A 143,553-nucleotide genomic window follows, 5' to 3' on the forward strand; every position below is an offset into this window, starting at 1 on the left:
TCAAATCATTCATGTTAAAGAGTAAATTACATGGAAAGTTTCCAAGGCCTCTATGCAATACTTTTGTGTTACGTTTGTGTCATTGTCTGCACTCATGATAAGCGACCCATAGAGAACACTTACCCAAGCCAAATATTTTAAAAATATTATAGTGATAGGCCTATATAATAATATTTCGGACCATCATGTCAAACATACCTTTAAAACAGTCATTCACAATGTTGTCATGCATCAGGAGTGCTCCTTTAACACATTTATAAACATTAAAGGGACTGAAATTGTAAGTTTGTAAACCTTTTCTTTTTACTGCAAGTCAAACGAAATAAAAGTTTAGCTTGTCTTGATTTCATATGATCCTTTTAATGTGGGTAACATTTCTTCTATCTCATAATAGCCAGCAATCTAGGGGCATAAGGTCTAACAGTGGTTTGCGACCTTGGCTACTAATTTACAATAACCTATATAATAGTTAGCCTGAGGTTATTTAGCTTCTTAGTGTTTTTAGTTTGCATTTAATGACTTGTAAGGATTAATATTAGAGTATACCCTTGGTATACCCACTTGTTTTGCTGCTGCACAAGTCTCTAATATACTTTTGTGTTAGCTTCCCCTTTGATTTTGTGATTCTTTGTTGAAATTGGTGCATTGTTATTTGAATTCCCCTATGGTATTTAATTAGTCTCAAAACCCAAGCACATAAAAACTAGGTATGTGCACATGACCTGAACACAGGAAACCATGCTCGTGAGGAGGCATTAACAGCAAGATTCACTTCATAGAGCTGTGAGGAATATTGTGCATTACATTTGGAATTAAGGTCTAAGTCTGTACAAAACAAGAATGTGCAAAATGTTTATATATGTACATGTACTTTGTAATGTGTTCTAGAGATCAGCTTTTGTCCCAAGGAGCTAGGACCATCCTGAGCCAAGATATTGAGGTTTCCGTAAAGAGCTGTATAACCAAAATTTGTTGTGTGCCATGACACAAAGATGACTGTCATGGTTAAACCAAGTTTAAAATAAAAAATATATATATATATATTTCATACAATGAAAAACTGGTGGTTTTGCAATGCCAATATATAGGGGCAATCACCCCTCTATAATATAGTTAAGAAAATATAGTTAAGAAAAAATGGTCACGCAACCTGTATTGGACCACTTGCGATGGAATGACCCAGCTGTGAAACCTCTAAATTAGTCCCAGTGTAACAATTAAAAGTGTCACATGGTCTCAGTATAACTACACTTGTTCATGGTAGAACCCAGAGTTTGTACACCTAAACACGCACCATCATGAAATCCAAAGAGCTATCAAAATAAGTCAGGGACAAAGTTGCGGTAAAGTATAAATCAGGGTTTGGTTATAAAACAATATCAAATTTTGACCATTTCACAAAGCACAGTGAAATCCATTATTGAAAAAAATCAGCAAAAATTCAGTGAGCAGCTAAAGAGGAGATTAGTTAGAAAAAGCAACCAAGAGGCCATTATAAGGTAATTGTGAAATAGCTGGAGAGATCCACAGCTCAGATGCAAGAAGCTGTTCACAAGGTAAACATAGATTGGACACTTGGTTGGAGACTTGGTCGATATAGAAAAGGACTCTTTGGTCTTATGAGGCACAAATGTTTAGCAGAACAGCAACACTGTTCATTCATCCTGAGAACACCATTCCTACAGTGAAGCACTGTGGTGGTAGCATCACATTGTGACTATGCTTTTCATCACCATGGAATGGGAGACTGATCAGGGTAGAGGATGGATGACACCACATACAATGTAACCCTAGAAGAAAACCAGTTTAACCTTCCAACAGGACAACGACCCTAGGTATACGGCCAAAATTCAGGCGGTGCAATACTGATAAAAACATGTCCTTGAAGACTGCAATCACATGTTCCATTTCAAATCCAGGTTATCGGTTATGTACATCCTGATACTCAGAGTTTTGCCCATTCTTCTTGGCAAACATCTAACGATCTGAAGATTACATAATATAAATCAACCCTTATGTCTAATGCAACATAGCTCTTGAAAGGCCCTAATAGTGCTAAACCTATGGAGGTGATTGGGGACCTAGGAACATTTCTGATTCATTTTGGTAACACACACTGTAGCACATTCTTTTCAATAGAGAGGAACTGTGTTCTTGCTTTTTTTTATTATTGAATGTTGGTTAAGAAAAGAAGAAAAAGAGAGAAATCTGGTAATGTTTCCAAATGTTTGTGTTTTTCAGGTGATTGTGTTGTGAATAATAAAGTATTCTTGTGGTGAGAGAACTTTTGCTAGTGATCCAGGAGAGTGAGTTGGTTTGAGGAATGTTAGTTTTAGTTCATTTTGGATGTGACATTAACATAGCATTGAGAAAAGTGTGTAAGTAATTGTAAATAAATAAATAAATAAATAAATAAATAAATAAATAAATAAAATAACCCAAAATGTTCAAGTATGTTATGTGCAACAATTATCCTGCTTTCTTTGGATTTATTATGGTATTATTTCGACAACAGCTATACTCTTAGAAGCAAGAGGTCCAAGTCCCTGAGGTCCAAGTCAAGTCTCAAGTCTTTGAGGTGGAGTCCAATCTATTAGTAGTTCTATTTCAGCAATAGTTCTTTCGCCTAGTTTATTGTAATTAACAGTGTATGAGGCAAAATCAATTTTGAAATATTACAACTGATTACTTCTATGTGTATATAATAATAAAGGCTTGGTGTGTTTAGAGATGAAATGTTGTGATATTTGCTTCTGCAGCACATACTGATAGGGAATGAATGAGCAATGAATAGAAAAGTGTGGTGTTTGATGCTATCATGTGGGGTAGTAAAGAGAGAACGTAATCGGGAACGCCAAACCAAAATGACTTGTGTTCTTTACATGTCTCTGTCCTCGAGTCAGTTGTTCACGAGTCCAGTCAAGTCAAGTCGCAAGTCTTGTGATTTAAGTGCGACTCCAATCCAAGTCACAGACTTGAGTTTCCATCTCTGCTTAGAATAATGATGATTTGACATTGTATAGATTATTGAATATAAAACAGCAGGTTGACCCTGGTTTTTCATTAAAAGAAAGTTTTTTAATATATCACTTTTGTCAATTATAATATATAGGATAGCCTGATATTGCAATTTATTCAGCCTTTTTTTTATTGTATTGGCATATTTATAAAATGTAAATTATAATATTTATGAATTATAGGATAAATCTCTCAATCTTAAACTTTAGTCCATATCTCTGAGGATGGATGGAATATTATCAGCATGATTATGCCTTAAGTCGCTTGATTAATTTGTGTAGTTGTGTAATGAATCTAAAATATATGAAAGTTCCACTTTTTAAATTAAATTACAGGGGAAAAAAATAAACTTTTCCACGATATTCTAATTTGAGACGCAGCTGTGTATGGGCTTTTATCTCAGCGGTACAGTAAAGAATAGAGAGGGTCGAGTGAGCGCTCGTCACTCGCGGAGCAGAAAAATGCGCGCGAGGATACTGTTCTGTCCGCTCGAATCACGTGCACGCGCCTGTTTTTTTTTTTATTGCGGTACAACGCGATTTATTTATATATCTATAGTAACTTTTAATACTGGCTTTCAAGAAATCATTACATGGCAGTCGATGAAATGAAACGATTCAGAGAAGCACTCCCCATGGTATAGTCCTCCTCTTGGAAGGCTCACAGCTGGAATCCTCTTATGGGCGTTTTAGTAAAGCGTTTTCTCTGCATTCCCCTTACAGCTGTTTTGTAATGCTATTTATTCATTTTACTCTACATTTAAATTAAAGTATTTTTCACTACATTTTGCTTTATGGGCTTATCATTTTCCCCAACTGATTAATAAGTAATCTGTAGTTAAATATTCACACTGAAATACTGTGTTAGCAAAGTTACAAATAAATCTAAAATATCTGGATTGAAATTACTTATGCTTTTCGTTTTTTTTTGTGTGGGGGGGATGGGGGGGTTGAATGGGTAATAGTAAACCACTTTTTTTTAGGACTATACCACTGGGGTGTGTGTGTGTGTGTGTGTGTGTGTGCGCGCGCGCGTGTGTGAGGTGCATCATAGGGCGAGTGCACGTTTTATTCAGATGTAAGATCAAATTGTCTAAATGAAGCATGTGCTGGCTGCTTTGCATTATTTAGCAAGCACAGCATTGTTATCAAGGACACTTCAAAATATTATCACTACTGCAGTGCTCCATTTGAGAGGAGGCTGATTAGATAGTCAGTGTTTGCATTATAAATAAGATGACATAAGGACAGCTGTCTTCTAATGTTCCTTATTTTAGACCAATTTGAAGACTGCATCATGGAAGTTCTTCCTCAAGAAGCCACTCATAGTTCTGAAACTGATAGTTCTGTATGATTATCTGTTATTATGTGTTATCTGTCCTATACACTTAGGCAAGAATTGTGCTGGTGATATGTAAAATTAAAGTTAAAATATATTAAACACAAAACACTATTATTATAGACAGTTTTCTTCACTACTGCTTCAGGTATCAGCTGTGTCAAGACCATGGATTGGATTCAATATTAAAATTGGCACTAATGGGTAGTTCTGTTACATTACTAGACAAATTGGTAAATCTTACTGCTCCTCTGAAACAATATGTGTCGTATATGCATGGCTTGTACTACGTGTTCTTACGCATGTGCATTATCTTCATTTAGACAGATAATTGACAGAGAATGTGTTTATGTCATCAGAAAATATTGTCCTACAGTATATGTAGTTATACTTCCTTTGCATATACTGACACTCTATCTGTTCTGAGTTTATTACTAATATCAGACATTAGTGATGACATAAATGAGTGATAAAGTATAACATTTCAATTCTATTTGAACCTTTGCTCTTTGTCACTACATAACTGAACATCAGGAAAAGAAGACACCCTGTAATTTTGTATCTTCAGTGAATGGAGGCGAGACCAATCAGACAGTGTTTACAGGAAAATACATGGAAGTACTCGTGTCTTATTGGCTGACAGCTGTCAATTCTGCCAAACACTAGCTCACACAATCAGTCAGTCAGTGTGAGGAAAAGTGGATATACGTATATATTTTTTTTAAACCAGTAAATGGGATGAAACTGAAACACTAACATCCTCTCATGTTGAGGAGGAAAACAAGGTGTGTAAATGAAGAAGCATATAATGTCTATATTAGTTTGTGAATATGTATAAGTTACGTGAATATGATATAAAGTTGACATTTTATCGGTCTGGTAGTCCTGCAAACAGTGATAACACCCAAGGCAAGTTTTATGATAAATCCAACTTTTTGTCCAATTTTCACAATTTTTAAGCAATTAGCCCTCACATGCAAGAAAACAATGCATGCAAACGGTCTATTTAGAAGTACATTTTAAAAAGTTTTTTTTGATGGAAAAGAATCTTGGCTCAGCCCCGGATGATTAACAGTTCAGCTAACGCCTCTGGGCGCAAGCCTCATTATGTCTTAGACCTTCTAACAGGAAAAACAAAATACAGTACATTCTGGACCTGAGGGCAAAACTCCACACCTTAAGCCACATAACTCTAAATTAATATTTAATATTAGCTCTAAATTATTCGTGACATGGCAAGGATCCTTTGAAGTCACACGGCAAGTTGGGGAAATCTAGGTCCGGGACTATTGCCCCATATCAAACCTTCCCTTTTTTGGCAAAGATTTTTAGAAAGTGTTGTGGCTTTGTAACTGCACAATCATCTTACTGTTAATAATCTTTTTGAGCCCCTTCAGTCTGGTTTTCGTAAGTTTCATAGTAAAGAGACAGCTTCGGTCAAGGTCAACAGTGATCTGTTAATAGCCACAGATTCTGGTTCTCTTTCCATCCTTATCCTTCTTGATCTTAGCTGTCTTTGGTGTTTCTGAGGCTGTTATAACTTGGTTTAAAAACAAACTGCCGGCGATCAGAGAGATAAGTTATAAATCTTATCTCTCTGATCGCCGCCAGTTTGTTTTTATGGGTGGTTTCAGGTCTGAGATTGGCTCTGTTCCTACTGATGTCCCTCAGGGATCAATTTTAGGCCCCTTACTTTTTAGTATTTATATATTTCCTCTTGGATTGCTCTTAAGATCACTATGCAGACAATACTCAGATCTATATTCACTCTAACCCTGGTCAAAATGTGGATGTTCCTTTTCTCTCAAATTGTATTTCTGAGATAAAAACATGGATGACCCAAAACTTTTTGGTCTTAGTATTAAGACTGAGGTTTTGCTTATTGGCGCTCCTCATCTGCTTCGTATTGCTGGTTCACTAATGTTAAACGTAGAGCGCTCTGTTTTGGAGTTCCAAACTAAATGATAAAATTTAGGAGTTATGTTTGATTCGAGTTTGTCATTTGACCCACACGTGCAACCTACTGTCAAGAATTCTTTTTTTCATCTCAGAAATATTGCTAGACTTCACTCTATGCTATCTTCTCCTGTGACTGAAAGGCTTATCAACACTTTTGTTTTTTCTTGTATTGATTACAGGAATGCACTTCTTGCTGGGGTTCCTAAAGCCACACTAAATAAATTGCAAAATTCTGTTGCTAGGATCCTGACTAGAGTCAGGAGAAATGAACACATCACTCCAATACTGAAGTCCTTGCAATGACTTCGTGTTGATTTTAAAATGCTTATGCTCACATATGAGGCACTGCATGGTCTGGACCCTCACTATCTGTCTGCGCTTTTAACTTTATATTCTCCTAAGCGTCATTTGCGTTCCTCTCATGCTGGTTTACTGGCTGTCCCACAGACACGGTTGCGATTTGTAGGGGACAGGGCTTTCTCGTCCTATGCTCCTAGACTCTGGAATGCACTCCCTGCTCATATTAGAGATGCACAGAATTTAATCATTTTTAAATCTAACCTAAAAACTCATCTTTTTTTAGGTTAGATATTTCTTGATGGGTTTAACCATTTTGTATTCAAATCTGTTTTTTTTTTTTTTTGTACATTTTGTGTTTTCTTTTGTGTATTTTTTATTTTCTTTGTATTTTCTTAGTGTGTAAAAGTGCCTTGAGAAGCTGCTTTAAAGGTGCTACATAAAAGTTTATTTAAAGAGTTTATTATTAGTAAATAAATTAGCAAATAATAACTATTGCCCCACCCTGTGCGAGGTAATATCGTGTATCAGCGATCTCACAGGCTAACGATAGGACAATCTGACTATCGCCCAACACTACCTGGCATCATGCATAAACCAGATTACCATAGAGCCACCCCATGCCCTGGCCCAGGTGTTCCACTGCAAGGAGTGAGGCCTTCACCAGTTCCCCCACAAACGGTTCAGCATATGCAGATCGAAGCAATTGCTCAATCTGCAGTAAAATAGCTAACACATTTTAATTTGTGAGGCAATATTATTAAAGAATTGAATTCTTTAGCATGGTACAGCTTCAGTAACAGGGTTTGTGGTCTCTGGTCTGACTGATGATCAGGTTTTCAGACCTTCACGGTCATGCCAAAACTGTTGTCATTGCAGGATGTACCCACATTATGGTGTAACCTTTTGCACTCACTTAATTGTATGATTTAGAAAAAGACTATGTGTGTGTACTGTCAGTCCGGTTCTTTCTCAGTACTGGGTCTTTCTGTGATACTGTGAGTGAAAAGGACAGTTATCAGTTATTACTCTGCTCTTATCAGCTGTCTGTGTTTGTGTCAGGCTGTAACCAGTGCCCTGTGTTCAGGGTGCATTCTGTTCTCTGCACAAAGCATCACATTGTGATAAGATTGTGTAATGTTCAGTATTTTAAAGGGCAAGAGAGTTAGAGTCTTCTGTTTCAGTAGCTTTTGAAAGGCAGCCATGCAGCTCCTACCGTCCTCGCTCCTTTTCTCCATCCTCTTGCAAATCATGGTAAGCAATTGTGCTAAAAATAATACCAATAAGATTGGAAAGTGTCTAGGAGGGTTTTAGATCTTCTTTAGATTTAATGATCAGACATAGTGACTGAGGTGATTGGTGTGTGTGTGTGTGTGTGTGTGTGTGTGTGTGTGTGTGTGTGTGTGTGTGTGTGTGTGTGTGTGTGTGTGTGTGTGTGTGTTGGTGTTATTTAATTAGTTAGTTACAGTGGTGGCTTGACAGTTAAGGCTCCAGGTTACTAATTGGAAGGTTAGGGGTTCAAGCTGCCACTGTTGGGCCCTTAACCCTCTCTGCTCCAGGGGTGCTGTATCATGGCTGACCCTGCCCTCTGACCCCAACCTTCTCACATGCTGGGATATGTGAAAAAAAAAGAATTTCACACTGCTGTAATGTATATGTGACTAATAAATTATCATTATTCCTTTATAATTATGATCTCTTGTCTTTCTTTCCTTCCCAAGTCTGCACAGGTGGAGGACTGGAAAACAGCCACGTCTATTTATGACTTCACTGTCACAGATATCGATGGCAATGAAGTGTCTCTGGAAAAATACAGGTAGGCGACAAAAAATAAGAAGAATACTAGATCATTTTCATGTTATTTTGCTAACTGGCTATATTTAACTACGTTCGCCTGTCTTCTTCAGATTCTAAATATTGTTTTGTTTGACTGTTTGGTTCTTATACAGGACTTTTTTCTTCTGATTAATTAATTAAATGCACAGAGTTTGTCTTGCATTTGAGCAAGTAGACATACAGAAACTGAATGATGTTTACAGGCAAAAGGGCATAGTTGATTTGCTAATGTTAAGCAAATGGAGAAACAAACAGAAGCAACTGCAGGTATGGATAAAACAACAAGTCCAAAGGCAGAAATCAATAAACAAAGACAGGCAGAGGTCAGGCAATCAGGCAAACAGTCCAAACTAGGCAAGACAAAGGGACAAGATTGTAAACGTGAACAAAGTCAAAACTAGGGCTGCAACTAACAATTATTTTCATATTCGATTAGTTGGCCGATTATTTTTTTCGATTAATTGATTAATCGGGGGGGGGGGGGGGGGGGTAGGACTGAAAGAACCCAATACACACACAGACACACACAGACACACACACACACCAGAATATATATTATTCATTTAGGACTGTAGTTTAATTCCGTGCTTTTTTGCATCCATAAAAAGTAATACATGAATACAAAAATCAACCTGGCAAAATCTGAGCTTCTCGTCATCCCAGACTGTCCCTCAATCAACCACACTCAAGCCAACCAGGAAGGCCAGGAACCTTGGGGTGATTCTCGATGACAGCTTGACCTTTACAGACCACATCTCAACAACTGAATGTCCTGTAGGTTCATCCTGTACAATATCAAGAAAATCAGACCCTACCTCACCAAACAGGCTACACAGATACTAGTCCAGGCTCTTGTTTTATATATATATATATATATATATATATATATATATATATATATATATATATATATATATATACACATATACATATATATATAATGTAAACTAATAACATAATATAAATATAAGTATTTATTCATTACTTTTTATGGATGCACAAAAAGCACTGAATTCTACTAGCAATCCTAAGCACCTAGCAATCCCTGGTTGATTGGTAGAACGTGCCATGGATTCCCCAGGGATTGGTACAAATACCATTGGTACAAATACCACGTTCAATTACAATTTGTTGTTGGTGTGACATTGAATTTGACTCTCTGAATTATCTTTTATTTATTTTATCCATCAGTGCGACACTTGAACTTGTCTACCACTCATAGGTTTTTGCAAATTATCATTTCATTTGTAAATAAATTTTGATCGTCAGCTCAGCTAACGTGATATTTGTGAATGCATGCGAATAAGCAAATTGGTTAATTTTAAAACATCTTATCTGAATATATTTTGATACATTTAACAAAAATTTATAATATTATTTAAACATTTTTAAAACTTTCCGCTGACCTCCTGCAGTTGCACCACTGACCACTAGGGGTCACGGAAACACTGCACTAGGTAGTAGAGTATATAGTGCATAATGTAAGTGTATAGTACCTCATTTGGGACACAACTTTAGTATTTACTCTCCGAAGTGTGTTTTCGGAACAAAAGTAACGTAGTGGGTAAATGTACCGTGCACAGACCAACTAATCGATAATGAGATTCGTTGACAACGATTTTCATAATTGATTATTATCGATTAGCTGATGCAGCTCTAGTCAAAACCAGATCAAACCCGGTATCAAGGCTTGGTAATGACAGAGACAAAATGTAACTGAGCGTATACTTCACACTGCAGCTGTATGTGAACAGTCTCTATAAAGGAGTGGTGTGAGTGGGAGTGTAATTGGTAGTAGGTGTGTCTAATCGGAACGCTGGAGATGGTGAAAGTGTCTGTGTGTGTGTTTGGAAGTTGTAGTCATTTTCGGCCATGTTTGTAGTATGTGGTGCATTCTGGGGAAATGGAGGGAGTGGTTTGACATGACATAAGAGCTAAAACAAAAATGATCTTCTAACAGTTTTAGATTATTAATAAAACATAACTTTTCACATGAAAACTTTACATTAACTTAATTTTAGCAGTAAAAAACATTTACCTTTTACTTTTCAATACTCTAATGCTACTACATTTAAAAGTAGCATAAAAATTTTTTTTTAACAGTTTTTTACTTTAATTTGTGTAAGTCTTGGCTGGATATATCCATTTTAAAATGAGTATGATTAGGACACATTATGTATACTTTCAGTGCTTACTTTTAAGTATAATTTCCTCAGTCTACCCCTGTCCAGACATTTAAGAGATTGTCTTTAGGATTTCTGTGTAAAATATAGAACTGTATTATCAGTAAGAGAAATATTTTCTGCAAATTGAAACTTACCTCCTTGTTGTCTTTATTTATTTTTTCTGTAGAGGCAAGGTGGTTATCATCACCAACGTTGCCACCCAATGAGCCAAAGCCCCAGTGAACTACTCTCAGTTTGCACAGATGCACGCCAAGTACGCTGAGAGAGGTTTATCCATCCTGGCTTTCCCATGCAATCAGTTTGGCAACCAGGTATGATGCCTTTATACATGCTTCAAATTTTCATTTTCATTCTTAATTTTGTAGTCCTCAGGCTTCATGAGTAAATAGTAAGAAAACAATAAACATCTTAAAATGAGGAATATACAGTACTGTATATGTATGAAGGGAGCAACTGCTGTATATTTCAGTAATAAGTTAATAAGGTAGAGCTAGTACAAATACAGCGTAATATACAATGGTTCCAGAGAAATGAAAATGTTGTTACATGTGTGCAACCTCATAGTTATACACCAGAAAAACAGGACATCGTGTCTGAGCGAGATTTACTCAGTGACTGAACACATTAAAAATAATATAATATTTTTTAAGAATGATCATTTTCTAAGAATGATCTATTTAAGATTTTCTTGAGTTGTGTCTATAATTTTGGCACACATTTTCTAAGAGAAAATTTTGTCATATATGTATGAATATGGAAACCTCCAGAACATACCAAAATACAGCTTTCTTTGTGCTGGTCTCTCTCCTCCCACTTATGAAGTAGATATAGTCTAAGAGGGATTAGTTGGGATGTTTTTTTTTCCACATTGCTTCAATGCTGCAGCTTTGTGGGTTGTATATCATCACCACACTTCCTGACTTTACCATCAACTACAGATAGGTTTAAAGATATAACACTTGATCAATATGAGAACACACTGGATTTTTTTCCCTATCTATTAATCAGGAACCTGGCACCCATGAAGAGATCAAAGAATATGCCAAATCCTACAATGCGCAATTTGACTTATTCAGCAAGATTAAAGTAAACGGACCAGAAGCTCATGACCTGTGGAAGTGGTTGAAAGCGCAACCCAATGGCAAAGGATTCCTAGGAAAGTAAGTCAGCACTATTCAGGCCTATTCAACAGGCTACAAGTTACATGAGAACCTTTAGTACATGAGTGCACCAAAGCAAGCACTTAGACAACTGGAGGGAAGTTAAAACTCTTGTTACGGTAACAGTGTAAACTGATTTTAATCTACACATCTTTAGAGCAGTATAAATTCACATTACACAGTGGACAAAATACTGAGTCAAGCTTTGTTTTTCACTTCACAGTGACACAGTATAATGGCTATAATATAAACCTGGCGGCTAAAATGTGTCTTTTGTGTTTTCCCAGTGGAATCAAATGGAATTTCACCAAGGTATGTGCCTATTTAATTTAATTAATTTGGGGGTCAGTTCAACTGCTATGCCATGTATCATGACCTTACTTTTTTCCCTTTTTAAAAAAAAAGAATTGTGACTAAAGGTAAAAATTTAACCTGTAAGACGCCAGTGTAACATATCTACAAGATTATAACATGTCTTCTCTTACACTGTAGTTAAGGTTTATATAGGTTTACTTCCTTAATATATTTTACAAACACACTTTCTTGTGTGTGTGTGTGTGTGTGTGTGTGGGAGGGGGGGTTCCCCCTCAAAATGTTTTGGTTTGTTAGTCTATTTATTTGTTTGATTGATTGTCGGTTTCTAGATGATCTACCATTCATGGCATTGTACTGTGAAGTGTTTAGAAGAATATGATAGAGGGATTTCTCAAAATTTTGAGAATCATTGGATTTATACTCACTGTCCCCTTTATTAGGAACACTTGTACACCTGCACACTCATGACATCTAATCAGACAATCATGTGGAAGCAGCGCAATGCAAAAAATCATGCAGATACAGGTCAAGAGCTTCAGCTAACGTTCACAACAAACATTCGAATGGGGAAAAGTGTGATCTCTGTGACTTTGATTGCAGCATGGATATTGATATCAGATGGGCTAGTTTGAATATTTCAGAAACTGCTGATCTCCTGGACACAACAGCCTCTAGAGTTTACACAGAATGTATGCTATTGGACATTAACTAAACTCTTGACCTGGATCTCTATGATTTTATGCATTGTGCTGCTGCCACATGATTGTTAGATAACTGCATATGAATGTGCAGGTGTACAGGTGGTCCTATTAAAATGTCCTGTGAGTGTATGTTAAAGTTTAAACTGTTGTCACTGAAGTTCATTTATAGTTTCCGCCTTAAATGCTCTTTTTGCTCAGAATAAATTGACACTGATATCTGATGTGTGATTTGTGCAGTTCCTCATTGACCGAAAAGGCCAGGTTGTGAAGAGATACTCACCACTGAGCGATCCAATTGTAAGTAGAAAATATATTCTCACTTTCTGCACTACATTTGCAAAAACTTTGAGACAAACGCTATTTGCATTCAGGTAAAATCAGAAATCTATTTCACTCTCAGTTCAGGTGATGCAAAAACCCACACATGAAAGCTAGTGACCTTGGCTACTAATTTACAAAATATAATAGTTGGCCTAAAGTTAGCTAGCTTGTTAGCATTTGGTTTTACTTACATAATACCTTTACTAATGTTAGTTTGTTAGTGAACCTGGCTAGCCAATAATATTAAATAGCTACTGCTGGAGAGGTAGCATTAGCTATGATATCTGGATGCTTTGCAGTATTTAGCAAAGCCAGTATAGTTATCAAAGACACTTCAAAATATTATCACTATCGCAGTGCTCCATTTGAGAGGAGGCTTATTAGATACACAGTGTTTGCATTATCAAGAAGGTGACATGAGGACAGCTGTCTTCTAATGTTCCTTATTTTAGACCAATCTGAAGACAGCATCACAGAAGTTCCTTCTCGAGAAGCCACTTTTTCAGTGCAGTATGTTAATAGTGTTATCTTTCATAAACACTTAGGCAAGAATTGTTATGGTCTATTCTAAAATTAAAGTTTTATAAATTTACATCTGTCTCTGTTTTTCAGGCAATAGAAGTAGATGTACTGAAATATCTGTAAACCCTGCATTTAATTTCACCTTGAGCTAGATGTCCTCTTGGACAGCCATTTCCATTTCCATTCCCAATCCTCTCCTGCAGCCTGCTGGGAGCTAGTGGCGTCATCCCATGGATTCATGACAGTTTGTTTTGAAAACCGCCCTGTGGAAAGGACAAACTTGATGCATTTGGCGTGCAACTCCTCATGGGAAGATCACCAGTGCACAGATGGTTAACTGGAAAGGGACCCCATTCCTTCTTTACCATAATACTGTCTCAAGAGACCATTACAGTTGCAGTCAGAAATTACTCAATGTACTCATTTTGAAACTCTTATAAGTTCTGAATAAAGTCTTAATACCACTTTATATGAGAATTTTGAATGATTGTTTTCTCTGGTTCTGTAAGAATCATAGATGGCATTGAAGCACAGAATTCAAACCATATATTTGGTGACATCTTATTTATAATTAAATAAAATGTATTTTGCTTTGCTTTTTTTTAAAAAAAAAAACAACAAAAAAAAACAACAACAACAGAATATTGACTTCCTCTTAACCCCAAATGTATGAGTTTAATTCTAATAAGTGCTATAGTAATTCATCTTCCACACTGCAGGTAAACAGATTTTGAGGCTGCAGATGGGTTAATGAATTAATTTAAACTTTTTTAATAGAAAATAGGAAATATCAAATCATTCATGTTAAAGAGTAAAGTATTATTACATGGAAAGTTTCCAAGGCCTCTATGCAATAGGGATGCATTTGTGTGTGTTATGTGTGTGTCATTGTCTGCGCTCATGATGAGCGACCCATAGAGAACACTGTTAACCAAGCCAAATATTTTACAGATATAGTAATATATAATAATATTTAGGACTTGTTAGGAAATTAGTGCTACTGATTACTATTACTGCAAGCAAAAATAATTAAAGGTGCAGCTTTTAAGTGTTGTAGAACATGTAGTAATCACATCATGTCAAGCATACCTTTAAAACAGTGATTCACAATATTGCCATGCATCAGAAGGCTATCAGATTTACAATCTGCTCCTTTAACACATTTAAATTCATAAAAAGGTCTGCCATTTTGAGCTTGTAAACCTTTTAGGCTGTCTTGATTTCATATGAACGTTTTTATGTGGGGTGCAGCTGGTAACATTGCTGCCTCACAGCTCCAGGGTCCTCGGGTTACTTTCTGTAGTTCCGGTGTGGATTTTCTCCGAGTTGTGCAGTGGAGTTATTTTAGAGCTCCAATTCCTCTCTAACATCCATTCAATTTGTAACAAGCTCGACGAAGTCAAAATCCTTGCAAGCACAAAAAAGTACTTTTAACTGACTTCAGTCAACTGAGTTAGTGCTTCATAGAGACATGGCTGAACGACACATTTCCAGATGCTATAGTGGAATTACCAGGATTTCAACTATACAAAGTGGATCAAGCCCATGATTTTGGCAATAAGAAAAAGGCGGAGGTGTGTGTTTCTCTATTAATCAAGGCTGGTGCAAAGATATATCTGTCATATAAAAAATATGCTCCATCAGTATGGGAGTAATGTTTCTAAAATGCAATCCTTTTTCCTCACTCCATGAATTTACATCTGTTATACTAGTTGATTTATATTCAACTGGTCATTGGAGCTGAATACTGTTCCAGCATGTGTCAAGACATCGGCCATTGCCCCAGTTCCAAAAAAAAAAACCCCAAACATAACTGGCCTTAATGATTACAGACCAGTAGCCCTCACCTAAGTTTTCATGAAGACCTTTGAATGACTGGTGATTGGATTTCTCAGTACTCAGAATCTTCTGGCTCCACTGCAATTTGCCTACAGAAGCAACAGATCTCTAGATGATGAAGATAAAATTGGGCTTCACTTTGTATTGACTTTCCAAACACATATGCTAGGATTCTCTCTGTAGATTTCTGCTTGGCCTTCAATACCGTTGTCCCTGAGTTCTTACAAGAGAAACTCATCACTTTCCAAGTACCTGGCTCCATCTGTATGTACTCCCTTTCTGACAGGAAGCAATTTGTGAGAATCAATCAGAGCATTTCTAAACCCTGATCACTCAGCACTTGAGCACCACAAGGTTGTGTCCTCTCATCCCTCTTATATTCGCTCTACACAAATGACTGTGTTTCCAGTGATGCATCTGTGAAGTTGACCAGTGGTGATGAGTCAAAATACCACCAGGAGGTTAAACATCTAGTTGCCTGGTGTAGCCGGAACAGCCTTGAGCTCAGCGCTCTTAAAACCACAGAGATGCACATCACCTTCCAGAAACACACATCTTCACGCACTCATCCTTAATAACTCATCAGTGAGCACTGTTACTTCATTCAGGTTTCTGGGAACTATGATAACATGGAATCTCAAATAGGAGATGCATAGATCATCCATCAACATGAAAGCTCAGAAAAGGATTTATTTCTTGCAATAGTTGCTAAAGTTCCATCTACCCCAGGCTATACTGGTGCAATATTATACTGCCATTGTACGTCCTTACGTCTGTCATCACTATCTGGTTTGCTGCAGAGAAATGAGGAAGCTTCAACGCATATCAAGCTTGCTGAGAAAATCATCAGCTGCAGTCTGTCATCACTGGAAGACCTGTACATCGCCAGGGCAAAGAGGCGAGCAGGAACAATCATTAGTGACTCCCATCCTGCTAATTACCTATTCCAAAAACTATCATCAGGCAAGCAGTTCCGCTCCCTGATAACAAAACTGCACGTCGCATCAAAACAACTTCTTTCCTGGTAATTCCTGTTATTAAAACAGACTGTCTAGGGAGCCTCTACAATTCTGACCTGCCAGTAACAAGCAATCTTGCACTAAATGTTTTTACAAATTTAATTGTATTCCTGGTTCCTTCACTACATACTTTTATATCATTATTAGTAGTAGTAGTACTAGTAGTAGTAGTAGTAGTTTTGTTATATTATTATTTTAGATATTATTAATAAATAGTACTGTTTATTACTATATATTAAATGTGTTATTTATTAATATTGTCAGATACATATATATCATTGCTATTATTTATTATATATCACAATTGTTCCACTCCGTTTATTGCACCCTAAACTGCATCCGGCTGCTATTTCTACCTCCACTGTAATGTAAATTACAACTGAGCTTATCATTTCCGTTTAAGGTGTAATACTTGTATATTGGGTGCAATATTTGTATATTTGGATGGTCGCTGGGCTGTCTGTGATGTGTGTGTTGAATGTATCGTGTTGTGACCAAACACCAAGAAAGAATCCTAATAGCCTACATGTAGGCTAAATGTATATGGTGAATAAAACAATTCTGATTGAACACAGTAGGATACCTGCAGCAGGATATACGTATCACCTGACAGCTCTAGCTCTGACACAAAAGATGATATTCATAAATTAGCGCTTTGTTCTTTTCAGGAAAATAACATTGACTATTTTAGTTAAGGACTTTTCCTATTCACAGAAGGTTTTTCATGAGTAGTAGTTGGAAGCATCGCCACTTGTAGCTCTAATAATATTCTGTGAGGTGTTTGCTTGAGAAGGTCCCAGGAGACCGTTCAGCTGCTTCAGTTTCTGTCCCCTCTTATACTCTAATTTTACATTTTTATTTTTACAATGTCCATTATATGTTTCATAACGTCTCATGATATTAAATTCCTTAATTACTGCAACAGTCTCTTGACATACGAGGAACACGGATTTGCTACGCTCATTAAAATAAAATAGTATTCTTGTTTCCAGCTCTTTTGAAATCGCTTTGCGTTTTTGTAATTAGCCATGACTTAATATCATACTGTAAATGAATTGGCACGTGTAGTCATTCGCCAGCATTTTAGCTGTGTTAAGGAGAAATTGCAGTCATATATTCTCATAATCATATATTCTCAGAGAAGCGGGCGGCATTTGGCCCCTGGGGCTAGACCTTGAAACCCGCGCGCGCGCATTTATAATATGTGACCAATAGAGAGCACTGTTCCACAAGCATCAGCCGAGGGTTCTGTGTTTGCTTTACGCTGCTCGCTACAGGGGAGTCTGATGTAGGGAAAAGAAAAGCCTGAAGCCACTACATGGCAGTGCATGTGAGAGGAGCAGGGCGCGCGGTCACATCCACCTCAGTTCACAATGCGCTCGCGCTGCTGAGAGCTACTGGCCGGTAGACTGCAGGACAGCGGGACAGAGGCACGAGCACGCGCGCTTTCAGCTTTCAGACCCGGAATGGAGGCGGCAGCCGATGGGGCGAGCAGCCTGGCTGAGGCCGAGGATGGCAGCCCGTTATCCGACGACGAACCGGAGTCTGGGGTCGGTGACAGCCCAACGATGGATGCAGGTGATCCGGGTACATATCCAAATAGTTTATAAACACATAATCTCATTTAATAGACAATGAAATATTGGAGCACAACCGTCCCAAATCCCAAATTCAGCAGCTCGATCAGAGCGTAACGTTACACCTGACAGTGATGCGAGGCTTTGGATGGATAGTGATGCTAGCTAGCTCAGATTACTTGGGTGTTTAGCTAGCTCGGGGTGAGCTAACTAATTTATCTGCTCAGGTGGTTTGTTTATTTAAATGTTGTAATGTTTGGCTTTTCAGACAAAGTAAATATTTAATGTAATTCAATAAACAATCATCTGTATAGACCAAAATAATGACAGCTGGTTAGCCTGTAGCTAGCTACAGTAGCTAGCGCTAAATGACAGAAAGCTACCAGCTATCACTAGGCAAAGCCACACTGGAGGCTGTTTACCAGCTGTCCCAGTGCAGGACTGAGGTCTGCTTCTGTCATTAAATTGCTCAGTAATTTTGTCTTGCAGGTGTGGCTCAAAGTAGGTTTGTTGCTTATCATAGTGATAGGTAGTAATGAGTGAGTTTGAACTATAAAAGTAGGACATACTGGTTAGTTGTTCTTACTCTTGTAAGTAATGGACATTGTAATTAATGTGTCTTCAGTTGATTTGCTGTAATTTCCCAGGATGTATGTATGTATATGTATATGTATATATAATACACACACACACACACACACACACACACACACACACACATAAGTGTACTTGAGTACAGTGATTTTAGTTAAATCTGGACATATTAAATTGCCACACGTGCTGAATCCATTCTGGTTTAAATGAGCTGAATGAATATTTTTATTAGTATGATATTTGAAGCAAAAAGTGCCACCTTAACACAATATTAATAAATGGAGTTGAAATATCAGAATAATCATCCATTGTTTCCCACATAACATACTTACACGCAGTCGCAGAGAGGAAGCTGAACCTGAGGAACTGAAGAAATTTACTTAACTAGATCAAGTACTCCTCTGTGGTAGGAATGAACAAGATTTTTAAAAGGCCTACTTAATTTTCAGTACACAAGACAAAGCATTTCTGTCAATAGCTATCTACTTGAGTTATTGATAGAGCCAAGCCTGGCATGTAGCCTACAATTTAGACTCCCTTTTATGTTTGACAGAAAACGAGACTCACTCGGGATCTGCCTGGTGCTTAAATCAGAGGTTCTCAAATGGGGTGTGTGAGATTGGTTTATATATTTATATATATTTTGTTCCAATGGTGAAAATCACAACCTACTGTTATTAAAGTTTATTATATTTTGTTTTTATTTAAATCTCGAAAAAAAAAAAAGCAGGTCTATAAGTAATGTCACTTGGGCCTGCCTAAAATACAGGTGTAATAGTTATATAATTCCATAAATATTGTGCAGAGGGGGTATAGTGGTTAGCATGTTTGCCTCGCACCTCTGGGTTTGGGGTTCGATTCTCGCCTCCGCCCCGTGTGCACAGAGTTTGCATGTTCTCCCTGTGGTTTCCTCCAATTTCCAAATTGTCCGGAGTGTGTGTGCAATTGTATGCCTTCCCTGAGATAGGTTCCAGGCTCCCCATGGAAAGCGGTATAGAAAATGGATGGATGCTTTATGAGATAGAAAGTGTACCAACATCATCTTCCTCTTATCCATGTGACTCAAAAATTGAGATTAAACATCATGTGAAAGTTTGAGAAATTGCTGCTTAATTTGTTGTTTCATGCTATGATCATTAAGTGCAGAAAGAAACATTTAAATCCGAGAAAACCTGCCTGTCTTGCTTTAAGTGGCTCCTCCACTGTTGTCTGTAAGTCAAGCATCTTATAATCCCCATCTGCTGTCATTTCCAGACTCTCTTCTTTTCACCACGTGATCTGCACTGAGAGCTTTACTCATGCAGTGAGAGGATTGCAGGCCATGTCTGGCTTTGTCCTAACACTTTGGCCATTTTGGCCATCTCAAATGATCATGCAGCCAATGTTTTCATGTTAGGACATCTCAAGTATAGATCATGTTTCTCTCTCATCCTGCTGTTTAGGCTTCATAGTGTTGAGGTGTTATCTTCATGGCTAATTATGCATTATGCTATTTCCTCAACTACTCAGGCAATTCCTGATAATCTGATACCGCCAAGTAAGAGGTGCTGTTAATTATTTCTAGACGAATGTTAGAAGGAATTGCAGTTAGCCAAGTGTTTGGGGATTTTTTATTCATGCCATGTCTCTCTCTATAATTGTACCAAATTGTGTTCTTTAAAACCAAGCTATCAGACTAAAAAACATATCCATTAGTTAATTAATTAGTTAGTTAGTTGTTGGCAAGGTTGATAATGTTCTGAAAGTTTGCCTACATTCAGCTTCCAGCTTAGCCTCTTCAGCATTACAGTTAGAGTATATTTGAACTAGTGCTAGCATGTGTTGTCGAACAGATGCTCATTTCAGATTGTGTTTGTCTTTGAACAATATGGCAACTTGTAAATGGTTATCATTACACAGGCTGGATGACGGCTAATGTAATCTACAAATAGCTACGCTGATTGCCCTGAGCAGTTAGTGTAGGTTGAATTAAATGATAAAGGCACTTTGGGAAAATTGATGTGCATAAATGTTTACTTGCATATGCATGTCATTGGCACTTTATTAGGAAAATGCATGGCATGGATTCCTCAAGGTGTTGGAAACATTCCTTTGAGAATCCGGTCCATGTCGATGTGATCACATCACATAACTGCTGCTGATTTGTCAGCTGTACATTCCTGCTGTGAAACTTCTGTTGTAGCACCTCCACATAGGTACTCGTGTGTAGAACCCATATAAAGTACTCTTTCTCCTTTAAGGGTGCTTTAAGAGTGCTAGACACTCTCTCAAAACACAAGTGTCTATTCACAGAGGAGGACAGCTTTCCATGGGTTTATTAGATTATTTCTGTGTACCACTTTTGTACTTTGCTTCTTATTACTTTGTAATACTGTACATGGTTCCTGCACTTAAAGAAATATGAGTATTTGATCAAATTAGGCAGGACTGCTTGCTTCACCGTTTTTAATAATCACTTATAAAGAATTATTTAGCATGCAATTCAGGGATTCAGGGAGTGGATTACTACAATTTAAGTACATTAAACTTTCTTGTATCGAGTCTTCGTTGAGATTTACTGTTGAAATTCCTCATTTTTAAGCACATTATAGAAAGAGTGTGATCACACCAGCTTATAGTCACTTGGGAAGTTATCCTCACTGTTAAATATAGAAGGGTGTGAGTCTGTACTTCTCCTCTTGTCAGGTTCAGTCAGTCAGGGTGTTTATTTTAGCATAAACACCTTTATATTTGTCTTAAACGACAATGCTGTTGAATCCCTATGAAAGTTTAGAGGACAGAGGACTTTGTCTTTTCTCTGTAACTTGATAAGCTGCATACTTCTGTCTAACATCAAGAAGGAGTGAAAAAGAGAGGCTGGTGAGGGACCTACTGTTTAAAAGCATGATATGTCATTTGTTATTAAATTAAATAAATAAATAAATAAAAGTAATTGTTGGTAAATTGCCGTGATGTGAAAGGAGTAAAACACTTCCAGATGTGCTGTTGAAAATATGTGGAAAATGATCAACTTCAGGGCACTGATTATTTTCTGGTAACATCACACCCAAGAGGTTTATTCCTTCATAATACACGTTTATAGTGAATGTCTACTTGTAAAGCTGATGTACGACTCTTGTCTTGACTTAAGTTGTGTTTCAGTCTGCAGCTTTTTCATTTTCTTTTACATGTCATGTATTCCTCTAAATGAGCTATGAACATCACATTGTGTCAAAACAACTCAATTAGAGTGTTTTAATTTTGTGTGCAGGCTGCTTTCAGTTAGACACAGCAGTCAGATTTACATGAACTGAGGTGTAACTATGGACCAGTATAAGTGGACTGATAACTGATTTTTAAGACTCGATCAGTGGCATGTGAGCCAAATAACCAGCTTTAAAGTACAAGTAAAGTTCCTTGAAACGCGCAGCTTAAATTCGATGTGTTGACATAATTTCCACCGAAACAGGACGTTAGGGTGTGACATATCGAGTGGCTCCTCCCCTTTTTAAAATAGCCTATAGCGTTTAGCCTACCTCACAGCCCGGCTAAGCCGCTATAACATTGGAGTTGGGACACTTCAGAAGTAAGAGTTTGATTAGACAGAAAATCTGATGAGAAGCTGAAGTGCAGAATGATGTCATCAAAATTGTTGATCTGTATCGGTGGTAGAGAGAGACTTTAAATTTTGAATGCATAAATCTTCTAAAGAGTATGTCATTGTTTTGGCGCACTAGCTTATAGATAACCTTAAGGCTAACAAATTCATACTAAAAGCCACAAAACTTCAATTTTGATTTGATGGGGAATTTAAGTACATGGATTAGTTACATGGTTGTTATAAATTAAGTTTATTATTAAGGATTAAAGCTACTCTTGTACAAAGACCAAAATCTAGCCTGGTAGGGAGTTCCTGTTCAGGTGTGACCACCCTATTCTTGGATGCATTTATGGGTCAATATTACCTTATATTTCCAAGTACTGCCTTCTTGTGAGGGCTTTTCTGTTTGCTTATACACACTGAGAAAATGTAGATTGTACTCAGGCAAGTGGTCACACTGGTTCAATCAGAATCACTTACCAGGGTCACGACTTTCCTCTCCAGATCGGCTCTCGTCCAAATGCGTAGTCAAGGAACAAGGCATTTAAACCCATTTGAGTCGCCTAATTTTGTTGCCAGCTTTGTCAAGGGTTGGTCCATTTGTCACTGTGATAGACAGTTAGTACAAGCGTTGGTTTTGTGTACATCAATAACATAAATCAGCTCCTACAGTTATTTAGGTGATGTGAAAACTAGATAAATAAAGCTAGATAAATAAAGCTATTTATTTAGATAAATAGCTCGTGGCAGACAAATCAATTTCTTTTTTGTCCCAGGAGAGGTCTAACTGTCAGTTTGCCAGCATTTTTATTTCCTTATTTTCCACTCTGATTTCACATGGATGGAGAGTTAGGGGTATAACTTTACACTTCAGTCACAGTTCAATTCAATTCACAATACTGGTTTCACGAGTCACGTTTTAATTCATTTCTCAGATTATTTTGAACAAAATTTTGATGAAGAAAAATTATGTAAACACATTTATTTCTGTATAATAAACTATGCAGAACAGTGTGCATACTGTGTAAAACAAAATAGATAAAAATGGCTATGAACACAGGTTTAATATTAGGTTAACTGTATCTTTTTTTTTTTTTTTAAAAGAGTCACAGACCTGGGGGAAATGGCCAAGCAAAACATAATGAGCTCCATAGCAGTGCCTGAGGCATCATTTCAACTGTATATAGAGCTTCAAAGTCAGCTAATATGCCCAAGTAAACATTCTTTAAAATTCTCCTTTTGTGTTACACTGAAAACAGTAAACAGGTTTGAAACAACTTGAGGGTGAGTAAATTATTTTGTGTAAGTAATTTTGTCTGGCTAGCTGACACAGTCATGTCGTTTTACACAGACATTATGACAATAATGAAAAGACAATACTGAAAAGATAATCACATGATATTAATTTTTTCTTTGGGACAGCAAAAAAAAGCATAAGCTGACAGGAACAGGAAAAGAGTTAGCAGTGTATACATAGTGGAAGTTTTGTTATTCATATTTGGTCTGCTCTACTGTTTGAAAAATATTATTCAGTATAAGGATCTGAGGGACTTTGACAAGGGCCAAATTGTGATGGCTAGACGACTGGGTCACATCAGGTCTTGTGGGGTGTTCGCAGTATGCAGTGGTCCAAGGAAGGACAATCAGTGAACTGCCAGCAGGGTCATGGGTGCGCAAGGCTCACTGATGCACGTGGTGAGCGAAGGCTAACCCATCAAGTCTGATCTCACAGAGAGCACAAATTGTAGCACAAAGTGCTGAAAAAGGTCATGCTGGCTAGGATAGAAAGGTGACAGAACACAGTGCATTGCAGCTTGCTGCGTATGAGGCTACATAGCCACAGACCGGTCAGAGTGCCCATGCTGGCCCCTGACCACCACCGAAAGCACCTACAATGGGCCAGTGAGCATCAGAATACCTTGGTTGCAGACCGAGTACCACCCCTTCATGGCAACGATATTCCCTAATAGCAGTGGCCTTTTTCAGCAGGATAATGTTCCCTGCCACACTGCAAAAATAGCTCAGAAATGGTTTGAGGAACATGACGAAGGGTTCAGGGTGTTGACCTGGACTCCAAAATCCCCAGATCTCAATCCTTGTGCTGGACAAACAAGTCTGATCCATGGAGGCCCCACTTCGCAACTTACAGGACTTAAAGGATCTGCTGCTAAGGGCTGTTTTGGCAGCACAAGGAGGACCTACACAGTATTAGGCAGGTGGGGTTAATGTTCTGGCTGATCGCTGTATACATGATGAAATCGTAAATCTGTTTTTCTCCTTTACAATGTTATTTTTTTAAAGAAAAAATAAACATTTAATTTTTAGAACATTAAAAATAAAATTTTGTAGAAATCCTTGAACAGGCATGATGCAACACTACTGTCTTGTTGTCAGCAAACCCAAATATCATATGATACATATTGTGTATTAAAGACATCCCTTCAAGAACAGTGATATGATATTTTTGTCATATCACTCACCCCTAACTACAGCTGTTATTTCTGGGATTCTAGTCTTCAGCGTTCAGATGCACCATGGAGGCTCTTTTGGCCATGCCTTTAGATAGAGAGGCCTCTTTTGCTGCATCATCCCACACATCCCTCTTTGTTTTGCCCTATGCTTGCTCTTTGTGTGTGCCTATGTGCTGAATTGCGATGCAGCAAATGCTCTATTTAGAGTGTGGAAGGAAGCAAGTGTCTGTCGAGTCCACAAGCACGTGCAGACTCAGAAAAAGGCCAGTTGACCTCAATCAGGGAACCATGGAAACGGGGTGAATGGGAGTTTGTGCAGGCTCATCTGGGTGTTCGGCTCCATGCGACTAGGCTCAGACCCCCAGGGAAGCTGTTTTTCATCCTCACAGACACTTTTTGGTCATTCCAGATCACAGATCATGGGAAATTTTATGGTCACTGATCACAAACAGCAGATTAATGAATGAAAAGTTGAAATGCTATAGAGATGAATGTGTAACAATGTTGCCGAATTTCGATGGATTTCAGGATTTAAGCGATTTGCCAAGACCCAAACTCGTATTTTCACTCTCTAATGGTGTTTGAAGAATGAATCAATGAAGAAGCCTGTTACAGGAATGAGTCGGAGTTTTGTGAGTGGATGTTTTCATGTGCCCTGGGCTGTGCATGTTTAATGCTTTAAGAAGTGCCTACAACATAATGTAACATAGAACTGATTGAGGACAAACAAGTTTAAAGTGTCACTGCACCCAGATATATCATCTTACATGATATAAATCTTCTTGGCTGCCTGATTCTGAATAAATAGTCTTTAGACAATATATTGTCTTTAGATCAAATCTGTTAAAATGGGACAGATTCCAGGTTTTCTGCATAAAACTGATTCAGACAATGCTACATTCTCTAAGCTTAGTTTGTGATGTCACAATGCTGCATGCACTCGTTGGACAATAATCAGAGACTGGGTGGTGGCCTCAAATTATATCCTCAAATGAAATGAAATCAAGTGCTACAAGGAGACAGGAAGGACAGCTGATCATCCTTGCAGTGGAAAGTTACATGCAACCATGTGTCCCCCCAGACGTAATGGAGAACTTGACATCTCACAGCAAGAACTGACCAATCTGGTGCAGTCCATGAGGATGAGATGCACTGTAGTACTTAAAAGGAACCTTGACTATGAAGACTTGTAGGCCTTAACACGCAGTAATTGCCCTCTCCTACTAAAATATGTTTTTAGAAACACATGAAATATGTTAATTACTTTAAAAATCCTTAATATTTAATACATATTTGAACCTACGGAGGCCGCCATTACATGACATGCGCAATGCACTCTGAGTCAATGAGGTAAAAAGGTTGTACTTGAGCACTCAAAAGAATTAGCTACTAGCCCTCACTGCAGAAAAAGAATGCCACACTGTGCTGCTTTTGGCTGTAATTTTCTAGTTTTTGTGTGCTGTGATTCAGGGGATATCTGTAAATACAACCATCTTGTTAGTGCGTTTTTTCTGTATATTCTCATAATGTAAAGCTCCTGTAAATTTAGTGTGAAACGCCTAGCCAAGGCATGCCCAAAGTAAAATTAAAGCTGTTCTTGAACCATTTAGAGGACATGTATGGTTTTGGTCTCTTCTGAAAGGTGGACTATTTTTTACTATATTTTTATATAATTGGATTGTTTGGACCTTTTCCAGTGTAACAAGACTGTTTTTGTTATGATGTTATTGATCAGTGGATTACTATGAGGCTTCATATGAGGTGAGTTGCCTCCGTTTCGTAAGTGTGTGTTTGGGTATCGGTGGTCTGACAGAGACATTGATCGTAGCTGCTGTTGTGATTGTATTTCAAAACGGTTTATATCAATCGAATCACAAGAAGCTTTCCAAAGAAATGTCTACCGTGGTACACACAAAAGCTGTGTAAATAGCACAGATTTTCTCATAACGTGGTGACAGCACGCTGGCCGTCTGAATTTTAACAGGATAAAGTATACGATGGAGAGATAACTGATAACTGATGCTCTCGGTTGGCATACAGATGCGTGCAGTTGCCACTATGGATTTTGCCCCACTCCCGCCTCCTCACCTCTCTGATCATCTTCATTTTGATGTAAATTTCGAGTAATGTCTTCTATATTAGCCTCCTCGCTTATGTTATGCTCGGATTCAAATTGAAATGGCTGAAGACATGTTTATATCTCTGTAGGGTTGCTGGAGAATCAAGACCATTGCAACCATTTGACGTCACTACCCAGAATGCACTGCGACGTGAACAGCAATGGTGACCTACGAGTGCAAGGATTTTTATTATTTAAAAAAAACTGACATCAAGAGTGTTTTTGTATAGCAGATTTATATAGCGGATGTCAGCGCTAATCTAATAAGTCATACAAGTCTTTATAGTCGGGATTCCCTTTAAAGCAGCTGGAGGCCACACCAGATACTCACTGTTACTTTTGATATTGACCCCCCCTTTGTTCAGGGATTCATTATTTCATTTCTGTTCGTCAAATGTCGGTGAAACTTGTTCAGTTGTGTGATGTTTTTCGGGCAGGATCAGCCAGATGCGCGACTGTGCGTGCTTCCCGGTTCTCAGTGACATTGACTTTGTTTACTTTTGACACGTGTGTTCTGTTATGGTTTATGTCCTGTCTCATGTGACAGTGACAGAATACTTTGCCTACACCATGGATGCAGCAGGAAAGTGTAGGAAACTTCACATCAGGGAAACCAAGATAACCATGGCAGTATTTAACTCCATCACATTTCCTCAATGGGTTACCATGGAGCACCCAGATCCGTATGATGGATTTTCAGTTTACACGCAATTTTTTCTGTTAAAAAAAAACCCGACAAGTGGCTGGGGTTCATGTTGTCCCGGATCACCGGCCCAGCCCGCCAGTGTTACCAATGTTTTTTTTTCTCGCCCTTGAAGTTAATAAGACAAAAAACGCAGCTTATCATGTCACCAAAACCGTAAACTCCCCTGTCGTGAAGACTTGTTTAAAAAGTTATCTCTGACTATTACAAAGTTCTGACAGTGGAGACTCCTTCCATAATCTCCATTAATCATCAACGATTATAAGTGTTTGTTAAATAAGTTTATTAATCGGTTTATTATTCGGTTTAGATTATGTGACACAGCCGCCAGGCAAGTCCCTATGCATTAGCTGTTATTACAGATACGATCAATTCGTGGTAGAATGAGAGTACTAATAAAAACATGAGTGGTATAAATGTTCATTCATTGAATTGTTATAGCATGACAGCTAGCTACTAATTTTGTGGTTGTTGTGGTATATTCTGACCGAATTGGCTACTGTTAAATAAATTACTGAGAATGTGATGGAGCGAATTGTGACTCTGATACTGAAATCCTGCTTGTGTTTAGTCATGACAAATACAAACCTGTTTACTAGACGTTAACTAGCTAGCTAATCATTCAGGATGGCAGAGGATATGCCGAATTTTGAATTTGTGTTATGTTTATTCATAGATCCTGGCATTCTTTATGATAGTAAAATGCACAGATGTTCCTAGGCCATTTTAAATATGTTTTGGCATTAAATGAAATAGTGTATCGTTCCTCAAAGATTAATTTTATGGATGGATTAAAATGACAAGGGAAGAGAAGGTTTGGCAGAGTAACTCCTCTGTTGCAGTGGGCTTTTACTGGAACTGTTAACAGAATGGAAGAGAACAGGAAACCTATATCAAGGGAGTACAGATCTCTATGAATCATCTGTAAATGGAGACAGAACTGTAATCACTTCATGGTTTCATGTCCATTTATTGATGATACATTAGTTGAGACTTTGTGGTGTGAAGTGTAACCTTTCCCAGTACCTGGTTAATTTCAGTGGCAGGTTCTGTCTGGATCAGCCTAGAGACAGAAGATACACAGGAGGCGAGAGCCAACCGCTTCTCCTAACATGGTCATGTGATCAGCGATGAGATGGTGAAAGAAGAGAGGAAGGAATAAAGCATGATTTCACCTCTCTGTAGCATCTGATGCCTCCTGGCTGACGCCTGGCCTGCATTAAGAGGGAAAGTAAATTAATTAGTGTCTTTTCTTTCTCTTGCACAGATGCTGTCAAAAAGGCTTTCATCACAGAGGTATGAATTAACTGGCCTGTCTATTTGCAGTAAATCATAAGCCCAGCAGATAACTGCCCACTTCTATTGCATTAGTGTCATTAAAAGGACACCATGTGGTCAAAAAGCAGTGCTAATATGTTCTCCCATGTGTCTCCCTGTTAGATGGCATCATCTTCAGGCCAGCCAGGCCTCGGGAAAAAGATGGGACACAGAGGAGTGGACGCTTCTGGAGAGACAACGTACAAGAAGGTGCTTCTTTTATTTTATCTGTAGTATTAAAACACAAGTGTTACTACAACAACAAATCTTGAGAACTAAAATGAAAATGTCACCTACTTTAAGTGACCAGTGATGATGTCATTGGTCTTGCCTTATCATCACCTCTGACTCTTTCTTCCACAGACCACATCATCAGCACTAAAAGGAGCCATCCAGCTCGGCATTGGCTACACGGTGGGCAATCTGAGCTCCAAGCCCGAGCGGGACGTCCTCATGCAGGACTTCTATGTAGTGGAGAGCATCTTCTTCCCTAGGTTAGTATTCATTTTCACTCCTGAGACACAGAGACACTTTATTTAAAAAAAAATTTTTTTATTCATTTATTTATTTTATTTTTATTTAAATAAATCCAAGACCCATGTCCCTATTGTGGATTCTAACTATTTTTCATTACAGAATGAGGTTATTTTGTTACTCATTTGTTCAGCATGCTACTGTATAGTAAGGGGTGAAGCAGGGTACCTCCCAAATCCTTCAGAAGCCCTAAATTCCCAACAAAAGAGAGAGGAAATGGAAAGAAAAATAAGGGCAGAAAAGATAAAGAAACCTCTAAGAATGGCAACTACACAATCTTTTTTCCATCCCATCTACTGAAATGTAAGAGAATAAACTGAATTAATGACAGGCGGACACACAGACACACAAACAGACACATGCACAGACAGACAGACGCTGACACAGACAGACAGAGACACAGACACAGAGGCACAGACACTGACAGTCATGAAAAGATGGGACAGACAGACATACAGTGACAAAGACAGACATAGGCAGACAAATGGACACAGAGAGAGACAGACAGAGACAGTCAGTCACAGAGACATGAAGAGAGAGACATGTAGAAAGACTGACAGAGACACAGACAGACAGTCACAGTTAGAGAGAGAGACAGACACAGAAACCTTAATATGAGCCATTGATTTTTTTTACTTCTGCAGAGAAAAGGAAAAGGAGAAAGTAAAAATGAAGCACGACATTAATTCACCTGCAATGCCAGTCCCCTCCACCTACTTTCAGACGGGACTGTATGTAATATTATTACTAATTAAGAAGCAGCCGAATACAGATGATTTTAGAAAATATCAAATGGGCTGGATTAACTTCATCGCTTTTGGTCAACAGGTTTAAAAACATGAGGGTTATTGCTACTGTGTAACTTAGTCATTTATTTAAGATAATCCATGCGGTATTGTCCCTATTGTTGGTTCATTGAAGTGGTTTTCGAGAGATGCTTCTGCTAAATATGATAAATGTATTTGTATCTATATTTATTTGTATTTCAGTGAAGGGAGCAACCTGACACCTGCCCACCACTTTCCAGACTTCCGCTTCAAGACGTATGCTCCTGTGGCTTTCCGTTACTTCAGGGAGCTGTTTGGAATTCGTCCCGATGACTATCTGGTAAGAGCTGAGAGGTGTGTTTAACCTGATAACGCTGTACAGCAGGAACACCTCAGCATGCCAATAAATGAATAAACCTGTAAAATGTTGTTCGAGTGTTTGGGTCTCTGTGGTTCATGTCAGTTGCTTTTTTTCCCCTCCATGTTTGTGTTTCTTATTATCATTATTTCCTGTTACACAACAGAAAGTTTCACCACATCAACGATTATACACTTTGTTAAATAACAATATGTTTTTCTTATCCACTTATTATTAGTTTTAGATTGTTATGGAGCGGCCATCGTACAACTCCCTGTGAATGTGCTGTTGCTATAGAAACGATAACGCATTAAATGAGCGCATTATATTTAAGCAACATTGCATGAGCAAAAATGCAGTTACTGAATATTGGCACAGTTGTGATGGAGATGTAGGCATGAGCACGCAGGGCAAGTGTCAAAGGTAATCACAGCCATGCCGATATTCAGTATAACCACACGACTGTAAGTGTGATATTGCTTTTATACAGCAGTTCTACAAACAAAACATTAATATTGAGTAACTAACACTTCAGACACAATAAGTCCAAATGTTTTCTGTTTGTTTGTTTGTTTTGTTCCATTAGCGAAAATAGATCCCAAAGAAGACACACTGGCTTTATAGCATGTTGGCTAGCTCGCTCACATTGATTTGTACATTCCTGTTAACGGTGCTTCTAGTGAAATTAGTGTCCCTTCTTCCTTTTCACCTTCATCTGACAAGCGTTCATATTTTAAGTCAAAAGTTATAATTATGAAAAATGTAGCATTTGCCATGTCTGCTGATGATGACACGATAACACTATTGCAGTAACCCTTAAGAATTAGGAGGTGGAATTTTATGTGGTGAACACCGATGAGTGGAGTGATACACACAGTGAAACACCCCAGTGCGGTTATAATAAATATCAGCACACTTGGAATGCTGCTCGACCAATCGAATTAGTGGACTGGAACTAACTGTTGTATGAATATTGGATGTGTATATATGAACCTGTGATTTCAATTAGAAACTGCTGTCAGAGCTGCTGTTTTAGCTGCTGTTTTATCAACGCTTTCATCAGAATCGAGAATTCAACACCGCACTGTGATGTAAACAGATGTAGCCTAGCAGTATGTAGGAATCGTACATACATCACCTACATTATACATATTTTTTTGTGCCATTTCTCATTAGAGGTTGAGAAAAGCTGAACAGACCATGCCCATCCGCAACTACAGTGTGCCCACAAGAGACAAATATAAAACAGCAGCATCAGCTTGGTACTAGGTTTTGCATTTCTGTTGGCTCTGTTAATATTTTGTGGTTTGCCTACGTGTTTTTTGTCAGTTTTGGGAATCGTGTGTATGTGGGGGTGTATGTGTGTGTGTGTGTGTGTGTTTTGGAACCAGTATGGTGTTTATTTGCATATTTGCATTTACATCCACAGACATTGCTTTTGCAGCTTTGTCCATGCAGCGACGTGTGTGCGTGTGTGCATGTGCGCGCGTGCGTCTTTGTGCTCGCGTGCATGTGTGTGTGTGTGCGCATAATGAGTGTATGTGTGTCTAATGGGTGTGTATGTGTTTGAAATGTGTCTGTTTAGTGTGGTGTGTGTATATGTAATGGGTGGGTGTGTGTTTATGTGTGTGTGTTTACGTGTGTTCACATGTGTATGTGTCCTGGCCAGAGCTATATCTCCCTGCAGATCTCTTCTGGTGTCCTACTGAAGGAAAGCAGGGTTGAGCCTGATCAGTACCTGGACGGGAGACCACCTGTTGAAAACTAAAGTTGCTGCAGGAAGTGGTATTAGTGAGGCCAGAAGGGGAGCTCACCATGTGGTCTGTGTGGGGCCTAATGCCCCATTGTAGAGACTGGGACACTATGCTGTAAAAATGTCTTTTGGATGAGACGGTAAACTGAGGTCCTGACTCTCTGTGGTCATTAAAAACCCCAGGACACTTCTCGTAAAGAGTACGGGTATAACCCCCGTGTCCTGGTGAAATTCTCCCATTGCCCCTTATCTATTATGGCCCCCTAATAATCTCCATCTCTGAATTGGATACATCACTCTCCTCTCCTCAACAGCTGGTGTGTGGTGGGCGTTCTGATGCACTATGGATGCCGTTGCATCATCTAGGTGGATGCTACACACTAGTGGTGGTTGAGAAGATCCCCCCCTCCTCCCCCCGCCCAGTAAAGCGCTTTGAGTGTCTAGAAAAGCGCAATATAAAGCTGTTATTATTATTATTATTATTATTATTATGTGTGCAAAATATGTGTGTAATATGTCTGAGAAGTGCATGTGTGTGAGAAATGTGTGTGTACGTTCTTGAGTGTGTGTATATGTTTGCGGGTGTGTGCGTGAAGTGTATGTGTGTTTGAAATGTAACCCCGTGTGTGTGTGTGTGTGTGTGTGTGTGTGTGTGTGTGTGTGCGTGTGTGTGTTTATTTGTGGAGTTTGGATGGCTTGCTCTGGGTGAATCGTTTCTCCCACTCAGTGACTCATTTGAAGACCATGTGCCAGACGGCACGCTGAGAATTTCTGATTCATTTTCTCTCATTTTTTTCCTTCCTTATCTTTTATCAAGGCATGTAAGCTGACACTGAATTTGCCCACTTCTTTCATCTCTGTTCATGAGCTTATTGTCTGTTATTATGTATACTGTTAAAACTAAAACTAGTCATTTTTTCTCACCAAACAAAATGTCATTGCCCTTAGTATATTTCCTCATGCATTTGTTACACAGTTTTGTCTATATGTATTTCAAACCAGTGGTTCTGGTTTTGTTTATCCTCTGCAGTACTCTTTGTGTAACGAGCCTCTGATCGAGTTGTCGAACCCAGGAGCCAGCGGTTCTGTGTTCTATGTTACCAAGGATGACGAGTTCATCATCAAGACCGTCATGCACAAGGAGGCTGAGTTCCTTCAGAAGCTTCTGCCTGGATATTACATGGTGAGCTTCCTGAACATCCAGCGTTTTTTTTTTCCCCTTCAAGGTACTCTTTTATATTGCACATTTCTGGAGGTGGAGGTTACTATGGTGCAGCGACATTGTTGGGGCATCTCAGTCATTTTGCTTCAAAATGTCATCGGGCAGGCTACTCAGTGAAAATGAGCTGTTTTGCTCATTTTAAAACGTAAACATCTTTGTTAACGGGCATCTTAAAAGCTCACTAACGATTTTACTAACATTTATTATTCAGTGCTCACAGTAAAGCTGGTCCTGTTGTTGTTTTGTGTTGTTTCTCATTCCAAAAGAGTGCTATTATATTCAGAATGTTTTCTTGCCTATTTTTACCACTTGTTTTTTTCCTTGAGGCAGTACGTGTAACCATTAGCTGAATAATAACCATTAACATACAAATGGCAGTTTTATTTTAGCTCTTCACGTGTTTCTGCATTTAAGCAGTTAGCAGGCATTCACATGCCAGGAGCACTGCTTATGAGGGTGGATGGGAAGCGGGATGAATTGATGGCTGTGGCTCAGCTCAGCTCTCTTGAGGACACAATCTGCTGGCTGATGATAAAGTAAAACCAATGCTGGTCCCTTTATAGACCACATGACTCTGCTTGAATTAGTCACGATTCTGGCAACAAGTACTCACCACATATTTTTTCTGCTTTTCAGCCCTTAACACACTTCAATTCAACACAGCTGAGTATTAGGACTTGAGTGATGTGAAATGTTTTATCACCGATAAAGTTTCAAAAGAAAAGTTTTGATATTGGTCAAATTTTATGATCCAGAATTAAACAAATGCCAGCAGCGTTTCGACATGATTGACAAAATGACAATGTCAATTAAACACAATACAAAACTAAATAAATTTGTGCTGCACAAGAATCATATTCAAATCATCATTTATTTCTCAATGCAATTTAAAACAAGAACAGCGTTGCTTCTGCAGCGCTTGCACTTGGGCAACTATTGTATTAAACAGGGTACCACTCTTGTCTCTTGATGTGACAGCTGAGCTTAAACATTGTACCACATGACCACACACAGACACATACACACACACACACCCGTCTGATGTGGTAAGACTACAGAGTAAAAAGGGGAGAAACAATATCAGAATGGTGTGAGGGAGAGGGAGCAAATTTGTCATCAGCAAAAGTTGAATATTATGTATTGAATAGTAAATTCCCAGTTGCTAAATGAATGAATGTGGTGTGTGAGTCCTGGCTGCACACACCGTCTCACTCTGCCAGAAACGCATTACATCGAGTGCATTTATCAACACCAGTGATTTTCACCTATGAATATCTCATGAGCAGAAGAACAGAAACATTGACATGACTAATTACTTAGCCAGCCATTAATCAGGAGCCTGTACTAATTACATTCCGAAGTCCACAAAACTGTCACAACTTTTTTGGTGTGTGTTGCAGTCATCAGATTTTAAATGAGTGTATATTTTCAAAGATAAATTAAATTCACAAAGTAAAACATCAAATAATGCGTTAATAATGTGTTTTCAATATAGTACAGGGTGAATTGAATTTGCAAATGATTCTTTTTGTTTATTTTCTTGCATTTTCCATACTGTCCCAACTTTTTCAGAATTGGGGTTGTATTTAGTAAGACCTGATGTGGTTTCTAATTTGTAGGTGGGGCGATTCGTCGATTAGCAGCATAATATCATTTGTTTTCATGGTTACATTCAAACATGCGAACATTGATATAGCTCTTGATACTGTGCAAGTGTCAATGCAATAGGTGTTTTGATAAAAGTAGTTAATTCCCATCTGCCAGCCAATTAGAGACAAGTATTTTCTGTGGCCTTGGTATACATATGTGTGTAATGCATATTTGTAATCTGACAGTTTTTTCCCCCTCTTACAGAACCTTAACCAGAACCCTCGCACATTGCTGCCAAAGTTTTTCGGTTTGTACTGCGTGCAGTCCGGAGGAAAGAACATCCGGGTGGTGGTGATGAACAACATCCTGCCCAGGGTGGTACGCATGCACCTTAAATATGACCTCAAGGGTTCCACATACAAGCGCCGGGCCTCCAGAAAAGAGCGAGAGAAGGCAAGGCCAACATTTAAAGACCTTGACTTCATGCAGGACATTCCTGAGGGCTTGATGCTGGACGCGGACACTTACAGCGCCCTGGTCAAGACGCTTCAGAGGGACTGCTTGGTGAGGGCTGGATGTGGGTTTTTTTTTGTTTATTTTATACACAGTCATTCAAAAGAATTATCCTAAACACTCAAGGTAAAGCCGAGGACCCTGGAGCTGTGAAGTTACACCTCTACCTCACGGAAACTCGAAGTGTTCAAAAACTTTTAATTGGCTGTGTATTTATAAAGCTCAAAGCTGTAAGTATGTGTTGATGGGCATTAAATGCCCTTAAAAATAAAACCACTTGCACACATAGATGTTCCATGAAGATAGTGGAAGAACTACCCAAAAGGGGAAATAAAGGAGTAGGCTGAGTGAGAATTAGGTGATAAAAATAGGGAGAAACAAATGAAAGTTGAGATGTATACAATCGTGAAAAAATAAGTACAGCTCATGGAAATTGTTGGCTTTTTCGACATATTTGGACAACAAACATTTGATCATGTTTAAAACAGTGCATATTAATGAAGTTGATATACTTGAACAAAACCACAAAGAAAATGATCTTTTTCAATCATTTATTCAACAGAAATATCAATAGATGTGATATTCTTCTGTATAAAAAGTAAGTACACCCTCAGGCTCAGAAGCTAGTATTGCCCCCTTTAGTAGAAATAACTTCTTGTAGGCGTTTTGCAAAGTTGTCCACCAGTCTCTGACATTGGCTTGCTGGAAATTGTGACCACTCTTCCATGCAATATTCTTTCAGTTGCAAGATATTTGAGGGTTTTCTTGCATGTACTGCCTGTTTCAAATCCCCCCACAACATTTCAATGAGATTCAAATTCGGGCTTTGTCTAGGCCATTCCCTAACCCTCCAGTTCTTATTTTTGAGTTATTCCTTAGTGGGTTCGCTAGTGTTCTTCGAATCATTATCTTGTTGAAAGGTCCACTTTCAGATGGCCTCACCTTATCTTCAAGCACTCTTTGATATTACACAGAATTCATAGTTGAATCAATGAACGCAAACTGTCCAGACCCTGAGGCAACCCTAAGCCATGACATTTCCATCACCATGCTTCACAGTTGGTATGAGGTACTTCTCCTGAAAAGCTGTCTTTGGTCACCACCAAACATGTCTGCTGTTACTGTGACCAAACAACTCTATCTTTGATTCGTCTGTCCAGAGCACCTTATTCCAAAAGGCCTGGTTTTTGCCTATATGCTCATTGGCAAACTGTAGTCTTGCAAAGGCTTTTTCCTAGTACGCCTCGCATGCTGGTCAAATTTGTGCAATTTCTTTCTGATTGTGGAAGCATCCACTAACACCAACAGTTGCAAGACTTACTGATGAATTGAAATTTTGGGGCTCTGGGAGACATCTTTTTGCATCAGACGGACTGCTCTTGGGCTGAATTTGCAGGGACAGATGGTCCTGGACAAATTGGCAGTCGTTTGAAATCTGCACCATTTGTAAATGATTTTCCTTACAGTGGAATGATGTATTTCAAATAATTTGGAGATCTTTTTAAATCCCTTGCCAGACTAATAGGCTTCCACAACCTTTTTTTCTGAAGGCTTTACAGAACTCTTTAGATCTTGGCAAGATGACCCCACACACCTCACTAGGAAAAGGGACACCAGACACTAGATATGAGAGGGGTTTAAATTAGACAGGTTCTTGCTAAACAGATTCTAATCACTGGCACCTGTTCTTGAACACCTGATTCTAATGGATTTGGAGGTGTGATAAATGTAGGGGTGTTTTTACTTTTTCCATGTGACTGATCTTTTTTTTTTGTTCATTTAAATTGTGAAAATTACTACAAAATATCAATGTTTGTCATTCGATAGAGTGTATCACCTTCATTAATAGGCACTGTTTTAAAGAGGATCAGATGTTTTCTTGTCCAAATATGCCAAAAAAAGCCAACAATTTCCATGGGGTGTACTTATTTTTTCACATGACTATTTTTCACATACATGTGTGTGTATGTGTGTGTGTATGTATATATATATATATATATATATATATATATATATATATATATATATATATATATATATATATGTATAGGTTTTTCATGCTTAAAGGTTTCCAGCTCTTTTGAAATTGCCTCTTCTCACTGTTAAGGCTATGCTTTTTTTCTGTAACCATGACTAAATTTCAGTCAGTTAACTTGCAGGTGTAGTCAGAGGGTTAAAAGGCCTCTTGCATTTTAGCTGGCTGTGTTAACACAGTCTGCTGCCACCATCAGGTGAAAGGAAAACTTGCAACGTGTTGGCTGGCAGGCCACCCATCATACATTCTCCGAGAGAAGCTGTGAGCGCATTAGGCCCTGAGGCTGGATTTTGGACACCCCTGCAATTGAGGAAGGGAGATCACAGTGTGTTAACAAGAATACTCAAAAGTATCAGTAATAGACAAAGATGTCAGTACACCTGAAAACATCTTGCAAGGCAACCTTATTCTGGGCTTTGAAAGAGGTTAAAGATGAACTAATATTGCTCACACATTACAAAAAGAATAGCTATGTGGAGAACAAAAATGTGGGATGTGTTATATAGACTGGAGGACTTGATGTAATCACTAACTAGTGCAGTGCTGTGGCCCTACAAAACTGAAATTTAACACCTCTTTTACTTCTTTAAACATACTGAGTGCTTGTCATTGCTACATTTCCTTTCCTTACATCCCTTGTGTCTTAGCTCCTCCCTCTGAGGTTGTGAGGTTAAAAAAATGAAGGTTTGCTAAATGAGATGGCCTTACCTCATCGAAGTGTCACTTTACAGTGACATCACTTATTTATGCTGTGTTACACAGTCGTATCGTCTGTCACAGAGCAAAAAAAAAACCAAACTAATCAGTGTGCTCGAATCCCTAGAATCAGTTTGGAATCACCGTGTGATTTGATTGCTTTTCAAGTTTCAGGCTAAAGATCATAGTCGTAAAGACATGTTTTGGCATCAGTTAGAACATTAAGTAGTATTAGGTCAAAGGGGGCAACTTGGGTCAGTTCTGCCTGCCATCTGTTCATTTATATTTGTCCAAGACATTATTGAGCCCCTTCCCTGCCATTGGAAACTCAGCTTGCTCTAAGTCTTGTCCCAGGTCAGTGTTTCTCAGTGTTCCACTGTTTGGCTTGTAGGTGCTGGAGAGTTTTAAGATCATGGATTACAGTTTGTTGCTGGGGCTGCATAACCTGGACCAGGCTGAGACAGAGCAGAACACTGACGGCTCGCAGAGCAGCAGTGACGGGAAGAGACCACCAGCCCAGAAAGCCCTCTACTCCACCGCCATGGAGTCCATCCAGGGAGCCTCGGCCTGTGGAGAGGACGTCGACACAGAGGACACGTGAGATATTTCACTTATTAGGGCACCAGACACCAGACCTTCCAGCCTTTATTCATTATGCATAGGAATGCATCATTTTAACATTGAAGTATATTGCGATGTGTAATTATTCAAAAATAAGCCAAAATAGTCTCCATTTTCCCCCTAAATAATAACTGACCCCAAAGAATCCGTGCCTCCTTCCCCATCTCACATTAGTAATCTCTTGATTAAATTTCCTCTCTTGAGACAGCCTCTGAATGGAGAATGTTTTGAATTCATAATTGTGAGATAAACTCTATCAATGTGTCATGTAATGAGTTAAGGAGATAGATCCAAATGCAGGTAAGGCAGCTTTAATGAGAATAACAATCCAAAACATAGAACAAATATCAAAAACTGTAGTCAGGCAAGGGTCAAGCGATCGTACAAACAGACTGGAACAGGATAAGCATAAAATCGGAGTCGTGGACAAAACAGAATCAAAACCAGAGACTCTGCGGCAATCATTGGCAATGTATAGACAGAGTCAAATGCAACTGAGCGTATACTTCGCGTTTGAACAAAGACACACGAGGGGTTTAAATACTAAACGAAAGTATATAGTTAACAGCAGCGAATTGTATTTATTAGGGATGTCACCAAAATCTTGTCAACGATCAAAAACAAATTTTGACCGAAAAAAGATCAAATTCACCTACAATAAAGTGTCATTCTAACAGCTTACAAAAACTTTTAATAATGATAATTATTAGTATTATCATTAGTATTATGATAATTAGAAAGTGATTAAAAACGTTGCTTGATCTCCTGCGGCATTCAGCGGAGGTGCTTACAAACAGTGCAGTCAAACTCGTCACGGTACAAACTGGAGTGCACGGGTTTCTGGGCAACCACAGGGGTTATGATGTAGACACTTGAGAGTAGGGATGGGTACTGAAACCCGGTATTAATCTGGCCCCGGTGCTAAATTATGAAAGATTGTAGTATCAGTAAGCTTCAGTTCTGCTTTTGGTACTGGAGAAATTAATTATTTTTATTTCCTATTTATTATTGATAAATAAAGGTTATCTTGCACATTTTATCTCACCAACCATTTCTAATTTGCGATAATATTAAGACGTTCGTCTGCATTTTCGTTATTCGCAATCTGGAAGTGAGATCTCTCGTGCACGGAGGCAGAAATGCAGTCAGTTTTGACCCAGTGTTAAACATGCACAAAAATGTGATAGATATTATTTCACCTGAAACGCAGTGTGAAGGGAGGAAATCTGCACACTCCATCCAGCCAGCATTAGCTCTCTGTAAAAGTCTTTGTCTATGTAAAAATTGGAAACCCTGACATAAGCTGATGGAATTAGTGATTTTTCTACAACAGTGTCACGTGTTGTCTGTAAAACATGCCACATATTTTCCCCCTCAGGATGGGAGGCATCCCGGCAGTGAACAGTAAAGGAGAGCGTCTGTTGCTGTACATTGGCATCATTGACATCCTGCAGTCTTACAGGTAACACAGTCATTATTTCAGATTTTCTGTTTACGCTCGGTCTCTTTAAGAGTTTACTGAGAGCTGTGGTAAATAATTCAGAATTTCACTCAGAGCTTGCCAGTACAACTTACAAGCTGTGCATTTATACTGTTGGGTCTTAAGCTAACTGATGGTGATTTTTGTTTCAGGCTAATAAAGAAATTAGAACACACATGGAAAGCTCTCGTTCATGACGGGGTGGGTATTAAAGTTTTTAATCTACTGCAATTCATACACTATTCAATTCATGTCAATTGAATTCTGGGTTACTGTTTTTGCTACAGTGTGACATCAGTCTGATTGTTAAGTTGTGATGTTGCTGCTCTGTATGAAGGTTTAATGATGTAGCAGCACACTCTGTCTGGACACTCTGTGGTCTCTGACCTTGGCCGTAATGCCACCCTCCTTCCTGCATGTATTTATGAAGCTACAAACCCTTTATTTCAGTCACAGATAGACTGATGCACTAGTAAATACTAGTATAGATCGAGATTGACATCTTACAGCCAGAAACCCCTTTAACTGTCAAATAAATTTCACAGACCATTCCAGAACAGATTTATAATATATCTTTTCAAATTATAGGCTTTTTTATTTAAATGTGTAAAATGGATGTATTGGCGCAATGGAGCTTTTTATTCCTGAACATTCACATTCAAAGAGCACATTAGGTCCAAGTTGACATTTATAAACCTACATAGTTACTGAGGTTTGAATTAAACCCTTTCACATGGCCAGCCAAATATGGAAATAACTAATAATACAATATTCATTGCTTGGTTTGTGCTCTGACATGCACTGTTAACTGTGGGACCTTATATAGACAGGTGTGTGCCTTTCCAAATCATGTCCAATCAACTGACTTTACCACAATTGAATTTACAATCAAGTTGTAGAAACATCTCAAGGATGACCAGCGAAAACAGGATGCACCTGAGTTCAATTGTGAGTGTCATGGCAAAGGCTGCGAATATTTATGTACATGTGCTTTTTTTGTTTTTTATTTTTAATAAATTTGCAAAGATTTCAAACAAACTTATTTCACATTGTCATTATGGGGTATTGTTTGTAGAATTTTGAGGAAAATAATGAATTTAATCCATTTTGGAATTTGGAACACAACAAAATCTGGAAAAAGTGAAGCGCTGTGAATACTTTCCGGACGCACTGTAAGAGCTTTAATAATAATGGGTTGTGATTTCCACCACTGTAGGAAAACAAATAAATAAAGGTAAATAAAATCAGACCCCCACTTTGACAACCACTGGTATAGATAATAATCAGTATTGGACCTTTAGCTGAGTTTTGCCGTTTTTGTTACAAGGATGGTAGAAAAGGTATATAGAAACAGCTCTCTCAAAGTCTCTCACACTAAACACACACACGTATACAGTCTCACATTCAGCAGTTCTTTATTTATAGCTGAAAGCTTCACAGGATCAGCTGTGAGGCTGTGCCACTTCCACAGTATGGCCTGTGATGCATTTGCCTGCGTCTGAACCTGAACGGTTGTCACTTCATTTACACCTTAATGAAGTCATTTATCCAGCAGTGGGTGATGGAACTTGTTCGAATCCGATTCAAGTAGATCTGAAATGGATCCAGTTTTGTCATACTCATTTGCTGTTGTTTTTTGTTTGCTTGTTTGTTTTTTTAAGCAGTATTTGTGTTCTGTATCACCAATTTCACACATGAACCAGTCTGTTAATTTGTTCAGGAAATATAGCCATGCAATAAGGTCAAAAAGTTCATTCTTGTTATACCAAATACCTCACTAACAATATGAAAATGACTATGGGTTCACACTTGATCTTTGAAGTGATTTAATATAAAGAAAAAACACGTGAGGACACATTCGTGATTGGCTGGCTTTCACTGTACACACTGGGTGTGTGTGACCTGTGGTGCTGTATATGACTATGTGTATGTGTTCATACCGTGGTATATAGACATGTAAACTGGGTCTTTTATCCTTATCAGGAAGTGTGTTCTTCATGCAGATGTTGTCAGGATCTTTCTAGGGATACTAATGATCAGGCTGAGGGAAATGTTCAGATTAATGAGGCAGTAAGTCATAAAATTCCAGTTTTCTAACTCTTAGTTATTCTGTTTGGTTTTTTTTAGGACACAGTGTCTGTTCACCGGCCTTCTTTCTATGCAGACAGATTCTTCAGATTTATGAGCAGCACAGTATTTCGGAAGAGCACTTGTAAGTCTGCTTCAAAAACTTGACTGATTGATTTATTACGTGCTGATTGACTATACAGTTGTATGATATACAGTCAGGTCAGAGTCATTGGATGGCACTTCACACTGCAGATGGACAATGACCCGAAGCATACTTCGAAAGCAACCCAAGAATTTTTTTTAAGCCGTGGAATGTTCTGCAATGGCCAAGTCTATCACCTGATCTGAAACCAATTGAGTATGCATTACACTTGCTGAAGGCAAACCGAAGACAAACCACCCCAAGAGCAAGCAGGAACTGAAGACACCTGCAAGAAAAGCTTGGAAGAGCATCACCAGGGAAGAAACCCAATGTCTGGTGATGTCTATGGGCTCCAGACTTAAGGCAGTCGGTGACTGCTAAGAATTTATAACCATTAAAAATGATAATTTAATTTATGATTGTTAATTTGTCCAACTATGTTTGGCCCCTTTAAAATGGAGGTCCACATTTAAAAAGTACTGAGCACCTGCAAATTCGTTGCAGTTATCTAATCAGCCAGTCATGTGGCAGCAGTCCAATATAGGTCAAGAACTACAGTTAACTTACTTAAAAATATCAGAATGGGGGAAAAGTGTGATGGTACCAACATCCATGCCATGATCAAAGTAACAGATGTCACACTTTTTCTTCTTTCTGATCTTTGATGTGTACAGTAACTCAAGCTCTTGACCTGTATCTGATTTTTTTACACTGAGCTGCTGCCACATGATTGCCTGATTAGATAACTGCATGAATGTACAGGTGTTCCTAATAAAGTGGGCAGTTAGTGTATATACTATGTATACACATTTCCTGTGATTTTGAGAGACTTTTTCTCTCTTTAAGATGGCTCAAATAAATATTTTTCCCTATTGTTGATTATTTTCCACTGTTACCTGTTCCCCCACCCCCCATGACCTATACCTGACGTTCACCAACAGAATGCATGACATTTGGTACAAAATAATTTTTTTGTTGACATAGGCTTCCATTACTACATTAGCCTAATTTCTCCAATGCAAAACTAAAGAAGCAAACATCAGACACAAATCATGTCATGGAAGTATATTTGAGCTTTTTGTTTCTTTAAATTCATAACAGCACTCCTGTTTCTGTTCTCAGCCTTGAAGTCCTCTCCCTCAAAGCGTGGTCGCGGAGGCCTTGCTGTGCTCAAATACTCAGGGCCTGGAGCTGCATGGTCAATCAGCCAGCTTCCCTCCGAGAGAGACGACAGCATTTACGACCTGCGAGGAGCCCGTAGCTTCCCCACGTTGGAGGACGAAGGTAAACAGCCCCGCATGGAAATACCTACTCATTCTAGTTGGCTTCAGAACTGTAAGGCAGGTCCTGTACACTTACAGCATGGAGCCTCAGTATTAGTGTTTAGAAAAGCTGTCTGAATGGGGGGTTGTGTTTTGTTAAGTGAGTGGTTCGAAATAAAGTGACACTGACACTTGACACTTATTTTAAAACAGAGCCTATGTTTTGGAGCCTATGTTTTTCCTGCTGTGTTTAAGATGTTTTAACAATTTAACATTATAGTTGACTTCTTAATGCTTCTGTAAGAATTTTAATTTGCCTGATTTGTTTTTAAGATTATTTAATTGAAGGATATTATTCAGACTTGAAGAGTTCCTAACAATCTTTCCTGCAACCTTGAAAAAACAAGATGAATAAACAACTGTCCTTTGACTTTGTGTGTGTTTGTCTGTCTATCTGCCTGTCTGTCTGTCTGTCTCTCTCTCTCTCTCTCTCTCTCTCTCTCTCTTTCTTTCTTTCTCTCTCTCTCTCTTTTTCAGGACGCTCAGATGTGCTTCCCTGCACACCTCCATCGTTTGAAGATGCCACCACAGCCTCCATCGCCACTACACTCTCCTCCACCACCTCTCTCTCCATTCCCGAGCGCTCCCCATCTGACACCTCTGAGCACCCACGCTACAGGTAACACACACACATGCACACACACACACACACATGCACACACACACACACACACACACACACACACATACATACACACATACACACGCACGTACACACACACACACACACACACACACACACACACACACACACACACACACACACTGTCTTTCTAGCTGTGACTACTGAGCCTGTTATAATGCTGTTTCTGTTTTCTCTCACAGGAGACACACCCAGTCTAGCCAAGACGGAACGTAAGTTGCTTTGACTCGGTTTCATTCCTGTAAGAAAAAAAGACTCTCCCTATATTTCACCCAAGAATGGAAGACCATCAATTTATTTGCACAGACAGAGGCAACATTTTCAACCATTACACTCCATTCTTTATTCTCATTAGTTATTGAATGGCAGTTTGTTGAATGTTGGCACCCTCTGCTGGTGTGATTGTAGGACTCAGGAGGAAGATCAGCAGACCATCACAGTAGAGGTGGAGTTGAAGAGACAAGACAGTGAGCCTACACTAATAGCACCGCAACCTTCTCCAGAGACAAGGTAATTATTGGTGTAACAGCCTTTGCATAACTAAATGGATGTTTTATATTTGTTTAATGGCTGGTACAAAACATATGATTCTGTGTGCAAAATGTCTCCAAAAACATACATGAAGTTGTTTAAATATTAGAAAATCAAAGAAAAAATGAAAACAGTCATTTGCACCACCCACATTTGCAGCACAGAAAAACATCCGTTGACTCATTGAAGATTTTTAACATCTTCAGTGGATAATGCACGATATTTACAGCCACAGTCTTAAAAGTTCCTCAGCAGTTCCTTGTCATATGTTTTTCCACTTCATTATCAAAGCCTTTATGCATGGAACAAAACACTTGGATTTTTTCTTGATTTTCAACATTAAATATCTTGGCCAATTCCCACCCACCAGTCAGGTGCCTCCATCATACATCAGCTGCTACCTGGGGCAGGCAATACACAGCCTGTTGTGCAAAGGCCCTTACAGTCCACCACTCTCACTATCTTTCATATACTGTAACTAAAACACAGACTTATTTAGAACTGGACTACCCTGATTTGACTGCTCAGTCTGTGTCTTCGTGGACTCATGCTGTCCTTACATGCTGGTTAACAGGGTATTATCTTTCCCTGTTTGTTTGATGATTGAACTTTGATGATTGAACTTGGAAGTGTATTTTTGCAATGTCACATCTGTCCCTCTGTTGTGGTTTGAAGCAGTTGGTTAAAAGTGTGTAGTGACATGTTTTTGGGCTGTGTCAGTGGAGGAAGGTCATTGAGACTGTTGGTGTGTGGCCATATGGGTTAAGGGGAAAGAAGCAGTTGTAGGAGAGGGGAATTAGCCATCTGCCTGATCTGCCCCTTCTAGATCTGCTCACTTATTGTTGCTTGGTCCTGTGGTGGGAAATATTAATCCTTTGGCTAATTAGATTAAGGAGGTTTGTGTGTTTTACTGATGCTTATATAGATTATAATTTTTATATATATATATATATATATATATATATATATATATATATATATATATATATATATATATACACACACACACACACACACACACACAAGATATATGTATCCATGATCCTAGGTAAAAATACTAATGCAGTAGATGAATAGTAGCAGAAGATCAGTAGTGTGGTCTGTCTAATAGCAGCAGTGATGATAAATACTGCTATAGTTTTTCTAGTGTAGTCTCTGAGGGACCTTAGGGTGTCTTCACACTTGATGTTCTTTTTTTTATTTTTTTTACTGAAAAACTGTAACCATAAAAATGCTCTTACTGGTATCAGCTAACTAACTCATATTTTGCTATCTAGATTAGTGGATTTATTATTATCAGTAATAAAGGTTCAATAATGATTGGGTTTTTTTAATGATTTTTTTTCTCATTTCTCAGTAAATATGCAATCTGAAAAAAGTTTGTTCTTCTTTCCGCTTTCTTCCTCATCTCACTGTGACAGTGAAGAACCGGAGCTACATGCTGAAGCTTCCTGTTCCACAGTTCCTGCGAATCCTAAAATAGTGGTGGACTCAGACTGCACTAGTCAAGCCTCTGGTTGCCCCAGCCACTCCTCTGTAGACGAGGATGATGATGTGCCAATTACTGATATCTACTTTGTAAGTATCCTTTGGTCATAGTATGCTCTGCTTCATGTACTTCATTCGAGACTCTATGTTGAGTATTTAGAGCCTACACCTCATGGAAATTGTTGTCTTTTTTGACACATTTGGAGAAGCAGACATTTGATCATCTATGAAACTGTGCCTATTAGTGAAGTTGATATACTTGAACAAACCCACAAAGAAAATTAGTTTCACAATCATTTTTTCAACAGAAATATCAATAGATATGATATTCTTCTGTATAAAAAGTAAGTACACCGTTGGTCTCAGAAGCTAGTATTGCTCCCTTTAGTAGAAATAACTTCTTGTCAGTGTTTTGCATAATTGTCCACCAGTCTCTGACATTGGCTTGCTGGAAATTGTGACCACTCTTCCATGCAATATTCTTTCTGTTGCAAGATGTTTGAGTGTTTGCTTGCATGTATTGCCCGTTTCAAATCCCCCCACAACATTCCAATGGTATTCAAGTCTGAGCTTTGACTAGGCCATTCCATAACCCTCCAGTTCTTTGTTTTGAGCCATTCCTTGGTGGATTTGCTAGTGTGGTTAGAATCATTCTTCTGTTGAAATTTCCACTTGTTTAAAGGCAGCTACGCAATCCCAAACCATAACATTTTTGCTTCTTCTGAAAAGTTGTTTTTGGTCAGTGCCCAATATGGCTGCTGTTTCTGTGGCCAAACAAATCTTATCTTTGATTCGTCTGTCCAGAGCACATTATTCCAAAAGGCCTGGTCTTTGCGTATATACTCACTGGCAAACTGTAGTCTTGCTTTAATGTTCTTTTTAGACAGCAAAGGCTTTTTCCTGGCGTGCCTCCTATGCAGGTCAAATTTGTGCATCTCCTTCTGACTGTAGAAGCGTGCACTTTGACACCAGCAGTTGCAGGACTTACTAGCAGATCCTGTGATGAAATTTTGGGGTTCTTGGAGACTTCTTTTTGCATCAGACAGTCTGCTCTTGGGCTGAATTTGCTGGGACGGCCGGTCCTGGACTAATTTGCAGTCGTTTGAATTCTGTGTCATTTGTAAATGATTTTCCTTACAGTGGAATGATGTATTTCATATAATTTGGAGATCTTTTTAAATCCCTTGCCAGACTCATACACATCCACAACCTTTTTTTCTGAAGGCCTTACAGAACTCTTTAGATCTTGGCATGATGACACCACACACCTCACTAGCAAAGGAAACAGCAGACACTAGATACAAGAGGTTTAAATAACACCTGCACTCCCTAAGCAGGTTCTTATCACGGACACCCAATCTTAACACCTGATTTTTAATTTTATGGATTTGAAGGTGTGATAAATGTAAGGGCGTTCTTACTTTTTCCATGTGACTCATCTGGAGTTGTTGTTGTTTTTTTGTTAATTTAAATTGTGAAAATTACAACAAAATGTCAATTTTATGTGTCATTCGATAGAGTGTATGAACTTTGTTGATAGGCACCGTTTCAAAGAGAATCAAATGTTTGCTTGTCCAAATATGCCAAAAAACCAACAATTTCCATGGGGTGTACTTATTTTTTCACATGACCGTATAACAGAACGCAGCCATGTTTATTGGATCCATGACATGATTGGAGGTGATGATGTGAATCTGTGCAGTCTGCAGAATCGCTGGTGTGAGGCGCGGGTGTTGTTAGCCTGGTGAGAAACCAGTGTGAGAGTGTGGTGTGTTTAACTGAATACTGTTTCCCCTGCAGTGTGCTGAAGCCAGACGAGGAACAGTTCTGCATCCAAAAAATATAGAGCAGAATATATTATTGCAAAGTAATTACCAGTGTAATGATTTAAATGACACTATTAAAATAATAGTAATGGAAGTCTATCTCATCCAAAATCTGTTTTTTCATACATGTACACAAATTTTAAATAACTGTGCTATTGAATAAACAGCTTTGGAAATTATTAGGGATTTAGTCTGACCCATATTTAGACTGATTTCAAGATAGCGCCCCTCTACCTGGTAAAGTCAGCACCAGAATTATTGGCACCCTTGGTAAACATGCTTCAGTTACATTTTGTTGATGAGAATTTCTATGGATGCCAATAATTGTGACACATGGTTGTGCTAATCTAAAATATATTTAAAGGTTAGATTTCTCTCAGTGCACAATTAAACTAATAAACCACAAGGACGTATATTTTCAGAAGGGGATCTGAATCAGGGACATTTGCATTACTTATTCTACATTAGCTTCATTAGCCAGTGCAAAACTAAACAAGGACACAAAACACGTCTTAGGTAATCAGTTACATTTGGACTCAGGAGAAAATCATGTAAATGCAGTTTTTTTTTTGATGAATTCATGTTTTGATGTTATATCAAACTGTGTGTTCTCCCTCTGGCTTGGAAACCTACAGGTTAGTAATGAACGCGATTCATCCAGACAGTTATTTTAATGGATCGAATGTTAGGACTGCCCACTCATTTTCATTCTCAGTGTCCAGAGTGATGTGTTATGCTGCCTGGTCTAAACTGCATGTGACGGGCGCGGTTTTGTTCCCTGCTGCATACCTTCATCAGATGTTCTACAGTGTGCTATAACCTCTGCATGAAAATGCAACATTCCGTCTCATTTTAGTGCCTGGTTTCAGACTCAGATGTTTATTTTTTACTGCGTGTGTGTCTTAACACCTCTCACTGCATTATATCCATGCTTAAGCAACAGTGATGGAGGACGTTACTGAAAACACTCATCCCTGTTGCTAAGAAGTAAAACTGTCACCATTGGCTTGTTTATAATTACATCATCAGTCTACTGCTGTGTGCATGACTCAAGCAGCTTGAGGAAATGCGTTCTAGAAAAATAACTGAATAGTGGGAAAGTATATAAGGAATATAATATCCTTATAGCATGCTATTATAGGAGAATAATCAGTGATAAGGTGGTGTGAAGTTACTATTCCCATCACAAAGGTGATTATTTTCCAATAACAGCATGCTGTGTTGTATTCCTCTTATAACACAACAATTTGCCAAAGATTACAATTTGTGTAATTTATTCAATAACGACATGCAATACTTTATCCATGTATAGTTAAGTTCCATAACTTATGTCAGGCATAAAGAGTCTTTCCTGCACCAGCCTCTCTTTCTTTTCCTCTCTTCCTCTAGTTAACAAGAATAAAAATGCAGCTTTTCATGTTACAGAGAAACCCCAAATTGTAAACTTCTCCATCCTGACGACATTCCTGTAACAAAAAACTTAGTTACAGCTTTTCCTCTGATTGTCTCAAAGTGCTGACACTGGAGACTCCTTCCAAAAATATTAAATACATGTCTCTTCACAGAAAGCCTCACTAAATCATTACACATGGTTTTTAATGAGTTTTTATATGGAATATCCAGCATACAAGTCCCTGCGTAAGTTGTTAGCTTACAGTGTCATATTAGAATGAGGGTATTACTATAAACCTTGCAGCTGGAACTATTGTCAGATCTGAAATTAATCAACTCTTTCTGAGCAATCAGATTTGAGAATTCGGCAGTACTGTGGTATAAAATAACTTAACGCCGTGCTGAACGTTGGCGTTAGGAGCAAGTCAACAGTTGAACTTGACTGTGTTTCATAATTAACATCCATCCACTTGCAGCTTATATCAGCTACCCTGTGTCATCTGTTCATTTATGTATTTGTTTCTCTCACTCAGTTCCTCTCTTTTTTCACTCTACTTCTCTCTACATGACTACATGAGCAGATATCATTTTTATCATTTGCATCTATCTCTGTCATACGTTTTGTATTCTGTTATTATTTTTTTGACCATTTATTTCCTTATTTGTCTGCTAATTTTTTATCCACACCCATTCACCCTTAACTCTTTCTCTCTCTCTCTTTCTCACTCACTCACGTACACACACACATTTCTCCTGTCTGCTGTAAGTTTGCTGATGGCAGCTGTTGTGTCAGCCAGACCATCACACACAACAGGAGACTAACTCCAGGCCACAGTGTAAGTCTTGGTAGTGAACTAGCCTGCTGTGGTGCATTGTGACTGTAGTGCTGTCATAATAGAGAAATTAGTCACACACATCCTGCTGACATGTTTAGCCTCTTTAAAAATGTGAAAAGCCAGAATGTGAACTTGGCCACCACTACCTTTTCCACTTCCCATTTCATTTGCTCAGCTCCGGTTCGCTCTTCTGCAGTCTGCTACCTCTCTTCCTGTTTTTATTACTAACTGCTTTTATACAGTAGATGGGAGGCTTAGGGTTTTAACAAGCAAGAATTTTACTTGACTAATTGTGTGCACAAGTCCAAGGTAATGTAAAAACCTCCAGCAAAAAACGGACAGTCCAAAACTGAGTAAAATGCACAATAGCCAAATGAAAAATCTGCTTTTAATAGGACATAACTTTATAAAAATACAAAAGAATTTCAGTCAGTTCGACCATCGTCAGTGCATGGCAGAACCTCACAAACCACAATCCTAAGTGCAATGCCGCTTATACATTAAAACGCTATAGAAATTAAGATAATAATCTTACATTAATTTTTATTTATTTATTAATTTATTTATTATTAAAATACAAGTGACCCAGAATGTGTCATTATAATTAATTATATGTTTATATATTTCTACATTTTAACTAATTATTGTAGAATAATGCATTTTTAATATGAATGGCCTAGGAACATGTATACACGTTAAAATGTAAGGAAGTTGCAGGCATGAATATGCAAATTAGGAAAGATCTACCAAATAGCGAGCCAGCTAGTTAACTGCTAGTAACTAGCTTGCATGTGTCACAGGTAAACACGAGTGAGATTTCAGTACCCGAGTCTTGATTCTCATCATTAATTTCCTCAGCAGTTTATATACCAGCAGACAAAGCAGCCATTTACCTTTATTCTTACTTTCTAATAATTAGTATAATGTTCAAGGTATCAAGACCATTTTGTGACATTTTGCCAATACTTTTCAGATCAGTTTTTATGGAAGTACTGAGCTTGTTTTAAAAGAGAAAGTGTGAATTTATCGTGGTGTTAAAACCCAAGCACTAATCCAAAATCACATTTTTAAATGGTTCTTTAATGTAATTGTTCTTTCTTTCATCACTGTGTTTGTCTCGAACTTTCACCTCCTGCACTGTCTTCTATTTCTCGCTCACGTCTCGGCTCTGTTGCTTTCTCATGCCGACTCCTGCGTTCTCTCCGTTACCTAAAACAGCCTCCGGAGGAGAGGAGCTGGGTTTATTCTCCTCTGCACTACGCTACAGAGTCTAGGACTCTGCCCACAGGGGATGAGGACAGCGATACCGTAAGTGACTGTTGGTGGCAGAGCTGCCCGGGATGTCTGATTTGGATATTTGCCAGCTTAAAAAGTCTCTTGTTGTGTCAATCGTTATTTCACAATCCCTCATGATTGATTTATCATAGCTGTTTTGTTTATTTCTGTAGATTTTAATACAGTGGTGTCATCCGCATGGAGAGGGTTCAGGTGTCTGTGTGTTTGTACTTTTCTGTGCATGCTTGTACTCTTGGTTTTTACAATCATATTTCTGTTCTCATCTATATTGAATGTGTATTTGATCAGTTGAAAGCGCAAATACCTTTAATTTTACAGTATTATGATGTATTGTGATCAGTTTAGCAACAGCTGCTCTCATGTCTCGTCCACAGCAGTGAGTGTGACAACTCCGGAGATCGATCAAGCGTGACGTGGCTTCCAACTCAACTGACTAAACTTCCTACCACATTTTTAATTGACTGGTGTCTTCGATTCTCATCCCATCCTGATCCAGAACTACTTGCAGGCTGCAGTGTGAAGCTTTGTGTTGAACGTACACTAGCGTCATTCCCCTGTTTTCCTCCTGTCATTCCATCTACTACTAACAGCACCACACCAACCAGTAATAACTGTATCCTTAGAGATAACATTCCTGTAATTCATAAAACGTTTTTTATTTGTTTTTTTACTTTTCTATGTGTGTGATTCTCTGAGTGTGATACTGTGAACATGCTTTTCATATGTATAGATAAAACGTTTGGTGTGTAATGTGAGTTTGGAGGAAGCTTGCTCTGTATTCTACAATTAACTTCACTCTGTGATATAATGAACTATTGGTAATGTTATACTGTCAGCTATATCAGGGGTGGACAAATGATAAATTTATTAGCCAACCCACCAGCCCAGAGTTCTTACCCAGTCTGATGTTTTGGTTGCCCGGAAACCCGATTAACCAAGCTAAAAACTGGTACCTAGCATAATGTAGTAACATATGGCCAGGTAGTAAGTTAGTACTTTAATACAAACTAAAGGAATCAAATTAGTATATGAATTCCAAGGAAGGGGATGACTCCGACGATGTGCTTATCCTCCCCTGATTTAGTTTGCAATGTAGCACGTTGTGTTTGCAAACTTGACGAAACGTCACCAAGTTGTTGCTGAATTTCGGCTGTGAGATGTTTTGTTCTCTCCTCACATCACTTAAATGGATTTGGTTGATTAAAAATATGACTTAAATCGGGCTAGCATCTTTCAACATGTTCAACACGCATTTCCTGTCAACATGTTTAACTGAGAGGTGACTGAGAGTTAGATGACTGTGATGCACTTTGTTTTGCTCAGTTTCACCTGTGTAAGATTGTCCATCATCTGTGTGCACTAATTAGTTTACCTAGTATAAAACATCCTACCAGCGCCGTGGCGGATGTGTGTAGTGGAGCAGGTGGTGGAATTCAGAAGCATCGTACCAATATAAAGCACAGTAGGTTTAAACAGAAATACCAAATGAAAATGTTAGTTTTTAAATAGTTCATGGGAAGTAAATATTAGTTCCATAATCTTATTGATGAACCTAATTGTCCATTTGGTAACAATGAATCACTTGCTTACCTCGGGTACCCAGGTCAGTAATTTGTTCACCTCGGCATATAGACCGTTATCTCTAAATCTTACGGCCTCATGCATAACGTTGGTCAAACATTATTCAGGACAACAATATCGTGACACATGGGACAGAAAGACAGTTGCTTTAAACCGTTCTCTTTTTTTTTGTTTTGCTGGCGTTAACACACCCTTCTAGCTCAGCAATGCAAATTCACACAAGTGAGAGGAACATGATTAACAAACAGCAACATGCTCCGACTAAACAGCAAGAGCAATGAAACAAGTTTGTTCTCAAAAGGAATATTCCAGCGTTCTTGATTTCCCCAACCTAATCTCTCTATATACCACATGTGTAATACATAGGCAGATAGTCGTGACAACAGTATTGACATTTCCTTGTACAGAGAAAAGAACAAAAAGCCTTGGGGCAGATGATCAATTCTGTCAAAACAACATTTATATTATACAACTGTATAAGGTGAATGAACAACTCTAATATTAAATGTATTTTAAATGAGACAGAGGTGAGACCAAAAGCTTTTCTTCTATAGATTTATCCAACTTTACAGCACTGGCACAGTATAGTTTAAAAAAAAGTAATTCCAGTTACTTACACTTTTTTTGGGTTTTGTGAAGCAGCAATATATAAATTCTTTCTTGTGAGAAAGTTGTTCCATCTCTTTTACACAAGAATGAATTATACTGATAGAGCTTAATTTACTTAGAAATACTTTTAAAATACTTAGAGCTTAATTTACAGAGACATAACTGAAAAAGTGACAAAAGTCCTTTATAACATTTTTTGATATTCCAACAACTTCAATTATAAATGACTTTCAAGTAAACAGATTTTAATTTCTAGTACAAGGAAAAGTGGCCAGGTTTGTTCACTACAGAAGTGATAAATAGAGAATAGTTTGAAAAACATTCAGAGTTTTATGCAAGCTGTAACATACACATGGATTATTTGTTGACTGAGGTATTACGGATGGTTTGATCTGCTTTTGATGCATTCTGGGCGATTTCAGCTCCTGCAGATTTCTTTAAGCCTCTCAAGGATCACCCAAGAAACTTCAGTTGAGTTTATAAAGTACAGCTTCTAACAAACATGATGACCAAGTGGGAATGACCAAGGGGAAGTCAAAAGGAGCGTGTTAATTAAACACAGCATTGGAAATAATTGATATGTTTCCACACACAATATATAGAATCACAGCAGATTTTATTTGGGTTATTTGAGGTTAAAGACACTATAAATTCCCAGTTTCCTGAGAACTCTTCCTTATGAAGGCTGTATTTACATTTTCATGTTCGATAAAGGCCTATCTTTAAAACTTATAGACATGCTTTCCTCTTACGACTGTTCAACCACAGCACTTTATTTCACCATATCACAATCATTTGAGCGGATGTTTCCTACCAGTGTTGTGATCTACAATGCAGGAAAGGTTTAAAGAATTTGTTCAAATGTATATTTATTTGTATGTATAGAGTAATTTACGTGTGTATGTGTTTGAAAGTGTGAGCGTGAGGACGTGTGATTTAATAGATATTTGATGGGTGTTAAAATGCTGATCACGATCACAATGCTGTTGTGTGATATAATGGACCTACAGCAGCAATACAGCGTGTTTGTCATTTTTGGTTGCCTTATTTATTTCTTATTTTTAGTGTTCTGACACCATAGTTAGTGACTCAATAATGATATGTACATAGAAATATAAATACAAATAATGAAGAAATACTGACTATATTTTATCCTGTGAATTTGGAGGTTGTTTTTTTTTGTTTGTTTGTTTGTTTGGTTGTTTTTTGTTTTTTTTTACTTCCCTCAAGCTGCACATAAAAATGAATCAAGTGAAGCAGATTCTTCCCAAGATGAAGAGCGTGCAGCCGTATTTGCGTTTCAGACGTCACTTTGTGCCGTATGTGTAAACTTTACTGAATATGCAAATAATACGATTGCATCATCTTATGAAAGTTAAGCTGTGTCTGTGTATGTGTGGTTAAAAATGTGTGGCCATGATCAATTAGACTAACTGACGCTGTAGAGACCAAGCATGTTGTCATTGAAAATTGTAAATATAAATTGAAAATTAAACATTTTATCCTTTTTTATTTATACAAGAAGCTTAAAGAGATGGTTCAGCGAAAAATCTTTATTTACATGATTTTCCCTTTAAAACAAGTGTAATCGATCAACCAAGACCTGTCTGGTTTTGCAATGGAGCTATGAGGTTATTGTAGCTAACAAGTAATGAAAGGCTATCTCACCCAAAGTTATCTGTAAATAATCATCCAGTTATTAAGTAATGTTAATGCTGTAATGTTATGATGTTATAGAAAACTCGGGGGAAATTGTGCAAATGATTTTTTTTTTTGCTGAACTGTTTCTTTAATTGATGAGTAGTTCATAAGAGTGTGTGTGTGTGTGTATGTGTGTGAGAGAGAGAGTCTGTGTACACGTGCAAGTGCATTTATTTGACTTTCTCTGGAAATAAATATACTTGACAGCTGTTAATCTCTCATTTTATCTGTCAGTATCTCATTGACATATCTGGATTTGGCATGTTAATCTATGTACAGACCCCATAAAATGCAAACTGAAAGATTAGACCTGCATATTAGAGCTTTGCTAGATTTTTATTTCATTAGATACATATACATACATACATACATACATTAGATACATAGTTGCTTCTCCTCTTAAGAATCTATAAGTATATTGTTAATTAACATATCCTGAGTCTGTAGGAGGTGCAACCAGATTTATATATACACTCACTCTCCATTTTAATAAGAACCCCAACACCTGCTTGTTCATGCAATTATCCAATCACCTAATCATGTGACACAGTATGGTGTAAAAAAAAAAAAAAAAAAAAAAAAAAAAATCTTCAATTGTCCAGTTTGAATAAGTCTTTAGCCACTGTAGCCTCAGATTCCTGTTATGGATTGGCTGATACATACAGTATACACTCACCTTCCACTTTACATTCATGCAGTTACCTAATCAGTCAATAATGTGGCATCAGTGCAATGTAAAATTCATGCAGATACACATCAAAAGCTTCAGTTATTGTTCACATCAATCAAGAAGAAAAGGTGTGATTTCTGTGATTTTAACCGTGGCTTGGTTGTTGGTGCCAGAGGGGCCTGTTTCAGTATTTCAGAAAATGCTGATCTCCTGGGATTTTCACACACAACTATCTCTAGAGTTTACATAGAATGGTGGGAAAAATAAAAAACAATATGTGTGTGTGGAGAGTCTGCAGGCTGAAACACCTTGTTGCTAAGAGAGATCAGAGGAGAATGACCAGACTGGTTTGAGCTGACAGGAAGTCTATAGTAACTCAAATAAGCAGACTTTACAACCGTGGTGAGCAGAAAAGCATCTCAGAACGCACAACACATCAAACCTTGAGGTGGCTGAGCTATAACAGCAGTAGACCACATCAGTTTCCACTTCTGTCAGCCAAAAACAAGAATCTGAGGCTATCATAGGCACAGACTCACTGAAACTGACCAGGTGACTTTTTTTCTAATCTAATCAGTTTGGGTGAGTCTGTGCCCATGATAGACTCAGATTCCTGTTCTTGGCTGACAGGAGTGGAAATCAATGTGGTGTTCTGCTGTTGTACCCCGTTCTCCTCAAGGTTCAATGTTCAATGCTGAGATGCTTTTCTGATCGCCATGGTTGTAAAGAGTGATTATTTGAGTTACTATATCCTTCCTGGCAGTTCAAACCAATCTGGCCATTTTCCTCTGACTGCTCTTATCAACAAGGTGTTTCCACCCACAGAACTACTGCTCATTCAGTGTTGTTTTTTTGTTTGTTTGTTTTTCACACCCTTCCGTGTAAACCCTAGAGACTGCGGTGTGAGAAAATCCCAGGAGATCAGCAGTTTCTGAAATATTCAAACGATCTGGTACCAACAACCATTTTTTTTTGCATTGTGCTGCTGCCACATGATTGGCTGATTAGATAACTGCATGAATGTGCAGGTGTACAGGTGTTCCTAATAAAGTGGATGGGGAGAGTATTTGATAGTGTGGCAGTAAAAATGTTAATTATGAAACTGTGGCTCAGGTGGTAGAGTGGGTTGTCCACTAATCATAGGGTTGGCAGTTCAATTCCCGGCCCACATGACTCCACATACTGAAGTGTCCTTGGGCAAAACACTGAACCCCAAGTTGCTCCCAATGGCAAGCTAGCGCCTTGCAATTTTCTAATAATATAAAGTTCTATTAGTGCACAATTTACATTTAAATAAATTTAATAAATAAATTTAAAATAAATAAATTTAAAAAGGTACTACTACTAAATTATTATTATTATTATTATTATTATTATTATTATTATTACTAGTATTGTTACTATTATTATTAATATTGTTGTTGTTGTTGTTGTTGTTGTTGTTATTGTTTTGCAAAAAAACAGCCAACTTTGGTGTATATTTTATGCATTATTTAAATTTGCGAATCGATTCGCATGATGAAATAAAAAGATTCGATCAAAAAGAACCGATTCCTTCGCGAAGCGCCCATCAGTATAATCCGCCCTTCCAGCGTTGTAAAGCCGAGTGAATTTTCTTCCTGTCGGTTGGAGTTAGGAGACCATCGCCGCTTCGCTAGAATTTCAGCAATAGCGGAAAAAAACTAACATGGGAACCCGAGACGATGAGTATGATTATTTATTTAAAGGTCAGTTGTAATTTAATTTACGTGCCTAAACATAGTCATTAAGCGGTGCATTGAAGATTTCAAACGACCGTTAATGCGAGTTTATTTAGCTAAATAAGCTAAGGTACAAGGGTACGTTTGCTACATAGCAGTTTTTGGTTGTATCCCAAATGGTTTATTAAGTATTTTGTAAGTGCACTACGCTGCGCATGAAGTCCTGTCTTGTATACCCTATGTAGGGCACTACGTGTCTGATGGAGCGATATTTGGGAATTAGACCATGTATATAACGCTAACCAGACAACGATGGCCTTTTAGTCTGTCGAGGCCTTTTGGTGTTATCTGATAGTTTTTTTTAAAACTATGTCATAATTTTTTTAAAACTACTTAATTAGTATTAGATTATATGTACAAAAAGAAAATTTCTTTGCGTGGTAGCTATGCAGCTAGCGATCAAACCCCTCTTTAACGGAGATGAAGTAAGCTAACCGCTATCCAGCTAGGTAGTTCGCTAAGTAGCTCAAGTAAGCTACACTCTAGTTTAATGAAGTTGGAACTAATAGTTTTCTTTTTAACTTAATTTCAGTGCAATTTATATTAAGTTTACTGTCCTATAAAGCTGTGGGTTTTATCCGCCGTTTAGTCATTACCCGTTTGTGCCAGCGCTCCACATCAGTTAGGAGTTAAAAAATATAAAAATAAAAAAAGTCGTGCTTAATTTCAACATTGAGTAGTCTGAAAACTTGCTTATATCTTTAAACTAGTCTGTTTTATTCAGAGGAATGAAACGGGACGCGTGGTGCTGAGATGAAGTTTGTGCAAGTCTAGCTTGCTTATCTCTCACATTGAAGAGGAAATGATTGAGGAGAGATTTCTGATGGATGACGTCATGGCTCATGATTTGTTGTTGTTTGGTAATGTTTATAAAAATCATATCAGATGCTCAATATTTCTACAAATGTCTCAAATGCAAGTATACCAAACAACAGTTTCTCCAAAACGAGTCCTGTGACTGTTGATGTGTGTCCTGATGATATGAAGATGCTTGAACAGCAGATTTCAGACTCTTAGTCATTTATTTACTACCACAGTATCACAGTGGCCCTTTGTGTAGGTGATCAGAGTAACAGGTCATATAACATTAAACTGAGGTACAGAATCAGGTCAGTTTTCTGTCCTTTGAGAGCTTTTGTTTCTTTAAAAAAATGTAGTAATTTTTTTTTTTAAAAACAGAGCAAGTACAGCTGAGTGGAGTTGTGCGTAAGTACTATCATAATGGAAATAATTTTCACTTAAATACTATGCATTCAGTGTATTAATGACCACAAATGTGCCTTCACTGTCACAAGTAACAAACATAGCCAAACACTGCATGTTAGGATTGGAATCATTACAGATCTAAATTTCAAAAGAAATGCAGGTAATATATTTTTTTTTTATTTGATATTCTCTAATTTACACACCCACTTTATTAGGAACATAATATTAGGAAAATCTACTTATTCGGGTAGTTTGTCTAATTAGACAGTCATGTTACAGCAGCAGTGCAATGCATACAATCATACAGATACAGGTCAAGAGTGTCAGGTAGCGTTAAGATCTAACATCAGAATGGGGAAATATGTGACCTCCGTCACTTTGAATGTGGCATGGTTGTCGGTTTGAGTATTTCAGAAACTGCTGTTCTCGTGCAGTAGTCTCTCAAATTTACACAGAATGGTGTGAAAAACAAAACATCCAGTGAGCAGCTGTTCTGTGGTTGGAAATGTCTTCTTCTTGATGAGCGAGGTCAAAGGAGAATGGCCATACTGGTTCAAATTGACGGAGACTGCTGTGACTCAAATAGTTCATCTTTACAAGCATGGTGAGCAGAAAAGCATCTCAATGCACAACAGCAGAAGACCACATTCGATTCTGACTTCTGTCAGCCGACAACAGGAATCTGATGATTACAGTGTGAACATACTTGAATATTGGAAAAACATTGCTTGGGTCCCCCCATCATCAACTGTCCAGTTTCAGTGAGCTTGTATCTGCATGATTGTATGTATTGCTTTGCTGCTATGTGATTTACTGATTTGAATAATTACATGAATGAGCAGCTGTTCCTGTTGAAGTGGCTATTGAGAGTATAATCATCTTCAAGTTCTTTCATATCATTGGACCAGCTTCTCTCTCTGTTCTAATATTTGTCATACATTCTTCTTAAATTTGTTATAACTCTACAACGTGGTATATACTGCAAAGCTTTGACTGCTTGCATTTTGGCTGGGTTTTTGTTGTTGTTTGGGTGTGTTTTTTTGTATTTTAGATTTATTTCTTTACACACACACACACATATATATATATATATATATATATATATATATATATATATATATATATATATATATAAATATAAGGATTTAATTTTTTTTGCTGTTTTCAGTTGTTTCCCTATTGTACATAATTTCAGCAATTGTCAGGAGGTATGTTTTCCTTTTTGCCACCCAGAAATCTCAAGGAAGCAACTTTTAATATTAGCGTCGATAGTTTGGAATATTTATTTTCCTTAATGATTTAACTCCCATCATCTTGATCATTTTCTAGATGATACAAATTCATCTTTTCGCTTCAATGACTTCATCTACAGGAAATTACTCCAAGATTAATTCTGGGTCCACTGGGAATTTCTGACTCTTGGCTAAGTGTGATGTTTAACGGAAGAAAATGCAGAGCTTTTTACCTGTAGGGTCAACAATGTTTGCTGTTAAAGAGATCACCAATAAAAAGAAAAACACAGTAAACTGAGTTTATGAAGTGTGTAAGATTTAGCAATGCAGACTTTTTTCTCAAATACCTGATGTAATCTAATGTTTCCCGAACTCTGCTACTTCCCCGTCTTGTAGTGATACCAAGGAAATCACATGACCATTTTTTGGAAAACTTTTAGCTGTATAATTGATTGGGAAAGATGACACCGGAGTTTTCGCAAGCTTTTATTTGTTCCTGCCAGAATCTCCACATGAAAGTCATAAAAATGTTGAGTTACAAGACGGATTTATAACCAGATTTAAGCCCTGCATGAGCTGCCATGGCCTTGAATAAGGTCAATGTTTACAGCTTCACTGCCAGATAGATGTTTGAGAAAAATGTGAGTCGTGGCAGAAGACCACAGTGGAAACCACTTCCCGTTCATTAAAACACAGGAGTACGACAGAGTGGTACAGGATTGTTTATATATCCTACACTTGGGTTTTAAGAATTCCAAGATTGACGTTGTTCTGCGTAAAATTCAAGAATTTAAGATGCTCCATATAAAATACTAGAGACGCAAACAAATAGAAATCCTGGTCTAAATACTGTTTAAAGTTCATTTAAGTAACTTGAAGGAACATTTTACCTCCCTAGCCATCATTTACTGTTTTGAAAGAGATGGTCAGTGGACTATAGAAATGCAGCCTGTAGTACAAATCAGTTTCGTGTCTTCATTGTGTTTTGTGCAGTGGTGCTCATTGGAGACTCTGGTGTGGGGAAAAGTAACCTGCTATCCCGTTTCACACGCAATGAGTTCAACTTGGAGAGCAAGAGCACCATCGGTGTGGAGTTTGCTACTCGAAGCATCCAAGTGGATGGTAAAACCATAAAAGCTCAGATTTGGGATACAGCAGGACAAGAGCGCTACAGAGCGATTACATCAGCGTGAGTACATGACACACTTAATTCTATAAGTAAGGGATGAAACATGACAGTGTGTGCTGTTCTAGGACAATAATCAGTGATCGAGTGGTATGGTGTGAAGCAGGGTTACTGTTACCACCCCCCAAAGTGCACATGCATTCAACTAATTTAAGGAATATGCACACATAGTTAATTAAGGAACTGCACGTACACTTTATTAATTTATCATTGTATTTTATGTTGTGAAACATCCACGCAACACTTTTTGTGTCGCAGTAAAATATTTAACATATGCAGTGTTTGTATAGTGAGCACTTAATAATTTTGCCTTTATCCTCATGTTCTGTTTGGGAGTAGGCCACCTAGTGTATTGGCGCAGTGTGATGGTGTCTCCCATTTGTAGGACAAGGACAGAGGTCTCTAGAGAGCCTGTATTTCGCTCAAATCTGGAAATTGTATAACACTTTTTTTCTGTAATTAAAGATATAATAGTGGAACATACATGCCCATGTACTATAAGCTTATATGATGGTGTTCACTATTTATTATTTCAAAAATATTTGTTAGTATAAATTGCAATGTTTCAGTTCTGGTTTCTGAATTTAAGTGATAACTGTTGCATCGTTCAGGTACTACCGAGGTGCAGTAGGAGCTCTTCTGGTGTATGACATTGCCAAGCACCTGACCTATGAGAATGTAGAGCGCTGGCTGAAGGAGCTGCGTGACCATGCAGACAACAACATCGTCATCATGTTAGTGGGCAACAAAAGTGACCTGAGGCATCTCCGAGCCGTGCCCACTGACGAGGCCCGGGCCTTCGCAGGTGAGTTTCACTGGTAACCAGATCTTTAAAAGAAGTTGTAATAACCTCATTATTGATGGCTTTAACAATGCGTGTGGCGTTTCCTTATTTCAGAAAAGAACAACCTGTCTTTCATTGAGACTTCAGCTTTGGACTCCACAAATGTTGAAGAGGCTTTCAAAAATATACTCACAGGTAGGGATTTGTTGTCTGGTGGCTGCTTTGTTCTAGAAGGTGTCAGTTAGCTAATCAGGTTCAAATCTGTTTTTATTTGCATTACACGCCAATGTTCCAAGAACATACCACATCACTGTCAGAAAGTGTTAATTTTCCATAACAGCAGCTCTGACAGTAGTGCAAGGTTTACATTGATGCCCTTGTGTTATCATTCCAATAGTAGCACAGGGACTTGTACAGATTAACAAACTGTGTATAATGCTTGATATGGTGAAGGAAGTTTATATATGGACTCTCCATGGACTCCATATATATGGAGTCTCCAGTGTCAATGCTTTGTAACAGAGATAAAGCATGAACATCACAGGAAAGGTTTCAGGACTTAATTTTATGAATGAGAAAAAATGAGAGGCTGGTGAGGGAATGACTATATCTGCTATAATGTAAGTGGTAACCGGGTGTCCGTGTCCGTGTGCACTCCCATCAGCTAGAACTATTAAACCAGCTGCCTAATATTGTCCCCATTTAAGTCCCCCCTTTGCCTTCAAAACAGCTCTGAGCTGTCCAATCCACAAGACCTCTGAAGGAGTGCTGCGGTATCTAGCACCTAGACGTTAGCAGCAAGTCTTTTAAGTCCTGCGAGTTCTGAGGTTCGGCCTCCATGGATCAGACTTATTTGTCCAGCACATCCCACAGATGTTCGACCTGATTGAGATCTGGGGAATTTGGAGACCAAATCAACACCTTGAACTCTTTTCATGTTCCTCAAACCATTCCTGAACAATTTTTGGTGTGTCAGGGTGCATTATCCTCCTAAAAGATGCCACTGCCATTAGGGACTATTGTTGCCATGAAGGGGTGGTACTTAGTCTGCAACAATCTTTAGGTAGGTTATGTGTGTCAAAGTAACAACCACATGAATTCCAGGAGCCAAGGTTTCCCAGCAGAACATTGCCCAGAGCATCACACTTCCTCTGTTGGCTTGCCTTTTCAAATAGTGCACCCTGGTGCCATCTCTTCCCCAGGTAAGCAGCACACTCGCACCTGGCCGTCCACATGATGTAAAAGAAAACATGATTCATCAGACCAGGCCATGTTCTTCCATTGCTCCATGGTTCAGTTCTGATGCTCACTGGCCCATTGCTTTTGGCGGTGGACAAGGGTCCATGTGGGTACTCTGTCCGGTGTGTAACTACGCAGCCCCATATGCAGCAAGCTGCAGTGGACTGTGTTTGCTGATACCTTTCTCTCATAGCCAGCATGAACTTTTTCAGCAATTTGTGCTACAGTAGCTCTTCTATGGAATCGGACCAGAAAGATTAGCCTTTGCTCCCCACATGTGTCAGTGAGCCGTGGGCACCCATGACCCTGTTGGTGGTTAACCAGTTGTCCTTCCTTGGACCACTTTTGGGAAGTATTAACCACTGCATACCCCCATACCCCACAAGACCTTCCATTTTGGAGGTGCTCTGAACAAGTTGTCTAGCCATCACAATATGGTCTTTGTTCCTTACACTTGCCCATTTTTCCTAATTCCAACATGTCGACATTGAGAACTGACTGTTCACTTGCTGCTTAATATATCCCACCCCTCAACAGGTGCCATTGTAACTAGATACTCAATGTTATTCACTTCACCTGTCAGTGGTTTTAATATTATGGATGATCGGGGTGTGTGTATGTGTGTATAGCCCATCACAGTAGGTTGTGTGAGCAATGTGTAATAAATGCAGGGATAAACAAGCAGCTTAATTGAAGTGTTTTTAATAAATTTTGAATAATCTATTAGAACTACATAATGGGCAAAGAAAGTACAGGTCCATGTACATGAAGGAAACACATTTTTGTGGCAGATCCTTATCAGGAGTAACCGTGCACCAAAGGAAGCCCAGCATATGTAGCAGTCCTATGAGGCGTGTTTTGTATGAGCCTTGACGATAGACAATCTTCTGCTCAGAAACATTCTCCAGTACAGACTCATGAACGTTCATAAGCATGATATAAATTAGCTTAAAATGATTTACTTTCTGTATGTGCTGTTTTCCAGAAATCTACCGTATTGTATCACAAAAGCAGATCGCAGACAGGTCTGCGCATGACGAGTCTCCCGGCAACAATGTGGTCGACATCAGTGTCCCCCCTACCACTGATGGGCTGAAAGGCAGCAAATTCCAGTGCTGCCAGAACCTGTGACCCCGCTCTTTCCTTACTCCATGCTGCTTCTTCCTCTGTTCCTCCCACACTCATCGCTTCTTTGTTGTGTATTGTGCAACCGCTGCTGATCTAGCTTCGTCTACTCATGTCGAGTCTAGAATTCTCCCTAGTCCTGTGAAGTTCTAGATAACATTCCTATTTTCTCCTTTTGTCTTTATTTGATTTTTTTCTGTGTGTTTGTATAAGACTTGTCTTTTCTTTCTTTCGGTTCACATCTGAATTCATGCTACTTGATGAATTAGTTTTTGGAAGTGATTCTGGTTGGGCACTGATCGTGTGACCCACTCCTAAGGAAAAGAGATGGTGAGGGATCAGTGTGTCCTGAGCTTCCAGCCACTCTGAGGAGTTTCCACTCGGAGATTCCCGACACTAAGCAAGGCTGCTGTTCAGCCGGTCCCAGAAAGGGATTCCTGCTAGTTTAACTTTTGGCTGAGACTCAGCATGGGGCAAGAAACATTGTCTGAATTGTATAGATACCAAAGGGAGACTGCAATCATTTCAATTGTGAATGAAATAAGGTGAACATTTCAGACTGCACAGTCAATAAATGATTCTGCACTATTTAGAGCAGCACTGGGGTGACGCTCCCGAGTGAGTTCAGGTCATGATTCTGTATTGCGTTCAGGGCACCAGTTATAGCAGTCATGTGAATGCAAATGTTTCGTGGTAATCATTTTTTTATATATATATACATACAGATTAAAATTTAAAATGACAGTTATCCCAGCCCAGGCGTTGCACTGTTAAGTTATAGGAGCTGTTAACCGGGAGGGTGCGCTTGGGGTTTTACTGTTCAAGCTGGTAGGCTGTGTCATCTCGTATCTGAACATGCATTATGCATCACCCTGTTATTGGATTCTTGTTTGAATTTTAAATGTTTGTATGGTTAGTTTTGAAAATGCCTTATGTTTTCCCATGCTGTGATTAAAAAATGCCTTTATTAAAGCGTGGTTCTATGATATTCACATATCCATGAAGTCACATCAGCTGTTTTGCCTTTTATCGAGTTATATTGGGAAGGAAAATAAACCAAAATACTATCACACACACTGTTGTTATTCTTGCACTGATTTTAAGCTTGGTTCCACACTAGTAATGGTATGCTACAGCTTTAAATGTAGGTGAAGTGTAATTTGGGGAATAACTGAACAGGATGTGCGTCAAATGTGTGTAATGTAATAATTGTCTCTTGCACATTTCCATCTCATATGTTTATCCCATAAAACTGACTATCAAAGAATTTAGAACAACAACTTTGTATTCAATTCAAACTGTTGAAATCGAAAGGCAATAATATAACAATACATATTGCATGGTTTTAAAAAAACAAAATCCTCCTATATGGATAACAGAAAAACAGAATATCTGAGATGCATGGTTCTGGAAGAGATGCAAATATACCCCAATGCAGTTGTGAGTAATTCAGTTTGGGATTATTTTAACATTATACCTATTTTGAGTAGCAAATATTGCCTTTTTATGATTATGCTACATCAAATTCGGTCAATTTATACTGTAGAATTCATGTGCAAAATGTTATCCTCAAACAACACATTTGGATCAAGAGAAACAAGCAAATAAATGATCTGTACATTGTCGTCATAAAAACAAATTCAGTGGGGTTTTTTTATTTTATTTATTTATTTATTTTTATGTCAGGCAGTAAGTCCAGTCCCTTTTTGGAGGGATAAAACAACTCTCTTTGTAAGAGTTTACCTCAAGTTGATGAACATGCTTATCAACAAATATAATTGTACTGACTGGTGTATAATGAATGTTTTGTTTGGATATATGATTACAGTAGTTAGGAAATACTTCCTTTGTTTCACTAACCTTTGCAGAAAACACTATGGTACTTTTAATTATACCATAGTGGTGTTGAATTCTTGAATCTGAAGATTTTGATTAATTTTCTATAGTAGTATCCCTGACAGTAATGCCAGCTGTAATTTATATCATAGCTTTATGTTAATGCCCTCCCTCTAATACCTTGTTTCTATAGTAACACCTTACACAGGGACTTGTATGGTTGATGCATGACATTGTCTGAAACTAATAATAAATCATTTTAAAATGTGTTGTGATGAAAGAATAAAAACATCAAGTCAGTCCTGATGTTTTCTGTAAGGAAACATTTGTGGAAGAAGTGTCAGCACCACAGTCATGTTTCAGCTGGGGAAGTCTTCAGGAAAGAGGCTTGTGCTGTTTGCTGGTTTCTTGCAAACATGACAAAATGTATTTTTTTTGTCTTGTTAACTTCAAGAAAGCGAAAAACATGAGGCTGATGAGAGAACTACTGTTTATAGCTGTTATAATGTAAGTGATAACATGAACTAGCTTATCTGATGGAACATTTCCCAACATTAAAATAACTAGGCTATAAATGGTGTCGTGGAAATTAGACAACACTCGCAGACTTGTCCTCTGAATGTAAAAAGGTTTATTACAGAAAGATGGGTAATGCAGGATACAATCCTGAGAGTGCTCTGAAGCACTTGTGCTGAACCACTACTATATATATATATGGAACTTAATAAGTACTATCTTTACTTATTTATTGCTCGAACCGGACTCTTTCCGTTAGCAAATATTTTTACCGTTATTATCTCTCTCTCTCTCTCTCTCTCTCTCTCTCTCTCTCTCTCTCCTTATATATATATATATATATATATATATATATATATATATATATATATACACCCTTCGGTATATATTTTAGTTTTGAAGCTGTGATCTAAGAAACACCATTATCTTTGCCATCGCAGAGGCGAAGTTTCTGGAATTTCTTATAAGAAATCACTCTATGTAATATTTCTCTTAATGTAATACATGCATTTCTTATATCATTGACTTCCTTCCACACAGAAAGCAATAACGATGACTTCATAAAATTCTAATTCCAAATTCTTGATGATTCATACCAATCAGTAATAAGGCTGCATCAGTCGTTCGCTCTGCACAACAAAGGGCAAACTGCCTGCGTGTCAACACAGAATTCACGGTGAAACTTTTCCACGGGCATTCTCTGGTTTGTTTGTTTTGCAGAAAAGCTGAAAAGACTTACGCAGCCCACCCAGGGACGCCAAGTTGTCGTGGAAATTAGACAACACTCGCAGACTCGTCCTCTGAAGGTAAAAAGGTTTATTACAGATGGATGGTTAATACAGGATAGAATAAAGCAGGATAGAATAATGAGAGCGCTCTCAAGCGCTTGTGCTGAACCACTACTATATATATGAAACGCAGAGCATGACACACTTCTGTGTAACGATAAGAAGCAGTTTGAGGCAGTTCAAACAGGCTTTATTTTAGGGTATTTTAGGTTCTGTTTCAGGTAATTTCCCTCACAATGGTTAAAATGTTAAAATGGGTTTAAAAAAATGCAACATCATTTAACAATACTTTTAAGTTGGCAAAATGCTGTGGTATAAGGTAAATAAAGCACTTTGGGACACTGTTAATAATAATAACTTTGTGGTGTTGACAGTAACTCCGCTTTACACCAGGCCACATCGCACCACCCTGTCTGTCGTTGATTATTTTCCTACAGCAGCATGGCCTCAAGTGTTTTATTCATCACTGTACAGTTTTAGGCTTGTTTTAGCCATTCTGTGTGAAATACTTCTCTGTAAGAAGTATTATTTTATTGTTATTACTAAATAATGTTTTAAACAAATTCTCCAACAAAAAATATTACATAATGAAGGGTGTATCTTTCTTTCGGGATAGTGGCTTTCACACAGGCCAGAGTGAAATGTAGTTTATGTTTGCGCATTCTTGGGAATATAAACTACACCTCCCATACTACTGCGATTCACAAAGAGTATTTACGCACTCGCTGTGAGTAAAGTAGAACACACAAATGGCTCTTTACGCTTTTCTACTTACGCTGAGCAGTAAACGGAAACGTCGATAGGAGGCCGACGGTTCGTCTGTCAGGCTGGAAAAGAACTGAGTCTGGGAGGTTAGCCAGGCCAAAAACAACAGTAGTTGTTTCCTATTTGTAACGTTACAACTAATTATTTTTATTTGAAGGAATTACGGCCTGACAGGATAAACCAATATGAAGCTACACAAGGTGAGAGCTTGATATTTTACCAGTTGTTCTGGTAGTAAGGAGTGTAGTATTATCTCAGATAGCGTATTAAACTACGTAGCTAGCGGTGCCGGCTAACGAAGTGTCTGGCTAGCGTTATATTGTTTTGTACACCAAGGAGACCGACATTTGCATTAACATTTACATTACTTGCTCGACTATTTTGCCATTCAAACGTATGTGGTCTAATCTGTAGTTAGGAAGATTATTAGCTGATCAGCTAACTAGCTCCGTTTCTCCTTGTTTTGATAGGACTGCCTTGCTAAGCTAATTGGCCTTGCTTAGCCTATGTGGCTGTATAACATTAGTAAGAGAGATCGGATCTGATCGTATGCTTATGTCACTTTAACTACGATGTTTACTAATCTAATCCAAGCATGTATATGTTGATGAATATATGCCGAGAAAATCTTAATCTTTGTCCCTCACACATAATGTTTGACTCAGCCAGTGAAAAGTTTAAGTATCCACTGTGTCTGTCACTTAGAGAAAGCAAACAGGATGAGCAGGTATAATCCAGGAAGTCTCAGAATAACGTAAGATATAAATGCCTCTTTATACATGGCACTTATTATTCAGCTATTCGTATGTCACTCTTTTTCGGTTTCTCTCTGCAGCTCTAGGACCTGTGCTGCCTGAGTTAAGGGAGCAGAGGTCACTCCCCCTGTCTCCCCTGGTCCCCTGTCCCCCTGGACGGATTAGACATGACCACAGGGGAGTGTTGCCACCTGCCAGGCTCGCTGTGCGACTGCACCGGCAACGCTGCCCTGTCCAAAACCGTGGAGGAGTCGGACAACCGCAGGGCACAGTACGTCACGCAGGTCACAGCTAAAGACGGACGCCTTCTCTCCACCGTCATCAAAGCCCTGGGCACACAGAGGTGAGCTGAGGGGCATGTGTCTGATCTAAAGGTGTTGTGGTTTGAAATTTTCACAGTATGCCACGCACACACACCTTGTCTAAACATATAATAGTTTCATGGTATCATGGCGTGTATCGTTCCTTTAAAAACACACATTCCAGTGGTGAAAAGGGAAGAATTTGATTATGAAATCTCTGTTCAAAAGTCTCTTTTATATAAAAACCCAAAGGGAAACAAAAGATCAAATCCCCCTAACTGTACTTATTTTTTTAGACTGATATTTTTGAGAACAAACTTTTTCCAAAAGATTTATCCAGTATTTATCACGTTGTTTTTATCAGCTGAAAGACAGTGACTGTGAGGAGCTGTTGAAAAACAGATCTAACTAGCATGCAGCAGTGCTTAAACAAAAACGTACAGTTGTCTGCTTTAATTGTGGTAAGCAATGCCATGATCTTCGTGATCTGCATTGGTTAGACATTGTGTAAGATAAAGTTATAGAAAAATAACACCACACCCTGTCGCATTTTACTAACTGATGATCTTGTGAATTACAGTGTGCAGCTACAAAGTACAGATAGTTGGTGACTTTAAAATATCCAAATGCTAGAAATTCTTATCTTTTGACATAAAGTAAGCATTTGTAATTTTGGATAAAATCCAAAGGCTGATGCTGATTGTTGTTCCCAAATAGCGTCTATTAAAACTATTTGATTCTGGGCAGCCTAGCAAGTGACAACAAATTAACTAGTTTACTGTGTATCAAACAAACATTATTTTGTATTCTCATTCCAATGTCTTAGACTAACGTCCCCGTGAAATAGCTTGAGAGCCATGATTTTGATTCTGAATGTTCTACAAAATCTCAACCGTGGGATGGTTGGAAAAGGATATATTGTGTGGAAAGTTGCACAGCCAAAAACACATCAACAAGCCATGCCTGCTTCTGAAAAGCTTTAGGACATGTATGTTATAGAGAACATTTCAGACTTATACAGACTGAGTCATCAATTATTTAAAAATATATATATATTTTCCTGGAAGAGGCAAACAACTATCTCTCCAAAAAAAAAATTTCATAGTTTTTTCTTCTTGTAGACATACTGTATATTGTATTGGTGTCCATAACATTAGGTGACCGGTACAAAAACTTTGAAGCAGCAATTTTGACTTCAGGGGCAGTCTAACATAAAACTAACAAAACACTACATTAAACTCTTACTCTCAGTGATGGTCCGATTTGCCGGATCTGCCATGAAGGGGGCAACAGTGAAGGGCTCCTTTCGCCATGTGACTGCACAGGCACTCTGGGCACGGTGCATAAGAGCTGCCTGGAGAAGTGGTTGTCCTCCTCCAACACCAGCTACTGCGAGCTATGTCACACAGAGTTCACCATCGAGCGCAGGCCGAGGCCCCTCACAGAGGTAACATGACATCTGTCCAGCTGTTCGTTCGTCGGTGGGTGTGGTGTGGTTATGTGGGTGTGGATGAGATTGAGTACCTGGTGTTTAGTGTTTTGTTATGTTTGACTTTGTAGCCAACTTGCAGTTAACGTGTAAAATTCCATTTACATCTCAATTCCATTTACCCATCTCAATGTGTAACTGCTGCAAACAAGTAAGGGATTCAGTATTGAACACCATGGCACTAAACATGCGATTTGGATGGCAAATATGTGTTTATTTTTAAGATGCATTGTTAAGATTGGAACAGTTAAAGTGCACCTATTATGGTTTTTCAAATATTACCTTTCATGTAGTGTGTTATAGTGCTGTTTGTGAATGTAAAAAGTCTGCAAAGTTTCAAAAATCAAAGCGTAAGACAAACTGAGTTATTGACTCCCAAAAGAAGGAACCGATTCGGAAAAGCTGAAACGAGTCGTTAGTGATTCCAGACTTACCTCCTGTACAAACCTACGTAGGTTTGTAACAAAAAGCCCTGCCTCTGGTCTTCATTGGCTGCTCACCGACAGCAGTAGACCAATCACAATAGACCGGGACATCTGACCTATCAGAGCAGAGTGTCCTCTCTGAAAGGAGGAGTTTAGAGTGAATCCTTTAGAACGGATCATTGAACGAGTTGTTTGTGACACTGGGGGTAAAAGTTAATGCTGCAGTTTAAATTATGAACAGATTAAAGTGTTTTTTGACTTTGGATGCATGTAAATCTATAGTATGAGACCTCAAACAAAATTATTCATGTTTCTAAACCATAATAGGTGTGCTTTAAAGGTATACTTTTTTTTATCTTCCAAAGAGCTGTGCAAGCTTGTTCAGGGTATTTGCCACCAGGGTGCAACAACACAAGTCTTAACTTTGGCTTAAAGAAATGTTTGGAACGTTCAGTAAGAAATGTACTGTAGCACTTGCCCAAAATGTATTTGATCAGCCAACAAATTATGGAAAACAGTCTTACTCAAAATGAATTCATTCACTCATTCATCTTCAGTAACCACGTCATCATGGTCAGGGTCATGGTGGGTCCAGAGTCTATCCAGACTTGCCCAAAATCTTTTCTTTAAATACATGCTAAAATCTTCACCTACATGTTTCCAGCAACATAATTAAGCTATGTTATCTCGGCTTTAAGCAAATGACTTTGAACACGTTGAAATCAGTGTTATTTTACAAAGTTATTATTAAAAGTTGTGAATTTAAACAGTCAAACTTGTTTTCTTGTTGATACCAGATTACACTATGCAAAACATAGTAGCTGTGTCTCATAGTGCACAGTACTGCTATTATGCTGTACCTAATGTACCTCAGTGCATAACATGTGTAGTATGCAAAGATACAGCTAGTCCTTTTGTCCAAGGTGGCTGTGCCATGAAGTTCCAGCATTACATTGCTCGAAATGGTGCCCTACCCACTGAGCACTGTATAGAACAAAATTGGTGATTTTGCATATTGAACATTATAGTTCAATCGCTATCTGCATAAAAGACAATAAAGTTTTTGAGCCAACTGTAAACCAAAATACATATGACTAGAAATGACAGACAGGACACTGACAACTTCTAAACTACTCTTAACTCCAATGAACAACAAAAGAAACAAAGGTCAGACAACAATGGCATTAATGGCATTAATGGTAAAGAGGGAAAATGGTGTACTTCTGATTTTTCAACAGATCATTCCATAAATCATCTGTGAACCTTTGTCTGAAAACAGGGAACCCATAGTGTTGCACACTTGTTTTTCCTGACTCAGATCATTAACCTAAGCCATGTTTTCTCCAAAATTACCCAGGAACTTTTTTCAAGGGACCATTTGGTTCCTCCAGACCTTTTGTTGTCTATGTTTCCATCTCGCTCTAAAGTACTGTGAAGATTAGGTAAGTTAGTCCGGTGATGTATGACTGCGCACGACAAGCCCATGGCGAGGATATGAAGCCTCGAAGTATGCTACAATCAAACTGATTATTGACACAAAGTAAGCTGATTTTAATGATGTAATAATGTAAAATGTTTGCTCGGCTCATAAAAACATGTAGCAGGCTCTGATTGGAGCACAAACCTTTGAACAGTAACAAAAGCCCATAGCAAAGATACAAAGTTTCAGGCAATCAAACTGGTGGTCTAGTGGTTAGGATTCGGCACTCTCACCACCGTGGCCACCAAGTTTCAATTCCCGTTCAGGGGATAACCTCCTTTGTTAAATCTTTGGATAAAGGTTGATGTTTAAAAAATCAGACAGTCTATTTTCTGAAATCTGATAATGACACTGCAGCAACAACAAGCATGGAGGACATTCGAGTTGTGCTCCTGTTAATGGTGATGTATTGTTTTGCTAAAGAGGTAAATGAGAAAACGCTGCAGAAGAGACGAACAGTGGTAGTAAAGCGAATTCAGTGCTCGTAATGTTAGACTTAAATTAAGTAAACAGATTTTATTAGCTATTGCAGAGATGACTGAGACGAACATGCATGCACAAGCTTCTCTCTGCACTGGTTTCCTGTGTGAACAATGCCCAGCTTGATCTTTTTAAGTATACTTTTTCATTGCGAGTTGCCGTTTCCAGTTCCTGCTGTATTTCGTCCTCAGCATACATAAATACTTAATAAGGCCTAAACCTCGTCGTCAGTCAATCTGTCATATTTTTAAAAAAAAAACGTTGTCATGTTCAGTGTCCAAGTCCCACCCCCCAAAGTTCCTGAAAAAGTACCACCTCCTGAGTATGGATGTTCCGAGCGGGAAATATTTTACCTCAAACTTAATTTAGACCCTGGTCCCTGCAGTGGAAAAACACAGAGTACCTCCAAAAGTCCGTAGTTCCTGGGGAAAGTTCCTGCAGTGGAAACGCGGCTCTAGATTGTATTTACTTCGGTTCATCGGTTTTGATAGAGCAGGAGAAATGGTACAAAGTGCAGAACCACTGACCTAAACAATCTGTGCTTAATCCACCTTTAAATTACTTTTCCTTTATTCATTTACAGTGGCTTAGGGACCCCGGGCCGAGAAATGAGAAGCGCACGCTATTCTGCGACATGGTGTGCTTCCTGTTCATTACGCCTCTGGCAGCCATATCGGGCTGGCTGTGCCTGCGAGGGGCTCAAGACCACCTGCACTTCAACAGTCGCCTGGAGGCAGTGGGCCTCATCGCTCTTACCATCGCTCTCTTCACCATCTACGTCCTCTGGACTCTGGTAACATCAGCCCCTCTGTCTCACACACATACACACACATACACACACACACACACACACATACACACACACAGGCCCCACTGACTGAGGGCGAGAAAGGGTGTGTCTCAATCAGCTCCCTAGTTCAGCAGTCAGGGCACTGATCAGGGAGTCAGCCATTTAAAGGGCTGTCTCAATCGCAAAATCCTTCCAGTGCACTGGAATGTTTGCTCCCTAAAAAACAATGGAGTATCGATGCTCGCTATGTTCCCTTACTGGAAATGACATCATTTTTTCTGAAGCCTCTCAGCTCGAAAAAGATGGGGGACAAACTCTCATCCAACTTCTGGCTACAAACGTAAGTAGGTTGTTGTTGTTGTTGTTATTGTTGTTTCTCTCAAATGATTACTTACATTAGTGATTTTTAACTTTATTTGATGTTTGATTGTAATGACTTTTAAGTGATAAATGATTACCAAACCAAAAAAATCCACTAGCTTGCCTATGATTCTGCTTGACATATTATGACAGAAATGCGTGTGAATAAGCGAACACATTTATATGACATATAAAACCTAAATATTTGTAAAAATTTAAATTTTTAATAAAATAGTCATGTCTCCGGAGATTCAGTTATCAGTGTGCAGTGAGCCAGGGTCCTTACCAGTGCCTGAACTCATGTACACAATATACAGATTTACTACCTACTGAACTCAGGAGCTCTTTGAGACGCACCCATACCAAGAGAAACACATCATGTTAAATAAGCATTTATAAATGAGAGACCGGTGTGTCAGCTGACATTAGATACATTACAGAAATGAATAGTAAAGCTTTAAAAGAGTTGTGGAGGTGCTTTTTATTTCCGATTTGAAGAATGCAGATAGAGCAAAGCGAAAAATGTGTAAAATGTTCAAACGATTCTCAGTGCAAAAGAGTATGAGAAGTGACAGAACACAACAGTGCCTGGAGTACAGGAAGGAGGTGAGCGCTCTAATGGCTAAGAGATGGAAACAGATTGTGTAGGTTTTTGTTTGTGGCTGATTCGGAGTCTTTATACCACAGCGGTCAGCAGATGTTGATTCATTTTCAATAACAGCAGCTCTGACAGTAGTTTGTGGTAGCTGTAAGGTTTATATAAATGTGCTCGTTGTATTGTTCTCATTTATATAGTAACAGCAACTTATATGATGAACCCTCTACATAATTTAACCATAATAATAAACGGATTTTAAAGTATTTTTAAGTATTTATATTTAAAAAGAAAAAGGTTGAGATGGTGAAGTCTTCTGTAGGGAGACCTTTATTTACCATTTAATGTAAGGAACCTCCAGTGTCGGTGCTTTGTAAAAGTCAGTAAACTTTCCACCATGGGGAAGTCTTTAGAAGAGAGCAATTTGTGTTTTCCAGTTTCTCACTAAAATGAAAAGCTTATTAACTTTGAGAGAGTGAAAGAGAGGTTGGTGACATCAAATTGTGTAATGTAAGTTAAAACAGTGATGGTAAGTGTAACTATAAACTGATAGAAAGTATGGTCTTTTTTTTTTCTTTTTTTTTTCTTCTTCTTTTTTTTCAGGGTGGTAACAGGTCAGGCCACATCGCTCCAACACATCGACCCAAGTATTTAATTCTCTACAGTGGAAATTTGGTAGTGGGAAGGGGTTGAAATATAACGTGTGCTAGATGAAGATCGGTCATGAGTGATTTTTCCTGATGCATTTGGTGTACAGGAAGTGAACAGATGGCACACCCAATTATTTTTGTCTTTTTGTGAGCCGGCCTTGCTGCCGTAACCGAACAGTGATGGTATCAGAAGATTTTACACTTTACTTCTTGAGCTGGCTAAGGAAATAGATGATCTTGTGTCAGGTGATGTGACATGTGTTCATATCCCATTTAAGTGAGATCTTGTGTTTACTTAAATCTATAAGTAGTTTCGGATAGTTGAGATTAGGTGAATTTGGAGGTTTTGAGGATGAGGTCATCATTCTCACACCATGTTACAGTGCAGACCACATGATCTTAGTGTGGTGACTCATAATTTCCTGAAACTAGTTCAGTAATGGTGCTTTCTTTGGTGTATTTGATGTTCACTTGTGAGACTGTTTGTGAATATAGAGAACAGGGGGAAGGGAGTAGGAACACAACACTGAGGAGTTCCTGTGCTGAGAGACAGGACTTAGATTTTCAATATAAACAATACAGTGTTTCTTTTTTGTTGTTGTTTTGTTAGCAAGACAATGTCCAGTAGCATGATGCTGTTTTATCTTCATGTGCTGGAGTCTGAAGAACATTTTCACAGGATTTACTGCGTTAAATGCCGAGCTGAAGTCTATGAAGAGTATGTGGGTGTAGGTGTTCTGAGACTCCAGATGTTCCAGGATGTGAACGAGTGCCAGACTGACATCAGCCAATCTTTTATCAAGCAGTGGGCTTGAAGTTGTTAAGATTTTGCAACTGGGTTGATGGAGCTAGGAGACTATGCACAGTCTCAACGAGGTGTTAAAGCTGTTTGTAAAGGCAGCGGCTAGCACAGCACTGTGATTAAAATGTGCCAGGAGAGGTGATTTGGATCAGGTGTCTTTCTTGTGTTTAACCCGTTAAAATTGGTGTGCACTTTCTAAAATGATTGATAGTGGATTAGCAAGTGAGGGACGAGAGTCACATTGTTATTTTAAAAATGTGCAAAACCTGGTTGAGATGATCTGGTAGGTTGGTGTCATCTAAATAAACACAATTCTGGTAGACTTTTCCTTAATGATTTGGTGTTGTGAGCATGGATGGATTTTCTGAGCTGTATAGATAGCTTAATCCAGATTAGCTGTATAGTTGGCCATGACTTTTCTTATTGCAGATGATGATATTTAGAAGATTTCCTATTTACCAATTATTACTAATGTCCACTAGTAGAGCAGTAACACCAGCAGAGGTGGTTTTGTTGTTTGGACCAGCTGTGTCCTCAATCTGCAAACATGGGAGCTCATCGTCAGCACCGGTAATCTTTCTGTTTGTAGCAGCAGCTTGTTCAGGTGTTCAGCTCCAAATCCTCTAGAGAGTAGTTCTCTTGTGTAGTTAAGTTAGGTCATACTTTATTAAAGAAACCCATTTATGACCAATCAGTAATAGCATAAAAAGCAAAACAGAGACAGACTTGGCAGCTGTCATCTTGTTAGCTACATTAGCTTTTCATAGTGCAAAACTAAAGAAGCAGACTTACAGGTTTTGTCTGATTGACTACGTTTGATATTATTACCACATTTGTTCCTTTATTTTGGCTGAAATACCTTTGAGTGAATCTTCATCTTTGTCCACAGGTGTCATTCCGCTACCACTGTCAGTTGTACTCCGAGTGGAGACGAACCAATCAGAAAGTGCGCCTGCTCATTCCTGATGCCAAGGGTGCCCAATCTACCCAGCATTCCTTGCTCTCCACAAAGCTGCTGAAAAAGACGTCAGACGAGACCATTGTATGAGAGCTGCGGTGTTTTTGGGAGGGTGGGGGACACGACACAGTGTTGGTATTAAACGTGCTAAAGGTTCTTGATGTGTCATGTCATCAATTAGAGCCGCAGCACTTTTGAATGCATTCTTTTTCTATTTAATCCTTTTTATCGAAGTATATGAGCACTTCTTTTATTTTCTTTCCTCAACTATATCTCTTTTTTTTGTTGTGTGTATTTTTTTTTTTTTTTTTTTTTTTTAAGTTTCTGTGTGTTGTTTGTGGTTTAGAAATGATTTAATTTATTTGTCTACACAGCAATCATTGGAGGCCCCATACCACACAGCGTACTGTATGTTTAAAACATTAGGGACTCTATGAGCAGAGGTAGTTGGGTTAGGGGACACATCCAGGAAAGCAGCTGTTGAAGCTTCAAATGAAACACATATCTAGATTTTTTTTTAATTTTTTTTTTTATAAAGTTTCTTTCAAAATTATTTACGTCTTGATTGGACAGAAAATTGGCCATTGCCAATTTTTGAGTACTTTAGCCCATGTGACAGTTGGTATATATTATAGAAGCTCAAACTTTTGCAGCTTCCTGTATGTTAGCCCATGTGGTGATTTTAAAGTGTTATAGGATGACAGGGCCTTCTCGTGAGGCCTGCTAACAGAATAGGCTATAACTGAGTGAGCTGCAAGCACCCGATCTCTTATACATGGTCCTATAGAGGGGAGAACACTGAAATAGGAGTGTACAATAAATTCCTTCTTTTTATTTTTAAGGCACATTGTATGCCCTCTACTGTGCTCAGTTTTTCCTGCATGCATTAAAAAAAAAAAAACAAAAAAAAAACTCCCCCTCATGATATTAGTGACTGTTAAAGTTGCTATTTCAGATTTCGTCTGTGGGTCAGCATAGGCTACATTCAGCACCTGTTAAAAGCGAGCGTCATGCAGAAAGCGGCATACGGTGGTCCTACAGTAGTAGCACTAAAATGACACAAGTAGCCTAGATGTGTGCTGATCACACAATGTAGTTGTGTGTATGCCTCCAGGATTCATGGGAAGCATTATGTTTTTCTTGAGGTCATTATTGTGACAGACGTTACTTAATTTTAAATGTTACAGCTACACATGGCTGTGTGAAAGGGCAGAACGTGTTTGTGAGTATGTGTGTGTACACTATTTTTTTGTATCTGTATTTTTGTTTTTGTAGCAGTTTTACATTGTTGAATATGCAGTTATTTGGGGAACTTTGTCTGACAACAGGGGAACAACTGTGTAATTATCTATTTACACCACTTGAGTACAGCCAAGATTATCGCCCTGCATGTTATATGTTACAAGAATGGTGTGCAAAATGTCATCACCTTAAAGGGAAACCTGTGTCGTGATGCTAGGCCCTCCTCCTAATGGCTTTATGGACCCCTTGACCAAAGTATGGCCTTTATGCAGTTCTCGAGGGACCATCTGCTTCTGTTACCTGGCTCTGTTCACATTGGAAACATTACAAACATCTCTGTAATGTCCAAGGAAATACAATATCATCTGGACAGGCTTTGTACATTTGTAGATATACTTCATGTCTGTGGAAAGCACTCAAAGCAACAGTTACTGTCAGTTCAGGTGTGTGTGTGTGTGTCTGTGTGAGTGAATGTGTCCGTGGTTGGCAGTCGGACTGTGTGCGTGATTCTGACCTTCCATAGTGCCACATTTGAAACAAAAAGGTGCTTGGATCTGTATATAGAGTAAAAAAAAAAAAGAAGGTTAAAGATAAATCCCTCAGCGTGCTGTTCGCACAGGTCATCTTGTCGTTCTTAATGGGGTAAAAGTCACCAGAGAGATTTCTTGCAAATTATTGTTACTTTTCGTGTCTCAACACACAACACTCTAAATGAATACTCTTTAGGACAATGTTAAGTTTTGGAAAGCGTTGTGCAATAGATTAATACTAAAAGCATTCGGCATTAATTGTCTTTTTTTTAACGTGATGTTTTTGAGAAGGAAACAAATGTAAAAATATCTCTCTGCAACATTATTTAGCATACCTGTTGTGTGTCACAGGACTGAGTGGCTTTGGGTCGAGTTAACTTTTTCTCAAGTAATCATGGATGCCCAACCAAGAGAAGCCATGAAAATGGTCACAAATCAGCAGCTAAGCGCAAATTCACTACTTAACTGCTGCTCTTAGTAACACCTTCTCTCATTGGTGTGCTTCCATCTGGCATGTCTGCCTTTTTTATTTTCCTGATCATTTTCTCTTTATTTTGCAATGTGAGATCATTTGAAAAAAAAAAAAGCTTGAGTGCAATGTCAGCAAAATTACAATGCACTTCTTGCCTATAACCTTATCAGTACATGTAAGATAATTATTCTGTAGACATATGAAGGATTTCAGGACTACATTCAGACAGGAAGAGGAGGACAGTGTTGGTGGTGTTTTATTTTTTCCTTTATATATCCATGAGTTTCCTCCACTATGCAACCTGCAGAATTAAGCAGCCAAAAGGCTATTGTGTTATTCTGGTGTTAATATGGCTGACCCAATTCATTCCTTTCACTCAACAAAAAAAATGCACGCTTATTTGTTTTATTCTTTTTAGTCATGTTGCACTTTTACAAATTTATGATTGGAAATGGGTTAGCTTGGCCTTTTCCACTTGACACATTTCAGAGAGGTTAAACTCCCTCACTGATCGAGAACTGGTCCACTTTTTGTTCAACACAAAAAAAGTAATCAGTCTCTTTCTTTTCTCTAAGATAAACCTAAGCAAATTTAAAACTTGTACACAATTTGTTTTATTTTACTTGTCATCATTGTGTTTTAATGTATTCAGACTGTATGTATCATTTGCATTGTATGTCTTCTTTTATTCCTTGAGCACCATATTTTTATCACTCTACACCATTTTTGGGATACTATTATATTTATGTAGTGAAGTGGATAAAGGCTGGTGTGTCTGTATTGTCCTCACTAAAATTTGTTGGTGCTTGCAATCAGCCAAGAAAAGTGTGCAAAGCAAATTAAACATGATGCTCTGGATATCGTGTTATCTGGCATGTTATGAGTATTTACACCCTCTCCTTCCATCACAATACCTTTTGACTTAGGTCTAAACTAAAAAAAAAAAATCTAAACATTTTTGAGTTGAGTGCAAAAGTTGTCATATTTTATAGAGGTTCGTGAATTGTATAGTTAGATTTTTGTTCTCGCCCTCACCCAGAAACCACAGGGGATCTCCCAGAACAACTCTGATAAGCCAATAGGAAGTACAACTGTTCTGCCCTGATAACTTTCTGTGCATTTTTACCATCCAAAGTAACATGTGAATGAGGCTATTGTATACTTTTACTGGAAAATTTGCATAAATGTAAGTGTGCTCAACATAATGATCAATTCCTATCTCTTAACCCTTGTGTTCTGTTCACCACTTAGCATATTTACTTTGAGCAGCTGAGTCAGGAAATAATGTTTTAAACAACCACTATTGAATACATCGATAATGGATATAAAAAGTATACACACCTTTGTTGAAATGGCAGGTTTTTGTGTTTCTGTAAAGTTACAATAACCTGGTTGCATAAATGTGCACACCCTTTTATAATTGGGGGTGTGGCTGTGTTCAGAATGAGCCAATCACATTCAAGCTCATGTTCAAAAGTAATTATAATACAACTGTGATCAATGAAATTATTCTGTTTAATTCCAAATAAAGACCAGTTTTTTTCTGTAGGCTTTTCTTCTCATCATCTTGGTTTCATCTGACTGTTGAAGCCATGGTCTGCAAAGAGCTTACAAAGCATGCATGATAGCTCACTCGTTGAAAGGAAATGATCAGGAGAGGGGTATAAAAGAATTTCCAAAACATTAGATCTGCCATGGGACACAATAAAGCATCATGCTTTAAGGCTGCTTTTCTTCAGTCAGAACTATTGGTTTTATCAAGGTGGAGAGAATCATGAATAGCTACATATACCAGTCGATATTAATGCAAAACCTTCAGGTGTCTGCTAGTAAGATGAAGATGAAAATGAATTTCACCTTCCACCACAACAATGACCAAAGGTATACATTAAAATCAACAGAGGAATGGTTTAACCAAAAAAAGCTCAATATTTTTGAATGGCCTAGCCAGAGCCCAGACCTGAATCCAACTAAAAATCTGGGGGGTGACCTGAAGCAGGCTGTGCACAGGAGATGCTCTTACAATCTGACGGATCTAGACTGTTTTTGCAAGAGAGAGTGGGAAAATTTTCCCAAGTCAAGATGTGCCACGCTTACAGACTCTTACCCAAGAAGACTGAGTGGTGCAATAAAATCAAAAGGTGCTTCAACAAAGTATTAGTTCAGTGGTGTGCACACGTATGCAACCAGGTTATTTATTTTGTTTCTTATTTTTCTTCTTTTTTATTTCCCTTTATTTTTATGCCTCGAGATGATAACTTGTATGTGTAAGCAGGTATGAGTGCAAATAAGACATGGTAGTACTGTAACAGAAGGAAAATCATCTATTTGTTTAGTAAAAGTTGGTGACAGTTGATAGTTCACTACTTTTTGTAATCTATTTTATTCTTGGCCAAAACGACCCGAACATATCCTGTTAACATATATTGAAAGGGGGACTATAGCAGAAGCACCAAAAGTGAATTTGTCATTTTCCCCATTCAACAGAGAAAAATAAGCCAAGCACATAAAGTTTAATGTTGGAAGAAAAAAACAAAAACAACACATTTTTGTAGTATTGTTGTACTTAAGGAAAACAATTAAGACAGATTATTGTGACCTGAACAGAAGTTAAAAATACCTACAGTATTTCACTGGAATAAAGTTGGTTGGACGTTCGATATCCGCAGATACGTGGAAATTAATGGACCGTCTCTAAAATTACATACGACATTGTTATACACATTTCTAACTTCTATAGCATTTGAAGGGAATGACTTACAGTCATATAGCCAACTGTAACTTGTTCAAATAGGTGTCAGCTATAATGCACACCTTTTAGATTTTTGATATTTAACCAAATATGCTATTAAATCATATGTAAATTAGACATGTATTTCACTACAGAATGGGCTCATACACAAAATATACCATTATTTAAAGCTCAATAGCATTTGCAGGGAATGATGTACAGTCACACAGCCAATTGTAAAGTGTTCGACTAGGTGTCAGGTATGACGCAGTTTTTAGATATTTGATATTTAACCCTAGAATGCATGAACCCAAAAATCTTCACGAATGCATAAAGGGGGTCAAAATGAGCCATACTGGTTTTCTTAAAAAAAAAAAATAGATGTCCTATTAATTAAATTTTATATATATATATATATATATATATATATATATATATATATATATATATATATATATATATATATATATATATATATATATATATATATGGTATATTTTGTGTATGAGCCCATTTGGTAGTGAAATTCATGGCAATATTTACATATGATTTAATAGCTTATTTTGTTAAATAACAAAAATCTAAAAGGTGTGTGTCATACCTGACATCTAGATGAACACTATACAGTTGGTTATATGACTGTAAGTCATTCCCTTCAAATGCTATTGAAGTTAGAAACGTGTTTAACAATGTTGCATGTAACGTTAGAGACGGTCCCTTAATTTCCGCATATCTGCGAATATCGAACGTCCAACCAACTTTATTCCAGTCAGTATTTCAGTGTATCTCTCCAGATCGTAGGAGTCAGTTTTAAGTAGAATCGATTCCTGATTAATCTGAATAATATGAATATGTCTGAATATTTGTGGAACCATAAATATGACTGTATTTTTCACGTCTTTCTTTGTGTTGGTGATTTCTCAAAACATTTACAAAGAAACTGATTGCAGAAGTGACCGTTTAAATATTGACGATATCTGAATCGACTCAGAACTCGAATCGGCTCCTTTGATTCAGGTTAGTACTGGTTTCCCAGCATGCCCTGTCGTCCTCAAATATCCATTTCGTCACACAGCCGCCATTTCAATCGTCCTGGAACACAACGAATACACTAGCTCAGTGTAACCGTGTTGCTTAACAAATATAGCAGTAATTTTTAGCTAGTAAACGCTGCTGCTTTTCAGCTATTATTTGTTTCTGACATTAATTTGTATGTCAGTTAAAGAAGAATTGCCGAAAATGTCTGATGTTGAAACCGAGAAACCAGGCCAAGGGTAACGTTTACACCGCGAACTCTCGGAGTTGCTCTTTGTCCACTTGCTGTTGTTTTTGTAATCATGCTAACTAAGATGCACATTTATACTTAACCAGTTTTCTAATTTTACTGTCTTGTTAGCCCGTATATTATTAAACTTCAGGTTGATTAGCTAGAAGAGAGCATTAGCTAGCTGGCTAGTTTGATAACAAAGCCGAAGGCCGTGTGGGCCTACTTTGTTCTTATATGTTAGCTAGCTGTGATTTACATCCTATTCAGAACAACTAGCTGACTAATAACGCGGGTTTGTACATTGGTGATTTTAAATCTGTAGCCCACTGTTTCAAAAACAGTCCTATGGGTTGAACAATACTGCTTCTGTCTGTTTAGCAGCGTGTAGAAAGCAGTGCGTTAGCTGGCTAAGCGGTAACTAGCAGCGGAGTCGTGTTAGCTATCAGCAGTGTAACGTTAAGCTTCTCATTGTTGTATATAAACATTAACGACTGCTTGTAGTAAATGCGTGATCTTGCGTTATTAGCTTGGCTGTGCGGTAGTTCGTCTATTTGTCCTCCTTTGGCTGTTTTGCTGCGGGTTTGTTGGGCAGGCCTGAACCGCCTGGGGCAATATGGCGCACATTTCCACGCATGAAAATTCAGGTGTTTTGTGAAAAGCATGGATTTAATTACATTTTTTTTTTTTGCTGAAATACAGACTAGGGACTTTAGCATTATTTATACGCCTCAAATATTGGGCTCAGTATTCTGATATTAAATAATCTTATAGATGCACCAATGTATCGGCCGGTAAAGGCAATTTTTCCCTGTATCGGACGATAGTTTAAAAGCATCCGTTGATCAGGGCTGATTATATCGTGTCAATCAAAAGAGGGCGGGGAAACACATGGATTTCGTGCTGTGTGTAAAGAGGTCTGTTCTGTGGAATGATGACAAAACTGCAGTTCGTAATCTCTGTACTGCTAAAATTGTACACCGGAGCTGCTCAACTGAATTAAAGGGCCAGTGCACCATTGAAAGATTTAAATGAAGATGAGTTGACAAAAAAAATATACACTGCACAGAAAAATATATTTGTAGAGTAGTGTATTTCATATCCAGTTAATATATATATATATATATATATATAAAAAAAGTTGATATATATTACCAGTTCGGTGATGAAGTAGAAATGCTTTTGTTTGGGTTGAGTGAATGTGAGACTAACAGGAGGTTTTTTAAAATTCAATGTTAATATGCATTAATAACATTCAATAAGTTAAGAATTCTTACTTTAATCTTCAGAATTTGTATTAATGTTAGAGTAATGTGTTTTCTGTTTGAGACCAGTTGCTGTGAAACACCTTGTTGAAATGGAGAGAATAAAGTTTTTATTTGCATTTCTTTCAGAATTGTGGGATTAATGATTAATTTAAAGGAAGGCATAAAAGGCAGCGGTATCGGCCGATATCACTCTGAATAATCGATTATCGATATCAGCTGAGAAATTTATTATCGGTGCATCTCTATATTATAGTCTTGCCATTTATTGGAACAATACAGCTTTTTTTTGTTGGAATAATTAGGTTCAGGTTAAAAAATAATTTCTGCCATCATGGCTGTGCGTCCCACTTTGAGAAACACAGCTTATGTAATGTTTTACTTGTTTAGCAGATACTAAGCAAGTACTCAAAAGTAAAGCTTTATCCTAGATACTGCCTGAAGAGGAAGGTCTGGAGATGTTTGTGGAAGAATAGAACACTTGAGTTCTCTTATGCGATCAAACCAGTTTTCCACGATATAGCTCGGCTTGCTTTACTTTTCGGAGCTTGCTTGTGTGCCATCTTCCACTCGCCTTCACGTAGGAATTATGTTGTTATTGAAACCCTGTACAAATACGCGGTCAGGCCGTATTCCAAACGTCTTTCCTGTTCACTGAACACTGACCTATTAATGATGTAAAATAACTGTGTTCTACAACCTTCATAGTGCTCTATATGATTAAGATCGATTCAGCCGAGACAGGAGTGACTTTGATAAATGCCTGTTTGGAAATCGTTAACAAGCGAGATGTGGAAATCTAAGATAGAAACCTTTGTTGTAATTTTTTATGTAATTGGATCAATTGTGCATAATTCTCAATTAATAGAATATTACCATACGCAAAGTATGCATTAAATGATGCATTTATTTAGGCACAATACAGAACTGCTAGTTAAGAAGAATTCCCTTCTCCCTCAGTGCGTGGCTCACGTTTCGTCTCGGCTCGCTTGGAACCTCGACTGAGGTGGTACTAAAAAAGGACCAACTACTATCCCCCTTAATGTCCTTTCATTTTGGAAAGACAGCCAATTTTAGGATGTTTTGTAAATGCAGCTTGGAAGCTCTGAGAAGTGGATGGCCTATTTGGTGCTTTTTTTTGGTCTCTTGTAGAAATGCAATGAATGGAAAGCCCATCCATGACTCCCGGAAGGAGAGATCGTCCAAACGAGGAGGCGGTAGATACGAGCCTTACTCCAACCCATCCAAGAGATACCGGGTTTTTGTGAGCAACATTCCCTATGATGTCAAATGGCAGGCGCTGAAGGACCTCATGAAAGAAAAAGGTAAGACTCGTATTTGATAGAGGTTTTGTTGTTTGGAGGATTTGGTCCCACTTGGGACATCAGTGGGTTATTAAGTGTCTTTAGAATAGTGTGTATTGTAGGGTGACTAGCAAAACCCTGTCAGGTTGGTGCCGTTTGAAGGCTGCTGTGTAGCAGTTAATATAATGCATTTGTGGTTGCAGTTGTGCATTGGCTTAAAATCCATTCTGTATATGGATGCAGTAATGTGCTCCTTTAAGACTGGAAATAATGGCACTCTTAAGTGATGTACAATGCCTGGAGGGTTTTCTCTGAGCTCTTTGAAGTTTCTCATTTTGTATTCGGGTTCATGTTTTAGAGGTGCTCATCGTACGCATTTATTTTTCATGCCCTAAAACCTATACTATAGCCAGCAAAGGGCCAGGCTGAAGTATTTCCTTTTAGTGCCAGTCATGAAATATTATGGAACATCCAACTATCATGTCTTGATGAATTTCTCGCTCTCCTATTAAGTTGTTGTACCACACTTTTACCAAGTTTAAATTTTCTGATTAAAATCCTCAGAGCAAGATCTGAGGCCGACCTAAAGAGCATAGGCCCATAGAGCTAAGATTTTGTAGGTACTTATTTATTTCAAGGGAGCCCCCATGGCTTATGGTGTGCAAGCATGAGGAATATGTTTCGTGTCATTTGGAAATTGTTGCTTGTAGAATTAAATTGCATTCTCTCTTTTTAGGTATGCCAGAGTGAATGTTGTCACAGCAGATCTTCACATTGTACCTTTGCCTGGGAGTGTCAGTTTTGTTGGGGTACAGGTCTACAGAGCAAAGCAGCTTCTTAAGCTCGTCTTTTCACATCTGAGAAACGGGCAGACCATTGACTGCATGGTTGATCTTGTTGGCATTACCATGTTTCGTTAAAAAATGGAAATCTTATGTGGCTGCCTTTTAGGTGTTAACAGTCCTTGAAGATTAACAGTGAGTTCAAAGGCCTCTACTGGCATTACTGTGATTTCCTTCTAGAGGAGCCGCTTTGGTCTCAATTTTGAGTTCTACTTTAGGTAATCATAGATGGTGCCATTGTGGTTGGGTATGCAGTTGATACGATATTGAGAACTGGCTTGTTTGTCAAGACTAAACATGCTCGGTATAAATGTGTTGACTGGTTGTACAGGTAGCTCACTAATTGTGATCACACTAACTTTCAAAACTTAGTTAGTGGTCTAGTGGGGGAAAAAACACCCAAAAGGCAATGCATTAAAAATTCATAAGGATGGCTCGAGAGGTCGTAAATCTTCCGGTCATTTATGGTGTTGAGGTTTCTAGCAAGGACAGCTTAAGAAGTATTTTTAAGACGACAGCTTGCTTCATGTAGACCTGTACCAGAATTGTTGTGCTGGGGAGAGGCTCTGGACTAGCAAGCCGAGCTCACTGTCACTGCCTGGTTGTGTGTCTGCTCTAAACTCCCATTGTTTTCTCGGCTTCTCTCCCTTGGTGTGTGTCTTCTGGAATCTGATTTGTAGTGGGTGAGGTAACGTACGTGGAACACTTAATGGACGCGGAAGGCAAATCAAGGGTAAGTGCAAGAGACGAACCTCCATTTGTCCGCTTGAGTTTTCTTACATCATCTCCTTTCAATGTGGGGCATTCAGACATAGATTTGAGAGTTGAAAATGTCACCGTGGATGAATTTTGGCTGAATGTGGATGCTGTGGTTCAGAGTGGAGCCACAGGGGGTGGTTTCTCAGCTCCATGGTAATTCTGGCTTGTGTGCGTTCAGGCCCACTGTGGGCAGCATTCAGAACTTTTTATTTCTTTATTTTTAGTCTCACTGAACTGAAAGTAGTGCGTGGTGTTCAATAGATAATGATGGTTAGTATGGCTTCAGTGAGTCTTAACAGCGAAATAATAGCTGCTCACTTCAAGTGGAGTTTAGGGAAGGAACATTTTTGTTCTGGTTGTCATTAAGTGGAATGAAAGCAAGTTCTGTAACTTTTAAATTGTAAAAACACCACAAAGAACGATGTAAAATGAATTATAGCATTGAAGCATTTTTTGTTGGGTTTTTGTATGCAAGCAAGAATGTATTGATGTACTGCATTTTCATCACTGTTGTCTAATTGTTGCCTTTTGTCTGTTTTGTGTTCCTCTTGCCATGCTGATCTCCGCATGATCCAAAGGGTTGCGCGTACGTATTTTATTTATTTTAATTAACATTTACTTGGTTCTCTGCATAATTATTTTGCTAGTCTAATCATGCTCTTTGACCTGGCAGGGTGGTTGAGTTTAGAACTGAAGAACTGATGAAGAAGGCTGTGGATAAAGTCAATAAACACAACATGAATGGCCGTCCTTTGAAAGTGAAAGAGGTCATTTTGGGAGTTATTTTCATGGACACAACCTTTACTGTAGAAATTAATTTATAATGCTCCTTTGTTGATGGCTAATGGTTGCTACTGTTGCTGGTTGCAGGACCCGGATGGAGTGATTGCCCAGCGTGAAGCCCACAGGTCTCAAGGTGGGGGTGGAGGACCTCCTGGTGGTATGGGGGGAGGTATGGGGGGAGGTATGGGTATGGGACCTGGACCTGGTGCTCCCCCAATGGTCAACATCCCGCCGAGTCTCTTGAACAATCCAAATATTCCTAATGAGATCATCCATGGCCTTCAAGCTGGCAAGATAGGAAGCACAGTTTTTGTGGCAAATGTAAGTTGTATATATGCTATCAAAGGCAGGCCCACTTCAGATCAAAAATATTTTATTTAACGCCAGAGCTCATGCTGACCGCAATAATCAAAAAGATGTGTAGTGTTTACTAAATGGAGAGTTTCCTTTGCAGCTTGATTATAAGGTGGGCTGGAAGAAGCTGAAGGAGGTGTTCAGCATGGCTGGGGTGGTCATCCGCACCGACATCCTAGAGGACAAAGATGGCAAGAGCAGGGGCATGGGAACGGTCACCTTTGAAATGCCTATTGAAGCTGTGCAAGCAGTCTGTATCCTTTTAAATTGTAAAAGCTCTTTAAAGCAGGATTTGTATTACTTTATGACCATGTTGAAACTCTTTTCTGAATGCCTGTTTTCCTTAACTTGCATTAGCCATGTTCAATGGCCAGCTCCTGTTCAATCGAACCATGCATGTTAAGCTGGTTAGTGATCACTTATATTGAGAGTTCTTTGAGTTTTGAATCCATTACAGATATGCTAAAATAATTTGTCATGCCATTCCAGGACGAGAAGTCTATGCCCAAGGGTGACTTTGCTCCCCCTGAGAGACCACCTGCACTACCCCGTGAGTAATAATTAATCCCTCTTCTGTGACATAAAACATGACTGCTTTATACTCACAGGAAATTTTAAATAATACAAATTATGCATAGAATAATTTATTGAACTCTTATTAGAGGGTTGTCCTATAAATCCTGTGCAAATTGGGGAACAACGCAGCCCCGCCCCACCCAAATAAGTATCTAGCTAAGTGCTAGTAAACATTTTACTGCTTGCTTGCACATGAATGGGAATGTCTGTATCTACTATTCACCATCTTTTAATTTGCGCCACAAAGATGGGTTCAGACCAGTAGTGTTTTTGCAATGTCTCTGATTGCTGTCAATATGTCGTGCTTCCCAAATGTAGTTTTCATATGACCATTGAAATGTACAGAATTTTGTCCTATGCAAATAAATTTATATAATAAATCTTCTCTGGTGATATGCAGGTGGTCTGAGTGGTATTGGTCTGGGATTGGGGCCTGGTGGACAACCCATTGATGCTACACAGCTGAACCGTGGTGGAGGGATGAACAACATGGGGCCTGGAGGTGACGAAACCTTGCTTTAGTTTATTTTTCTTTGCTTGTTTGGCATGTTTCCATACTTTCTCACTGACGCCTCACTCTTCATTAATTCATTTCTCTGTAGGAATGGATGGGATGGGATTTGGTGGCATGGGTAGAATGGGAGGTATGTTCACTCAGGACATCAGCCATACATCATTCCATAGACATTCATTCAATCGAGTTGAAAACAACCGACATTAATGTGCAGTACTTTTGCAGAATAGGTTACTTCAGTACTGATGGAGAGCTTAATGTTACACAACACTTGTATGTGCTTTAAATAAACGTTGCTGGGTGAACAATGAATAAGATGAGTTTTAAGATGCTCTCATGTAGTTTAAGGCAAATACACAGCCATGGCGTTTTATTCAGGATTTAAATGTGAACTTGAGCCGTAGACACAAGCTTTTCTATTCTAAATCTGTTTGTACTCTGAACAGATTTATGAAGAACGTGTTGACCAAGTTATTTACTGAGCAGTTGTGACTAAAAAAACGCATGCCCTGTTAGTTCACATTCATTCACGAGTCTTTAGTAGCTGCATGTTTTCTCTTTAGCTGTTTAGTGCTTGTTTCTCCAGTTGTTGTATAGAAAATTCCAATAATTTCCTTGTTCTTAAGGAATGGATAATTTTGGAGGTGGGATGAACAACATGGATCGTTTTGGGCCATCTGGGATGGGGAGGATGAATGGTGAGTTGCAGAATTGTGTAGTAAAAGTTGTTAAATAACTTCATACCTCTCCCACTAACTGAACTATCCTTTTGCAGACATGGATCGTGGCATTGGGGCTGCCTTTGACAGAGAATTTGGTGGCCGCAACGAGATGGGCATGTCCCGCAATAATTTTGGAGACTCTTTTGACCGAGGAATGGGTCCGTTAACAATGACTTTTAAAATTTACCTTCAAATTTTCTGAAGTACACACTGTATGAATGTTCCCGCTGTTTCATAGGTAACTCCATGGGAATGGATCGCATGAGTTCTGGCATGGACCGGCTTGGTGCCAACATGGATCGCATGGGCAGCCTGGACAGAATGGGGATGGATCGCATGGACCGTGTGTCTGACCTGGACAGGATGGGTTCTGGCTTTGATCGTATGGGTTCAGGCATGGATCGACTGGGACCCAGCATGGACCGACTGGGATCTGGCCTGGACCGTATGGGCTCTGGTATGGACCGCCTGGGTCCTTCCAGTTTTGACCGTCTAGGCCCATCCAGCCTGGAGCGCATGAGTGCAGGCATGGATTTTGCCTCACCAATGGGCATGGACCGAATGAATGCTGCTCTCGAACGCATGGGGTCCAACTATGAGCGTGTGGCTTCGGGTGGGTTGGATCGCTTCCCAGCACCAGGAATGGACCGCATGGGTTCCAGCATTGATCGCATGGACCGCATGGGCTCAGCTGGTGCGGGAGGGCAGTTTGATCGAGGTGCAGATATGGATCGTGGTAACTTTGGCAGCTTCGGTTCAGCAGGACAAGGAGGGCCAGGAGCTGGAGCCAATGCCAGAAAGGGTTGCCAGATCTTTGTCAGAAATGTAGGATTACATTTTAAGAACCAGCACTAAAACTAATTCTATACATTTATGAAAAATACAAGCAGACCTCTCACTCTGAAATGTGTTTTATGTTCTCTGCAGCTGCCATTTGATTTTACCTGGAAGATGCTGAAGGATGCCTTCAATTCATGTGGTGAGACATCATCTTAAAGTATTTACAAATGTTCAGGAGAGAATGTTGTCAATTGACCTGAGCTGCTTAGAATTAGCTAAAACCTTCCTCAGACTGCGTTCACATAAAATTAAGATACACTTTTAAAATGTGCTTTTTAAGCTGGTCTTTAAACAGGATTTATTCTTAAAGCCCCACCAATACAGTTAACCTGATCCCCAGTGACTTCCTGTTCATGGCATATAATCACTACCAGTGTTGTGTAACATGTTACAAGGTAACATTTTTCTTTTCCCTGTAAAAAGTAATGTAAGGGATTATTTTACAATTTTAAATGAAATTCAATCTTAAACTGATTGAAGAGCATATAGTAGAAGAGATGCTAACACTGTGCTCAGTAGAATCGCTGTCTTTTTAGACATGTACTGAACGTGATACCTGTGTATAACAATTTAATGTATTAAGTAATTCATTTGTTTGTTTGTTTTTTGCCCTTTTGATGGAGTCATTACTAAAGTAATCTGATTAAAAAAGTAACTAGTAATTGCTAATTACTTTTTTGTTAGTAATTAACCCATCTCTGAGCACTGTGTAGGTTATAACCTATTGGCATATTTGCTATAAGGCATATACCCAGTGCCTTAACTGACATGTGACCAGTGTGCATTAATCCCTTTTTTTTTTTTTTTTTTTTTTCTTTTTCTTTCCCCCAGTCTCTCTTCACTACTAGGAACAATTTATTTAGCAATAAAGTTCAGGAAACAACTAAAGTATAGTTTCTTAAACATTCAAATGTGGACTATTTATTTATTTATTTATTTGTTTGTTTGTTTGTTTGTTTGTTTGCCATTAAAGTAGTATTTTAACAGGGACGATATTAATGGTTTTCTATATCTACACTAGGTATTGTGCAGTATGCTGATATCAAGATGGAGAATGGCAAGTCCAAGGGTTGTGGTGTGGTTCGCTTTGACAGTCCTGAAACAGCGGAGCGTGCCTGCCGCACCATGAACGGCTATCGACTGAATGGCAGAGAGATTGATGTGAGGATCGACAGAAACGCGTAATCCACCAGTGATCCTTTCCCTGTCCACTTTGTCCACCTCTATACAGAGCTTTCCATGTTTTTGTTCATCACATTTCTACTAGTGTGAAACTGGTGCCGTTTTAGTTTTTGCTTGCTTAAGTTTTTAGAGAACAAATTTTTATTTTTCTTACCCTCCCCACTTTTTATCCTTATGCTACTCTGAAATGACCTTTTGTTGAAGGTATGACAATAAATGTCAAACGTTGAGATGTTGCTGTTTGGGTGTTTTTCTATGACTTGTTGTATACTTCTGTAACAGTGGAAGAATTGTAGCTGCTATTCTTTTAAAAGTGAAAGACCTGCAGCAGTAAGTTTCTTTTGAACATTTACTTTAGAAATGTTGAGTTTTAAGGAGGAAAAACAATATGTATGCAACTGTGAATCTCTGAACCCTAGAACTTGTGGTGTGTTTAGACTTTCCAACAAGTCAGAGTGGCTTAAGGTGCAGTGTTTGCAATAAATACTGCAGATGTATCAAACAAAATATCTTTTCTTCTTTTTTTTTTTAAATAAAAATTGTGGATTACATTTGTTTATTCATTTAGCAGATTCTATTATCCAAAGACTTAGAAATGAGGAAATACAAGCAAAGTGATCTCAAGACAATACAGGTAGTGCTACCATACAAGTTTTCTCAAGAAGCAAAGTCTTGAGGAGAGGTGTAAGAGCCAGTTTAAACTCAGAAATTATTTTAAATACAGTAACACTACATATTAGTCATATAAATGTATATGTAAACTATTTATACTGATTACATTCTCTTAGAAAAGTGGAGAAGTACTCACGACTTTTACAGCTGTGACACCATCTAAATGAAGTTTGGTTTATTCAGGATGGTTTTCTCAGGGTGGTGACACAGTCCATCATAAATGGACTGAAATTAATATTTGAAGTTAGAATCTTGTGTAGTTAATTCAATTTAATGTTGTGCTTGTAAAAAATCTATTGTTAAAAAACAGCTTTACCGAAATTGGGGTAGAAATTTAAATTTAGATCCCTAATGCCAGAGGCAACCAGTCACATAAAGAAACCAAGCGAGAAACTAGACTCAAAAGGGAAACCCATCCTCTGGACTACTGAGTGCTGTTTAAGTGCAGAAGTGGAAAACATGTCCTCTTTCTCCTTCCTCCTGAAACAGAGATTGAGAAAGTCAGTCATATTTTTTGTCATATGCGCAGTATACCAGAGACATTTGTGGTGCGCCTCTGTACACTCATTGAGGCACAGATGCAACAGGGGGGAAAAAACAGACAAACTTCTATACAAAATAAATACAACATTGGAATTGTGATTGGATGCAATATTTACATAAAAAGCAGGAGATTATTGAATCATCAGCGAAGTGATACAGTGGTAAATGTGTGAAAGTATATTGAGTAAGGCACTTATGGTTACGTTTAAATTGGTCAGATCATGATTTTTAAACGTTAGTTATTTTGTTTATTGGCTGTAATAGAAAAGGATAATAGGCTTGGAGTGGCCATCCGGAGAATTCCTGCTGGGCCGCTCAAAAATTGGGCCAGCAGACTCGCCTGCTTTCTCTTCGTTTTTACACTCACCCACACACACTCTCACACAGAGAAACCCGTATATGTGTGAAGTTACTGTGTGACTGGTAACTAAGCTAATTACTCTAGATTTGAGTATAGATCAGCGCATAATCAGACTGTGCATTCGTGTTGTACTGCTCAGGAACAGCATAAATAAACAGTAACCGTTGATTCCTAATTTGGAAGGCAAAACAAAGGGTTCTTTTGCTTTCGCACCAAAACACAGTGTCTCTGTGACATGGCGCCTGAATTCACTGAAGCCTCGTCTTCTTTCTTTGCACTTGCCATTGGGTGGGATTATGCTAATAGTGTGCACTGTGACATAGACGTGTTACGGAAGTAATATCTGGACGAGGCGTTTTTTTGGCAGGTCTGGAGTCGTGTTCTCTGTTAGACAGAATAAATCCCTTTGTGGGAGACTATGAGTGTGACCTCATCTTATGATGTCCTCCCACATACATATCGTACAGCAAACGCATATATAGAGCATATATGGGCTTGTGACAAAAGTTTCAAATAAAATAAAATCCACAAGCAAGGTATTAATTATCAATGTTTTTTTTTCATGTATATATTTATGCAAAAATGAGAATCAAATCAAAATATATTTTTTAAAAAGACCACTACTTATTCACACTCATTTTGCTTTAAGGCAGGTGGGGCATCTGTCTGAGCCACTCCTAGACTGAGTGGATAATAAACATCCCCATCTCCCGTTAGTCTGCACCGAGCTCTATAAAGGCAAGTCTCTAACATTGAACATGTCAAATTCCTCCTTGTATTCGGTAGGTTCATTTTAACAAAATATTTTCTGTTTTTATTTCTGATTGTTGGTTTTAAGTGATAGGTTGTGGCGGTAGCCTGTTTAAATGAATCAAGACAATTCTCTATCTAATGCAACTGAACTATGACAAGTGTGAAATACACGTTTCAAATGGATTTGCTTGTGATCGTAATGCAAGTTATATTTCTTTGAGGAAAAGGGTATTTTCCTCGGATTTATATTATCCGAGTTATTAATAACGGTTTCGTTTTGGTGAAATGAAAGTTCGGTTTCGATTCGGTATAACAGACCTTTGTAACGTGGCATATTAGATTGGCTTGATGAAAAGATTATTTTTATACAAAGAAACAGTATACATAGGAAATGTTGTCAGATGTTTGCTGTGTTTATGACCCTTCATAAATGATTCATAAAGTTCATAAACTTCTTCAGTGACGGTGGATTCCGCATTCAGAAATGATTCAGAAGAGTTTCGTTTTTCAGGGAGACGAAAGCTAAGAGCAGTCCAGATGAGGCTAACTTTAGTTCATATATATATTAAAAGACCAAAGTAAATAAGACTATTAACACATACTTACAGTGTCATCAGTAGCCTACTTTAATACGATATGATTCCTTTACAATTTCTCTTTGGGAATTTATTTATTTTAACCAAAAAAAGAACAGATGTGTGTAAATGTATGTAATTTAAGGTAAGTTAGGTAATATGAATTATGCGTTATATATTATAGAAACGGTTCACTTCGAGGGAGATAATCTTTGATATATTGCAAGTTTCAGTTTTCATAATATGAGAAAAGTATCAGATAATGTGATTGAACATGGAAAAGCGATTTGAACATGCTAGCATTGCTGCCCCGCAGCTCCAGGGTGTGGAGTTTCACACCTTCTCCCTTTGCGTGGGTTTCCTCTGGGTTCTCTTTCCTCCCACAGTAACGCCAGCAGGCAGGGACGTGCACGCCAGGGCTCAAGTGGACAAAAAGGGCACTTCTCAGAATAATTTCTTTTTTAAAAATGATAAAGTTACCGTTTAAGGCAGGACACTTTTTTCATGTAGTGGTCAATTTTGAGATTTTGGTTTATTTCGCTTCCAGGTCTTGTTTTAATCTAATGGAAAGAAAACTTCCAAAATACACATTTAGATGGTGTTTGTTTTAAGCCTACTAGATTTCTTCTAAATGAACCAAAACAAGCTAATGTGCATATTTAAACATAACATTTCAGGGGAAAAGACTCTGGGGAAGTTCTGTGGTGATATGCTTTAGTTTATTTTCTTTATCCTATTCACCTGCAGTGCCTTGCAATTGTATGCAAATTAGCGCATTTTAGTTCGTTAACGCCTAATTTGCATATCAATGTGGTGATTGTGATGACGTTATTAGACAGAAATATTACTGTATTCACCTGTAGTGTCTCCATTAAGTACAGTACATTAGTCCGTATGGCCATGATATATTGCCTTAGCTAAACTAGCTATCATATTACATTAGCTAGTAGCTCATGAGTCATGCATGTTAGCAAGACATAAGTTAACTATATTTCAGTTGAGGCACTGGTAGCTTAGTCTTTTGTGCATCACCTCCAGAGGGAGAGGGAGAGGGAAGGAGAGAGAGGGGAGGGGGAGAGGGGGGGAGGGGGGGAGCAGAAGAGAGAGTGAGGGGGAGAGAGAGAGGAAGAGAGGGAGGGAGGGAGAGAGAGAGAGAGAGAGGGAGAGAGAGAGAGAAGAAAGAGAGGGAGTGGGAGAGAGAGAGAGCGAGAGGGGGGGGGAGACAGAGAGAGACAGAGAGAGAGGGAGAGAGAGGGGAGAGAGAGAGAGAGAGAGAAGAAAGAGAGGGAGAGAGAGAGAGGGAGTGGGAGAGAGAGACCGAGAGAGAGAGAGAGAGAGAGAGAGAGAGAGAGAGAGAGAGAGGGCATAGTGACCTGTTGTTAAATGTATGATGAAAAGCAGGGGAATAAGGCTCCACAGAATTGAAAATGGCTCTAGGAAAAAAATGGAAAATGAAACAAATAAATGTAAGAAATTATACCAGTTGTGCTGTACAACTTTAAATGAAATGTCCCTCTAAGGCAGGGAAAGGGTATTTACCATGTTTAAAATTCATATTCTAAAAAAGTATCAAGTTTGCTTCAAAATACACTACATACCGCCAAACGTTTGTGGACACGTGAACACCACCCTCACATGTGATTCTTCCCCAAACTGCTGCCACAAAGTTGGAAGCACACAACTGCATAGGATGTCTTTGTATGCTGTAGCATTAAGATTTTGAATCAGTGGAACTAAGAGGAATAAACCTGTTCCAGCATGACAGTGCCACTGTGCACAAAGCAAGGTCCAAGAAGACATAGTTTGCCAAGGTTGGTATGGAAGAACTCGAGACTCGAGTGGCCAGAGCCCTGACCTCAACCCCAGTGAACACCTGTGAACTGGAATGTACATGTGGTTGGGGGGAGTGGTCAGTTGTCCACATACATTTGACCATATAGTGTACATTGTTGGATGATACTAGCAACCATAAGCTTTTACACAGCAGTGGAGTGAGTGTGGTATGTTTTACCAAATAATAGCCTAGTTTTGCTGACTTTAATCTGCTGTAGAATGATCATGCATTCACTCTCTTATTTTTAAGCCTTTCTCAGAATTTTACATGGACACATGTGACATGGGCTTTCCTTCCATCTTCATTGAAGAGCAGGAACAGATATGCTCCTTGCTAGGGAACGTAGAACTGCACCTCCTGTACAAAGCCAGTGTTCACGGATACACAGCTTCTGCTTTCCACCAGAGATGTGACCACCAGGGACCAACAGTGATTGTGGCCTATTCCAACACTGGCGACATCTTTGGGGGCTACACCAGTGAAGATTACACTCAAACACAGGGCTATATTAATGACAAAAATGCATTTCTGTTTCAACTCCAAGGCAAGACCCCTGTCCAGTTTAAGATTAAAACACCTAATGGCAGCAAGGCTCGTAATGATAACTACAATACAGGTCCTTGCTTTGGGAATGAAGTATATTTTCTACACAATAACAGTGCAAAAGTGTGCTGTAATCCAGGCAATGTCTACAAGTTTAAAACAAATGATCCTTTTGGCCATAATAATTTTCATCACAGCAATCAAGTCTACATGTTGAATGAATGTGCAGTCTTCAAGGTAACAAATGGTAAGTTTCATCAGCTAAATAATTCTGTAGGGCAAATTGCTTCAGCTTTTGTTTTGAAAGAGTACAGTAAGTGTAAGCATGTGTTGTGGCATAGCATGGCCATGTTCCTGCAGAGTTTCTACCTTTTAGTCAGGTGGGCTAAAACAGTGGCTGATTTTTCACCGAGTACAAAAAACAGGGCTTGATTTCTATGTCCACATTTTGTGCATTATGTGCCATTTTGATTATTTTGGTAAGACTTTATATGAATAGTCTGCTAGAACCTCAGGTAGCAATCTGTTTATATTTCAACAGCATGCCATATATTTACTAAATATATTACACCTTGACTGCATTTACAGTATTCATAACACTGGAGACTAGAAAAAAGGAGTCTATATATTTAATGCTAAACATGATGAAGTAAACTGTTGTCCTGCTGAGAATCAGTTGAGAAGCTGGTTCATGACAATTTAATTATATAAAATTGAACTATAAGATATAATTATAAAATATTTAGATGAATATGCTTATTTTCCATGTGCAACATTTCTTTTAAAAAGAGATGTTGATTTCCATCTGCAGTCCCCAAATCAGTCGTCTTTTTTTTGAGTCGTCTGTGAAGCTCTGTATTAATGCTGGTAATATGAATAGTTATGATAGTTATGAAGAATTATGATTATTTAAAGTGTAAAAACAAGGTTGCAGTACAGAATGTGATATACTGAAATTATGTATAAAAAATTTCTTTAGTGCCCAAAATTGCAGCCCAAGCCTCAAATTCTGTGCAGAAACCATGGAGGAACGTCCTCTGGACAGCTGAGTATGTTTTAGACTTCACTGATCATGTTTCTCAGTGTATGGATTGTTTTAGCTCTTGAGTCATTTTTATTTTTTTGCAGAAAAAGAGCAGAGCTCATGCAATCGATTAAGAATTACAAACCCCCGATTAGCAGTGTGAAAGGGATCCGGGTTCTGCTGATTGGTCCTATTGGTGCTGGGAAATCTAGTTTCTTCAACTCCATCAACTCTGTGTTTAGGGGCCATGTGACCAGCCAAGCCATGTCAGGATCTTCAGGCACCAGCGTCACTAACCAGGTGTGAACTCTCATGATGTTTACTTTCTACCATTACTTCAGTCATCAGTAAAAAGAACTCAGACTTCAAATGATTTTAACAAGTGAAGCCTTAGGAGTCTTTTTGTGGAGACTCTTAATTTACTAAAACATTAGTGACTGACCTACACTGAAGAGGATAAGCGGTATAGAGGATGGATGGATAGTGACTGACCTTTTCTGCGTGATCTCTCGTGGTTGATAGTTCCGCACCTATACAGTGAAGGCTGGCCGTGAAGGAAATGCTTTGCCGTTGATTTTATGTGACACTATGGGATTGGAGGAGTGTTCAGGGGCTGGACTGAACATCGACGACATCAGCAGCATCATAAAAGGTTACATCTTAGACCGGTATAAAGTGAGTACAGAACCATGAGTCTTTGTGCTTACAGTTAACTGACAGGGATTAAAGATACTATGAACAAAAAAATCTAACATGACTAGCAGTTAGCATTACTACAACTGCTAGCTTCAATGGCTAGCCAACCTTCATTCTTTCCTAATCATGTTCACATTTTTTCTATTCATTTATTGCTATAAACATATGTATAAATCTTTGTAATTTGTGTATTATAATGTCCACTTACTGCCTTAGCCAAATGCACTTTACTTGTCTGACTGCACTACTGTTAAACTCTCGGTCCAGTTCAACCCAGCATCACCGTTTCAGCCAGATGAACGATTGGATTTCAAGCCTGTCACTCTGCAGGACAAAATCCACTGTGTTGCCTATGTTCTAGACACTGGTAAAGTGTCCCTCCTCTCCAGTAAAGTGGAGGCAAAACTCACAGCCATTCGCCAGAGGGTCAACTCACTGGGTATGTTATATTTTAATCACATATTCAGCCTACAAAACATGAAAAATCTATATCTAAACCATTGGTGATTAGTGTCTGTTTTTAGGAATTCCTCAAATTGTTCTGCTCACTAAAGTCGATGAAGCTTGTCCTGACGTGGGAAAAGATCTACAGAACATTTACTTCAGTGCCGTCATCAAGACTAAGGTAAGGAGGTTATCCGGAGGCTGTTTTAGATGTTACTGGTCTGTAGAGCCAGATGTTCTTCATTGTCTTTCTGCATAGCAATTAACTTGGGTTATACTATGGTTTCCTCCCCAGCCCAAAAACATGTGTTGTAGGCGGATTGGCATTTCCAAATTGTCTGTAGTGTGTGAATGTGTGCAATTGTGCCATGCTATGGGTTGGCATCTTGTCCAGGGTGTCCCCCTGCCTCATCCCAGAGTCCCCTGGGATAGTCTCTAGACTCCCTGCGACCCTGTGTAGGGTAAGTGGTACAGAAAATTGATGGATGGACATTAACGACAACAATAATATCACGATTCTCGATACCAAAACAATACTTTGGCAAAAGTCCTTCAAGTGTCTGAACAGAAAATGTTTATTGGATTGAACACAGAAAAATCAGAGATTGATTTTGATTTTTAAAAGAAACCTTGCTAAATAACTAAAATTACTACATAATAAACTAAATACGTCAAACATGGTCTCTTTTTTGTTCTGAAATACATGGATAGCCTATTTGTGATGGAACACATGAGCATCATGGGAGGCAAAACCATGACGCAAAACATCAACATCGTAGGCAAAATATGACAACACTTCAGCCCGTTTTTTTCCCCACAAGTTGCAGATGTGAGAGAACATGTTTTGTTTTTGGCAAGATCACGAGAAAATTAAGTCGTGATCACGAGAAAACAACAAAGAAAAAATAATAATAATGCATGGACGCTTAAGGCTTCTGTAAATTTCAGAGTAACTGAGTGAGGCGTGGGAATTAATCCTAGCAGTAAATCTCAAGCATGAAGAGCGACAGTTTCACTGCCATAAACTGATCAACCACACCCCATTTCTCCAGTACAAACCAACAGAGTGCTGCAGGGGTGATGTATTTTTGTAGGCCAACCCGGAAATTAGCATCACCCTGGTTCCCTCTACAAAAATCCAATAGGATTTTTCCATTGGTTTTTAGATGATTGCAGAAAATAAACTCTGTGACCAACAAAAGTTTATGATTCTTACATGTTCTGTTCATCACGATAATCTTCACAAATGAACACAATTTTTATGGATTTTGAAGCCTAAATATAATCGCCAGAAGTAAAAAGCAAAAGCTATGCTATAAACGAACTACACCACGGTTACATCACTTCAATGTCACCACCACCGCTAAGCTTCTGACAACTCTTTCAATCTTTATTTAAAAACACTACAATTGGAAAATACTATAAATTGATAAATCTACAAGTTTGAGTTGGAATAGTTTGCAAGAGTGCGAGTTTAAACACAACAAGGCTGTAGTAGAGTTTTCCTGTTTGCCTTGACGATGTTTAATGTCGCCGACAACCTCTGTAGTCCCATTTAGCCACTTGTTAGCAACCGTCTTTTTCATGACACATAAAGGCATTTAAAAAAAATCACAAGTGGAGTATTACTGAATGTATTCGTCGTATATGTTGTAGAATAAAACATGAAAATATCTTGAGCTTGTGTTAAAAACAGACCCATTCAAAAAACCCACTGACTTTGGGAAGATGGAACTGGAAGGGCTAAAATGCGAACTCATTTCCAGGTTTAAGACTTATTCCTGCACTACTCTATGCAAGTGCACTCGAAGAAGGCTATTAGCGGGATGGAATGTATCAAATGTAATGATCTTTAACATTATCCAAAGCTCATTTCAGTAATCATATAGTAAAAGTATCTATGGAGCTTCTTCTTTGGTTAACATTATTGTATTTGTTTCTGTGACACTGCAGTTCCAGGAGGCGAGTAATCGCTTAGGCGTGCCCATGTCTAATATAATACCAGTGAAGAACTACAGTCACGAGCTGGACTTGGACCTGAACTGTGACATCCTGCTCCTAACTGCAGTGCAACAGATGTTCCGCTTTGCAGACAACTACTTTGATGATATCAGTCCTGTGTAGGACATCATCATCTAAACCAGCAGGTGGATTCATTTGGATACTTTCTAAAAGATATTCAGTTATCTTGTGCACTATAACTAAAGTCTATAAAGAAATAATTCAGTAGTTTAACATTATAGTTAGAGCCTAAAGGCAGAAATAGAGTTGGGTTCAGGTTACAGAAAGTTGAAAATCTATGTATAAGAAAATCTATTTGTGAAATCACAGCATGCACAACCCATTGACAGTTCAGGTTACTTAGTGAACTGTAGCTAACATTAATAAAGGAATAATTCAGTAGTCCTATGCGTAATGTTATGGTTAAAACCTAAAGCTTGGGATAAGATTAGGATTTTGGTTGAAGGTAGAGATAGGCTAAAAATGATGTAAAACTATGTTCAACATTTAGCTTGCATAAGCCATTTACAGTGATAAATAAAACATAAGTCTGATGTGAAATTGCCTTTGTATTGACTCAACATTCTTGACTGTATATGCTTTTTTGCAAAATGCTTGAAGGCTTGTTACCATCACTTAAAAACACTTTCCAAGTGGCTGAAGCTCAGATCATAGTTTGAAGATTGCGGCATTTAACAAGGTTATTTTATTATTATTATTTTTTAAATGTATCCTTTACCTAGAAAAGGGCACGTAATATACCTTTAAAGCTACTCTAAAAACGAATGACAGCCTATCTATGTACCCTAAATCACTTTAAGGAAACAACAGATCCAGACACAAGATTAAAGGGACAACCTCACCACTTCAGCAATAGAAAAGGTACCATATAGTACCATGTTTTTCTGTGAGTGTATAGATTCTTCATTTCTATGTGCTTTCACAGTTGTTCAGTCTCCTAGCACTACTACCTGATTAATTTTATGTAACCCAGAGGTATGTATGCGCTTATGGCATAGATTTTGTTGGTAATAATGGTGTAAATTTAAAGAAACATCCATACCTCCAGAGTATGTATTCAGCGGAGAATTAATATGTGTGAAAAATGATTAACATGTCTTGCATTACTGCATTTACTATGTTACATTCACCAAAAACAGGTATGAAACAGTTCTATGTAGCTCTGAGTACAATCTGTATCAATAGGCTCATAATTACATGGAGATGAACACAACAGGCTTGATTTAAAATGTTCAGGATGCATTTCTGGGCATGTGCCCAGTGTTCCTATGATGGACTTCGATTCCACCATGACCCCCTCCTGGCCAGAATAATGCCCTTACTGAAGATAACTAAAATTATCATCAGAGTCACAATATATGTACCACACTATGTACATCATAAGCCAAAAGTTTCTTGACAGATGCTGCATGATGAAATTGCATGAATTTCATTTTTAGCCAAACAGTTCCTTAAAAAATTACAACCAAGGGATACAAAATGCACATAAAAAAACCAGAGAAGAGAATCAAATTCAATCTTTAACAGAACAAAAATCAGGGTTTATTTGTCACATAGTTGTACTGGGACAATACTCCAACCCCCCAAGGCTCACACTGACAAATCTAAAACGCTCAGAAGGAATGTCTCCTATGCCTTATAAACCATTAAATCAACCAATGCTATGCAAGGAGTATACTGCACTTGATATTGGTTAATATTAATCTAATGCTTGGCAGCACACAATTTTGGAAATTACAAAATAGCAGATAAGTATACAGATTTCGACAACAGTAAAAATGAACATTAAAAGTGTATTCACAATAAAGACATCGTGTTAGTGTGTGTTAAGATCCATGCGGTTTAAGAAATTCTAGGGGTCACAAATTACGACGTTTTAGGAAGCCGACTGAGTGAAGAAACCCTGGTATAGAGACACCGACACTGAAGGTTGTTCTGTTTGTTCTACAGTTTAACTGAACTAATGAATGCACTGTTCTCAGCAAGACCTCTGCAATATCCCAGAACATGTTTTTATAATGAATAAGCCTGACAAAAACGGATATAGAATTGCCTGTGTGGAAATATCTATGAAGAATTCTTGGCACATTTAGGATGTGTGGTTCCTGCTATAGGGACACACTGATTTCCTAAGCGTGGGTGAATTTCCGTTAAATTATACAGTGTGGACAAACCACTGCATTTACAGGCAGGAGTCTCCAGCTCACAAACCTCTGCCTGTAGTGAGTGATGCAGCTGTGTGCTCTCAGAAGCTCAGTTATCACATCTCCAGCCACTGGGAGATTAAGAACAGTAAAGCAGGAATGTCATTTTTGTGTTACAGTCGTGCAGAACACGGTGCAGAACACTGTGCTTTAAGCCGTTAATATTTACATACTTTTAAATTCAAAAATGGTTTAAAAAAAAAAAAAGAAAAAGAAAAAATGACATCACTCCTCTCAGAACTGTACAAGATAAAAAACAATTAAACATTTAGTTATACACATGACAAAACAATTACATTAGTTATTACTATATAAAAAACAGGGATATTTTAGTCTGGATGCAGTATTCCCTCTCTCAAATAAAAAAGCTACAATTAAAAACGTGTAGATAGCCTCTTAAGACAAACTCTTATTAGTAATGTTATATAGGAATTCCGCCTTTAAAAGTATAACAGTCAACGTAGGTAAATAAATTCAGCAATGTCTGCAGTACTAAAAACTGCCACTAGGCGGAACTGCTGCACTGCTCCAGCATATTCCGGTATATTCCTAACTGCTGTCTTACAGTGTACTGAGAACTCTGGATAAATATGACCTCCGACTAAGAAATGTGCAATGGCGCGGTCACCTAAACCAGAACTCACAAACACACCTGACTTCATAGAAAAAAACCCCAAACCTTTACTCTCTTTGCATCAATCTTAAGTTTAAGAAAACACGATTTGTTGTTTGCCATCATGTAAATATATTGTACCAATGTTTTTGGATTGCATTAGTAAAGTAATTCAGGTGATTTGTGCTTAACAATGCTAAATGGAGATCTTTCTTTAATGTAGTAATAGCCTATTAGCCCACTTGACTTCACTGGAGGAAGGAAAAGCTGTTTCAGTGGGTGGCAAGTTTTTCAAACACTCAATGATTGACTCAGTGACTATAATGGAAATGGTTGCTCCAGTAGTAGTAGTCTAACAGTGATAATGACACTGCTTTTCACTCATTCTGCATTAATAACCAAATTAAATCTTGCCACAGGTCACAAAAAGCTAAACTAATAATACTCTGGTCTACGGATCAGCAGTTCAGGTGGTTCTACCTTCCTGTCCACCTGTCTCCCCCAGTGTGAGAGGGAATACTGCATTACCACACACTGTTTAGTAGTGTTCAGACAGCTCGTCCTTCCCAAGCACATGCCAGGCATTGGATCTGCTCCTGCCTTGCTGGCTAAGACCTATATGAGTCCTATTGCCCCTCTTTGGGTGAGGAAGGCGTCTGACTGCTCGCTGAAGTCTTCAGGGACCCCAGTGTTTTACTGAACCAGGAGTTTTTGGCAGCTTGGACTTCAGTCATCAGCACTCCCCTCTGATGCTCCAGCTCCTAATCAGAGGAAAAACATCTTATAATCCAGGAAAACAAGAAACGTAAAAAAGTTACAATGATAATAGTTAAAAGTATTAAACAACCACCACCAAGGATCAAAGCAGTGCTATTATATAGAGAGGGTAAAAATACCCAAATTGTTCCTCAAGAAAAAGTACAATTACTAAATAAACCCTCTGGTAAAAGATTACCAGAAATGACAGAGTCTTCACTCAAGTTAAAGTAGAAAAGCATAATCTCTTCAAGCACTTCAAGTAAAAATACAAGAAAGATTCACAAATGAAAAACAATGTTTGTCCTAAATCACACATTTATTTTACTTACTGATTTTAAATGAGTTACTTATGGTCGAATTCGTGCCTCTTTAATCAAGGAACATGGGAAAGCATCAGCCAAGACTAGATAACAACAGCTTTACTGCTAATCTCCCAATTGTTATCTTGCATGATAACTCTGATGATACAAACTACCATTAGTTGAATGCTAACAGCTAGCTGTCAATAAAAAGTACATTTATAAATACAAAGTGTATTAACAGGTGTAGTTTTTGTAGATCTAAGTGTAGGTTGTAATTCTTTATTTATTTACAAGGTGTATCAAAATGGAACCAGCTGCATTTATGTGTCACAACACTTTGAATAGCACAGCTGCCAATGACAATTCTTAGAACGACACATGTTATTTTGCTTCAAATGTCCATGTCTGGCAGCTAAAATAGAATGGAAATGAGAAGTTTAATAACCATAAACAGCAGCAAGATGAAAGGATCAGAGGGCTGTGTGTGTGTGTGTGTGTGTGTGTGTGATGTCTTAACCCTGACCTGTATCCTGCACTTGGCCTCCACCAGCTGCAGTTTGGTCTGAGCCAGTTCTAGCTCCAGCTCCCGCAGCTGAGCCTTCAGAGAATCCTTCTCCTCGTCCAGGTCCGAGTCACGGTTGTCCTGTGTTACTGCGGGGACATGAAGGGGCCCATCCTTACTGAACACCTCCCGACATCGCTCGCACGCCATCACTTTACTCTGACAGAGTGTGGACACATACATATACAACAGTTAGATTTAAGGTTTAGTGTTTTATAAAGATCAGCAAATTAATGTCAGTGTCAACTACAAACAAGTTTATGGTTAACTCTTTTCGAGTTGTGCACAAGGGTGTGAGCATAAAAAAATGAAATTTACATGGAGGACATCCAGGTTGGAGTTATTATGGAACAAACCAATATGCGAATAAAAGACATACAACACTAATTTATCGGGGAAGGGACATGTAAAGTAAGTGTTTGCGTAGTTTATTTAAATTTTTTTCATTCAGTGTAAAAAATGTTGGTGATTCACAGCACTTATGTATGATTGTGAGGCTAAATGTCCACTGCATGTGGCAGAATGTCTTTTTCTGCTCTCTTCTCCAGTGCCTCGAACACTCGAGGGGCGTCTGTTTACTATTTACATCAGCATACAATGACAAGCATTCCTGGTAAAAAAAAGTATCCATGTATAAATACAGATGCTCACGTGAAAATTAGCTGCAACATGCATCAGAGGAAAATAAGGCTGAGGCCGTTATTAATTCATCATCCTCATTATCCAGACGGGACGATACGTAGGTTGAAAATCGCAAATGGACATAATGGAACACAGGCCATGGAAAGATGTCTTTTGACAGATTGGTCAACACAACGTGACTGCTGCTTATAATTTGCATTAAGCTAAAACTAGCTGAACTTTTCTCACTGTGTCACGACTGAAGTTCTTGCTGCTCGCAATCCCACAAACCCTTGTGCATTTTTCGCTACTCCCCATTGGATATGAATGGGAGGGAACTTTTTCATTTGCTTGTAGTGTACATGTGGCCTAACATTCCTTTAATGGAATTGAATTATTACAAAGTAAGTGACAACAAGACAAGATCACTTTTACTTAAAGCGCACCTATTATGGTTTTGAAACATGCCAAATTTTGTTTTAAAATCCTTTAGAACGGATCATTGAACGAGTCGTTTGTGACACGTTTAAATTATGAGCATCCAAGGTCATCCAACATGCAAGGTCAAAAAACACTTTAATCTGCTCATAATTTAAACGTGTCACAAATGACTCGTTCAATGATCCGTTCTAAAGGATTCATTCTAAACTCCTCCTTTCAGAGAGCATACTCTGCTCTGATAGGTCAGATGTCCCGGTCTATTGTGATTGGTCTACCGCTGTCGGCGAGCGGCCGATGAAGACCAGAGGCGGGGCTTTTTGTTACAAATCTACGTAGGTTAGTACAGGAAATAAGTCTGGAATCACTAATGACTCGTTTCAGCTGTTCCGAATCGGTTCCTTCTTTTGCGAGCCAATAACGCCATTTGTCGTTCACTTTGATCTTTGCAGCTTTTCAGATGTTTTTACATCCACAAACATCTACATAACACACTACATGAAGGGTAATATTTGAAAAACCATAATAGCTGCACTTTAATTTGACAGAAATTTCAATGCATTGCCAAGACGATAATACTGTATGAAAACTGGAACCAGATGTTTTACCTTAACAATATCCAGCTCCTCCTTGGTGGAGGCCTGTTGTTTCTCCAGCCTGGTGCTCAGCTGAGAGCAAATCTGGGACAGACAATATAAAACATTACCAGCTTTCAGCTCACAGATCAGCTTTACTTTATCCACAAGAGAAATGACAAAAATACGCCATTTATTCTAACGATCGTAGAAAAGCAGAGAAATACGAATGTCAGGATCCTTAGATGTGCGTTATTGGTGGACAGTGAGGATTTACAGGAACAATGGAACAGTGTATGCTACCTGTTTATACTCGGTAATGATGGCTGTGGTCTTCTTAATCTCAGATTCTGCTTTCTCCAACTCTCTTCTGAACACCTCTTTCAGCTAAATAAAAACAGTAATTTATTATTACTCAGTGTTGTGAGAAAACATCCAGAAACTGACCATACATTTCAAGAAACCTCTGCTTAGACAGATACAACTATTACTGCAGCAAATTATCATTTAGGTGAGATTATGTCTCCGGTGTTAACCCTCCCCGACACTGGAGACTCTTTCCATGAATGTTAAACATCTCCTCACAGAAAACTTCAGCATATCAACAATTATACATTTGTATCTGTTTACATAAAAGCATGTTTTTAATGTATTTATAACTAGCCTTAGATTAAGTGGCGTATCCACCATGTAAGTTGTTTCAACAGAAACAATAATGTATTAGAACAGATGCATTAATACAAACCTACTATCAGATCTGCTGTTACAGAAAATTTAACAACACCTTCTAACCAGTCAGAATAGAGAATTCAACAATGCTATGGTATAAAAGATGTTAATTGGCTCCAGACAGGTTTACTTAGAAACAGACGCAAGAGTAATTCATTGTTAATGTAGACCTGTGCTGTCTCTTCCTCCTGCCTCCTTTTCTCCTCCTCTGTCTCCACCAGCCGCTGCTTTGTGCTCAGCAGCTCTTTGTTCAACACGTCGGCCTTGTCCTCCGCCTAGACACAAGCGCAGCTCCATATGAGTACTACAGCAACAAAACTAGCGGAATATTCTTTATTGTCACGTGTACAATTTATAAACTGAAGGAAGAGAAGATGCAGACCTGGTCTAAATCGTTCCTCAGCGCAATCTTGCTAGTGACCAGCTCATGGGCAAGGTCATCGTTCTCCTGCTCCAAACGCATGCTGGCTTCCTGTAACCGCCGATTCTCCCTCTGGATGAACACAAGAACACACACGCACGCACACACACGCACACACACACACATTTGCATTTGTCAACAGCTTTTCTGAAGCTTCAGCACTGAGATAGGGCTCACAGACTAGATATAACAGGGTGGTAAAAGAAAGGCAGAGCTGGCTGAACTGGACTTGCTAAAGCTAAACACGCACATCAATAATATAGGTACATTAATTACACGATAAATGAATGCATTTCACTCATATGCATGACATTGCACAAAAGCCAACAGTCAGCAATTCCGAAAAGGAACAAAAAGCAAAAAAAAAATATCACTAGACAGCTTAAAGTAGTTTCCTCCTGGTTTCAAATTCCACTCAGTATATCTTGTGTACATACGGATGGCACACACACAGTTAATAATAATAATAATAATAATAATAATAATCTGAGAAACCAAACTACACTGAGGAAATAATTAGCATGACATGCTGTCATTCACAGTTACTTTTCTACCCCACTTCACATCCTGATGCCATATTAAACAGATTTTTCAATCTGATAGGCAGAATGAAATGAGTACAGCAGCATGAGACAAGCAGCACAATACGATACAGCAGTATAAATATAAGCAGGAGCACATGACAGACCAGGCTGAGCTGTAGCAGGCATGAAAGCAGCATGCAGTGTTCACTACTGATCCAGGATCAGTATTTGGCCTTGAGACTATTGCAGGATGAACACACAGGCTCTGAACCAAGATCAGTTTTTTTTTTAGTTCAAATTGCCCACATGCACAGAATGTAAACAAACTCTCAAGACATGCTTGATGTCCAAAGTTCTTTTTTTTTCTTTTCTTTTTTTTAAAAAAAACAAAACAAGTAAAAATCTCTCACATCCAGAATCTTGAGCATTGCCAAAATTCCCAGTAATTTAGTTTTGTTGCTGTTAATTACATCTTAACAAAAGCAATTCTGTTCATCATCAACATGGGACCACTGATCTGGACTTGCATTGAGGTTCTGGGGCTAAAAGTACTGCATTATCCTCTGATCTTGGATGTGATGGATGCAAAGTCCTGGAGCTTATTTTGCGAGATCAATAAGAGAGCTCATATGTAATTCAGGGGGACTTTAGATGTATATACATATTTGTGTGTCTGGAGGTCTGGGAAAACCCTTTTGTTTGACTATAAATAGTTCTGAAAACGACAGATTTCTGAAAATTACAGGCATTTTAAAGTTACCCCTGAAAGTAAAAAAGTTGTATTAAAAAAATAATTCTGACTTTGGCGAAAGAGTATCATGGACACTTTGACAGCTGGTATCTGATTACAAACAGCACTGATGGGCCTTATATTCGTTTTGATACAGCACGTAGCTATCCAACAACTTGATCAAAGTTCATTCTGTGACTAAATCAAACTTGGGCTAACAAGATTTTAGATATCTTTAGGCAGACTGCCTGTTTTTACCACCATGTTTGGTAAACTGGCTCCTTAAAAAAAACATGATCTTTGTCGGAAGACAGCCAGGGTAAAAAGTAAATTAAAAACCTGTCCATGTTATTGCGAAATATGATTATGATTTCATAATGAACAAAAGTCTAATTGTGCTTTGATTAAAAAAAAAAAAAAGTTTTAGTCTTCTTTTGGCTATCCATGCATACCAACATCTGATGAATTTTAAAAAATCACAACACACGTTACAGAAAAGAGTCTGGAAAAAACAGACTTCCACGACTTGTTTAATACATTTAACTAACCATACAAACAGTACTGTGCAAAAGGCACGTGCAAAGATCCCTTCAAAAATAATGGTATTACACATCAGTGAACAATAATAAACTAAACAAAGTCACGATTTGGTGTGACAACGCTTTGCTTTTTGAAAATGATCAGTAGACTCAGGAACATATTGTAATGTTTTAATACGGAAATTGGCTGGTAAGTTTTACTGAGCATCCTGGAGACTGCTACAGTTCTTCTGGAGACTCTGACTGCCACATCTGCAGGTCTTATTTTTGCAGGTAAAACCGACACACTTCATTATGTTTTATTCATTATGTATTATTTAATATATCATAAAAAATTTTTGTTGAAAAACTAATGCTTGGAAATATAAAGTTTTTGTGCTGACTCAGTAATGTCAAAATAAACATCTATCAGAATTTTTATTAAAATATAGGGTGCCTAAGACTTTGGTACAGTACTGTATATTGAGAGGAAAATTATCGAAATCATTTTTTTTTTACGCAGCCACTTTAAGATAAGGCCAGCACTGACTACTGAAACCTAAAGACTCTCTGTACGTGAGAACTGAGTGGCTTTTAGCTGTGCCTTTAAACTGGGTTTCATCATCTACGTTATCTACAACGGAAGAAGAGGCTTTGTGTGACACTGTCCACTCCCTCTAAGTGCTCTCGCATGATACACACACTGCCGGACATACTGCTTATCAGGAAGAAGAAGACCAGTCATCTGAATCCCATTTCCACTCATCCCATACACACACATGCCTGCATTGCTACTTGATTAAACCATGAAGGTCCCGGTGTCATGGAGAGACACAGAAGCTCTTTTCACAGCTAACATAAACAGTAAGCCCACAAAGCGCAGTACAGGACAGAAACTACAGCAGACATGCAGGAGAAACAAGCTTTGTTAATAGCCAGAGAGAACCGCTGGGTTTAGGGCTTACCTGCGACCGCTGTAGACTATCAGTGTGACAACACTACACGATCTAGCACTAGAAAACACACACCACAGCAGACCTCCTGCAGAAAACAGCACTGCTCCCTCTCCACCCACTCTCACGCAGCATTTGGTAAATGGGGTGAGTGAGCAAAGCTCATTGGTTAAATGTGTGAGTGTTGCAGGAAGTAAACAGGAAGTCATGGAACGGAAATCACAGAAAGTTCAGCTTGCATCCAAAAGTCTTGCTTAAAAAGCTTTTGAAAATGGTCTAACATGAGAAAACCCCAAATTCACAGTGAAGCATTTCCTACAAAAAGAAGTTTATTACATTATTAAAGAAGAGATATAAATAATAAAACATGCACGTCTATGAACAGAGATACACACCAAACAATGGAATACAAAAGGAAGAGAAAAGGAAGGAACAGAAATAATAAAATATTGTAATAAAATAAAATATAATAAAATATAATGTAATAAAAATATCTTGCAACACAGAACACTACAAATCGAACTACAAATTGAAAACTGAACAGTTTTAACAACAGCATCATGCGCTCATCTGGTTTACAGTTAAACATCATAATAACAATTACAAACTCCAAACTTAACTCTTCATAATAGCTGCACGTGGAAACATTTCTGTCCTTTAGCTTATAAATAAAAAATATCAGTGCTTCAGTAAAAAAAAAAAAAAAAAAAAGTTCATTTATACAACAAAAACATCTCAGTCTACTTAAAACTAAAATGGTTCCTTAAGGAGTAAATTGAAAACAACAGTCCTCATAAGCACGGTCACCTTCTCTATATCTTGTTTAACAAAAGACGAAAGACAAAAGAAAAAAAACAACAAGCTGACCAAATATAAGATCACAGCTATGAATAAGAGTCTCTCTTTTCCCCGTGTGCCATGTGTAGCATGCCATGCTCGCCACAGATCTCTACGCAGTCCTGAACTGGGACAGGCAATGAGATGAAGGTGAAGGCAGAAGATGAGGGTGAGGGTGAAGAAGCAGGGAGAGCAGTAAATGGTTCAAGTAGCCATTTTGCCTACCTGATATCTGTCTATAGGGTCCTCCTGCTGAAGTTGGCTCTCTCGGAAAGCTTGGTACTCCTTCTCAAACTTCTTTAGCTTCTTAGTTGGCACCTGAGGAGAGCGGGGAAAGAGTTATATGGATATAGAGTGTAAACACTGGTTCTGCAATATGGTGTTATAATTAAGGGAATGTACCAGCCAGAGTTTACCTTTGAGAGGTTAATTCAGGCAAAATTCACCTAGATTCCCGTGTATGACTAATGAAGCGTCTGACACTGAATGTGCTTCACGATTTCCATCAAAAATTAATTATCTTGCATAATTCTGAAGGAGCGGGACATTGGTCAGAGACAGACATTAAACATTTAAAACCGCATAACCTTATGATTCAGTGCTGTTTTATAGTACATGAACATGCTGTGAGTGTCTCTATCTGCACTCTATTTTACTCACTGCTTGGTATGCCCTAATTTTTTATTTATTTATTTATTTTTAAACAGTGCTTGTTTTGTGGAGAAGTTAATACATTAATACTCACACAGCAGCACATTGTCTCCATATTTAGCATATGAAGAATTCTGTGTTAAAAAAAACAAAAAACATTTGATTGATGATAAAATTGAGCAACAATCTGAACTTTCTGGCTCTCTCTCTGTTTGTGTGTGTGTGTGTGTGTGTGTGTGTGTGCGTGCGTGGGGGATTTCCTGTATGTTTTTGTACCTTGGTTGGGAACCACGTGTCTCCACAAGGATAGGAAAATCTGACAGTTCTGACCTTGTGGGGACATATGCCTGGTTCCCATGAGGAAAACCACAGCTTTTATTTAAAAAAAACTAAGAGATAAAAGGTTTCTTTTTTTTCTTGATAATGTCAAGAAAACAGACTTCATGTGAAAACTATAATCAATTTCCTGTTTACACAATTGTAGTACAGTACACAGGTATAGAATGGAATAAATTATAATCGCACTCTTCGTTGTCACCCAGATGAGACTGGGCTCCTTTTTGAGTCTGCTTTCTTCTTCATATCGTCTCAGGGAGTATTTCCTTGCCACCACTTCCTCTGGCTTGCTCATTTGGGATAAATTTATAAACGTAATATTTATATCGTAACTTATATATTCCTGTAAAGCTGCTTTGTGACAGTGTCCATTGTTAAAAGCTCTATACAAATAACATTGACTTAAATTTTTGGTTAATGTTAGATTTGAATGTAGCACAGCATTAATTGGCTGTGCGTGTGTACAATTTTATTTATTTTTAACCAAAGAATCATTTTGCTGATATCACATTGCTACACCTAGTATTGGTACTGAAAACCTTAAACCCACTGTAATTTTTCATTAGCATTCACAGGTTAAACATTCCTTGCATTCTTTAGATACTTTTGTGTGATCAGCAACATGGTGCACAAGAAAGTGTGAACATTCTGATGAAATTTTAAGCCTGAAAATGGAAGACTAGTCCTCACACAGAAAAAAATAAGCCACAATGTGCTTGCTCTGTTTCCCCCAAACTAACCACACGTTAAATACATCAAGTGTGTCAGTAACTGACAGACTTGGCTTAACTCAGCTCAGTTGCAGTGATGAAGCTTAACACCCGAGACTGCTCAGGCTTGCCTGTGTTCTCGGTGGCTGAGTGTGTTGCTATAACAGCAGAGCCGCTGTTGGTTTGTGTGCTGGAGTTACTATGGCATTCAGCAGGGAGGAGCTTTCTAAAGCCACACTGCATTACTGCTGTTAAAACCAACCACACCAATTACTTAATTACTTACACAACATTTATTTAAAATGATTTTCCAACATATGCTTCCCCATACACAAGCAGAATGATATAGTACCTCATGATGCATGATGTATTTCAGTTTGGTGTCTAATACAGAAGCACTGGCTAAAGTGGCTAAAGCTTGCCTTGGACTGTAGATATGTTTACTGCTGGATCATTAGTTCATCATCTGATATTTTAATGGACAAGCTTGTCTGGTTTACATTTTACCTGATAGACCATTAGTAACATGTTACTATCAATGGAGATTTAACAAAGCATCTTTGGACAAGTTCCTAAAATGTAGAATGCAGACTCATTTTGATTAATCAAAATAAATTCAGCAGCAGAAAGCAAAAGATAAAAGCTTGAAGACATAAAAGCTTCCTTTCTTCATTCAACTTTCTTCTTCCTAAATTTTGATAAATCAGAGGTACTGAGTCTCGACCGTACAACCTTGAAGAAAAATAATGCATCATTCATGCATCGTGAGCACTCGCCAAAATATTACTAATGTGACGTGGGAGAAGGGGGCGGGGCTTCCAGAGAGTGTCAATTAACATTGCAATGTTCAAAACACCTACTGTCAAAACTGTCAGTCATTCCACATTACATGTTGATTGACTCATCTGCTGTTTGTATTATCAAAAATAACAAGGCCGCTCTTTTGAGAGATTTTCTTTTTGCTTTTCTGAGTGACGGCTCATTTGAGTGTACTCTGATGTCGAAATGTGGAACTCCTACACAAAATGCATAAAAGGTTTGCAGGTCCGTGAGGCTACCCCAAAACGAGGTTTACTTCAAAACTTCAATCGAAACCAAAAGCTAGTTAAGAACCTTGGTGATGAGGGATTTCATTTGATTCCATTAAATGTAATATTGGCAAAAAGGCACATAATTGTTTATTTAAGAAAAACATGATGTATATGACCCATCGAATCACCCAATAAAAAGCGCAGTTAAGCACCTGTTTCACACATCTGCCTCTCTGTTAATGCAAACCATTTACAACACTGTTGCACTTAACAGCACCATCTTGCCGAAATCCATCTCACCAAAAAGTGTGTCGTTACCCTTTTACACAAGGGCTTTCACCTACAGATCCACCGAGCCTGATTGCAAACACACACTAACAAGTGCTCTTGGGAACCACCCACCTGGCCTCGTTTTGCATAGAGACTCTGATATGGGAGAAAACACTGACGTGACGTAATCTCCATGGGGCCCGTGAAAAAAAACAGCTTTTATTCAACAGTGACAAAACCAGGAGGTGGCTACAAGTGGAGGTTGATGTGAAAACTGACACACCCATATGCAAAGAATGTATCCAAAACCAGTGCTGAAGAAATTTCTGTTCAACCCCACTGTTCTAATACAGTGTGTCTGTTCAGGGTTGAGTAATAAGATACACTCTTTAGGTCTCCAGGAGCATTGGTATGTCATGAGGGGGAAGTGGTTAGAAAAACGAGAGCTAACGTTGAGAGAACGAACAGAGAGATTGGAAGGGGAAGGGGGGGGGGGTGTTTGGCTGAGAAAGACACAAGATAAGATGATGGCCAACATCATTAGATTTAATTTGCAGAACACTGAGTTCAGGACACAATGCTTCATGTATCACTGTGTGCCATGCCTTCAGTGGGGGACTCGACATGCCTGTCTTACAGAGTCATAAACACTGAGGAAAACTGACAGGAAAAGTGAAGTGACCTATAAACAAACTCAGGGCTGCTGTCAGCAAATGGCATTATTGCGGTTTTTTATACACACAAAACAAAAACACACACACTTGTCACAGGTACTTGACTCCCTACGTGGAAAAAACACTCCCCCATGGCACTTTCCATTCAAACAGCATTTACAGCAAAAGACTGTTTTCCATGACTACTCACAGACACACATCGAGTCACACCTTCATGTCAAGTTGTTTAAAGAAATCAAATGCTTAATCTGCCACTTAGATCTTTTAAACATGTCAAGGTGCTTTTACATTTGCTTTTGAGGGACATTTTGAATTGGACTTCAATATCGATTTGCAATTGCTTTATCCTTATCTATGTATTTACAGTATGCAAAACTACAAATAGGTCACACTACATGAGACATTATATTACAGTTTAAGAGAAAATGGAAAAAACCCAACCTTGAACAAACGATCCAAACTCTGAACCCGTTTCCAATAAATAAATGGATAAATACAATATCAACGTTTATCAAACATTTTTCTCTCTTTCTGAATATTGATTCATTTCCCCTGTATATTACTTGTACCGTAACTTATGCTTCTGCTCAGCTCTCTCTGCCATATACTTCATAAAAGTATTACGAGTAATAAGTATAAATTAATAGTGAATATGAAATTGAAGAAAATGAAATGCATAAAAATGTATTATATGTCTGAGGGATGTGGTGCACACAGACACACACACGTACACACGCAAAACGTCTCCTTTGAGCTTAAGTTTACAACCGAGACATTTTAGAAGTCTAACTTAATTAGGAGACCACAAACTGGAACAGGAAGAACGAATTACCAAAACATATAGACGTTACTTTCTTTTCATAAATAATACTGTAAGACCATTATCACAGCACAAGCCTTGATATCTACTCGCTTGGCTAATGTATGAGAGCATAATCAACTCTGTAATAAATCTGGAAGTTTTCTGCATGCCGATGCATTTTACCTACCGCTGGTTTGGGTCTGGAATCTGCCACCAAATTGGCAAAGATGTCCTCGTCACAGATCTGGTTGATAACATGGGCATCGTAGGCCACCGTGATAGACACTTCCTCCATCATCTTGCCGGCGTGCGTATGAAAGCGACAGTGCATGAGCCAGGAAAGAAGAGCGCAAGAGTGAGAGCGCGCAAAAGAGGGAGGATGGAGAATCGCTGACAGCTCCGCCAGTGCTGAGCGACTCACATGTCCTTCCCCGAGTAGCAGATCCTGCCCCTGAAGGCGTGAGAGGGGACGGAGAGTCTCTCTCTCTCTCTCTCACTCACTCACTCACTCACTCACACACACACCTCCTCTCAAACTTCCCAGGTAGGCAGTGGCTTTCTGAAGCTGAGTATGAGGATCATGTGTCGCTGTGATATCCTCCAACGAACAGACACAAACAAGCCTTTTTCTTTTCGTCCTCTGTCTGCAAAAATGAGGTGGCCTTCCTGGGTTCGTTTAAACAGAGCCCGCTTTTATCCCACAGTCCCCAGCAGGTAAGCTCACTTGCAGTCAGAGACGATCAGAAAGAGGAGAAGAGAGGGACGTGAGAGACTGATAGCCAGAGGAAGAGGAGGGGGAAGTGTGGGCTATGTCAGACAGACCACAGTGACTCAGTACTGATGTACACACTTTGTTACATGTGAACTCTCGAAACTTGTCCGACTGGTACTTGGTAATTTTTAAATCCCTTCTGAGATCTCACAATCCAGCTGTCCTCCTCCCTGTGAGAAAATCCCACAGTTGACACAAACAACTCTTTCCTGAAGTTAAAAATATATCCACAAGCCCCCATCAGGCTGCGCTGGAGCTGTGTTCAAGCCTCCAGCGAAACAAGTGTCTTGTTGCCGCTCTAACGGATCTCTTTGGTATAAAGATGCTGTGAAATTTCCTAATGTAGGGACGGGAATAAGTCAGATGGTTGTTTTTCCCCCTCGCCTGAGCATGAAGGTGCCAGTGAATTCCTGCGCAGTGTAAGCTGATTAGACGGCAAGTTGATCCTTTCTTATATGTGCCTGATTTCCAAAGAGAAATGATCGCCTATACATGGAGAGATTAACTGCATTCTTAGGAGCTCTAATCTCTGTGTGCAGTCCCCCAGAGAAGTTGTGTGTGTACAGAAAAGTGCTGATATGAAAATTCACTACAAGGCTTCCTACACACACAAACAAGCCTCCTGCTTTTCTCCTACTGTCTCAGACAAAATATTCAAAGAATCTCTCTTACACTCTCATGTTCAGTCACCAACACCCAAATACTTTCAGCTAAACAGAAAGCAAAAGCAGCCGAAGCGTCTCTGATAAAACGTCACGAGCATTAGTACAAACCAACGTATTACCGGGGAATAAAATGCACCACGGGATGAGGAGAAATGTCTGAAAATAAGCAAAGTGGCACCTCACAGCTCCTCTGTCTCTCTGTTCTTCACATCCACTCTCACTTTTAGTCAGGCACCTCAAACAGGCCACACCTTCGATGAAGCTGTTTAAAGTGATGACATATGGTGGAGAAATGACGCTGTCTTATTCACATACATGCATGATACAGCAAACACGCCCAACAAATCCAGCGACCAGGTTGAGAATGGTGCACGGTCCTGAACTTCTGCCTTGCTTCATGATCCAAAAATGTGTCAAAAAGACAAGGATATGTGTTTGTATTTGATGTGTCCTCAAATTCCCTCGAGATAAAAGAACCGAGTCAAGGGCTGTACGGCATTATGTCCTGATAACTGCCAGCCACACAGATCACAAGTGCACACTCCTGAGCTGATTTGGTTAGTGTGCACAGGTGTGGCTTGACAAAGTCAAGGTCCACACCTAGGAGAATGACAGAACACGCTGTGCAACACAAGGTGTGGTTGAACATGAGGAAATAAAAGTGGCTTAAAGTATAACAAATGGAAAACTAACTATTCTTCTGTGGTAAAATAATTGCGAATGAATCTCATGTGCTGACTCATTTTGAGCAAGCAGATCGATGCACCTGTTTACATCCCTGTGCTCAGGTGCACTTATTCCTTTATGCCTGATTTCACCTTCCCATGGTCCTAAAGCAAGCCAGGTTATTTCACAACCAGGAGTCATTATGAGGCTTAGTGTTTCACAGATCTAGAGCCCAAAATACACAAAATCTACATGTTTTCTGTGATATAAGGCTTGCTCTGGCACGTTCCTTTTACAAGGGCTGCTGGGGTCAGTTCATCCCTTACAACTATTCTCCACCACATAAAAAAATACAGCTGGAAATACCCAATGTAAAGGAGGTTGCATTGTTTAGCCCTGTCTAGACAAACATCTCTGCAATTTTAACAAGCAGATGTTTCTTCACCTTGCCTTGTGTTGGAACATGTTTTCCCACCTGCTAATATATGATATATTTAGTCATCTTTTTGCATGTATCCAGAGAATTTGTAAACTCTTCTGGAAATTATAAAGTGGTGGATGCTTTGGAAGAGTCTCTAAAACATCTTCGCTATGAAAAGTATCACTGCACATCTTTTACTGTGTTCATTGAGAGCCCATTAAAATTCAAAAGAGCACAGTTCCACAAGCTGAAGGAATTAGCTATGGCATATGTAAATATAAAGCGATTCTTTATTCCAGTGCTGAGATACAGTGCTGTGAAAAAGTAGTCTTCTGTTTTTGTGTATATATATATCATACTAAACAGTTTTAGAGCTTACATAATACAACATAAAACAAAGGCAACCTGAGTAAACATACAGCCCAGTTTTTTTTTATTGAAACAAAGAAGTGATCCAACACCTATCACCCATGTGAAAAACCAATTGCCCCGTTAACCTTAAAATCTGGTTGTGTCACCTTTAGCAGCAATAACTGCAACCAAACCCTTCCGATAACTGGAGATCAGTCTTTCATTTACTTCTAGGACTAGGATTTACATGCTTTGGTTCATGGTCTTGCTGCATAATCATCAGGCTAAAATGCCTGAAAGCTAGTGCAAGAGATGTCTGACTTTACAGGCCACATGATTAACAAGATTACGTTGTCCTGATTGGCTGGATGTTGGAGACCACAGTTTCGCTACTGAGCAGATATTTCATTAAAAAAATTGTCCAGTAAACATTTCCAAACTTACTTGCAAGTTATGCTACGTCTCTGTTAGAACGTCATTTCCATTTAAAATTACAGCTCTACTGGTGCAAAAAGAGTTGAGCAACTTCACAGGAAATCCTGTAGATAGTGGCAGTGACAGTGGGGGCCTGAGTAAGTGAAAATTAAGTAACAGCGATGTAGAAGTATGAGAGAATGAGTGTGACTAAAACACATACAGAAGGGGAAAGAGGCAGGAAGCAATGAGGGATTATGAACAACTAAGGCCGTATTATTGCCACTACTTTTCTTCTTCTCAGAACTTAAATCAAACAGAATAAAAGGAAAAAAAAAAAACATTTACTGTATACTTGCATCAGAACCAGCCTCAAACGCCATCTGAGCAGAGCGAGGCAGTTTGGAAAAGTCACTCTCCATAATCGAAGCATCTGAACTGCTTGTCCACCTCTGCTAAGACTGGTTAGTAGAGATGTGTGAATGAATGAGGAGTGGAAACTGATCAAAGTCCCGACAGCATGTCTCAAAGAAAGCGTTAGTTGTAGCAAAACTATAAATGCATTTCTCATAGCTAGGTGGAAGTGTCGTTCCTTTGACACGAAGCAGCTTGTAAAGAGTCAAACTATTTTACTGACAGAGTAGCTGACACAAATGAACATATTCTCTGTTATGTAATAAATAATCATAAACAAATACATTAACAATATTAAATAAATCAGAAGTAATGTTAACAAAGTAAATTACTCCATGTATTAACTGATGTTTGGCTACATTAGTGCAGAAAATAATATTACACAACATTGTAAATACCATATAGACATAACTTTTCTACGTGAGCAGCATACTGTAACCTTAACAGAGCATTATTTGTACCCAGTCACTCTGGCTACCTAGCTCAGGTTTTCTCTCAACACTTAACTACAGTGAAGAGAAAACAGCATCCTTTAATGCTGCTAATTTAACGTAATATTAGTCATCATATTAGAGCTCCTTTTCTCACTCACTGTTAAAACCAATAATTCCTTCAGCCTATTTAATAGTGCGGGAAATTTTATTTCTATATTAAATTCTAGATAAAAACATAGCCTAGTGGCTGTAAGATCTAACTCCATCGAAGTTGGGTTGCCACAATAAACAATGCTCTCATGTTACACTTCCTCATAATGATCATGTTGAATAGCAAGGTAACCATTACCAGTAATGAAAAACTCTAGTGTCTTCAGTTCTCAAGTCATTTCTAGTATTTTTCAATCTTTACACTTCTTCAGTATGCATAAATATTCCATGCAATCCAAGACCACACATTTTCTTATTCTCATCCAGTTCACTGCCCTGAGTATATGTATTCCCAACAAACAACTTTACAACAACAACAAACAACTTTAGCTATGGCAGCCATCCAGGACTCCACTAATTTCCCCTCACAGCTGAAATATTGTGTGTACTGACCATGAAGGTTTTGATGTATGAGAAGTATGAAGTGTAATGGCACTCGAGCAAGTTACTGTGAAAGAAAACATTACAACCCAAAAACAACTGAAAATAAACTTACTTATAGTCCCATGGCTTTCACATGAGGGTTTAAAAGAGAGGTCAGTGTCCCTGAGTGTACAGCAGTAATAAAGTGTGAGAGAGATTTAGGAGACAGCTCCTACCTTGATGTTGCAGGCTTGCTCCATGAGTCTGCGAGCATTTTCAGCTGCTCTGTAGCGTTTGGGGAGCTGAACCCGGAAAAATTTAAGCGCGCCCTCAAAGTCAGCCTGAAGCAGGTCCTCCTTGGAGGTCTGTATTTAGAGAGAGAGAGATAGAGGAACCTAGTAAATATTTCAATAAGACAGTTATTTTAAGACACAAAGAACGTCAATAATACAGGGTGTCCCAAACGTCTCCATAGATAGGTGCATAGGTGACTATGTATACTGCACCATGTTGGTTGTGCCTTCATCAGTGGATGTTTGTGGACGTCCATTTCTCGGTTGGTCTGCAACACTCCCAGTCTTTTTGAATTTGTTAACTAGTTTGGCAGCAGTGTTGTGTGCGATGTGCTCGCCATGTTTCCTGTTAAAGTCCATCGCAAGCTTCCCAATCCAGAAATGAGAATGATGTTCATACTTTCTTCTTTTGTCAAACGCATTCTTCCCCTATGTATGGAGACTTTTGAGACACCCTGTAGTTAAGTCTGGCATTTTGCACAGCAGCTACTAGAGATGAGACGAAGAAAGAGGGATCAGGGATTTAGCTGCATACTAACGTACCAATTTAGTCAGAATTAAAACTGCAACTGAGTTTGCCAAAACTTGTATAGTACATGTGTACAAGCATAAAAAAAAAAAAAAAACAACATTTTTCACATGTTCTTAAGTTCAATTCAGTATTAACACTGTATGTCTCTGAATGTATACATCAGTCACAAAACCACAGAAACCATTAGTTCATTTTTAGTAAGAGATTTATCCTTGTCATGGTAACAGTGGATCAGGAGAAACTACCTAATGCAAAAAAAATTAAAGTTTGACCAACATCAGTTTGACAAATTTGCTCCAAATGGTCTGGTTTCTCAGACAGCGCCCATCTCCTCATAGTCATTACTTACATCTATATCTGAATATCTGAGTAGCAGAGCTAGGTGTGTTGCACTAGATGTTTAGCAGCATGAGCTGAATGTCCTTGCTCCATTCACAACATTCCTTGTGAGAGATACGTGTTAAAAATATGTAAGCCCAGAAAATTATTATTGTCTTACTATACTTTTTTACCCCAATCTACCATTTAAATGCATATGTATACAAATATTCATATTAATACCAAATAATATTAAATGAGTGTCCATGACCATTCTTAGTTATTTTGGTAAATATGTATCTAGCTATCTATCTAAGAAAATAGACATTTGATTGATCTGAAATCACATATTAAGCCACTGCTTGAAGTGTGTGTACCACCAATGCTTTCATGATTTATTACAGAAAATGCAAACAGTAGCATGCTCATGTAGTGTACTTGTACTGTATATACACTGCCTATTTCATATTCTGTCAGTTAGACTGAATGTAGCTCAGGATTTAAACTTCGCCATCACACCTCAGTAAAATTACTTCTTGCCCATGACGCTGAGTTTGGTTATCAGAGGGATGCACTCTGAACAGGGCCTGCCCTACCTATAGGCAGAGTTAGCAACTGCTTAGGGCCTCGGGCTTGTAGGCGGGGCCTCCATAACCATCACATCACTATACGCTAGTCCACCAATCAAAACGGGCAGCAAAAGACTAGGCTCTTTGTCCACTGGATAAAGATGAATTGTCACTCACCTGTAGTGACACCAATTAATGTCACCGTTTCAAAATGGGTCCCAGCCTCTGAATGTATGAAGAGATAGGGTACGATGAACAAAATGCAACTTTTCTGCAGGTGACTGACTTTAAGTCAGTGACTTATGATGGCGCAGAAATTAATACATCCTTCAGGGGCTGCTGAGCGAAAGGCTAAACAGGCACGCAAAGAAAGAATGCGAGTTGTTGTCATCTACTTACTTAGTGATTGTAATGTATTCTAAAAATAAATCGGGCATTGTTCTGTTGATCAGCATCATTTCAGGATAGATCACCTGCCGGTTCATTCTGAATTCAAAAGAGTGTGAGTGACGTCGATGCGTCGAGACTGTCATGAACTTTGAATTCGTGCGTGCAGAGACAGATGACAGCTGTCGGGAGCGGACTTGCAAAATACTAAAGTAGAAGTAAAGAAGTTTGTATTCAAAGTCAAAGAGCAAACACACTAGAGCATTAAAAAAGAACTACTTTAACTGTCTGTATCTTCTAAATTCTGCTGATGTTTACATTACTGCTTTAACATAATACTTCACATTTTAGTTTTCAAATCATAAATACTCGTAAATTGTTATATTTATTGAAAAATAAGCATACACTTTTATGAAGAACTATTCTTTCTGCTTATAGTTTGTCTTTTTCACTTCCACTAGCAGTTGATTTGTGTATATAGTGCATATTTAAGGTATTGCACTGCAATATATAAATGTGACTATATCTATAGTCTATATTGGTTCAATTGGAGGGGGAAATCCTGTCCATACCCAGCTAGGAAAACACGATAAAGGCACTGATGTTTATTTACTGAAGTGGTGTGAAGGAAATCTGTAATTATTTGTTGGCAATGTAATGTCTTGTATTTTTTTTCCCCATTTTACTGTATGGAGTAGGCAAAACTCTTCGTTATATAGTGGGTGGGATGTCTAGAACCTCCCCTGACTCTGAATCCCTACATTACAGCGCCAAAATATTTTGGATCTCTTAATATACTTTGCTTTTTTGAGCACTATTATTTTCTGTTTATCATCACTGATTATGCTAATAAACAATGAAAAATTACACCTCTATTTCCCAAAAGGAGGTTCTTCACATTAATCCTGAAATACAGAGGCTGTGTGAAAAATATTGTGGATGGCCAAAGAGACAACACAGAATCAGAAAATATCATGTGCTAGCTGTCCCTCACCGCCAGCAGTCGAGGAACAAAGAGCCGGTGGCCCATGCCCAGCAGGGTCATCACCCGCTCTGTGTAGTCTGGCTCGAGAGAGGCCTGTTCCTCCCCTGCTGATGCCCCCTCCTCCAGTGCCCGCAACGCCGGGGGCATGGGCAGCTCCCTGTCTGGGCTTGAGAAGGTCCGGCTCTCTGGTGTATCCCCCGAATCCGTGGCACAGTCCTCCTTGGGAGGCTGCGCGGCTGACTTGAGGTCAGCCACGATGATGTCCGAAGGTGGTATGTAATTTTTCTCAGAAATTAGTGCACTTAAACAGTTTAGATGTGCAACAATGTGTAGCAAACAGCTGAGAGTCACATACTTATTCTCAGACTTGGTTTCGCGGTTTCCATATTCTTAAAAAAACCCCAAGTGCATTGGGTTGTAAACTTAATGCATATCCGGTTCATGCTAGGCTTAAACTAATGGCTGCTTTAGGCTTCACTTATCAGTAAGATCTATAATATGGTTAACCTCACCTGACTCTTATAGTCCTGTTTAACATAACGAGCACATTAAGCTTCAGCTTGAGGAGCCACTTTCTTGCATGCTCAATAATGGCCACCGCCTTCACAGTGTTCAAATCAGCAATCTGTTGCCTGGCAACAGACAGAGGGAGAGGCTTGGGAATGCACTGAGACAGATGACAGACACCACATCTTCCCTGCTTTACTCTTCCTCCTCAGCATGAGACAACTCCCAACCATCCTCATGCCATCCATAAAAAAGGAATATTAGTAAGATGAAGATGAGAGAGAAAATATGAAAGAGACAAGTCCACAGCAGCTGTTTTCCACTTTCCTAAAGTACATGGATGTAAACACAAGAGGCTTGGAGCTCAGAGTAGAAGAGTGGAGCTAATGGATGTCGTTTAGAAGCCTAGCAGACGCGACACGGCTCAATGAAGACCTCATCTTCCTTTCACGGCTCATCAGTGAATCACTCTGGCACAGGCAGACAAAAACACCGGGCATCTTGATAATTGCAGGCCACATGCAGGATTCAATCGTCAATTCACACAGGGTATAGGACCATGCCACTCCATCATGTCTCATTTCATCAGTCAGAAATCAAAAAGCTCCATTCAAAGGGAAGTGACAGGATGATGCAGGCCTAGTCCAAAGCATGTGGATGTCCCTGAGGCTGGCTGCTTTGCTCCTGCGTTCCTCTGAGCCAGTGAGATTGAGGCCTGACTCAGGCTAGCTGCAATGCCTGCCAGAGCAGACGCGTCCAGGAGACGTTGAGCGAGATAGAGAGGACAGAAATGCTGTCGGTGCTAGAAGAGGCAGCAGGCTGGTGGAGAAGGAGGGGCAGGAGGAAGAAAAGAGTAGAGGAGGGGCGTCAGGAAGACTCCGCAAGCAGGCTGGGTCGATGTGTGCACCGTGGACATGGCTGAGAAATGTGCAAGGGCTAACGCTAAATGCTAATAGATGCTGTTTGCTCAGGTTGTGGGCACACAGGCAGAAGTGGGCATGTGGAGAAACAGAGCGAGAGAAGGAGGAAGAAGGGAGGGGTGTTTGGGAGCCTCTGGGGAAAATGTCGTAATAACCGGCCAATCAGAATGAAGCAGTGAAAACCCTCTACACCTCCCCACCCTTCTCTCTCTCTCTCTCACACACACACATCCTCGCTTGTAGAGTATCATTCATGATCTCAATACATCCACCTTTTTTTTTAATACCAAGAAGGCAATTTAACTATTTGTTTATTAAATGATTTGTGACATTAAAAAAAAACTACTAAATAGCAAAGAAGTGCAAAAAGTTTTGATGAATTGTGAAAAACATCCAGTGACGAGAGAAACATTAATAATTTGTAATTAATTAACATAGCAAGTTTCTAATGGGCATTTTTGTGTAAATCTGTCCATCACAGCAATGCCTGATACCGATCAAACCGTACAGGCGTAATCTCTATCCCTTAAGGCATGTAGGGAAAATTATTTCTACTTGCAGATTACGTCTACGAATATTATTCACAACGGCTCTTTATAACCTTAAATTGCAGTCGATCGCATTTCAGTCGTGACAGTGAATTTGGTGTATTTTATTTATGTGATATTAATGAGTGCTACGGTAATTTGCCTTTAATTCTTTGACTATGGAGGGTTGCATACTGTGGACAAATACAGTATGTATTTATTTTGAAATTAATATATACAGTGTGTGTGTATATATACATATACATTATATACACACCATATATACACACATACATACATACACATCAACATACACAATTATTTTGTAAAACCCAAATAAGCTTTACAGATCTTTATTGGAAAGGGTTTAAATAATGTTTTTCATGCTTGTTCAGTGAACCTTAAACAATTATTGCACATGCACCTGTGGAACAGTCCTTAAGACACGAACAGTTTACAGGCGGTAGGTAATTAAGGTCACAGTTACAATAACTTAGGACACTAATGAGACCGTACTACTGACTCTGAAAAACACCAGAGGAAAGATGTCTAGGGTTCCTGCTCACCTGCGTGAACATGCCATAGTCCTGCTGCAGGGAGGCAAGAGGACTGCAGATGTGGCCAGAGCAAAATTAGTGGAAAATTATGTAATCATGTGTCCTCCAGACATGATGGAGAACTTGTAAATGCCTTGGTGGAACAAGAACGGACAAATCTGGTGCATCCATGAGGATGAGATGTACTGTGGTACTTAAAGCAGCTGGAGGACACACCACATACTGACTGTTACTATTAATATTGACCCCCACTTTGCTCAGGGACTCATTATTCCACTTCTTTTCATCAAATGTCTGTGAAACCTGTTCAGTTTATGTCTCAGTTGTTGAAGGTTTTTATGTTAATACAAATATTTACTGGAAATAAAAGCAGTGGCTGGTTTTATTAAAAATTGCTGAGGTATAAGAGGACACTTCAGGGCTTGCTGTTAGAAGAAACCGGATATTACAGGGATACTGGTAATGCAGTGTTTTTACATGTGGAAGGTTTCATGAAGCATCAAGTGCAAATGTTTACCGAATGAAAGCATGAAACCTAGCAACTCGCTTTTGTAATTAATTTCAGCAGGTAAACATAAATTGGTCTAATCAGCTAAGCAAACCTAAAGGAAGTACATGCTCAAGCTCACAGGCTCTGTTTCTGCTGTCTCATTTCAATTAAGACCAAACAAGTCAATTATGAATTACACACGGCTTTCATTTAGTACCCATTTGTACTAAGTAATTTCAGGCTAAATTATCATCATTTTAACATTAAATTAGCGCTAATAGGAAATATGTATGCATACCAGACTACAAACATACACAGAAATACAAGTTCATATCTGATAACTATGTTCACCACATTATACTTCCTCTCAGTATATGCACATAATATAACCTTACAGAATTAAGTCACTATATTGAATTTAAAGTATATAAGCTAAACTCTATTGACTGCTAATTTCATTACAGAAGCCTCAGGTGTAATGGCCTTACTGGGTATTAACCCAAAACTGGTTATGGTCGCTTGATGGCTCATATGTAGCGTTTGCACAGGATTAATGTCCGTGTGGCACTAAAAACCTACAACATACCGGCGTATCAGTTAGAAATACAGGACACTTCATCAGGCTCCACTTTGTAAAGACACTTCTTGGGAAACAAAGTCTAAATTGTCTATGCAATGTGATCATAAAGATTTTATAAGCTCACAGAGATACTTATAAGAATAATGCATTACAGTAATATGTACATTTATATGGGAAAGTTATGCGTTATGTATTTGCATGATAATGTCATGTTAATGTATTATCTTTAAGCTGACTCACTACTGTGTTTAAAATGTCTCACATAGAGAGCTCCTAATGTCAAACTGCTTAAGGAATGTAATAATAAAACACTCTCTAGGCCGATAAGGACTTGATCAATACCAGGCCCATTTATTCTGGTGTAATTGTTAGAGGTATCAGACAGTAAGTTTCGTTACATTATTTTCAATTAAAACTGGTTGGTCCGAATTGAGGGATTGAAGAGCATGTTTGTGTCAAGAGACATACATAAAAATATTGTTGTGAAAAAATCAGAACAGAAGAAACCCCCCTGTACAAGATGTCGATACAGTGTATTACACACATTTAAGACCAAATGTAGAATTTTTGTAAAATGTGCTAGTAATAGAACAAAATGAGAGACAATCCAGTTTAATCATGGTTCATGATTATGTTTTTGTTACGTTTATCGTGGAACTATCATCAAATTCACTGGTGTTGCTCTTTAAACCAGGGATTTTCAAACCTTTTGCAGTCTGCAAAATTAATTCCATGGACCCTCTGAGTTATTTTATGAATATATTGCAATATTGTTTAAAAAAATATGTGTACAATAATATTCTATATATAATCCATTCAGTTCAAGCGACCAGTTAAACAGACGAATAACTATACGATCATAAATATAATAATTCCGATAATGGTGGACTGTGAGGTTTCACAGACTTCAGTTTGAGAAGGACTGCTTTAAATGACTGAAAAATCTGAAGGGTGCAGTATAATTTCAGAACAGCAGAGGGAAACCGAGCCTACTCTTTCAACTCCTGTAAAGTGTAGCTCAAAATGAAAAGCCCTGATTCAGCATATAATAACAGAAGTTTGCACACCCTTCACCCAAATGAAGACTGATGTAATTAATTACAGAACATTGTTTTCGGTTTTGCACGTTACTTTCGCCAAAAACAAAAATGTCCAAAATTCTCCCAAAATCTTTTAATAACTTGTATTCCCACACTGTGCCTTTATAAACATCACACACAAACAAATCTTGAAGTGGTGGATATTTCACGTTTCCTCACTGCTCAGTATGGTGCTACTCATCCAGTTGCTGAATTAGAGTCAAGGTCACTCTGACAAAACACCTTTTTTGTTGCTGAGCGAATGAACTTCTCGAATGATCTTAACATACACAAAATAAAAGATAGAGACTCTTATTTGCCTGTTACTTGAGCCAGCCTCTTTTCTTCAACCAAGGAGGCATGACATTCTGTTTCTTTTATTTTTAACTTAGCCCATCCCCCCGCCCCAATATTCTCCCAAATTTGGTCTTGCTACTTCCCACCCATTACCTAACTCTCATTTACATTTATGGCATTTGGCAGATGCCCTTATCCTTAAGTCTCTATCAGTAAATGCATCCTGATACTGGTTCACTAGGTCATGGACTAAGAATAGCATCTGTCTAAAAACTCTGTTTGGGAGGTAATGAAGTAAGAAAAGAACACACACAATACAATTTAAGTAGTTCAAGAAGAGGTAGGTCTTTAGACATCGTTTGAAGACTGCCAGTGACTCAACTCTCCCCAATCACACGACAACTAACAACCAACTAGGTAAGGTGTGGCAAGCATGTGCCTCCTCCGAGGCACATGAGGGTCAACCTCCAGATCTTTTTGAGGCACTGTGCTGTTCATGCTGCCCCAAATAATCATAATAAATAATCATAATAATAGTAAGAAGAAGAAGAAGAAGAAGAATACCAGCTAGTTAGCCGGAAATAGCAAAGACTCAGTTGTAGCACTGTAATGATAGTGTTATAGTTAGCATATGCACATATTTTTGTAATCAAGACAAAAGGTATTCCAGACAGCGGTGTTTCAGCAGGGAAAAATTTGCCTAGTGTGAAAGCAACCTAAGACCTTACACATCTGATAAACATGAGCGAATATACATTAGGAAAACTGAATTATTTTGCCAGGTCATCATTATTTTGACAGCAAAATATCACCACCTTTCACCTACAGAGCTTCAACTCTGCTTTAATTACTTAAAAAATTCATTTCCTTACCTTCAACAGAGCCAGTGCCACATTGAAGATGATGTTCAGGCCCTGTAGAGAGATTCAAAAATAGGTGTGAGGAGCACAAAGCATGCTAGAAGAGCTTCTGTAACACTGAGTATTTCAGTATTCCCTTTTTTTTTTTTTTTTTTTTTTTTTACACCACAGAACAATACACAGTGCTACAATAAAAAGGCTATGAATAATCCTTCAACAATGAGTGAATTTATTTTTTTATTCTTCTGATATGTGGCTGTTTATTTGCACTTATTGTGTGGAAATAAGCAGAGCAACTTAAAAAATAAAACAGATGAAGAGCTAATTGAATGTGCTGAGGTCAGAAGCTTGGATGAGATATATTGGGAAGCGAGGACTCGCTAAATAAAACAGTGCTGACTTCCAGCTGAATTTCTCAACACAATATGCAAATGAAGGTTACTATGTAGAGGGAATTTGCATGCCTAGAAATAGCTCAGCAATACCATGAGCGAGAGAGTGACTGCTGAGAAGAAGAAGAGAAGCAAATATCAGATGAAGCCTGAGTGATGGACATGTGGATGTGTGCATGCAGAGTGAAGGATGGACAGAAGCTGAACTGTGGGTGGTGCGCGTGCGTGTATGTGTGTGTGTGTGTGTGTGTGTGTCTGAGAGCAGGTGCTATCAGAGTAGCAATGGGAAATGCAGTGCTGAACTCAGCTCCGCATGGGAACATCCATCTCAAACATCGCTCAGACAACCCGTTCACATGGCAACACGGAGCTAAAAATATCCTCCGCACTCTATTAATAACTTGGATGAGTGACTCAGACAAACCTGACCCTAGATGGCGCCAGGAGGCTAGATAGGAATGGTGGGGAAATAATGGTGTGTTTGTGCTCTGCAGGGAATGAGGCAGCTCTGTGTCCCTCCCCATCCACCCCCCTACACCCCACCCCCAAACACACACACACACACACACACACACACACACACACACATTGTGTATCACACTGGAAAACAAAACAGAATTTGACTTCAAAGCTACTATACCTCATGATAAAAATGAGCTTAGGCTCATGGCTGTTTGTTCATCCCTACTTCCTGAAGGTGGACTGTCTTACAGGTGTTATACAGTATGTGATGTTTAAAAGTGTCTCATAAAATTCAAAACCGTTTAGCAACACTGTAATTCACAATATTGCCATGCAGGGTGTTTGGCTAGTTTCATCTCAGAATTCTATTTACATGTTTTTGGTTCAGAATTAGCTCTGCCCTGGAAAGACACAACACAATACACATCTCAATATTTAACATATGATACAATACAAAAAGGATGCAATTAAACAAGTAACAGTTCAATACACTATTGATTTGATACAATTCAGATCATCCGGTTTTTCGGTAACATGACAAGCTGCATGTTTTTGTCTTATTAACTTATCGAATGAGAGAAAAAAGAGCGACTGGCTTGACGGTGGGAAAATTTTTTATAAAAACAATCACAAAAGCTAGTGTATCAATTCAATTAAAACTCGACCGATTACATATTCTGAAATTACATAATTCATAATCGATGCGCGTTGGACATGTATACATCAACCAATCGTGATGTGGCACAACAAGCTCAAATTTCATGGGACAATATGGAGCAGAGCGGTAATTTCTGGGTCTAATTCATAAATCTGTTGAAAACTACATAGCCAGTGTGTTTTCAGTTTTTAAACATAAGTGAAATGGCTAAAAGAAAAAAAGACAGGGAGTATCACCCTTTCCAGTCTGTACAGACAGACAAATTTGCATATTTGGAAGTCACATTAATAGTAAGTAGTGTTCAGTTTACTCTTATGCTTGCACTACATCTTGTATTGATTTACCATTTGGTTAAGCTATCATAGTTGGTTAAATGAAGTCCAAGTACAACCTACAGGCCTATTAGGTGAAGTGCAGGCTGCCAGACCAAAAACACGCAAATGTGAAATGACCTTTATTACATTACCACTTTTTAAAATTATACAATAATAGGATAGATAATAACTATAATGATCAGAAGACATATAAAATGTAAATAAAAATTTAAACTTTTCTCTGGCTCTTTAAAGTAAAAATATTTTTTTTGTTTGCCTTTTATGGCTCTGCCAGCTGAAAAGGTTCTGACCTCTACTTTAATCGCACCATCCCATCTACAGACAAGAATAACTGTATAATTTTTTTTTTTTAATTCCTAGGGATTGTTATTAATAGAATCAGCCATGAACAAGAATCTGAGGCTATCAAGGGCACAGACTCACTGAAACTGAGTAAAGACTAGATGATTTTTTTTTTCTTCTAATCTTCAACTGTCTAGTTTGGGTGAGTCTATGCCCATGATAACCACAGACTACTGCTCTTGACTGACAGGAGTGGAATCCAATGCGGTCTTCTGCTGTTGTAGCCCATCTACCTCACTGTTCAATGTGGTGTGCATTCTGAGATGCTTTTCAGCTCACCATGCTTGTAAAGAGTGATTATATAAGTTACTATATCCTTCCTGTCAGCTTGAACCAACCAAGTGTTTCCACCCATAGAACTGTGACCCACTCAGACTCTTTTGTTTTTCACACTCCGTAAACTATAGAGACAGTTGTGTGTGAAAATCCCAGGAGATCAGCAGTTTATGAAATACTCAAACCAGCCTGTCTGGCACCAACCACCATGCCACGATCAAAGTCACAGACATCACACATTTCTTCTTTCTGATGTTTGATGTGAACATTAACTGAAGCTCCTGACCTGTATCTGCATGATTTTTTGCATTGTGCTGCTGCCACGTGATTTGTTGATTAGATACGTGCATGAATGAGCAGGTCTACAGGTGTTGTTAATAAAGTGGACGGTGGGTCATTGTGTAATTAAAAAAGCATTGTAACAGAAACAGCTACAATTCCTCTAGCTTATTAGTCATCAGGCTCTCTTCATCCTTTGAGAGAATTAATAAACAATTCCAGACTATAAGACTAGAGGGAAAAAAAGGTGTTAAATGTGCAAAGATGTCTACAGTATAAAAGAACTCGAGGTAAAGAATAAACGACAGAAGACAGATAAAAGACAAAGAGTGGGATAACTGGGCAGAGAGGCAGAAAGATAGAGACGTGCCCTTAGACACATCTAACAGATTCTCATCATGCGACTCATTGACTGAAACAGACCGAGGAAACTTTTAATTATTCCGCTGCGGGCTACAATCCCGCTGAATGAATGGCGAAGAAAAGACCAAGAGGCCGTCAAAGGAAAATAAAGAGCCAGCACACAATCTTCTGGAGAACATAAACCAATTTCAAAGAAGTCAGAGAAGAGAGGCTTTAGTGATTCTCCAAGAGACTTATATTTAACAGAGCTAACTAAAACCAGTGGCTGACTAGGCAACTTTCTATAGAAAATGTGTAAAACAAAATGAATAAAAAATAATGGTGTTCCTTCACATGTGGTCTGTCTGGAGGAAAAAAACTGACAAACAAATAAACACAGCAGCTCATTGTCTTATGATCATCTTCAATATTGAACTACTGAAGCAATTAAAGAAATAGTTCTACTAATTAAATGTACAGTTTTTCCCTTTACCAAATTTGGTTGATCTTTCAAGATGTTGGCATTTGAAATTTGCTTCTTTAGTATTTCACTGAAGTTTAGAGGTTAATATAGCTTGCAATCATGTGAAGTTTACAGCTACCAGTTTGGCATCATGCAGTCACCTCAAAAGCCATCGTTTATCTCAGTAATACAACATGTACACAAATTGTTTTATAAAACAGCAGAAAAACTGCATACATTTTTTTTAAATCTGCAAATTAAATGGGAATTAATAATCCACATCATTTCTTTAAAACTCAAGCCTAAAGGTTTGGGCCATACCTCCTGAGTCTGATGCTGGTGCAGAGTTATTTGAAGCTAAAAAACTTTTAGCTAAAGATGGAGCTGTGCTTGTGATGTCAGAATGCACAGACACTGAAGAATTCAACACGGTTTGACGTGAGTGTGTGATGATTTAGACACAACGCTAAATTGGTGGCTATAGGCTTCCCTTACTTGTTAGCCAATTTAGCCTTGTAGCTTCAATACAAATCTAAAGAGAGATAACTGACCCCCATCATGTTTTGGTTAATTTAAAAGTCATGTAAATGTCATTTTCACCAAACTATCGCTTTTAAAAAAAAAGAACGTTTGTTGGCAGTATAACTAAATTGTTTATGCAAGTTGTTGAAAGACGCCATTTCTTTATATACGAATTGCTCAAATAACACTGAAAAAAACCAACACAGCTGCTGCTCTATTATCTTCTCCTAAAGTGAATTCCTGATGCTATGTAACACATTAGTACATAATTGCTGAAGTCAATGAGTGGTTTGTGTACCTCACACAGCAGCAGGTCGGTGATGTGGAAGACCATGCAGAGGGGGAACTTGGCAGTAAAGAGGGTCAGGAACCACTGGGAGGCATACATGTGAGCCTCCAGATTCAGATCCTGGAAGTGAGACCACAAATCTGGGAGCTGCTCCTACACACACACAGAGAGAAAGAAACAGGAAAAGAAACGTTAAGAGAAGTATTATTTGAATTAAAACACTGACCACATCATTGGTTTCAGTTCTGTAGTATATACTATATATCATTGCTTTTCCCTTGTATACTTCATATTTGTATGTCAGTTATATGTGTTAAACTGTTGACAAACTAAATATTAATTACATCAAAATGTATTTTTTTTTTACCGTTTTACTCAGCATTTACTAGACTGCTCATATTTAAAAAAAATTTAATCTACAATTAAATCAGCCAGCAGGGGGTCATGCTCTTTGGTTTATGATGTACCTCATGGAAGTAGCATTTAACTTCAAACTCGCATTTAACTGGCTGAAGATTTTTCACAAGAGGGGAAAACAGACAAAAGCATGCAAGAAAGCTTAACAAGTCTGTTTTTAGGGGTGCAAACCTCAGGCCTCCACACAAGACACAATATGATGTACCTGAAATTTGTAAATAATGATAGAGAAGGACTTCTTCAGAATCAGAGTTACAGGCAAATAACCTCACTCACCTGTTAAATTATTTACACATCAGTTTAAATTAAAATATTATTTATGCTTTTACACAGCTGTTCTTTGCCTTTTTTCAAAATAATTCGAACTTCAAGTCAGTTACAGTCAATAATAACCAATGTATGGTTGTAGTATCAATTCATTTCAATCTCTGTTGTATCATTACACCTTTACCTGCTATGTTCAGTCAGTGCTAATGTAGCTAGGAAATAAGTGAAGCTTATATCTACTAGTTTTGCATCATGCAGACTGTATGTTTCAAGCATCACACAGTCACTTCAAAAGACATTATTTGGGTCAGTAGTGTGTACATACAAATAAATATACACAAATATAGAGTAAATATACACAAAATTTGATCTGTTAATTAAATTGGAACTTCAGGATTAAACCTTGACATAACATTAAAAAAGAACCAGAATCAATTAATCTGGTGGTAGTAAGAGTCAAGGCAGTAAGTAATTCATTCATAAAGCTGAAGATGGGGGTTTCAACTTATCTCTTTAATAAGCCTCTCAAAATAACCTCTTCACACAAGCAGCCCAGACAAATGATCCAGCAGCAAAAAGTTTTTTTTCCCTCTCCAGGTCTGATTAGAGATTTTATCAGAGATAATGTGTGGGGATGTAGCCCAAGCACTAACAATAGAAGCTGATGTCTAAAAGAAGGGAAAAACAGCGCTGTTCGGGGTTGGGGTTGGGGTTGGGGTTGGGGGGGGGGGGGGGGGGGGGGGGGCTACTAAAGATGGGAATTCTTTCAGATAGCCTGCTGTTTGCCCAGCATGGGTTCCTACACCTCTCTGTGTGTATGTGTGTGTGTGTGTGTGTGTGTGCGTGTGTGTGTGTGTGTATGTGTGTGTGTATACGTACCATCCCTGAACCAATCGATACTAACACTCTAGTCATGGGGGAACCTATCAATACTAACTGTATTGGGCTGAGTGCTGAAAAGAAGTTTTTTGGCACTAATTGCATTTCAAGACAAAATTAAAACCCATTTTGCAGAGGTGTTGCTCTAACAGCTTACAGAACTTGTGCTCTGAAAGCTCCTCTTGTAAGCTCCTGCTGTTTTCACATTTCACACACAATGCTACTTACTAAAAATCATGAACATGCACCAGTGTACCGATGCATCAACAAAATAAAGTTAATAAGCATACCCTGCAGTTTGTGTGTGTGTACACATGCGTGTATAAGAGCATGTTTACACAGATTACAGAGATTCAGGTTTCATCATATGATAAAGTTGATCTGGTTACAAGAATGTTTTAAACACAAGTCAATGGCATATTTTTACAGACTGAAGGGTACATTTTGATTGTATTAACCTGTATCAGGCGCTCCAACTGGTAGAACTTGCAGTGTAGATCCTCAAAGTTATTCCTGTAGAGATCCCTGAGTTTGTAGTCATACATGATCTTCACCAGCACACAGAATGCCTGCTCTTCTGGCATCTACAAACACACACAGAGTCACGGGCTGGTTTTATTGCTGTAATGCATGAATTCTGGTTCCTAACCATCAAAATATTTATTATCCCTTCCAAATGCTTCAGGCCTTTGATAAATATATCCAGCTCACTGTCCTCAGTGTCCATGGGCATTTCCCTAACTAGCTGTACATTTTTCTTTTAAACACTCTTTTTTAATATATGTTTCTAGAGACATTCTTGAGGAAATATCTCTCATTTTTTTGTCTTCATGATCCACCACAGATCTCTAGGGTTGTTTCTTAGCTCAGGTTACTATCTGTGTGGAAGTTCTCTTGTTCTTCCTGTATCTATGTGGATTTCCTCCCACATCCCAAAAATATGCTTGTAGGTGCATGCCATGCAATAGGACTGCTCTCCTTCTCAAAATGAAATCCCTCCCCAAGAATGAGACAAATTTAAAGCCTTTATTTGGCACATATACATGACAGCTCAGTGAAATTCTTTTCTTCACACGTCCCAGTGCAAGGGCCCAAAAGTAGCTGCTGGGGCTTGAACCTCCAACTTTCTGATCAGTAACCCAGAGCCTTAACCATTAAACCACCACTGCTCTAAATTAAACATCAAATCTTACTGGCAGGGTTGCCAAGTCTCAGCAAAATGTCCAGCCCAATTACATCTTAAAAACGGCACAAAGACACCTGAAACTAGCCCAAACAATTTTGGACATTAAAAAACGGAGACATTTTTATTCTTTTTCTCAGCCTTTGCATGGGGAAACTGATTTTCAGTTTCTGAAATACGCCTTTTTATTATAGCCAGGTACAAATATTATCCAATCCAAAAACCACTTTTCCCTCTTAGAGCCACAAACATAATGAATTGCATTTAAAGACAATAGTCTAAACCTCTTCTGAAATCTACATGCTATAGAGATAATACCCACTATTAAATGTGGTTCCTATGAATAAGCAGAAGCATTTGAGTTGGACTAGTTTGACCTGGGTGAAATTCAGTAATATAATTTTAAGGGATTTAGCTAACTGATTCAGACAGAATAAAGTGTCTGTGTAATTTGGCCAAATTACCACTCATTTATTACACAACAGGTGTGACGATAACAACACGGCACGTACATTACTGTGAGGCTGATACAAACAGGACTGCTATTACTAGGAACCTGGTCATTTGTCTTGTAAAATGTTACAACATTACCACTTTGTATTAAATTATTTATTTATTTATTTATTTATTTTTTACAGATGATATTAGAAACTGTAGCACCACTCTAGCTAAAACAACAGGGCTTTAGTGTGATAACGTGCTTGTGAAATAGTTGATCCTTTCCTCAAAAGATAAGCTGCTCACAGTAGAGGGGAATTCTTCCTGAAAGGCTGCATAACAACAACCGAGAGAACCTCCATCACATATTAATAAGTAGCAGTTAGCTAAATACTGTATACTGTATGCTGAAACTCACAGGATCTCCAGGAAGTCTATACGGGTTTAACACAAACGTGCAGTGGTTTAGTAGAGAAAATTAAAATCCTAAAAAATCAGTTACAGGAAAAAAAAACAAAACAAAAAACCCAAGAGTTGCGGTTCAATGATAAAAGCAGTAGTGAGATTAGATCGAGAGCCTGAGATGAGACAAGTGAGATAGCAGGAACAATACTAGGCGGAAGAGGGAGAAAGAGATACTGAGAATGCGACAGTGATGGAGACCAAGAGTCAATGAGTGAAAGTCAGTGAGAGACTGGGAGCAAGACGGAGCGGGCAAGAGAGATTGGTGTTACATAAAGGGCTTGTGGTGGATGAGCGGGAGAAAACTGAGAAATTGAGGACAAGATCCTTAGTGAGCCATGGGCTTTGACAGAGATTGCCAAGGGACTGTATGTGAAAGATTTAAAATGTGTGAAAGCAGAGAGCGTCTGAGAAATCGAGTGAGGTCTCATACTCTGTCATAATGTGGTTAAAGTGAAATGGTTTGCTGCAAGTGCTGTAGAAAGCGTTTGTCTGGTGCCAAGTTGTAGCCCGTGTGTGTGGTTGTATTTGAGGGAGAGAGGTTAAGGTGGGTATTAAATCACAGAGACAGTGTGTGTGTCCAGAACTGAATGGGCTCCTGCAGGTAGACAGTCTAAGGCATTAATATTCCTGTCACCTCCTGGGCTTCCTGGGTAAGAAAACCTCCATACATATACACACTTCCAGAAGGCAGAGCTTCCGTAGAAAATGTTCACGTATTACTTGCTCAGTCTTAAAGTTACAGTTTGTAATGTTTAAAATTTATAATGTTGAAAGCGCTTAGATCTTTACACATTAAACAAACTCAAACATTCGTTTCCGACTTCTTTTTAAAATATCCAGACCCTGAAATTAGCCAGAACAGAGCTGCTCAATATTCTGTAAAAGGCAACTCATGAGGCTTGTATACGTTTGACAGAGGAGGAGAAGTAAGCTGTGAAAAAGGTAGGTTTGTCATTGTTTTTACTGCAATTCCCTCTCAGTTAATAGGTGGTTGTAAAATATAATAGATAACTGTAATCAACCTTTTCTAACATTTACCCTTTTGTAACTCCCTGAAATTGCTCTCAAATTTTCAACACATATTTGCTATTTGATTTTATCACTGAAGGTGCTGGAACCTTATTGTCATTCTTGGGATTTATCTTCTTCTTTTTGCCTTAAACCAAACTGTAAGTTGTGACATGAAACCTGGTAATTGAATCAAATCAAATCAGTAGTATTCCCTCCCACTACGCCGGCAAGCGAGATGGGCCTGATTGGCCTAATTGTGGCTGAAATTTGGTATGCTGCATCTATACGCTAATCAGTAAGTGGATTTTTGATGATGACCTAATTACTGAAAAAGACATGGTCATCAGCCAATCAGCTTTCAGGAAGCATCTGACATTGAGACATCATCATGACACTTGAATAGTAGGATCGGGTAGGGACCCACAACTATCTGAAGCAATCTCACTCAAACTGGCCACTGGGGGAAGCTATTTATGCTAGTGAATACAAAAACAAGCATATCTTTTGGAAAATAAGAGATACAGTGGGCTTTTTTTTAGGTTGATTCTTTTCCTCAAATTGTAGAAAAAAAATTGCTTTTTGGAACATTTATCTCCACCCATTTAATTTGTGACAATTCGTATAATATGCAAAATGAACTTTTGCAAACTAGTCCAAGGATTTTTGGCCTATCTTCACAATTGTGGTATAAAACTATTCAGCAGAGTGTGAAACTCAGTAATTGTCAAAAACATGTTGAGATTTGTAAACAGTTTGGCCACCACACATTAATCAATTCTAAGGAGGCGGAGCTGGTTTACTTAAACAGCTATAATACATCAGTGGTTAGATGGATTTAAACCAAACTTGAAAGACATGTAAAGGACAAGGTTATGAGTATGTCCACATAATTGGGGTGTGGTGAATGGGCATGTTCATTGAAAGGGGATGGAGTTAGCTTAAATTAGCTGTTTCTCAAGAACGTCCTTTTGAGTTGAAATTTGGTGTTCTGTATTGTTCTGCTAACCTGTAACTGGTGTTTAATCATCATTTAATTATTTGTAAAACAAGTAATGGGCTTTCAGCCAATCAGATTTCAGCAAGCACTTCACACAACTACCACTAAGCTATCAAAACTTGATAAGTATGCTCATCTATGGTCTTTTTATTGTTCTTTGTATTTTGGCAAGAACTGGCCATTTGGGGGGGTGTGTGTGTGTGTGTGTGTGTGTAATATTTGAATTGTAATATTTGAATTGTAAAAATTGAATTGTAATAGTACAAGTGATTAATACTTACATGCAACAGCAACACTGCAGCCAGGAAGGACTGGCCTTGGCAATATCCAATCTCCTCATCATACACAGAGTAAGCCTGCAGACAAAAGACCCTGTTAGTGTACATAAAATCATTTTAAAAAGAGTTCATGTTACATCTATGATATACTCACAAACCTTTTGTGTAAAAGGTTACATTACTACATTTTTACCCGTTTCCCCCACATTTTGGTCTTCTGCCTATTCCTAATCACTAGCTAACTCTCCCCTACCAATCGGGGAGCGTGAACGCTAGTAAGGCATGTGAAGAATAGACCAGAACTTTTCAAAACACTCGGAGGAAAGCACTATCCGTCCTCTTGTGCATACATGAGCTCACAGATGCCCATGATTGGCTAGGGTCTCTCTGAGAAACACTATCATTTCCCACTCAGAGAGCAAGGCCAATTTTACTCTCTTCGACTTACCATCTCTCAAAGGCAGAGTTAACACTTTTCTGTTGCACCACTTAGGAGCCCTGTTCATTAATGTTTTAATCTGGTAGTGCTGATTTAACAACAGTAAACAGAGCCTTTGCATCCAATTTTGAATTTTTTTCTTCTTAGGAATGTCATAGAAAATTTCAAAGAACTTTATCTTTTATTTTTTAAGAACTACTACTAAACTCTCCCTGAAAAAATATCAAGAACATGTTATCAACCTACAGAATGAAACATATAGACTACGTTTACATGGACAGCAGTAACTAATTATTGAAGTTACTCTGAATAAGACAATATTGTGATTAAGGTGTTTACATGAGTCGCTTTTAGAATACTCCTCTCATGTACCCATTTTACATATTATAGAACATAGTTCGATTAACAGCACGTCATTACGTCCCTGCGCCATGCCGTCCGACGTTCCCTCCAGGATTTCACGCATCAACATACCGTTCGTCTTCGTTATGGTACTGTATACAGTTTTGGGTGTTTTGTTAAAATTTTTTACGAAAGCTTCAAGTGCGGTTAATTATTTGTCATGCTGTACGTGCAAATAGACGGCTGCTTGAAGTTGTGGGCTGTGTCCCAAACCGCGTACTTACCGTCTATATAGTAGCCGAGATACATGTATGTCTCCCACTACAGGCCGATAGTAGGTAAGTACGCGGTTTCGGACGCAGCCGTGCTCTCTTGTTTGCCGTAGAACGGTTGAGCACTGCCGTGTGTGATCGTGTCCTGTCGCAAAATGCAGTGGAAACTCTCACACGACGTTAATAGTGTGATTAAGTTGTTTACATGTCTGTAATGCACGTCGATAATGCGACTAAAACAGGAGTACTCCACATGTCTTCATTCGATTTGTGTTTATGAGCATGACCTTCATCGGATTAAGGTCATTAAAAATTGCTGTTTACATGCTAGTTTCTTAATCAGAGTATTGTCTTAATCGGGTTAATAGTGGATTATTGTTGTCCATGTAAACACACTGATAGACACATGTGAATAT

The 143,553-nt window shown here is 38.5% G+C and overlaps 6 protein-coding genes and 1 pseudogene across 21 annotated transcripts in view; 6 read left to right on the plus strand and 1 right to left on the minus strand.

Moving 5' to 3' along the window:
• Nucleotides 1-7,711: 7,711 nt before the first annotated feature.
• LOC108271043 (phospholipid hydroperoxide glutathione peroxidase-like) lies at nucleotides 7,712-14,122 on the plus strand (annotated as a pseudogene). 2 transcript variants are annotated; one of them, XR_001813788.3, is made up of 8 exons: nucleotides 7,712-7,866; nucleotides 8,334-8,428; nucleotides 10,801-10,945; nucleotides 11,643-11,794; nucleotides 12,082-12,106; nucleotides 13,048-13,107; nucleotides 13,584-13,641; nucleotides 13,744-14,122. The product of XR_001813788.3 is annotated as a phospholipid hydroperoxide glutathione peroxidase-like, transcript variant X1 (transcript). The 2 variants fall into 2 exon arrangements; XR_001813789.3 differs by lacking the exon at nucleotides 13,584-13,641.
• Nucleotides 14,123-17,746: 3,624 nt separating this feature from the next.
• Nucleotides 17,747-56,092, plus strand: pip5k1ca (phosphatidylinositol-4-phosphate 5-kinase, type I, gamma a). 3 transcript variants are annotated; one of them, XM_017478992.3, is made up of 18 exons: nucleotides 17,747-18,098; nucleotides 28,823-28,851; nucleotides 28,996-29,082; nucleotides 29,236-29,366; nucleotides 30,396-30,513; nucleotides 33,315-33,467; nucleotides 35,361-35,660; nucleotides 38,732-38,937; nucleotides 40,340-40,423; nucleotides 40,594-40,642; nucleotides 42,569-42,653; nucleotides 43,776-43,937; nucleotides 44,453-44,594; nucleotides 44,801-44,830; nucleotides 45,027-45,128; nucleotides 46,571-46,727; nucleotides 51,910-51,999; nucleotides 52,362-56,092. In XM_017478992.3, exons 1-18 carry the CDS (start codon nucleotides 17,978-17,980, stop codon nucleotides 52,365-52,367), a joined length of 2,052 nt encoding a protein of 683 aa, XP_017334481.1. In that variant the 5' UTR covers nucleotides 17,747-17,977; the 3' UTR covers nucleotides 52,368-56,092. The 3 variants fall into 3 exon arrangements, with proteins under 3 accessions (XP_017334481.1, XP_017334482.1, XP_017334483.1); XM_017478993.3 differs by having other exon boundaries at nucleotides 17,747-18,089; XM_017478994.3 differs by lacking the exon at nucleotides 51,910-51,999 and having other exon boundaries at nucleotides 17,748-18,098.
• A 2,023-nt stretch (nucleotides 56,093-58,115) lies between these two features.
• Nucleotides 58,116-66,154, plus strand: rab11ba (RAB11B, member RAS oncogene family, a). 2 transcript variants are annotated; one of them, NM_001329318.1, is given in 6 exon segments: nucleotides 58,179-58,275; nucleotides 61,740-61,935; nucleotides 62,544-62,737; nucleotides 62,831-62,911; nucleotides 64,941-65,535; nucleotides 66,025-66,052. In NM_001329318.1, coding segments are annotated over 5 exon segments (657 nt in total). In that variant the 5' UTR covers nucleotides 58,179-58,235; the 3' UTR covers nucleotides 65,087-65,535; nucleotides 66,025-66,052.
• Nucleotides 66,155-68,054: 1,900 nt separating this feature from the next.
• marchf2 (membrane-associated ring finger (C3HC4) 2) lies at nucleotides 68,055-81,863 on the plus strand. Of its 2 annotated transcripts, none has more exons than XM_017478585.3 (5): nucleotides 68,055-68,238; nucleotides 69,821-70,083; nucleotides 71,294-71,489; nucleotides 74,500-74,709; nucleotides 78,003-81,863. In XM_017478585.3, exons 2-5 carry the CDS (start codon nucleotides 69,908-69,910, stop codon nucleotides 78,159-78,161), a joined length of 741 nt encoding a protein of 246 aa, XP_017334074.1. In that variant the 5' UTR covers nucleotides 68,055-68,238; nucleotides 69,821-69,907; the 3' UTR covers nucleotides 78,162-81,863. The 2 variants fall into 2 exon arrangements, with proteins under 2 accessions (XP_017334074.1, XP_017334073.1); XM_017478584.3 differs by lacking the exon at nucleotides 68,055-68,238 and adding an exon at nucleotides 69,016-69,185.
• A 2,243-nt stretch (nucleotides 81,864-84,106) lies between these two features.
• Nucleotides 84,107-93,681, plus strand: hnrnpm (heterogeneous nuclear ribonucleoprotein M). Of its 2 annotated transcripts, XM_017478332.3 has the most exons (16): nucleotides 84,107-84,320; nucleotides 86,728-86,900; nucleotides 88,402-88,454; nucleotides 89,059-89,066; nucleotides 89,154-89,247; nucleotides 89,351-89,584; nucleotides 89,718-89,871; nucleotides 89,975-90,024; nucleotides 90,107-90,167; nucleotides 90,594-90,695; nucleotides 90,796-90,837; nucleotides 91,334-91,405; nucleotides 91,483-91,587; nucleotides 91,668-92,254; nucleotides 92,357-92,408; nucleotides 93,291-93,681. In XM_017478332.3, the coding sequence occupies exons 1-16, from the start codon at nucleotides 84,259-84,261 to the stop codon at nucleotides 93,452-93,454; spliced, it is 2,013 nt and encodes a 670-aa protein (XP_017333821.1). In that variant the 5' UTR covers nucleotides 84,107-84,258; the 3' UTR covers nucleotides 93,455-93,681. The 2 variants fall into 2 exon arrangements, with proteins under 2 accessions (XP_017333821.1, XP_053539185.1); XM_053683210.1 differs by lacking the exon at nucleotides 90,796-90,837 and having other exon boundaries at nucleotides 84,109-84,320; nucleotides 88,402-89,066.
• Nucleotides 93,682-95,657: 1,976 nt separating this feature from the next.
• LOC108270899 (interferon-induced protein 44-like) lies at nucleotides 95,658-103,458 on the plus strand. 2 transcript variants are annotated; one of them, XM_017477900.2, is made up of 8 exons: nucleotides 95,658-95,809; nucleotides 98,439-98,979; nucleotides 99,712-99,781; nucleotides 99,861-100,056; nucleotides 100,279-100,431; nucleotides 100,720-100,891; nucleotides 100,977-101,077; nucleotides 102,850-103,458. In XM_017477900.2, the coding sequence occupies exons 1-8, from the start codon at nucleotides 95,786-95,788 to the stop codon at nucleotides 103,018-103,020; spliced, it is 1,428 nt and encodes a 475-aa protein (XP_017333389.1). In that variant the 5' UTR covers nucleotides 95,658-95,785; the 3' UTR covers nucleotides 103,021-103,458. The 2 variants fall into 2 exon arrangements, with proteins under 2 accessions (XP_017333389.1, XP_017333391.1); XM_017477902.3 differs by having other exon boundaries at nucleotides 95,682-95,765.
• A 972-nt stretch (nucleotides 103,459-104,430) lies between these two features.
• rabgap1l (RAB GTPase activating protein 1-like) overlaps nucleotides 104,431-143,553 on the minus strand; it is a 121,788-nt gene continuing 82,665 nt past the window's right edge. For 2 of the 8 annotated variants that reach the window (XM_017477899.3, XM_017477898.3), the window contains exons 15-26: nucleotides 142,088-142,162; nucleotides 138,171-138,296; nucleotides 136,159-136,302; nucleotides 131,802-131,843; nucleotides 123,125-123,253; nucleotides 113,930-114,022; nucleotides 110,104-110,214; nucleotides 109,892-109,996; nucleotides 109,296-109,379; nucleotides 109,026-109,097; nucleotides 107,320-107,517; nucleotides 104,431-106,496 (exon numbers count right to left, since the gene is read on the minus strand). In XM_017477899.3, the coding sequence (XP_017333388.1) occupies nucleotides 106,362-106,496; nucleotides 107,320-107,517; nucleotides 109,026-109,097; nucleotides 109,296-109,379; nucleotides 109,892-109,996; nucleotides 110,104-110,214; nucleotides 113,930-114,022; nucleotides 123,125-123,253; nucleotides 131,802-131,843; nucleotides 136,159-136,302; nucleotides 138,171-138,296; nucleotides 142,088-142,162 (1,314 nt within the window). In that variant the 3' untranslated portion in view covers nucleotides 104,431-106,361. The other 6 variants (XM_053683209.1, XM_053683206.1, XM_053683204.1 and 3 more) reach the window with 6 other exon arrangements.

Source organism: Ictalurus punctatus, chromosome 10 (genome assembly GCF_001660625.3).
Source record: "Ictalurus punctatus breed USDA103 chromosome 10, Coco_2.0, whole genome shotgun sequence".
NCBI lineage: Eukaryota > Metazoa > Chordata > Actinopteri > Siluriformes > Ictaluridae > Ictalurus > Ictalurus punctatus.

Coding starts and splice junctions, on each gene's coding strand:
- pip5k1ca (XM_017478992.3), top strand. CDS start 17,978: ATGGAGGCGGCAGCCGATGGGGCGAGCAGCCTGGCTGAGGCCGAGGAT. Junction 33,468..35,360: donor TTCTGCCTGGATATTACATG/GTGAGCTTCCTG, acceptor CCCCTCTTACAG/AACCTTAACCAGAACCCTCG. Junction 42,654..43,775: donor AGTATTTCGGAAGAGCACTT/GTAAGTCTGCTT, acceptor TTCTGTTCTCAG/CCTTGAAGTCCTCTCCCTCA.
- rab11ba (XM_017478680.3), top strand. CDS start 58,236: ATGGGAACCCGAGACGATGAGTATGATTATTTATTTAAAG. Junction 58,276..61,739: donor GTATGATTATTTATTTAAAG/GTCAGTTGTAAT, acceptor TGTTTTGTGCAG/TGGTGCTCATTGGAGACTCT. Junction 61,936..62,543: donor TACAGAGCGATTACATCAGC/GTGAGTACATGA, acceptor TGCATCGTTCAG/GTACTACCGAGGTGCAGTAG.
- marchf2 (XM_017478585.3), top strand. CDS start 69,908: ATGACCACAGGGGAGTGTTGCCACCTGCCAGGCTCGCTGTGCGACTGC. Junction 70,084..71,293: donor AAAGCCCTGGGCACACAGAG/GTGAGCTGAGGG, acceptor TCTTACTCTCAG/TGATGGTCCGATTTGCCGGA. Junction 71,490..74,499: donor GGCCGAGGCCCCTCACAGAG/GTAACATGACAT, acceptor ATTCATTTACAG/TGGCTTAGGGACCCCGGGCC.
- hnrnpm (XM_017478332.3), top strand. CDS start 84,259: ATGTCAGTTAAAGAAGAATTGCCGAAAATGTCTGATGTTGAAACCGAG. Junction 90,696..90,795: donor GAACAACATGGGGCCTGGAG/GTGACGAAACCT, acceptor ATTTCTCTGTAG/GAATGGATGGGATGGGATTT. Junction 92,255..92,356: donor GCCAGATCTTTGTCAGAAAT/GTAGGATTACAT, acceptor TGTTCTCTGCAG/CTGCCATTTGATTTTACCTG.
- LOC108270899 (XM_017477900.2), top strand. CDS start 95,786: ATGTCAAATTCCTCCTTGTATTCG. Junction 99,782..99,860: donor AACGTCCTCTGGACAGCTGA/GTATGTTTTAGA, acceptor ATTTTTTTGCAG/AAAAAGAGCAGAGCTCATGC. Junction 100,432..100,719: donor ACATCTTAGACCGGTATAAA/GTGAGTACAGAA, acceptor CTCTCGGTCCAG/TTCAACCCAGCATCACCGTT.